This window comes from Panicum virgatum, chromosome 2K, assembly GCF_016808335.1.
Source record: "Panicum virgatum strain AP13 chromosome 2K, P.virgatum_v5, whole genome shotgun sequence".
Classification (NCBI taxonomy): domain Eukaryota; kingdom Viridiplantae; phylum Streptophyta; class Magnoliopsida; order Poales; family Poaceae; genus Panicum; species Panicum virgatum.
In genome coordinates, this window is record NC_053137.1 from 154077 (window position 1) to 295237 (window position 141161).

The 141161-nt window shown below is 45.8% G+C and overlaps 12 protein-coding genes, 3 long non-coding RNA genes and 1 pseudogene across 19 annotated transcripts in view; 11 read left to right on the forward strand and 5 right to left on the reverse strand.

Annotated features, from left to right (window-relative positions):
* Nucleotides 1-1390: 1390 nt before the first annotated feature.
* Nucleotides 1391-12023, reverse strand: LOC120659801 (annotated as a pseudogene).
* Nucleotides 11625-17203, forward strand: LOC120659109. The gene is made up of 3 exons (XM_039937168.1): nucleotides 11625-11980; nucleotides 13454-15116; nucleotides 16787-17203. The coding sequence occupies exons 1-3, from the start codon at nucleotides 11625-11627 to the stop codon at nucleotides 17201-17203; spliced, it is 2436 nt and encodes an 811-aa protein (XP_039793102.1).
* A 10442-nt stretch (nucleotides 17204-27645) lies between these two features.
* Nucleotides 27646-30805, reverse strand: LOC120659804 (tobamovirus multiplication protein 1-like). Its single transcript, XM_039938048.1, has 10 exons — nucleotides 30521-30805; nucleotides 30063-30153; nucleotides 29896-29948; nucleotides 29630-29722; nucleotides 29455-29526; nucleotides 29175-29293; nucleotides 29019-29082; nucleotides 28511-28564; nucleotides 28169-28246; nucleotides 27646-28073 (listed from the first exon to the last, which is right to left on the reverse strand). The coding sequence occupies exons 1-10, from the start codon at nucleotides 30686-30688 to the stop codon at nucleotides 27981-27983; spliced, it is 885 nt and encodes a 294-aa protein (XP_039793982.1). The 5' UTR covers nucleotides 30689-30805; the 3' UTR covers nucleotides 27646-27980.
* A 9227-nt stretch (nucleotides 30806-40032) lies between these two features.
* On the reverse strand, nucleotides 40033-42444 carry LOC120659822 (la-related protein 6C-like). Its single transcript, XM_039938070.1, has 6 exons — nucleotides 41890-42444; nucleotides 41622-41716; nucleotides 41443-41514; nucleotides 41258-41337; nucleotides 40963-41170; nucleotides 40033-40869 (listed from the first exon to the last, which is right to left on the reverse strand). Exons 1-6 carry the CDS (start codon nucleotides 42419-42421, stop codon nucleotides 40336-40338), a joined length of 1521 nt encoding a protein of 506 aa, XP_039794004.1. The 5' UTR covers nucleotides 42422-42444; the 3' UTR covers nucleotides 40033-40335.
* Nucleotides 42445-44368: 1924 nt separating this feature from the next.
* LOC120659813 (glutamate receptor 3.4-like) lies at nucleotides 44369-49298 on the forward strand. The gene is made up of 4 exons (XM_039938059.1): nucleotides 44369-45400; nucleotides 46134-47825; nucleotides 47925-48328; nucleotides 48429-49298. Exons 1-4 carry the CDS (start codon nucleotides 45148-45150, stop codon nucleotides 48930-48932), a joined length of 2853 nt encoding a protein of 950 aa, XP_039793993.1. The 5' UTR covers nucleotides 44369-45147; the 3' UTR covers nucleotides 48933-49298.
* A 162-nt stretch (nucleotides 49299-49460) lies between these two features.
* LOC120659829 (DDRGK domain-containing protein 1-like) lies at nucleotides 49461-52994 on the reverse strand. Its single transcript, XM_039938076.1, has 7 exons — nucleotides 52653-52994; nucleotides 52471-52571; nucleotides 51964-52065; nucleotides 51707-51868; nucleotides 51215-51271; nucleotides 50170-50206; nucleotides 49461-49982 (listed from the first exon to the last, which is right to left on the reverse strand). Exons 1-7 carry the CDS (start codon nucleotides 52894-52896, stop codon nucleotides 49768-49770), a joined length of 918 nt encoding a protein of 305 aa, XP_039794010.1. The 5' UTR covers nucleotides 52897-52994; the 3' UTR covers nucleotides 49461-49767.
* A 5994-nt stretch (nucleotides 52995-58988) lies between these two features.
* Nucleotides 58989-59959, forward strand: LOC120659848. Its single transcript, XR_005669216.1, has 3 exons — nucleotides 58989-59448; nucleotides 59605-59793; nucleotides 59891-59959. It is a non-coding gene; the product is annotated as an uncharacterized LOC120659848 (long non-coding RNA).
* Nucleotides 59960-61584: 1625 nt separating this feature from the next.
* Nucleotides 61585-63418, forward strand: LOC120659836. Of its 5 annotated transcripts, XR_005669214.1 has the most exons (5): nucleotides 61591-62019; nucleotides 62185-62525; nucleotides 62644-62707; nucleotides 62887-62939; nucleotides 63233-63417. It is a non-coding gene; the product is annotated as an uncharacterized LOC120659836 (long non-coding RNA). The 5 variants fall into 5 exon arrangements; XR_005669212.1 differs by having other exon boundaries at nucleotides 62185-62707; nucleotides 63233-63418; XR_005669213.1 differs by lacking the exon at nucleotides 63233-63417 and having other exon boundaries at nucleotides 62887-63140.
* Nucleotides 63419-79507: 16089 nt separating this feature from the next.
* Nucleotides 79508-80658, forward strand: LOC120695814 (gibberellin 2-beta-dioxygenase 5-like). The gene has a single exon (XM_039979049.1). The coding sequence runs from the start codon at nucleotides 79539-79541 to the stop codon at nucleotides 80592-80594; it is 1056 nt and encodes a 351-aa protein (XP_039834983.1). The 5' UTR covers nucleotides 79508-79538; the 3' UTR covers nucleotides 80595-80658.
* A 10185-nt stretch (nucleotides 80659-90843) lies between these two features.
* LOC120659853 (peroxidase 1-like) lies at nucleotides 90844-92367 on the forward strand. Its single transcript, XM_039938112.1, has one exon. The coding sequence runs from the start codon at nucleotides 90951-90953 to the stop codon at nucleotides 91965-91967; it is 1017 nt and encodes a 338-aa protein (XP_039794046.1). The 5' UTR covers nucleotides 90844-90950; the 3' UTR covers nucleotides 91968-92367.
* A 5689-nt stretch (nucleotides 92368-98056) lies between these two features.
* On the forward strand, nucleotides 98057-98830 carry LOC120695815. The gene is made up of 2 exons (XM_039979050.1): nucleotides 98057-98323; nucleotides 98398-98830. Exons 1-2 carry the CDS (start codon nucleotides 98072-98074, stop codon nucleotides 98665-98667), a joined length of 522 nt encoding a protein of 173 aa, XP_039834984.1. The 5' UTR covers nucleotides 98057-98071; the 3' UTR covers nucleotides 98668-98830.
* Nucleotides 98831-114147: 15317 nt separating this feature from the next.
* On the forward strand, nucleotides 114148-115457 carry LOC120695816 (peroxidase 1-like). The gene has a single exon (XM_039979051.1). The coding sequence runs from the start codon at nucleotides 114222-114224 to the stop codon at nucleotides 115281-115283; it is 1062 nt and encodes a 353-aa protein (XP_039834985.1). The 5' UTR covers nucleotides 114148-114221; the 3' UTR covers nucleotides 115284-115457.
* A 2141-nt stretch (nucleotides 115458-117598) lies between these two features.
* Nucleotides 117599-120184, forward strand: LOC120659860 (peroxidase 1-like). The gene is made up of 3 exons (XM_039938125.1): nucleotides 117599-118091; nucleotides 118192-118360; nucleotides 119376-120184. Exons 1-3 carry the CDS (start codon nucleotides 117678-117680, stop codon nucleotides 119909-119911), a joined length of 1119 nt encoding a protein of 372 aa, XP_039794059.1. The 5' UTR covers nucleotides 117599-117677; the 3' UTR covers nucleotides 119912-120184.
* A 1289-nt stretch (nucleotides 120185-121473) lies between these two features.
* LOC120695817 (peroxidase 1-like) lies at nucleotides 121474-123115 on the forward strand. Its single transcript, XM_039979052.1, has one exon. It carries the CDS (start codon nucleotides 121935-121937, stop codon nucleotides 122919-122921), a length of 987 nt encoding a protein of 328 aa, XP_039834986.1. The 5' UTR covers nucleotides 121474-121934; the 3' UTR covers nucleotides 122922-123115.
* Nucleotides 123116-129500: 6385 nt separating this feature from the next.
* Nucleotides 129501-135970, reverse strand: LOC120659863. The gene is made up of 3 exons (XR_005669235.1): nucleotides 135734-135970; nucleotides 132754-134014; nucleotides 129501-131958 (listed from the first exon to the last, which is right to left on the reverse strand). It is a non-coding gene; the product is annotated as an uncharacterized LOC120659863 (long non-coding RNA).
* Nucleotides 135971-140426: 4456 nt separating this feature from the next.
* Nucleotides 140427-141161, forward strand: part of LOC120695818 (mavicyanin-like) — a 1216-nt gene continuing 481 nt past the window's right edge. The window contains exons 1-2 of the mRNA XM_039979053.1: nucleotides 140427-140802; nucleotides 140923-141161. The exon at nucleotides 140923-141161 is cut by the window's right edge and continues 481 nt beyond it. Coding sequence (XP_039834987.1) covers nucleotides 140637-140802; nucleotides 140923-141161 — 405 coding nt within the window. The 5' untranslated portion in view covers nucleotides 140427-140636. The remainder of the gene's footprint in view (nucleotides 140803-140922) is intronic.

The following is a 141161-nucleotide window of genomic DNA, read 5'->3' on the forward strand; positions in this document are numbered from 1 at the left end:
AGAGGTATCAGGTGCAAACCAACCTTTCCATGCAAACTATGAAAATTTTAATCTGGGCCATCGGATCAATATTCAAGGGGATGGGAGATTGGATAATTTTACAATCTGGACCCGTCCTTGGATTGGGTAATCACACTTTTGCAAATTCCTCCTCCCACCCCAATGCGTCCCTCCCCTTGGATGTTGATCCAATGACCCAGATTGAAGTTTTCATAGTTTGCACGGAGAGGTTAGTTTGCACCTGATATGTTCCCATATATAAATGTGGGTTCCGCATATCGAAATTGACTGAAAATTATTGGAAATAACTCAATATGACTGGCAACTGCTTTGTGTAAAGCAGTGTGGCTAGAACTGCATGCACATGGGCCCCACATCGAGAGTCGGATCCTGAAAATAAAATCTCGCGTTCACACTATAATTTTTTATCAAAATTGACTAAAATTTATTGGAGATAACTCAGTATGACTGACATCTACTTTGCGCAAAGCAATGTGGCTAGAACTATACGTGGCATGTCAAGAGTCGGACTATAAAAATAAAACCTCGTGTTCACACTATAATTTTTTTAATCGAAATTGTCTGAAATTTGTTAGAGATGAGCAAGTATAACTAACAACTACTCTGTGCAAAGCAGTGTGATTAGACCTACACCCCATGTGTCCCACGTCAAGAGCCGGATCCGAAAATAAAACCTCACGTTCACAATATAATTTTTTTATCAAAATAAGCTGCAATTTATTGGAGATGACTTGGTATAACTGGCAGCTACTCTGTGTAAAGCAGACTGGCAGCTATTAGCGGGCTATTTTGTACATTGTTTAGGACAAATTAAAAAGAAGGTAAAATGACCATATTTACTCCTATTTATTACCTATATTTGACATTAATTGATTCTTGCATGCACATTAATTTTCTAAATAAGGTAAGATAATTTGTTTTTGGGAAAAATTTGAATCCTAGAATCACTTGTTTTTTTAAGACGGAGCGTGAATGGCTAACAGCGTGAATGGCTATTTTTATTTACATATCTCGACAATGACACTATTTTTCTCAGTTTTTTTCCCCAAACACAATACAAATGCGGATGCTCATAAAATACGCATGCATACTCACTTCTCTCTGGATACATATACTCCTTTATTTTTATTTACATGTCATATTAGACTTGTCCTCAGTCAAATTTGACTAATTTTGACCAAGTCTATAGAAAATTATAGCAATAACTATACTATTTAATCTATGCACTATGAACATATAATTCATGGTGGATCTAATGAAATAAATTCGGTATTGAAAATGTTGTTACTTGTTTTATATAAGTTTGATCAAAATTTATTAAGTTTGACTTAGAACAAATCCAATATAATATGTAAATAAAAATAGAGAGTACGTGTAATCCAATGTGAGCATCTTCGAGAGACTAGGCTGTGTCGTCTCGCTGTCAACGAACAATTCATCTACCAACGAAATTTTTTTGTTATCTCCGGTAGTTAACTTGGAGCTAGTGACGATGAACCATCATCATGCCTGTCCGGTCAGTCAGTCAGTCAGTCAAAGAACGGCCTGCTGCTGCTGAAGTGCTGATGCTCCATGTGCGTCTGGCGGCAGCGGCAGCTCTGCCACGGTCATCTTCTCCAGCATCTCCAGCACCCTGTGTTAGTTCTTTTGGATCAACTAGCAGTAGATCAAGTGGGAGTACTCACTGATTCTTGAGGAATTCGACCTTGCCATCACTGGTTCGTTGGGGAAGGACTGCTCTAGGGCAGCGACGCAGGGCACAGAGGCGTCGCGTTGGTGATGGCGAGGTCGGCGAGGGCCGTTGACGCAGCGGGTCGCCGGAGTTGTGGATGGCGGCGCCGGTAGCGGTGACGGCGCGGCACAGTGGTGCTTCCTGTCGCTGACGGCCCCCCTCTCTAGATCGGGTTAGGGTTTGGACGGTGGGAAACTGTGACGGGGGCAAACCTCGTGCCCTGAGCCTCTAATCCCGCCTCCACTTTATAGGGCTGCGCGACGGGGGCCCACCAGCCTCATCTTGGGCTGGGCATCCCCGATCAGGACGCGAGTCAAGGTTGGCCCAGTCGTTGGACTGGCCCGGTGGAGATCAATACTAACATTCTCCCCCTTGATCTCACCTTTGTACTTTAAAATTTCTCAATTTGAACTTAACTCTTTACTTTCTCTTTAGTCGCTTTGCTATTGGTCTCATCTCATTGCAGATCAGTATGTAGGGCGTGCCTCATCATGACAGTTATTAGTTACCGTCAGACTTAACAGCCACAATGCAACTTTCTGTATTGAAACAAGACCTTAACCTTTCTTTGGGCCCTTTAGTAATCCAGAAATCATAGGCCTCCCGTAAAACCCATGTCGACTTGGACGGTAGGCCTTTCGGTAAGCGGATCCGCAAACACTAGTTTGATACTTTGGTGCTCCATGATTTCATATGATTCTGGATTTTCTCCTTTGCAACATATAAGCCATTGTTAATGTGTTTGGCAGCACACTTAACATGTTGTCATAGGAGTGAAAACATTCGAATGGTATATTGCTGTTGTCTACCATTATCAATTCCGGGTAATGATTTTCTTAACCATTTTGCCTGTCCTATAGCCTCTTATAATGCCAAACTTTGGGTACACAACCTATGAATCACAACTATTTTGCTTTGGAGCTTTTCCACAATAAACTCCAAGCGCGAGTGTTAGCTACTACTGTGGGCTTCACTAAACATCTCGCCGAAACTTAATTCCTTTTACTCACATCCTTTTGAGAGTACATGTTCCTTTCTTACTTAGCATGAGGCTGACAATATTTTGCAAAATTGCAAAACATTCTATAACTCCATTCCAGTGATCTATTGCTGGACTGGACTTCTGCCAAAATGTCCCGGATACTTGCACTATGTCAGGGTAAATTATTTTTAGCACTAATTTTGCTTCCAACAGCTGAAGCACATGGAACTTTTTTCTTTTGATCGATCATATAACGGTTCCTGGAATTCTGAAAATTCTAAAACTATTACCCTTGATAATAGGACAGGCGTAGGCTTACTCGCATGCATATTATATATCTTTAGAACTCTTTTCTTAATATGCTTTCTGCGATAGTCCTGATATCCCCTTTTTCTTTTATTCCGGTGAATTTCCTTTCCTAGAGCGAATGATTCTTTACCGAGATTATTCTTATCAAAACTAGAGGTCAAAATAACCTTCTTTGAATCTTTTCAGGAAAAGAATTTCCCGTCTTTTGAATTTTGCATATTTGCAAATTGTCATTTTGCATTGGCCTTTACTTTAAACCCAACTTTTCTTTGTTCTCATAAAACTTTAGATACTACTATTCTATGATCTAATATCATCAAGTGGTATCTAAATATTCTTTTCTTTTCACAACAAAACCATTTGGTTATGTCATGTATATACTAAATGGTTATGTCATGTATATACTTTCTTGTGCAAATCTCTGTCGGGAGATATTGCTCTAACATCCATCTGATGCAATTTAAAAGCAGTATGCCATTAATTGCATTATGATTCTAAAAGAATCCTTTTATGAGACTGAATAAAATGTCTCATTATAACTTATTCTTTTCTTTGCACAAAACTTTTTGCCATAAGTCGTGCTTAGTAACTTTTCATGATCCCTCCGGAGTCACGTTTCAATCTTATAGACCCATTATAGCCTACTGTCTTAGCTCCATTAGAAACTTATTCCATGTTCCAAAATAAATTTGGAACTTTTAGGTCTCATGACATCTTTTATGGCTTCTTGCCACCTCGATGAATGAGACACCTCAATTTCTGTCATTCAATCAACACCTCAACATATGATGAGACAATTGTAGTGCTTGAATCATAGGAGTGAACATACAGTCTCACTTCTCTTCAAGCCTAAGTTCTTTGCATACTTACTCCCCCAGATTATCCCATCTATTGTAAAGATGGAATATCTTCGAGCTTTTGTTTGGGTTTGTTCTTTACAAGCCTCAAAGGGTGCTTTAAGCACCACCTTGCTTTAAGCACCACCTTTTCTTTCGGATGTTTTTGAGAAAAGTGCTTTAAGCACCACCTTGCTTTAAGCACCACCTTTTCTTTCGGATGCTTTGAGGCTCAACTTTCTTTTCTTCCTATTTAGAGCTGAAAAACTCTAAGAATCTTGCTTATTTTTATGGTTGGGATATCAACATTATGACCGTTGTACTCCCTTTTTGGTCGGTCATATTCACTTTAATAGATCATCTTTGCTTTTAAAAATGCATCACATTTAACTTTGCGGGGAAATTCTTTCTAAATTTTAATTTTTCTTGTCTTTCTAATCTTTCTCCCCCTCGAAATATGGCACAAACTTTGCTGCCATAATTTCGAAACTATTTTTAACACTTGTGAACGAGGAGCATTTCATTACTAGAACTTTATTCATATGACCAAGTCATACAAAATAGTGGGAGTACTATTTCCTCGTTTCTTTTCAAGAGCTCTTCAGAGTTCTTGATTTGTTGCACTTTCAAGAACTCATCAATTTCTTCATTTTGCTATACTTTTGCTAGTCATTCTTGCAATATTGGTTAGCATACAACTTTCTTTTGTCCTTCGATTCTTTTCAAGTCACTATCCAACATGCCACTATAGTAGTGCGTGGGAATTGTTAGAATAACTTTAAAAGCTCCCATAGATTTCTTCACTTTTATGTGATCCTCATGTCGCTCGTGAGTCATCACAAAAACTTTCCCTGTCATGCAGGATATGAATGGCACAAGTGCCAAAACTTTTCCGACTTGCGGTAATAAACTTTAAATGTATTGGTAACACATGTTTAATTCAACATTGGTCAAATTGAACATGCGTCAAACTCATTTCAACCATTATCCTTACTGTTGTTGAAGGACGAATAAACTTTGGTCACAATGACTAAAACATGCATATATACTTTATTTTCTGATTAAATCTTCCCGTTGGTTCCAATTTAATCAGAAAATTTAATGAATTACAATATTCGCAAAACTTTAGTGAGAGAAACCAAAAACTTTTTGAAAACAGTTGTATCTCTTTTCCATATCAACTAAAAGTCAGAATGGAACAAGCAATTTTCTTTCTTAACCTCAACTGTACAGCTGAGTAACCTCTAAACTTTATCTGTAGCATTGATCAGAATCAACTTTTGTCTGTTAATTTCTCTCTACTTGGGAAGAATTGTATGTCTTAATTTAACGTTGGTCAAAATTAAAACATACAACTTTCCTTTACTTTCAATTCTATATCACCGTTGGGCAGAAATAGAACACATGACTGGAATAAAAATTATAATATTGACATCATCAACTTTGGTCGGAAAATGACATCATAATAAACTTTAAATTTCTTTTCTTTTAAGAGCAAGTTAATGCTCAACTTGATACTTACAATGTCAAAATGGTGCCAAAACATTCTTTCTTTGACATACAACAGCGGAAGCTTTTCTTAACGTTAAACATAGAGGCTCCTTTTTCCCACAGGGAAAAAACTCATCTGAGTCTATCTTTATTTATTGCAGCGGAAAACTTTTCTTTCTTTTTAGAAACAATTCTTTGTCTTTCTCTTTTCTTTGAAAAAATGATCATTCTGATGCAAAAAGTCAGAGATTAATCATTGAACTTAAAATTATAATATTGTTATCACCAACGTTGGTCAGAAAATAACAATATCATAAATTAACTTTAAACAAATATCTTTCTACTCCTCTATTTAAATTTTCCCGTTGGTTCCAATTTAAATAGAGGATGAGACTTTTACTTTGCAGCAAAAACATGAAAATTCAATATTCAGAAGCATTATTGTACTCTGTATTCTCTAAACAATATACATGTTGGTGCAAAATTGAATATAGATCAAATTCTATACAAAATTCTCCCAGAAATGCTTCTGAAAATGAGGAGAGAAAAAAAATACTGATCTCTTTTCTTTACTGTGCGCTCGGCCTGGTCTTGAAAACGGCCCAAGGCCCGCTCGGCGCACAGCGCCCCCGCGTCCCAGACCACAGCGTGGGCCTGGGCCGCGAATTCGGCCCGCACGCTCACCCCACCTGGGCCGAAACCGGTCCGTCTGCGCGCCAGCCGATCGTGGCCGTTGGATCACATCCGACGGTCGCCCGTCACTTTCGCCAGGGCAAAATCGGCGCTCGGCCGCTCGCCCGGAAAACCCTAATTCCATTTCTTCTTCCCCTTCTCTCTCTAGCCCGGAACGAGCCGGCGGCGCCGCCGGCGGTCTGACGCCGCCACGCCGCGGCGGACCGGCCGCCACAGCATGACCTTGCCATGGTGGCGCGCAAGGCCCTGGGCTTGTTTTCTTTTCTAGCAACGGCTCCGAGAAGCTCATGCGGCCGCCGTCGCCTGCGCCCTTGCGGTCCTCCTCGCTGGCGCCGCGTGCGGCCGGGTCGCGCGCGGCTCCGCCGAGGAGCTTCGCCGGGGTGCCCTCATGGCGGGTCCAAGATGGACGGCGCACAAATGAAGGCCCTTTTCGGAGCCCGCGCGCACGGGCCTCGGCGGCGAGCGGCGGCTCGGTTCTGCACCACGCCACGACGAGTGGCGGCGCGGATCTATCCCGCACAACGGCGGTGGCTACGGCGGTGAGAAGACCATGAAGATCCCGCCGCCCTTTGACTTGGCTAGGATTAGGTATTGCCTTTCTTCCTTTATGTCGATCTGATTCGAATCGGAATTGTTTCTTTCTTCAATCTTTCTGATTCTTTTTTTTCCCAACCGAGATCTACTCGCTAGATCGAGGCATCTGATACCATTGTTAGTTCTTTTGGATCAACTAGCAGTAGATCAAGTGGGAGTACTCACTGATTCTTGAGGAATTCGACCTTGCCATCACTGGTTCGTTGGGGAAGGACTGCTCTAGGGCAGCGACGCAGGGCACAGAGGCGTCGCGGTGGCGATGGCGAGGTCGGCGAGGGCCGTTGACGCAGCGGGTCGCCGGAGTTGTGGATGGCGGCGCCGGTAGCGGTGACGGCGCGGCACAGTGGTGCTTCCCGTCGCTGACGGCCCCCCTCTCTAGATCGGGTTAGGGTTTGGACGGTGGGAAACTGTGACGGGGCAAACCTCGTGCCCTGAGCCTCTAATCCCGCCTCCACTTTATAGGGCTGCGCGACGGGGGCCCACCAACCTCATCTTGGGCTGGGCATCCCCGATCAGGATACGAGTCAATGTTGGCTCAGTCGTTGGACTGGCCCGGTGGAGATCAATACTAACACCCTGCTCATGGAGGGTCGATCGGAAGGAGACATCCGGATGCACCAGAGGCCGACGACCACCATCTTCCTCAGAACCTCCTCCTCCTCAGGCCCACTGCACGTGCTGCTGGCGCAGAACCTGTCCAGAACTCCAGATCCCGGCCGGTACAGGCACTCTGGGAAGTAGCTGCTGCTCGCCCCCGAGCTCCCGGAACCATCGACGACGACGACGACGCCGCTCCTCCTGGCGCCGACCATCTCGAGCACCATCATGCCGTAGCTGTAGACGTCGGACTTGCTGGTGACGGCCCCCACCTGCCTGGAGAAGACCTCCGGCGCGATGTAGCCGACGGTGCCCCTGGCTCCGGCGATGGACACGGCGATGGTGCTCTCCTTCTGCAGCCGCAGCTTGGCCAGCCCGAAGTCGGAGATCTTGGGGCGGAACGTCGCGTCGAGCAGGATGTTGTGGGGCTTGATGTCGAAATGCACGATGTGGGCGTTGCATCCGCGGTGGAGGTACTCCAGCCCCCGCGCGATGCCCACGGCGATGTCCAGCAGCCGCTCCCAGCTCAGGCTCAGGTCGCCGCCGCCGCCGGCGTACCTCTCCAGCGAGCCATTGGGCATGTACTCGTAGACGAGGCCCCTCCTGGATTTGCCCTCCACGCAGAAGCCCAGCAGCGTCACCACGTTGACGTGCGACGTCCGGCTGATACGGGCCACCTCGTTGATGAACTCCTCGCCGTCCGCCCACTTGGCCTCCTTGAGCATCTTCACCGCCACCTCGCGCCCGTCGGGGAGCCTGCCCTTGTACACGGCGCCATTGCCGCCTTGGCCCAGCTTGTGAGCAAAGGATCCGGTCATCCGCTTCAACTGAGAGTAGCTGTACCTCCGAGGATGCTGCTGCTGCTGCTGTAGCAGGGACTCCATCCTCTTCCTGCGGCTGCCTCGTCCCGAGGATGATGATTGCTTCCTCTCCTCCTCCTTGCACCACCATGTTACTAGTATTATGCAAGCCCCGACGAGAAGCAGGGCCACTCCACCCAGCGCACCTGCTAGTACGACGTCTGCATCAACAAATCACACATATATATACACTACAATTGAGACATCGATGGTGAGCGAGACAAGAAAAAAGATTCGTCGATTGATCGGGTCGGATACTCACAGGTCCTGGGCTTTTTCCTCGAGGAACTTGAGCTTCCTCCAGTCCCAGAAGAACCTCCTGGCGCTGCCGCTGACGGCGGCGGTGGTTCGACGAGCGGCGCCTTGGTCGGCGGCGTGCCGGGCGCGAATGCCATCAACTCGTAGCGCAGGTAGCAGCTGGGCCCGCTGAGGCGGGCGCCGTTCATGTCGGTGCAGCAGACGCCCAGCCAGACCATGTGCGTCGCCAGGCAGCGGCTGCACTCCTCGGGGGTCAGGTCCACCGTGCACTGCGCCAGCCCGTGCAGCGTCGCGTTGGCGCTGACCTGCTCGTCGCCGAACGCGACTCGGGCCGGCGATTCCGAAGCCGCGGCGAGCATCCGGCCGTTCAGCCTCTCCCGCGCCTTGTTCAGGGCCGCCGGGTCGGAGAAATTGTTGGGGTTGGGCAGCTCGGCGGCCGCGGCTGCCAGGCAGGCCGCAGGCGGCGCAGTCGGACATCTCGGCGTCCGCGAGGCACGTGGCGAGGCCGTACACCGCGTCCTCGTCCGCGCCGAAGGTTGCGTTGAGGAAGCTGGCGTTGGCGGCGTCCATGTCCCGGAGGGAGTCCCGGAACCGGAGCAGGTTGGCCTCGGAGGCGGCGCCGCGGCTGGAGGTGGCGGCGGAGGTGGAGCAGTCGGGCTAGGCGTACCTGCCGTTGGCCTTGGTGCCGCAGAGATTGGGAGGGTCCTGCTGCTGCGGCTGCACGCCCGGTACGAGGAACACCACGGAGACGGCGAGCAAGGCGGCGGCGGCGGCCATTGCTTGCCAAGAGGAATATGGGAAGAACAGGTTGACCCGAGGCCGAGGGAGGATGGCTGGTCTCCGCATTCTACTATTGCAGGCCCAGGCTCAGGTCAGAGAAGCCGGCTACTCTGACTCTGACCTGACCACACACGGCATCTATACAGCAGGTACTAGTCAGTTGGCGCCAGCTGGCAAAGACTACATGTACTTCCTCCTTCTCGAAAAGAATATAAATCTTGTTTTTCGAGAAGCCAAATAATTTCAACTTTGACTGAATTTATAAAAAATAGTACTAATATATATCACAACATAAGTATCTTTACATTAATCATGTAATATATTTCTATACTACATCAATTCGAAGACACAAATGTCTGTAATTTTTTGTATAAATTTAGTTAAAATTAAAAGTGTTTGACTTCTCGGGAAGCGATATTTATATTCTTTTTGGAACGGAGGGAGTACCGCATTTGTGGTTTGGTTCGGGAACCAGATGGAATCTGATGGTGGTGCTTGATTATCCGGATGGAAATCAAGATGGTGTTGGTCGAGGTGTTAGAGTGTGTTGGAGTAATCACATGTAGTAAATAGGATGCTTTTGTTGAGTCTAGAGTGTTGGCTTTAGCGCGTGTCGAAACTTGTATAAGTTTTCCTTGCTCTTAACCTCATGTCATGTTTTCCCACACTTGTGGAGTACATTTCGATGTACTCATCACCGTTTCCTTTTCTACCCCTGTTATGCTCTTCATTATCGGCGCTCAGAAGCTAGAGAGGAAGCGGAGTATCATGAATATGATGACTTCGACCCGAATGCTCCGTACTAGGATGGCGATCCACCGGACGACTGCCAGTGTAATAATGGAAGACTCGCTCTCGCTGAATGTCTTTATTTATATTTGTATTTTGTTTAGGCCTACGGGTCCATTTGCACCTAATTCTATCGTTATGTAATGGCACTGTAGTGGTACACTTAAGCCACCGTATATATGTTTAACCGATCCTGGCATACATATGAGAGACATCCAGTTTGTCCTTTGAACTCGGATGTGACAGTAGAGAAGAGATAAGGGAAGCAGGTTGTAAGCTTACAGCCAGCTCGGACACAGGAACCAAAAAACTTTGTGAGAGAGACAAGTGAGCCATATGTTAATGGTAGAGAGCTAAATCACTATACAAGTAGCTTGAGAGATGAGCAGCAAAAATTCTTACAACCAGCAGTGGGCTAAATCATTAACCTTGCTCTTATCAACCAACGAGACCTCTGGAATTCTAAACTCTGTCTATTTGCAATTCTCTCTAAGGCTCTATTTGGCGAAGCTCTGGCTCCTCAAAAAATGGCTCCCGTTTCGAAAAAAAGAACATTTAGCAAAACATCTCCATCTAACTGTTAAAATATAGAAAAGATATAAAATGATCATAATACCCTTCTTTTTTATTTTTTATTCTTCTTATTTATCCTTTCTTTCTTCCCTTCTCTCCCCTTCTCCTCTGTTGGGAGCGCCACCTTCGGCCATCGACCGAAGGCCCGCGCGCAATTTGAATGCAACGACAAGGTCTCCTCCCGGCTCGGCAAGCCGAGCAGTCAAAGGGCTTCAAGCTTCGGGCGAAGACCGAGGCGCCTACGGCGAAAACCAATTCGCCACAGGCGAAGACGAAGAGAAGCGAAGAGTGACGAAGACCGAGGCGCCTACGCGCGAAGACCGGTTCGTTACAGGCGAAGACGAAGAGAAGCGAAGAGTGATGAAGACCGAGGCACCTACGGCAAAGATCGGTTCGCCACAGGCGAAGACGAAGAGAAGCGAAGAGAGGAGAAGACCAGGGCGCCTAGGGAGAAGACCAGGGCACCGACTGCGAAGTCGAAGACCAGAAGGGAAGGCGTCGGAGAGTAAGCGCTTCGAAAGCCGCGAAGGGAATCTTGTAATGGGCCCAATGGGCTGTAATGGGCCCAATGGGCAGAAGAGGCTCGGATGTAATTTACCAAATAATGTAAAAATACGGTTGTACCCCGGGAATATTCCGGGAATGTAGTTGTTAGGGGGCATTACGGTGTAATAACGGAGGGTGGTAGGTGAACCGTCACCTATAAATACCCGACCCCTGTACATTGATGGGACACATTGAATACAGAGAAAGAATCCAATTTACTGTGTGAAGCCTCGTTTCTGGCTTGGAGTTGTTCACTTCGACTGGTGCGCTCTTTCTTCACTGTTGTAGTGTTCGTCCGTTCTGGAAGCACTCTCCACCAACAGTTTGGCGCCCACCCGTTGGTTCGACACACCACGCCACACCACATGGCGGCGAAGAAGAAGGGAGAAGCTACTACCACTTCGACAGACACGACAACAACGACGACACCTCCGCAAGACGAAGCCGCCCCCGGACAAGAGCCCGCAACCGGTAACGAAGACATCACCGTCGAAGACATCGCAGAAGGCCAACACGAAGTCGATCTGCTGGACCTTGGCATCTCTGCCGAAGACATCGCTGCAATGCGAAGGGTTGATGCTCGCCTCGAAGAGGCGCGAAGAGCCAAGATACAAGCTCTTCAGGAAGAATCTACGGAGCCTCAAATCATCACGAGGGCGAAGGGGAAGGAAATAATGTTGACTGAAGCAGAAAGGCAAGAGCAGTACAACAAGCTGCCAGAAGAAGATCTTCACTGCAAGGCGTTACAAGAGAAGATCAGAGCACAACGACTGATGATCGAAAAAATGCAGGCACCGCAGCCGCCGCAGCCACTGCCGAAGGGCACGGTCGCAACGAACCCACTAAGAAACACAAGGGTCCGAACAAGGACTATACCAGTCGAAGAAATCTTTGACCAGTCTGAGCAAGAGGAGGAAGGGTATTATCGAAGGGGCCACCCGCGAAGAACGCCATTGTACGAAGAGTTGGAAGAGATACAATGTCCTCATCGCCTCAACCCAGCAGTTTGATGGTGAATCCGATCCCGAAGAGTTTCTCCTGAAATACGAAGCCACCATAGAGGCAGCCGGAGGAGGCACGGCGCGTGCAAAGCGAAGGCACTTGTCCTCGCACTGCGAGGACTGGCTCAGCGATGGTATGCAAACATACCCACAGGAAGCATTCTATCATGGAACCAGCTTCGTTCCCAGTTGCGCTCAAGTTTTCGAGCCGTCAGGCCCGACGAACTCACATCCTGCGACTTCCATAACTTGAAGCAAGGAAGCATGACTTTACAGGAGTACCTTCAGAGCTTGATAAAGCTTCGCGCAAGAGGGCCAGACATCACTGACCAGAGCATAATCGACTCAGTAGTCAATGGGATCAGCCTCGGCCCATGCGGGGAGTACTTAACCCGACGAAGGCCGAAGACAGTTACCAAATTGTTCGAGATAATGCAAGAATATTGCATATCAGACTGTGCGAAGAGGCAAAAGCTCGAAGAAATGAATGAGAAGAGGAAGTCAAGGAATAGTGAGAGGTCGCACCAGAAGCCATGGCATTCCGACCAATCGAAGCAAAAAACTGTCAATAGCGTCTCCGAGGAGGAGTCACGTGAAACCAGGCACCACAAGAACAAGGGCGGCAGAGGTCACCACGAAGACAGATATAGCCGCGAAGACAGATCTAGCCGCGAAGACAGGCCCAGCCATGATGACAGGTCCAACCGCGAAGACAGATACAATCGCGAAGACCGCTACCAGAAAGGCCGAAAAGAAAAGGGGGGCCGAAGGGAAAAAACACCATTTTGCTATTTCTATGGGAAGGACCAAGGTCATTGGACCAATGAATGCACAATCGCAATTGAAACGAAGGCAGAGCTCGAACGCAAAAATGCACAATCAGCAAAACCAGTAAATTACACTTCGCAACCACCGCATTCATTTCCTCTTCCACAAACCACCTGGACCCCAACACCAAATTGGCCAGTATCATACCCAGTTTACAACTACAACCCATTATACACACCTCCAATGTCATTGCCTTCGCAACAATCCATGCCACCACCTTCGCACCAGTCGATGCCGATGCTACCCGCTCCGTAGTACGCCAACACATGGTCAAGGAGCTCCACGCCTTTACCCCCACCACCGAAGTTCGAGCCAGGACAGATACCGGAAAGAGCAGGCGACGGACCCTCCGGCAGCATGGTTAACATCATCAACGCCATCTCAGGATGATCCAATGAACAGGGTCATGAGACGAAGAGGCAACGCAAAGAATACATCAGAACTGTCTCTCATGTGAGCGAAGGCAAATGTTTCCGAACTCCGTGGTCGCATGTCCCAATAACCTTCACACAGGCGGATCTTCGACTAAAACACTACCCTCACAATGATCCCCTTGTCATCAGAGCCAACATTGGCAAGAATTCAGTACACTTCGCTGGGAATGACGTCGGAAGGATATTGGTCGACAATGGCAGCTCCGCAGACATTCTGGTATGGCAGTGCTTTGTCAAGATGGGGTTCACAGAGCAAGCTCTGAAAAAATCGCAATACCCTCTCATTGGCTTCGGAGGCAAGAGAATCGAGGCCCTCGGCAAGATAGAGCTCAACGTCACATTCGGCGAAGGGGTCACACAAAGAACCGAAGCAATAACCTTTGATGTAGTGGACATCAACTATCCATACAATGCCATCTTCGGTCGAAACACCCTGGTGAAGTTTGCAGCTGTAATCCATCAGTCGTATCTATGCATGAAGATACCTTCGGCAGGGGGAGTCGTGACCGTCTACGGCAATCAAGAAGAAGCGCGCAGGTGCGAAGATAACGCGTATAGCACCAACAAAACTGTGCATACCATTGAGGCTACCGAAGAGGACACAAGAACATTTGTTGCCGAAGACATGCGAAGAGACCATAAAAACGAAGGGGTCTCACCAGCAGAACATACGAAGAAGGTACCATTATGCGAAGATGTGCCTGATCATCTAGTGATCATCGGCAAGGAGCTCGAGGAGCACGAAGAGGTAAGACTCATACAGTTTCTGAGGAACAATCAAGACGTCTTCGCATGGTCTTCGTCCGACCTGCGAGGAGTCAGTCGAGAAGTCATTGAGCATACGCTTACAGTCAACCCGAAGGCAAAACCGATAAAGCAGGGGCAGAGGTCAATGTCTGAAGAGAGGAAGAAAGCTGCACAGGGTGAGGTGCAGAAATTGCTATACGCAGGTGTCATTCGCGAGGTGCAATACCCAGAGTGGTTGGCAAATGTGGTCATGGTACCGAAGAAGAATGGGAAATGGAGAATGTGCATCGACTTCACCAACCTCAATAAGGCTTGTCCGAAGGATGAATACCCTTTGCCTCGCATCGACACATTGGTCGATGTGGTGGCCGGCTTAGAAATGCTGAGCATGCTGGATTGTTTCTCCGGCTATCACCAGATTTTCATGAATAAGGGGGACGAAGAGAAAACTAGTTTCACCACTCCCTTCTGGACATACTGTTACATCAGGATGCCAGAAGGCCTTCGCAACGCAGGTTGTACATTTTACAGAATGATCAAGAAAGTGCTCGGGGATCAGCTAGACAGAAGCATCTCCGCATATGTGGATGACGTGGTCGTTCGAAGCAAGAAAAAAGAAGATCACATACAAGATCTTCGTGAAACATTTGCAAACCTTCGCCGGCACGGGCTAAAGCTAAACCCTGAAAAATGTGTCTTCGGTGTTCGAAGAGGCAAGCTGTTGGGTTGTATGATCACAGAAAGGGGTATAGAGGCGAACCCTGAGAAGATCGAGGCAATCAGGCAGATGAAGCCGCCAACCACAAAGAAAGGAGTTCAAAAATTGACAGGTCGATTGGCTTCGCTGAACAGATTCATCTCCAGGTCAGCAGAAAAGTCTCTCCCATTCTTCAAAGCACTGAAAGGAGCTGGAAACATGCAATGGGGCGAAGAGCAAGCGAAGGCGTTTGAAGCCTTGAAAACATTTATAGAAAACTTGGCAGTCATGTCCAGCCCTTCTGAGAAGGCAGAGCTCTTGCTGTACATCGCCACTTCGGGTGCCGCGGTCAGTGCAGCTCTCGTCGAAGAGAGATTAATCGAAGGTGAACTTAAGCAAGTCCCCATCTATTTCGTCTCCGAAGCCCTGAGTGGCTCGAAACTACTATACTCAGAAATGGAAAAAAATGGCTTACACAGTAGTCATGGCTTCGCGCAAGTTTCGCTACTATTTCCAGAGTCACAAGATAAAAGTTCCAACTTCGTTCCCTCTTCGGGATATGTTTGAAAACAAGGAGGCCTCCGGCAGAATAGGCAACTGGGCTACAAAACTAGCGGAGCATACAATTGACTTCGTCCCCAGAACAACAATCAAGTCCCAGGTCTTGGTAGAGTTCATTGCAAACTGGACTCCAGCGGTGCCTTCGCAAGAAACACCGAACTTAGAATCAATATGGCAGCTTGAATGTGATGGGGCATACCAGAGAGATGGGGCAGGGGCTTCGGCAATCCTCACTGCCCCATCGGACACACAATTGAAATATGCAACGAGGCTAGACTTCAAAGGGTGCACAAATAATGTTGCAGAATACGAAGGCCTGCTCCTAGGTCTTCACAAGGCAAGAGCACTGGGAGCGCGAAGGCTGTCCATCAGATCTGACTCGGAGCTAATCACCGGACACATCAATAAAACCAATAGAGCACTGAAGCCGGAGCTGTCAAAGTATCTGGCAGACGTCCGAAGCATGGAGAGGTTTTTCCTCGGATTCAGCATACGGAGCTTCCCAAGATCGCAAAACAAGCAAGCCGATATACTGGCGAAGGCCGCAGCTCAATATGATCCGCTACCACCAGATGTGTTCTTTGAAACACTGAAGCAGAGCTCTGTCAACTGCGCCGAAGAGCCTGTAAAATTCATCAACGCCATAACCAGCGAAGACTGGAGGGCAACCATAATGGCCTATCTGCGAGGGTATTTCGTCCCTGAAGATGACAAGGAAGAAAAGAGAATGGCTCTTCGTGCTCGCAACTACAAAATCGTCAACGAAAACCTATATCGAGGGGGTGTCTGCGCGCCCCTCCTGAAGTGCATCTCTTGTGAAGAAGGCCGACAGTTGCTCGAAGAGATTCACGCAGGCATGTGCTCTTCGCACATTGCAACAAGGGCATTGGTAGGCAAAGCCTTTCGCGAAGGCTTCTATTGGCCTTCGGCGATTGCAGATGCACACGAAGTGGTCCGAAAATGCTCAAATTGCCAAAGGCGTGCACCATACAGCAAATTTCCACCAGACGAAGTGCAGTTATTGCCTCCGATGTGGCCCCTCGCTCGATGGGGCATCGACATTGTAGGGCCTTTGCCCACGGCGCCAGGAAACTACAAATATGCTGCAGTCGCAGTAGAATATTTCTCGAAGTGGGTCGAAGCCAAGGCTCTCAGAGATATCACAGCGGGAGCCTTGCAGAAGTTCTTCTGGCAAAACATTGTGTGCCGCTTCGGCGTTCCAAAAGAAGTCACCGTAGACAACGGCAAGCAATTTGATTGCACCACATTCAGAGACTTCACCACGCAGCTTGGGACGAAGCTATGTTTCGCTTCGGTCTATCACCCGCAATCGAACGGCGCGGTGGAAAGGGCCAATGGCATCATCTTCGCAGGCATAAAGAAGAATATCACCGAGTTGCCGAAGGGGAAGTGGATAGATGAGTTATCAAGGGTAATTTGGTCACACAATACGACAGTCAAGGACAACGAAGTTTACTCCGTTCAAGCTCTTGTACGGCGAAGAAGCTGTCACGCCCGAAGAAATCAAGCTCAAATCTTGGAGGACGTCCGAACGGACGGACAATATAGAGGAAGACATAAAGCCTTCAATCGAGGCAGCAAAGATGCAAGCAGCAATCAACCTCGGCAAATACCAAGAAGAAACTCAAAGATGGAAGAACAAGAAGGTGAAGCCCAGGGAGATTCAAGAAGGGGATCTTGTGCTTCGCAGAATCCCGAAGGCCAAACAGAAAGGGAAGATGCATAGCAAGTGGGATGGACCATTCATTGTCGCCTCCATGGTGAGACCAGAAGCCTGCAGACTTTGCACACTGGAAGGTGTCGAAGACCCATACTCATGGAACAAAGATATGATGCAAAAGTACTATGTGTAGGAACAATGTAAGAGCCCGCAGAGAAAAATAACTGAAGGGGCTCAACAGTTTAGTATTTATTTCCGCAATTTTTTTATTTTATTTTTTGTTTGCGAGAAATTCACACAATGTATCGAAGGGACCGTACTCTTTTCCTCACGGGGGAAGCCTTCGCACGTTCACTCTGGACGTCGGAGGTGTGAGGTTTTTAACGAGGCGGAACCCTGTGTAACCCCTTGTGAAATATAAGCAAGGTCCCCCGAAAAAAAACTCCTCTCAAGAACAGGAATATGGTGAAGGCACCGAAGCATCTATCCCTCTTCGCCAAGCGAAGAGGGGAGTCATCGGCGCATAAAACAAGCGATGACGCTTGAAAGAAGTAAGCACGGGACGCAATCTCGGATAGGGGCTTCGCTCCCCTTAGCTTTACTTCCAACTAAATAACAAAGTCCTTATGAGCGAAAAGCCTAAGGCGAAAAAGTCCTTGCGAGCGAAGAGCCCAAGGCAGAAATTCGAAGACATAAAAGTCCTTATGAGCGAAAAGCCTAAGGCAGAAAAGTCCTTGCGAGCGAAGAGCCCAAGGCAGAAATTCGAAGACATAAAAGTCCTTGCGAGCGAAGAGCCTAAGGCAGAAATTCGAAGACATAAAAGTCCTTATGAGCGAAAAGCCTAAGGCAGAAAAGTCCTTGCGAGCGAAGAGCCCAAGGCAGAAATTCGAATGCATAAAAGTCCTTATGAGCGAAAAGCCTAAGGCAGAAAAATCCTTGCGAGCGAAGAGCCCAAGGCAGAAATTCGAAGACATGAAAGTCCTTATGAGCGAAAAGCCTAAGGCAGAAAAGTCCTTGCGAGCGAAGAGCCCAAGGCAGAAGTTTGAAGACAAAAAATCTTCATGAGCGAAGATCCCAGGGCAGGAAAGTCGATGAGCAAAGAACCAAAGTTGAAATCTCACGCGTGAAAATTCATCGCCCCCCGCAAGTCGAGCAAAGGGGGGTGGCGCTTCGCAAAACGTACATACGCTCGATTGCGGTGTCGATGACTTTCATCCTCTCGCCCGTACAAAAGTGGGGGTGGCGCTTCGCAAAATACAAATTTGCACAATCGAAGGATAAAACTTGGAAGCATAAATATATTCATCTGTATATAAAAAGAACAGTTCGCGCTACAAGAAAAATTACACTTCGCAATAATAGCGAAGAAAACGCACGTGTACACTTCGCACAAAAGCGAAGAAAGGTACAAATTTCTTCCCTTCGCGCTAAGTTGAAGACTCCACGAAAACTAAATCATGAAGTTACATCTAAAATTTCTTCGTCGAAGATAAGGCGGTCCAAGTCAGATATGACTTCGCGGACCGCAACATCTATTATTTCTTCGGCTGTCCGGCGAAGAAATGCTTCAAATTCAACTCCTGCAAGCGAGGGCACCCCATCATTAAGAAGAGCCTTCGTCAAAAATCCCTTGGCGACGATACATGAATTCATGCGGAGCAACCATGTCTTCAACAGGCTCCGGCTTCGGCTCCAGAAGGCCCATGGGCGCTTTATAAGGCCTATCGGTGTCTAAAAGATGTTTTATTTCACGGCGAAGCCGGCGCTCAGACAGAACTTTTGTGTGTTCTTCGGAACTGCACTGGAATTCCGCGAAGAAACATTTTGTATCGGCGTTCCGATAGTCATATACGTGTTCTCGGTCAGACCAAAACTCATCAAATGAAAGCCAGGGGCGACGGGCACGGCACTTCTCCCAAGTTAAACCAGAAACATAAAAATTCCCGCGATTCAAGCGCCAAGGAATAATACCTTCGATGATCCGCGCAGGGGCCAACGCAGGGTCCTGCGCAGACATCGAAGGCGTTAGATATAGTGATACTTCTGTTTTCAGTACTACACTACTACAAAAATCACTCGGCCTTCAGTCATCACACCTCGCCGATCTTCGGCGCATCATCCGCTTGCCCCCCGCCATCTTCGCCCTCGCCATGGCCAGGGGCTCCGTCTTCACCGCCACCGGGAGCGCCGCTGCGCAAGTTGCCGGCTTCAGCCTCGCTAAGGAAGCCTCGAGTGAAGATTTCTGCCTTCTCTTGAATCTAAGAGAAATCAAGCATGTCGATAAGCGAAGACGGTAACAAAAAGTGAACCTTGAGAAACGCGAAGTGGTACCTGATCTTTCATGCGCTCCAGCTCAACATCGACAAGTAGCTGCCCCTTTTCATGGAAGTACTTCGCGAAGTTCTTGGCGATATTCTTCGGCAGGGCAGAAAGGGCTTCGGGGCGCAAGGAGTCCAGCGAAGGCCATTCAAAACATGAGTCCTGAAGAAGTCGTAGCTGAGCCTTTACGATGCCCGTCGAAGAGGCACTGCTCTCCGCTGGAAGCAAACGACAGACGACAGCACTAAGAGTACGTGCCGCAACCGTAGCGGACAGCTCGCATTTGAAGTCCGTGCCAGATCTGGAAATCGCCAAGGAGGCACGGATCCAGCGGAAGAGCTCCGCCACTTCGACGTTCTCCTCTTGCGATATCTCTGGAGGGTCAATAGCGAACTTCGCGAGCAGGCCGTGAATGTCAGTTTGCACCAAATCTGCGAAGGAGCTGATAGCGGTGCGCCATCGCTGAACAACATCTTTCCCACGGGCACGTTGAGCTTCGGCAACCCTCCAGGCCTCTTCGGCTTCAGCTTTAGCTTTTTCAGCATTTTCCCTGGCCTTCTCCGCAGCAAGTGCGTCCCGGCGAGCAGCCTTGGCTGCCTCGGCATGGTTCTTCGCCTCAGCACGTGCAGCAACGAGTGCCTCCTCGAGAGCAGTTTTTTCCTTTTCCAGGGCTACCACACGCTCCTCCATTCTCGCCAACTGCGAAGTTCGTTCATTGTCAATCCTGAGTTGACGGGAGGCGCAGCGCGAAGCGACGAAGGCCTTTAAGGAGAGGTCTTCGACGTCTTGAAGAATTTGGCTCACTCCGGTGGACATCAGGTGCTTCTCCATAAGGGGAAAGCCGAAGGAGGAGCCGGCTTTGGCAAGGAATCTCCTCTCCCGATCGCTGCTCGAAAACCGAAGACTACCGACGATGTTGTCCCCGATCAGCTTCACCTCCGGCATCCCGAGAGCGGCAGCCACCTCAACAGGGTCGGAGGTGCTTACGTGGTAGCCGCTGCTCTCTGTCGAGGTGAACGTCGTGGGCCTTCAGCTGGAAGACCCGATGGCAGGAACACGGCCGCCCTCGCCGACAGAGACGGTCGGGGCCGTCTTGGGGGCAGTGGCATGTCCCTGAGGACCATGACCGGACCCCTCCTCGTCCTCGTCGCTTGACGACGATGACGAATCCAAAGACGTCGATGACGAATTCAGAGACGAAGGGGCTGCGGCTAAATTTTAGAATGGGGCTCTGTGGTCGCCAGGACAGATTGGATCTCCTAGACGAGTTCGTCATCGCTGTCTGGCTCCATGGCGCTGTACTCTAAAGCCAGTGAGGGCTTCGGCGGTGGAGCGACGGCCGCGATAGGACGAGCGGCAATGGGAGGCGAAGAAGCGGTGACGGGATTTCCGTTTCCCCCGTTGTCTTCGGACTCCCTAGCGCTGCGAAGGGGTGAGGAAGTCAGGAACTCTAGAAGCTTCGAGCGTTTCGATCCGCCAGGGCTAGAGCCCCCTTTTTCCGTTTTTTCTTCTCAAGTGTGGCAGTGACGCCACCGGTGCCTCCAACTTTTCCCCCTGCTTTCTGAACAGCAAGAAGAGTTTCGGCAGCACGCTGAGGGGCTTCGATGCCGAAGAAGGAAAACACCCGATTGCCTCGCGCGCCGGCAAGTTTGGACAGAAGCAAGTCATATTCATTGCCGGACACTGATCCAAGCATCTCGTCAGCACGGGTCTCCACCTCCGCTACATCTATTTCTGAAAACGAAGACAAAAGTTCTTATTGTCCTCGCAAAAAAAACTTACGTTCTTTTCGAAGTCCGAAGACTTCGCTAAAGTTGGGCATCGGAAGCCCATAAACTTCCCTCTCCGAAGGAGCCCAGGAGGAAATGGTCCAGCCCTTTGTGAGGGGGAAGCACCCGCATGCGACGAACTCTTCTGTTATGTCACGCATGCTGAGCACTTTCGACACCTCACGAAGGACGGTCATGAAGGCTTCATTCGCAGGGATGCGAGCCACATCCACCTTCGGGGTGTCGCCCAAATTTCCAAGCTTCTGAACAACCAAAGGGTGGCGCTTCGTCTCCGGGTCGAGGGGAACCTTGTGGTAAAACCAGAACGAAGACCAGTCCCCCGGCCACTTATTCTTCGACGCCCCGACGGGGCTGGGAGCAGTATGTTGAAAGGCAAAGGTGTAGCACCCGTACTGGGGCTCCATCTCCGTTAAGATACCGTCAGAGCCACGAACGGAGATGCTCTTCGGCTGGTAGTGCACCCGCATCACCCGAGCGAAGTTCTCCGGGGTCGGGGCGAGGTGGCAGGTCTTCGACAACCACATGAAAAGATTGACGCGGGCGAAAGAGTTCGGTGTCATGTGGTGTAGGAAAACGCCGTACCGGGCGAAGATGTCGATGACAGCGGGATCGAGGGGGAAGCGAAGCCCAGCGGGAAAGAAGTCCCTGAAGACGACCACTTCTGTAACACCCTGGGTGTCTGCACAGTAATTAAAAAGGTGTCTGCACAGTAATTGTGTATGTTTGCTATGCATCATGTGCTTGAATTGCTTAAAAAGGATCTTTTTGTAATTATAAAAGGCTATATGTGTAATTATGATTTTATGCAAGGTCCTTTCTTTTGTTATTTCTGATTATAGCTTTTGTGGAGGGTGTTTTTGCAAAATTTCAGTGCATTTATTGCATGGCAGCAAATTTTGCTTTTAAGTCTATGTTTGAAGTGAATTTGCTTTGAAAAAGACAAAATTCCTAGAATTCAAAATCCCTTCAATGTTTTTAATTTTAGATCTTGAATCTTTGATCAAATGAATTTTTGCACAACATCAAAGTTGTAGATCTTTGATCAGAGTTGTACAACTCATTTGAGCCCTATTTTAAAAGTTATCGCTGGTTTACAGAGTGGTCCCTGGAATTTTTGGAAATTTCAAAACGACCCTTATCCCCATCTCCCACCTCCCTGCTCTATTCTCGCCGCCGCCCACCGACAGCGCCGCCCGCCGGCGCCGAGGAGGGCTTTCTCGGCCATTACTCCGCTTCGCGCTGGCACCCATGCATCGCTCTGCTCCTCCTCCCCCTCCTGTTGCCTCGCGCTGGAGCTCCCCGGCCGTGCCACGCGCGCCGCCAAGTCCAGAAGCACCCGCACCGCCGCCACCTCGCCGTCGCGGTGGAGAGCCCGCTGCAGAAGCCGCCGCACCCTTCTAGCGAGCGCCCGAGCACTACAAGAGCCCCAGAAATCCATTCCTCTCTCTCTTTTGCTTTCCCCTCACGCCCACGCCTCGGAACACCGCCGCCGCACCACCCCGAACCCCGGCGAGCTCACCCCGCCGCGGAGCCGCCACCACAGACCCGCTCCCCCCAATAGCCCCCACCATTAGCCGCGCCTCGCCCTTGCGCAACTCCCAGACCGCTTCCCCTCGCCCAACCCTCACCGGAGCACCCTCGCCGTCGATTGCCTCTGCCGCCGAGCCGCCCTGCTCCGTCGAGCCGCTGCCTCCGAGCCCCTCCCCGCAACCCTAGACCACCCAGAGGTGCGCCTTGAACCCGTGAAGCTCACGCACCCCTCCACCCTCGCCGCCGGTGAGCCCCTCGCCGGGAAACCGCCGGTCAAACCCGCGCTCCCCCTCTGACCCGGCCCAGGGACCTCGGCTTTAGAATTCCAGAAACTTCGGGGGGTTTTGTGAATAGACAGTGACTCATAGGAATAGTGCCAGCAGGGACTTGTTTGTAATAGTTTATTGTGATCTTTGAAATTCAATATCAATTCGTGGAAAATTCGTAAAATAGTAAATCTGGATGTTTTGGAATCCTCTTGAAGAGCTCTATGCATTAGAACCATAATATGTTAGGCTTTAGTTACAAGTTTTTGCTGTAGAATTTGATTTGTGTTACTAGTGCATAAATATTGGTTGTTTTTATCTTTTTCTTAAATACTGTATAAAGCCATGTCTTGCAGTGAAACTTTTATGGTAGTTTACTTATGTGACACTAGCTTTGCTATAAAAATTTCATGATCAATTCTCTTGTGTAGCTATTTCTTTGATTTAATCCTTGTTTGGTAGACTTTAATTATGGTAAATAGTTTCTATTCATATTAAATCGTGAAAATATTTCTGCATGTTCTTTTTGAGTAACTTAGCTTGTCCAGGAAGTTTGAGTATCAGTGCATGACTAGAACAGGAGCTAAAAATGAATCTTGTTAATCTACTTTCTGTTTTGTTTATTTTCTCAGAGTTAATTCTGTATAGATAAAATCATGAAAAATTCACAGTTGCTAGATCATTTCTGTGTCAACCTTCTGTTAAATTTTGAGCTTCTGAATTGCTCTAGTTTGACCTGTATAATTCAAGCTTGTACTAGGTGTTGTCGGAATGAATGAATTGTTGTGATTAAATGGCTACATGTCTTGGTATGATTTTTACAGGGTAGCTTAATCTGTTCACGTTCTGCTTAGGGTAATTTTTGCTAAATTTATTACTGTTTGTGCTTTGAGTTATTTATTTATTAGCAAACATGGAATTAATTGCTATAGAAATCAACCACCACTCATTTTATGAAGCTAGTCAACTTCTTTTGTGCTGTCGATCATGATGCCTTGTGTAGTTAAATTTGGTATTTAACTACTCTATAAATGATTGCCCATGTGTGTATTTATAATGTTGTTCTTGCATTACATATAGACACGACTGCCTTATCGGACGGGACGTACGAGCTGATCCCGGAGTCTGACGGAGGTGATATTGAAACTCAAGTAAACACTGCTGAACTAACTGAAGCCCCGGACCAAAGTTCGGAAGAGCCTAGGGCTGAAATAGTTAGCAACTATCGAGAAGGCAAGCCCCGGACATAACCTATATTTCAAATTATTATCACTTACTGTTATTTACTTGTGCATTTACAGTTCTTAGGATTTAAATTGAAACCCTAGATGCATGATCCTAGGAACCTATGTACTGAACACTAGACCTAAGTTCGACTACTTGCTAAGCTTATAGGACCGGTAAAAGTCGAGTGATTGCCTGTCACTCGCAAGCTTTATAGGCATTGCTTGTTTACTTCTGTTATCAATATAAGGACGATGGACGGGGTTGTGATCGATATCATAACTTCATGTGAGACCCCGTCTGTGTTAATGAACTTGCTAAGGTCGTGGTGTGTGGTAGCGATGGTTAAGTCTTTGAAAGTACTAGCCACATGCCGTCAATATGGTACGCGGCAAGCCTAGTAGCCGATTGGACCGGGGAGTGGATATACCTGACACTCTCTCTTAGGGATAGGTTTTATTTTTATGTTGCGCAACACTGCGACTTCAAGGGACAAGGGTGGACCTTGGAGCCTTGTAGTCGGGGAGAGTGTTCCTATCCACAAGCCGAAAAGAAAGGTCAACGGTTGTTTGGGAATGACCCGACGGTGTTCCAGACGTGTGTGCTAGGTTTATCCTTGCAAGGTTGAATTTCGATTCAGAATCGTCCGCCTCTCACGATGAAATGAGACTGCTTGATCCATTTGCCACACAGAGTAATAAGAGCAACAATATTATTTATCAATCTTGATGTTTACTTAGTTTTCTACCATGATTGAATAGTAGTTGCTTACATAGAATGGTTAATCAACTAGAATCTTGAAAGCTGAAACTTAAAAGTAAGGACATACTCTTTATTGCTTTTCAGCAAAAGGAAAACCAGAGCCTCACAAAACCTTGCATAGTCTAGCTAAAGTGGGCTATTTATACCCGTTGGCGGTTAAGTCTTGCTGAGTATTAGAATACTCAGCCTTGCTGTTGAACTTTCTTTCAGGCATGAGTTTTGAGGATCAGATCGCTAGCTTGACCTACCCTTGCTCGTTGCCTCCTGGCTGGTCCGTAGAGTGAGAGACGTCTGCGACCGGCAATGACTATGACGAGTGTTACCATGCTTGGGCTAGCCTGGTGTCCTTTTGCGACGTGTTGTAGCCGTCGTGTTTTATCTTGCGCTGTTTTAAACTCTGAACTTATAGTTGTGGCTTGTATAACTGTTTTACTACGTTTGGTCTAGTATTAATGCTTTTGAACCAGTTTGTAATAACTTTTATGCCTGTGATGTAAAAATTGTGGTTGTAATATCTCTGGACTCGTCTTCGTGCGGGGTATGCTTGTTCGATCCGAGAACCGGTGGTTGTATCGGGACGTTACCCGACAGACCGAGGATTGTTCCGTTTTAAGTGCGTTTGAGCCGGTGTTGCCTTTATGGTGATGGCCCGCGCACTTGAGCCGGGATAATTTAGGCGGTTCTGCCACAACTTCGTCTTCTCTTGGCTTCGCGTAGGTGTCCGTCTCCGGTGGAACACGTCCAAGGCCAGGAGTCAGTACCCCTTGGTTCTCCATTTCTCCAAGCATCGCCAGAGTCATCTTCGTCAGACCGAAGAAGGTGGTAGGTGGGAACTTGCTCTTCTTCGGAGCCATCGCAGGACCAAGCGAGTTCGCTGTGGCACAAACGATGGGAGAGGAGCTAAAACTGAGACGAGGAGGCACAAAAGCAGAGTGAAGCAAGAGAGTTCGGCGCCGGAAAGCAAAGAAAGCGTACCATCCCCCGCCCGAGCACCCCTACTTATATAGGAGGGGGGGACGTGAAAAATCTGTTTTACCCCTCCAGAATTTTCGCGGAGGGATCGCGCGGGGAAGGGCAATGTCGGAATTTCGCATCGGAAGCCTCGTGCGACGCGTCAAAGAAAAAAAGTCAAATTAATTTTGATTAACTCTTTAATGCATTTACTAATACGCCTCGATGTCTGGTCCGTTGCTTAGCAGGTGAACTGAAAAGACTCAGGCCTCGACGGACCGCGAAGCGATCCGTCGAGGCCCGAAGGTTGGTGCTTCGGGAGAAGAAGTCGAAGTCATCGCCCCTCCAAGGATGGGCAACGACTCTGAGGGGCTACTGTTGGGGGCGCCACCTTCGGCCATCAACCGAAGGCCCGCGCGCAATTTGAATGCAACGACAAGGTCTCCTCCCGGCTCGGCAAGCCGAGCAGTCAAAGGGCTTCAAGCTTCGGGCGAAGACCGAGGCGCCTACGGCGAAAACCGATTCGCCACAGGCGAAGACGAAGAGAAGCGAAGAGTGACGAAGACCGAGGCGCCTACAGCGAAGACCGGTTCGCCGCAGACGAAGACGAAGAGAAGCGAAGAGTGACGAAGACCGAGGCGCCTACGGCGAAGACCGGTTCGCCACAGGCGAAGACGAAGAGAAGCGAAGAGAGGTGAAGACCAGGGCGCCGACTGCGAAGTCGAAGACCAGAAGGGAAGGCGTCGGAGAGTAAGCGCTTCGAAAGCCGCGAAGGGAATCTTGTAATGGGCCAAATGGGCAGAAGAGGCTCGGATGTAATTTACCAAATGATGTAAAAATACATTTGTACCCCGGAAATATAGTTGTTAGGGGGCATTACGGTGTAATAACAGAGGATGGTAGGTGAACCGTCACCTATAAATACCCGACCCCTGTACATTGATGGGACACATTGAATACAGAGAGAGAATCCAATTTACTGTGCGAAGCCTCGTTTCTGGCTTAGAGTTGTTCACTTCGACTGGTGCGCTCTTTCTTCACTGTTGTAGTGTTCGTCCGTTCCGGAAGCACTCTCCACCAACATCCTCTGATTCGCATCCTCCGCCAGCCTCCCTCCTTGCCCGACGCCTCGCCCCGCCCGATTTCCCGCCGCCGCCCGACCACGCCATGGCCACAGGCTCCCACCGCCACCAGCCTCCTTCCCCGCCAGGTCCGCCACGCCTCGACATGGTCACAGACTCCCACCGCCACCAGCCTCCCGCCCCGCCAGCGCCGCCACGCCTCGAGGCCACGGACTCCTGCCACCGTTGCCACCGCGTCCACCCAATCTCCCACCGCCACCACACACCTCCCTTCAGCGGTCCGGCCGCCCTCCTCCCCGCTAGGAAGGGCGAGGAACATCGCGGCCGCGTGCCTGCGCACACTCCGCGCCCGGGAGCAGAGCTGGGAAGGGCGAGGAGGAACCATGCGGAGCCATGTTCCCGTGGCTCCACCTCCCAAGTGGAAGTCAAAAACAGCTTCACGTGTTGCTCCTAGGATGGAGCTGCTGTGTGCCCACCTGTTTGGCAGGATTCCGTCGGAAGCCGGTGTTGGAGCCGATTTTGGAGCCCCACCAAACAGAGCCTAAATTACACTCCTATGCTTTGCAAAGCCAACAGTACACGGTTCGCTTAAGATTTAACACTGATAATAATCGTTACAGAGGTAGGGTAGTAGTAAGCATCACTAGCACCAGCAGATCATTTGGCCATTGTCTGCAGCAACAGGCAACCATCAAGAATGAAAACATGTAATTCAGATAATGGCAACCATCAAGAATGAACATGTAATTCAGATATTAGCATGATGCTACTGCTAGATAAGCCATGTCATGTCATGTCAAGCCCCGTGTAGCACTACCAAGCAAACAACACCTTGGAGAGTCAACCACAAAAAGGAGTCTCCAGTTTTCATTAGTGCCATTCAACACCAAAACTCTCTTCTCATATGATATGATGACCATGCATCATCACCAGTGCTTCCACGCTTCCATAAACACAACAGCAAGCAAAAGCATTCAACTCAACTGGATGTAGGTTTTCAGCTTTTCCAGCTCATCCATACTTTCTTATAAAATCATAAAATCTCTCTAGTTAATGGGGTGGTATTGTGCCGATACCCGCTTGGGGGGGAGCTTCCGTAGGACGAAGAGGACTAGCGCAGATGGCAATATCTCCGTCAACTGCACAATCGTGGTACATTTATTAAGAAGAATACTAATGCCATGGATAAATAGATGCTATAATAGCGAGGACAAGGCAGTGTTAGCGCTTTTACCGTGTAGTAGAACAAGTCTAGGATTGGATGGTCCAAAACCTCCAGAGATACGTCGGGATCAAATGCAGATGATGCCACCTACCACAGCACACATAAGGAGAAATTAAAAAGAAAAGTCCAATGTGTGCAATTTCTTTAGATGAGGAATGTTTCCAGATCAAATTAAAGCACAAATTCATTCTTCTCATGAATGCAAAGGAACTAGTTGACTATGTTTGGTGGCATCATGTCCGTATTATACAAGTCAACATCACATGTCCGATGTCCCACTTTCAGATCAACCAAAGAGCCAATCTTCATAATTGCACACTACCAATCAGTAAGTGAGAACAAAATACTCACCACGACACATCTTATCAGGAAGCAGGTCACACAAATTGCTGTCACAGTCCCAACCTGAGACATTTTGGAAAATGCAATGGCGAGTGAAAATTATAGTGATATAAATGATAGACTAAATAACCCATGATACGTTATTATAAGACACTGGTGAGCAACTGAAATTGTACCTTTCAAAACCAAACAATTTTAAAGTATACACATAGATATCATAAATTAATCAGTTGGTTGGTAGACCAATGGTGAATACAACACAAAATTCAACTAAAAGACATGACATGTTTCGGACACTGCAAAAGAATTAAATGTTCAATACATGTGTGTTTGTACTGTTTGTTTAAACATGAGTATGTATGGTATTCCCAATTCATAGTGCTGACAAATAATGTGAGCCAAATGATAGACCCTAATAGCATTCTATTCTATGTCAGCAATTTGTTTATTGATCTCTGCAGTAGCCTTTCCATGGGCAGTTGAACATGAAAGATAGCTGTTAAAGGGTCACAATCACCTCATAAAGCTTCTTTTGCCGCCCCTTTGATTCAATAGGGAACCGTCTCAGCAAGAAGAATAACCTGAAGGGAAGCAGCAGGAAATTTTTTTACATAATAGAAATCTAAGGCTGCAAGTCAGTACAAGAGGAAAAGACACTGAAACATTGGGTCACCTTCCACCGTATACTGAAAAGCCAAGAAGGGCAATGAAGGAGACAGCTACAATGAAGATTTTGCTGGCCAGCTCAACAGCCGCATTATCATTTATTCCGAGGTATATCCATATGCAAACCTGTCCAGATGTCCAAGCAGAGGTGCTGAGTCAAAGGTAGCTAGCCAAGAATATTTTGAAAAATTTTGGTGGAGTTGAAGTTACGAAGAAAAAAGAAGGCATAAAAGAAATTACATATTTGCATGGACAGGAAGTAAGAGATAAGAGGGAGAGGAAGAGACCTGAAGTACATATATGATGGTGTTAACGGCAATGTATGCGGGCCTTAGCTTGTCCGTTGGGAGACTCCTAGCCTGCAATTGGAGCAACATTAGTGCTGTGTTATTTGCGAAGGAAGGATCGAGAGGGGGTGAGGATTTGGGATGGAAGAGTTTAATAAGACAGGCAGGTAGGTACCTGATGGTATATTTCTGCCCAGAAGAGGACGAGTAAGGTGTATGTGGAGAAGAAGAGCAAGCCGGGGAGATCAAGTAACACGAGCTTATACACCTGTTGAGGGAGGGAGCAGAGACGAGTATGCAGAATGTTGATGTTTAGGTAGAACAAGAGCACAACAGGGCATTCATCTCGATATCATATACGTATTAAGTGAAGGCAAAAGAAAAAGGTAGTAAATTAAGTTGTTGCAGGGGAAGAAAGAAGGGGAATGGGCGGTTTCTTACTTTTGTGCGGAGGAGGAAGACATGGACGTGGAAGCCGAATACGAGAGCACGAACTGCAAGTGTTTGATTGGTGGGTAATAAATCAGTTGATGAGTTGAGGATGAATGAACAATTAAGGAAGGAAGGGTTAAGGGGAGATTAGAAGAGAAGCAAGCAGAGTATTGTACCCCCATTGACAAGGAAGTTCATGAGGTGGAAGATCTTCTGCGTGGTCCATCCGAGCTCGGGCACCCGTCGCTGGATCCTGATGAGCTGAATCTGCAAGCGGAGCGGTGATAGTAGAGAGAAGATGAATATTATTGCAATCTGATGCCTCATGTAATGTAATAACCCTACAATGCGATGTGCCCCCTTGAGCAGTTAGCAGTTAGCAGAGGAGAGATTGGATTGGGTTTGAGGTTTGGAGCAAGGTAGGGTAGGGGGCAGGCAGCAGCAGCAGCAATCGGCGAAGAGCGGCTCCCTCCCCTCAGATCAAGCACTAATTTCATTTGAGAAGGGCGTGCGGCGTGCCCGGGCCTTGCCTTCCCTTGCCCCCAACCCAGAGAGAGAGAGAGAGAGAGAGAGAGAGAGAGAGACTAGTAAGTGAAGCAGTAGGAAGAGAAAAAAGGGGGCCGGCCGGGCGTACCAGTGCTACGGCGGAGACTAGGGCGTATGCGGCGGCGAGGGAGAAGAAGGCCCCGTCCTGCCACTGGCGCGACTCGTTGACGTCGACCCACCAGCCCCGGAGCGCGGAGGATGCATAGGAGGAGGAGTAGGCACCGGCGGCCGCCAAGGAGGAGGCCAGCTCCCTCATCTCGCTCTTCTTCTTCGCTTCTTCTTCTCCGGGAGAAAGGAAGAAGGGGACGGGGAGGCAAGTCTTCTCTTCTCTTCTCTTCCGATGGGCTGCGCGAGAGGAACAAGATGGGAGACAGGGGTGGGCGGGCCCCATGCGTCAGTGTCAGTTTTGGGCGTGTGCGCTTGGGGCGTGTCGGCGCGCCGGTGGGGTGGGGCCCGGGCATCAGCGTCAGCGGATTGATTGGGTATTTGGGTTTGGCCGGCGGGGTCCGTCCCGTCCGAGACACGCACACGCCCGTCGGTCGCCCTCCAAGTGGGTCTCACTTCAAGGTCCCACCTGCCACAGACTGCCAGATACTACTCTTATTCTTTTTTTATTACTAGTAGTAGGGTGCACATGCGGCAAGCATCATATGCGGCACGCACGTGTTCGAAGAGTGATGTTGCGAAAAAATGATCAAATTAAATTTTAGAGGCCACCAGCAATGAAAACTCAGCTTTGGTGAAAAGTATATAATTTTGTGGCGACATGGTCTCGATTATGGGCCTAATAAAAAATCGTGATTTCAATATATGGAAATGGAAACCTAATCATCAATCGTGATTTTAGAAATTTTGAAGGATGGACAAATTATCTATATCAATTTGTCGATGCAATGTTTACACGCTTCTTAGTTGGATGTACAACAAGTTTGAACAATATCCGAAATATGCATGCCTCAACTGCTCCGCCAAATAACATGAGAATCAACTCAAATGATGAAGGAGATTCACCACTTGTCATCAGGATTTGACGTCTATCTCTGATCCCAATAATGATTGTACGATGTGTCCATCTCCACTATCATGGCACCATGAAAGCATGTCAAGAAAAACCAATAGCATTGATACTTCAAAGAAAACAATATATATCAAGTGAAATACCTGTATTCAAGTATGAATGGTTCTATTTTTCAAATATGTAAAATGTCTCTGAAAATAATATTTTTGGTACTTCTACCAGAGGGATCCACGTCTTTGTTAGGTTTGGCCAACATCCATGTAGTTGAACGTGAAACACTTCTTGATAAGGCAATATATAGCTGTCCATGAAAGAAAACAGGCTCTGGAATATAGATCCCAACATTCGGTATAGTTTGACCCTGAGCTTTATTTATAGTCATTGCAAAACTGAGTTTTATTGGAAATTGTTTCCTCTTGAACTTGGAAGGTAGTGAAATATCCTCTGATGGCGACAAGGGAATCCTTGGTATAAAAACTCAATTTCCAGCATACTGTCCATTTACAATTTCACAATCAATTGCATTGTCCTCAAAAGCCTTCACTATAAGTCGAGTTCCATTGCACAGTTCATTATGGGGATCCAAATTTCGAAGGAGTATGACATGACAGTTCTTCTTAATCTTAAGCTCATGCGGAGGAAGTCCATTTGGAGTAATTGAGTTAAGAAAATCAAGAGTATAGTTATTAGTTGAATCATCATCTACGGAATCATGACTGTAGTAAATCTTTTAATTTCCAGGAAACTTTCCAATCATCCTAGCGTTGAGATTATCAACATGCTCATTTCTTGTTGATAGGATAGCACGCTCGCGCATGTAACTGACGGAGATAGAGTTCGCAGCTAGATCAGGAAACACATGATCAATGAGAGTGTTAATTGATTGCTCATCAGTATACTCAAGCATAATGTCATCCGGCAGTTGCACATAATCATTTTGAAAGATCTTTTCTGTTCCCTCACCAATTCTTAATAGAAATTCCGAGAACCATACATCAATTTGGGCTCTCATGTTCTGCTTCAACCATATTATCTTGATATCATCCCCATATATATGATCGAAATAAAATGGTGTCACAAATTTGTGCTCTAGTACCTCTAGGAACAACAGGCAGAACTTGTCTAAAATCCCCACCAAACACTATTACTTTACCCCCAAATGGTAAATCACATTCTGTAATATCCTGTAAAGATCTATCAAGTGTCTCTACTGCCTGTCTTTGTGTCATGGCAACCTCGTCCCATATAATCAGAGATGCCTCACGTAAGAGTGCTGCAGTACCACTTTGTTTGGTAAAGTTGCACATAGAGTTATCTTCAATTTTTATGAGAATTTTGAACCTCGAATGAGCTGTACGACCACCAGGCATGATGGATGCTGCAATTCCAGATGTAGCCGTAGCTATTGCGATGCGATCCATGGATCGAATTCTGGCCAAAAGGGCCCTATAAAGATATGTCTTTCCGGTACCACCAGGACCATCTACAAAAAAAACTTTTCTTTTATTGTTGATAACATGATCCAAAATTTCGTCAAAACCTTCCATTTGCTCAGCATTAATCGACTCAGATAACTTTAAGTCTTCATTAGAAACGACAATTTTCTTCTCCTCGGTTAGTTCCCTATAATAGTCTCTGCTCATATCATCTGTTCGAGTAAAATTTTAAATATCAGTCAAAGTTCAGTTCAAAATGAATTTAATAGTATAAATAATGTTAATGAGAATGGAAGGCATGAAACAGAATATGTAAATTATCTTACCAGATTGATGTAGGGTTGGCAGACCATAATTTCTAATGTCTTACCCATCGATGAAACAATATCAGCAATGTCTTGAAGCACAAACTGCTCAACATTTGAAGAATTTCCATGAACATGATGGTAGTCCTCAGCTATTGAATCAAAATGCTTTTCCCAAAGGGTACGGATGTTCGTGTACTCACAAAAAACCATAATAGTGGCGAACATTCTTCTGAGGGCATATGGCATCTGAAAAGTTACTGCTTCGTTAAGTGCGGCATCAAGTGAGCTATCTGATTCAACAAGTCCAAGTTTCTCACAGCATTCTCTAAATATTGGACTGACCACACCACGGACTTTTCTGATTGATGTGAATGATGTTGGACCTTGAACATAGTTTAGAAGCACACGAAGATAAAACCTTTCACCTTCAGATGGGTATGCATACACCAACCTTCCAATCTGGAACCTTCTCTTTCTAGGTTTCCAATTTTTTTTGGACTTGTTCCATGTATAATGTTTTGGAAATTCCCTGTATAAGTATCTCTGGGCATTTGGATCTTCGATATTCATTCTAAAGAATTCTGTAAGCATTGATCTCTGGTTCTTAGTGCACTCTAGCACATCCTCAAAGTTGTCGTGATCATTGAATGGAAGCATGTGCATCCCAGGAAGATGAACTTGCATTTGAAGCACATGGGGATTCATGGAATACAATGAAAATCTATAGAGTCGGTATACAACTTCAATAGATGTAATACATCGTGCCTTCCTGTACTATTTAATTTCATTGATCTCTATCTCTTCATTCTAATTATGATTCCCAACTGCAAATGATGCACAATCAGTGCCCTTGTATACATATTTATAGAGATACTTGCAGCACTTGATACTACTGCAAACTTCAACATTGATGTGGCAGTTATATCTCATCAGGAGCATTAGATTATATGGTATAACCCATCTATTATCCAGCCATTTCTTACGCACAAAAACCTTGTGACCATCATTCCTTCTTCTATATATAGAGTATGCATCTTTTTCTTGTTCTGTGGTCTCACTGAACTGTTTAGGATATTTGAAACGGCATCCACCATCTTGCACGCAAGCACAATTTTTATTAAGAACTCCACAAGGACCATGCATCATGTGTTTACAAACAAGTTCATGGAGCAGAGGGTATTTTTTTTCATCGGGAATTTCTGCTGAAATATATTTATCAAAATCATCAGGCCCATTAAGCTTTGAACTGCTGTCCACCACAAGCAAGAAATGTTCATGTGGCAAACCTCTTTTCTGAAACTCAGTAACGTGTGCCCAGGCTGCCACCTTTCCAAAGTGACCCTTCTTAATGAGAAAGTCATGAAGATCAATCAGTTTGGCATGGTTAACCCTTGCCACAATATCTGGTCTATCTTGAGGTGTCAACCCCGGCAACAAAAGTTCAGTTATATCCGGCCAATAAGGGTTGCAAGTCATAGTTACAAAGTAATCCGGCCTTCCATATCTAGCAACTAATTACATTGCATCCATGAACCTGCATTGCACATCTCTATCACTTCCGGGGAAATTCTTAGACAAAACAACCAATTTACCGGCCTTCAAACCCTTGTATTCACCGGCAGCAAGGGTGTCCATTATACCCTGTCAATGAAAACAAAACCCACTTAAATCCAGCAGCACATAAACAAAAATGTGTTAAATGATGCTAATATATTTAAATGTACCTGATAAAGGTCTGCCCTAATAATCTTCTGGTGTTTTGGATTGGAGTACCAATCTAGTCGCATACTTTCTATTTTGACATACATGTCCATTATCCATTGTTGGAAAAGCCTTCCACCATGAAATAATATATTAAAAACACCATTGCGGATCTGCATAATATAGCAGTAATACTCTCTCGCACTGACATGCAAACGTGAACCCCCACCATCTGTTTTTTTAAACATGAACAATATTAAATAATTAATCATTATAGTTAACCAAAATAAAATTTCAAAAATTTATATTAATATATGATTTACCTCCTTCACCGTCTTCATTCATGTTGTCGTCATAGTCGCCTTCGTCTTCACAAAGATCATGACCTGCAAATTTAGGAGTTTATAATAAGAGTCATGTCGATATTTAAACTCCATCAAATATGGTTGAAACCAATGAAAAGCAACTAAAGGTGTAGTCTTGTGGGCTTATTACAACCTGACTGTATCATCTTATTGATTGCTTGTACATGCTTTTATTTAACACCCGATCTATTTGTCGCTTGAGAACTCACTATATGACCATCTATTTAGTATAGATATAAGTGTCCATTACCATATACTGAAAGAAAAATATAAAATAATTTAACCAACAATTAATAGTCGAGAAGGACATGTAGATGTCATACCCTCAGTTTTTCGCTTTGTATATTTTCGTCTACTACGCAGAAAGCGTATTGTTGGTGTTTCCTCCAGCAATATACTCTTGTCTTCCCAGCCAGTTTCACCACCAGGATACATGATAGGGTAAGCTAAGGGATCGTAACAACCATGGTACGCCCGTATAAAATGTGGACGTCCAGAATTTAGATATACCATAATACTTCATTTAAATTTACTTTTTTCATCAGAGCCATCCTGCCAGATAGCAGCAACTTGTTTCATAGTAGGTGCGTTATATCTTCTTTGATCAACCGAAATATTGGTGTTCAATTCAATTTTGAACTCGTCCAAATTCTGCAACATACGGATTGTTCTCAACAATTTGTAGAATCGTCCTAATCAAATTTGCATCAAGATGAGGTGATCTTTTGCTTCTGTGTGACAGGGTCTCATCCATGTCATAGAAGTACAACTGCATATGACGCGGGCCATTTTTCCCGGTCTCAGCTGGTCCAATCTGTGATAAATCTGTCCATGCACTTTAAAAGTATAGATACCGGTACATATATATATACATAAACTAACAAGGTCAAGTATTTGTTAAAATATATAAAATAAATAGCAATATATATAAATGTCAAGAGAGATTCTGCAAGAAATAGTCACCAGCGGCAGTAGCGACCCGTTGATCCACGGTAGCTCCAAAGCTTGTAAAAGAGAAATGGGAGTTGAAGTACCGAATATTCTTTCTGAAATACAACGCATCCCTATCCGTCTGGCTTGTAAACAGGCGTCGCAGCTCATCGGGAATTGGTGTGTTCACTATATTAACCTTTCCTTGTCTGCAACAAAAACCAGGTCCCTCACCTGGAAACCTTATAGCACCACAATACTCGCATATCGGCGCTTTCCTCAACACAAGATGGCGAGCAGGCAGATCTTTGTATACTCGATCGAAAGGATCACTTTCTAAGATTACCACTTCCGGGTCCCTGAATGACTTGTATTCCATATCTGCATCAATAAGACAAGCATGTATTTAGTATTTCACCAATGCACATTAGAATACTAAATCATCGACTTATTAGGCAACCATACCTTTAGCATGGTAGACTCTTGCTTCATCATCTCCGAGAACGTCACAATCAAAACCACAATCATCCGACGCTTTGCAATCCAGATCTTCATCTCCGAGAACGTCACAATCAAAACCACAATCATCCGACACTTTGCAATCCAGATCTTCCGCTGCATCAACCATTTTACTATTTACATACACAACTTATATATCTTAATCAATTAAATATGATTGGTGTTTAAAAATAACTACTGAATAGTACCTTCTTGTGCGGCTAACATCTCATCATCCGGTTCCCAAATACCAGAGTCATATTCTGGTTTTCCACCATTCACAGCTGGTAGCAAAGCACGAACCAATCAAAATGTCTTTACCCAAAATGTAAATAAACTTAATGTTATACAAGTATATATATACAATAACCTGATGTTGCACTCCTGGTATTAGGGTATTTAGAAATGCTGGCCTCGTCATTTTGTGAGCAAGGGTTCCGCAACCTATTTCTGCATGCCTCCTCTATAGTTTTTCTGTTAATTTCACGTGTGATTTTCTGCTTACAAATTCTATCTTGTTTTTTAGCAGCAGACATAGCAGCATATCGTTTCCTAGTTCTTTCTCTCCTATTCTCTGCTGGTGTATTTTCATCAAAGTTTCCTGAAAAGTACATATATAAATTAAAGGATTACAAAGACATAAATACATTAAAAATTTCATTTATTCAACGTATTACCCATAGATTCAAGTGTGATCCCGAACAAATTGGAAGCACATGTAGCTTGAGGTGTTTGTTCTTCACAGATCACTGAACAAGAAAATAACTTAAATTATTACAAAGCCATATAACCATTACCCATATAAATTGTAATCACAAGAGGCATGGGTCAAGCAAATATTACAAAGCCATATAACCATTAAACATATAAAATTCTAAATTATTGAAAAGACATATAATCATATTATACATATCTTTATTTTTCAATTTGTTTCTCACAGATTCAGGTGTGATCCTAAATAAATTATTGGAAGCACATATAGCTTGAGGTGTTTGTTCTTCACATATCACTGACACAGGAAAATAACTTAAATTATTACATAGCCATATAACCATTACACATATAAAATGGAATCAAAAGATGTTTCGATCAATCTATTACTAAGAAGCTATGTAACCTTTACACATATAAAATCATCAATTATTGAAAAGCCATATACTCATATATATGTACCTTTTTTCATTTTGTCTCCCATATTATCAGGTGTGAACGTCAAAGATTGATTGCTCGCAAAATTAGAATTATTATCATAATTGCTATTCATATCGTTATCATTTTCATGAATTGCCGAAGGCTGCATCAAACCTGATGACACGAAAAACAAAACCACAAACAAGTGTCCTGTAATTTTTTCTTGTCTTATACTATATGAATATATCCAGGATACTTACCTGATGATGGGTCATCATTGACAAGAATTGTATCTACCATGCAGGACACTTTCTGGACGGGCACTTTCTGGATGGGCACAGATATGAGAAATAAATCTTCATCATCTTAATGGATCGGAAAAAGCTGTGTCAATCCTGTCAGCACAGAAAAATAAATATACAAATCTATCATATTAATGGACACTTGTTCGTTGGACTGAATATTTATTTGGTACAAACAGCACGCACCAGATGCTGGGACTGTAGTAGCAACCTCGTCATATTTGGGATCCCCCGTCGCTAATCGAGCTTGTTCACTCATTCCCGCCTTTTTGCGGGCATAATTCTCCCTTCTTTTCGTGTTTCTCTGGGCCTTTTGTTCATCTGTCAACCTTGCATATCTATCTATGTCCCTTTGTCGCCTTAGATCCACCGCCGAAATCCCTGAACACAAAAAACTCAAATGAACACTATCATTGCTTACAAACGAAATCACCAAAATTAGTCTAGCCTAAACACAACCTACAATCGTGTTTGTGACATCAGAAAGTGGATGGTGCGGCTCCATGGGACTTCAAAAACTTTTGAGGGGACACAAGAATCAATCGAGTTTGTGATATACCTCAAGTATTATGACACATCACATTATATATAAAAGAAGAACAGCACCAAGATGTATATACGTACTTAGGGATAATTGTTTCGGATGAACAATCATAACGTAGCCTTGATCGCTTACCACCGCTATAGCCCCCTCCCTCCATTGATGATGCCAGAAGATGAGTACGGTCGACGACCGCTCAATGGGCTCCAGGACGTGGCAGATCCTCTGTGTAGCTAGGGCTTGGCGTCGTGCCCCAGTCGCCAGCCTCCTTGCTTCACCTCGCCGGGATCAGGCGGACTGTACGATGTTCTGCATGATGGTCCAGGCGGCAGCAAGACCGGAGCGAACCTGTTGACGAGGTCCGGGGTTTGGAGCCCCGGGAGGTGCAGTGCAACGGCGATGGGCCGCGCCGTGCCCTGCAGTGTCGCCGCCAATAAGGGGGTTCCGTGTGCTCGTTCGGCACCGTGGACGGGACGCCGAGTAGAGGCCGTCACAGAGAGAAGGGGGCGGGATGGGCGAGCGCGGCCGCGTCGTCGGCGTGATGGACCAGGCGGCCGCGCCCGGGACGCCGAGCGGAGGCCGAACGACGAGGGAATGCGGCGGGACACGCGAGCGCGGCAGCGTCGTCGTCGCGGTGGACCAGGCGGCCGCGGCCGGGACGCCGAGCGCCCGACGAACGGCGAGGGAATGCGTCGGGACGGGCAAGCGCGGCCGCGTGGTCGTCGTGATGGACCTGGCGCAGTTCACGTTCGGGACCTGGCGTGGCCCACGATCAGAGGGAAAGACGCGTGATGGACCAAACGGAATTGACGTTACAAACAAGGAACCAAAAGTACCTTGCCCAACGGGAATTGACGCTACAATCAAGGGAACAAATGTAACCTGCCTAAACCTGAATAAAGTGGGTATGGGTGGGCGGGTAAGCTGGCGCCTGGTGACAAAATAATTTTGCTAGGGGCAGATTCATTTTGCATCTTTCAATTTCTATAGGTCCACCATGGGTCCTCAAGATTGGAGGTCTGACAGGTGGGGACGCTGTGAGGGGTACAACCATATTAATCTTGGTGAAAAATGATTTCAATTGTTTTGGTTCTTTATAGTATAGAAAAAAAAATAAAATTATACTACTCTCATTCTCGATCATCCACCTGCCAGAGACTGCTAGATCATCAAAGTTAGTGGTTAAAGTTATTTTTAGAGACCGTGTTGACATCCGAAACAACTTACTTTACGATTAGGAGGGAGTATATATGCTTGGGGAATCAAGAGCTCAATGTTATTGTCCAAACTCAAAACACTATGCTTCATCACATCCCAAACTAGGACTGGACAAGGTGATCGTCGATCACAATACTCAAGGCAAAAATCACTAGAATGATGCGGTCAATATGCCAGCAGCCAGCCAACTTTATTTATTTAATAAATAAAAGGTAACCTTGATAATAATAAACAAAAGTTAAAACAAGAGAGAAGAAAAGGAAGAGAGCTCAACTCAACTGCTTGTATCCGCAGAGCGAGGATACAGAGTTCGTGAATGAAACAGGCACCACTATAAGATCTCTTAAGATAGGATTAGGATAGGAGTAGGATTTGACGACTTGGAGGCGAGGCGAGAGCAATATATATGTAATAATAAGTGAAATTGAACGACGACGACGACGACGACGACGACACTAAACAAGGACTGGAGCAGGCGGAGTCGTGGGCGCCGCCGCCACTTGCCGGGGCGCCGGAGACGACGACGACGTCGCCGGAGGCTTGCCCCGGCCCATGGTGAAGCCGCGCGTGCCGTCAGGCATCCTGGGGCCCTGGGGAGGAGGCTGCCTGGGGCTGAAGGGGCACTTGGCCTGCTGCTGCTTGCTGCTGGGGCTGGACGTGCACTGCTTGTGCTGCTGCTGCTGCTGCCTCGGGCTGGATGGGTCGAAATGCCCGGCCATTCCGGCCGGAGCCGACTGCGGGCTGTGCGGCGCCGTCACGTGAAGCTTCCCTCGACCTCTCGCCCACCCGGCTGCTTTCTGCTGCTGCTGCTTGCTCCCGCCATTGATGATCTGGTTGTGATCGTCCTGCTGCTGCTGATCAGTTGCAGTTGGTGGTGAGTTGTTGTCCGCCGTCGGGGAGTCGGACGACATCTGGGAGTGCGGCGAGTCGTCGTCGGAGCCCACGAAGTGGTCGAAATCCGGGCGCTTCAGCCTCATCACGGACTTGGGCTGCAAAAATAAAGCAAGCATCCTCATCTCATCAATGCAATAATAAGCTATATATAATTGATGATTAAATTAACAGGCAGGATACACGCGTACCGAGCGCCTGAGCACTGTGCGGACTCGGAGGCCTTTCCTCCAGTTGCGTTCATCGTTGAGCTTGTCCACCGCTTTCTCAGCTTGCTGCGAGGTCTCGTACTCGACGAGCGCGTGCATCTTATTGCTCACCAGCGTGTGTGTGTCTGACTTGGAAGCAGCCCTTGCCGTGCTAGGCTCCTGGGGATGGCATATCTTGATGTTCTTCACGCTGCATGCATGCATGCATGCATTAATAATTAATTAATGTTATTATACATATTTATTTATTAGTTGCATGCATGCAATGGCGCCTGACCTTCCGACCACACCAAAGATCTTCTCGAGGCTGTTTCTTGACGAGTCCTCCGGCAGATTCTCTGCTATGATCATGCGAGACTGCATGCATCATCAGGAGACAGTTTGGTTGTTTGGTTTTTAATTTCTTCCTCTGAATTCAAACTGAAACAGTACATGCATGCAACAATATACTAAGACATTGACCTGAAGCTCTTCCTTGTGCTTCTCAGTGAATGGCTGCCTGCGCCGGACTTTCTTGCCGTCATCGCTGACAATCTGCACGTATGCATGCATCATGGAATTGAATTAATATAATATAATGAACAACGTACACAACAATAAGTGAGCTACCATCTCCATCTCATCATCTGTTAGCTGCTTACAAGCTTTGTGGAGGTGCGAAGAGCCTTCACCAGCATCTGGTTGGTTGCCCCGAGAGACTTGATCTTCTTCCAGGACGCAATCACCGACAAGGGAACTGCAAATAATTAATTGAATGCGTACGTTGCTTATTATTAGTTAATTATATATAGGCATAGGCATTGATTATATTAATTAATAATCCATATATCCATCTGCTTAATTATATATTGGGACAATATATATATATATAAGGGATAAATAAATATATATATAGGAAAAATTACATACCGTAGCCTTCTGTGTCTTTGTTCATGATCTTGAGCAAGAACTCGTTGGCCACCAGATTGATGTCGCTGAACTGGTACTCGACCTGCTTCACAATCTTCTGCGTGACGTCGGCGGTGGCGCCGGTCCCCTTGCCCTGCGCGCTGTTGCTCCCGCCAGCGGCGGCGGCGGCGCCGAACTTGGCGTGCGCGAAGTCCGGCATGAAGAAGACGGGCTCGTGATCCTGGAAGAAGCTCCAGTCGGGCGTGAGGGCGCCAGCCTGCATCTGCATGAAGGGCGAGTAGTAGCCTCCCGCCGGCGCCGACATGGGGCTCGCCATGGGGCTGGCGGCGGCGGCGTTGGGCGACATGGGCACGAACTCTGGCGCGTGCACGTTGAACTTGAAGGGCGTCGCCGGTGCTGACGACGACGACACTACGACCAGTGGTCTGTCGCCGCCGTCTGCCGCCGCAGCTTCCTCGGAATTATTATTATGGGTCCCCTTGGAATTGGTGGTGGCGGTGGTGCACTTGACGTCGCTGCTCTCCTGCGCCATGGCGGTGGCGGTGGCGGTGTCGGCGGCGGCTAATTAACCAATCGATCGATCGACCGATCGGCGTGCAGGGGTTGGGGAAGACGGCGATTTATACATATAATAATAAGTAGATGGATGCGGCGAACACCAGACCAGCCACTCGTTGTTTGTGAAGCGAGAGCATTTTCCTCGCATGCCATGCATGCAGGCATGTCATCGTCTCGTCCGTCCGTCCGTTGACCGCTCGCTCGCCGGCCTTACATGTAGGCAGCAGGCCCAATGCAACCATCTTTCTTTACGCCACGGGCTTGGGCCATGTTTAGGCGACACTCACTTTAATTTAGGCCCAAAACATTTAACAACTATTGGCCCCTTTTACAAGACGCATGATCTGACTGATAGTTCATTGACTTGACTTTGTAAAATTGTTAGGTTCTCCCTCTTCAGTTATGAAGATCGTACTCAAGTGAAGGGCCGGGTAATCAATCACAGCAGACAGCAGTAGTACTGGATGAATTGCTTGCTAGCTAGTCCTACTGATCGACTGACGACATGTAAGGTTGTCTGCTTTTTTTTTTTTGGATTACTACATGGTTGTGAACGAACTGCCACCTCTTTTATCTTAGCATCAAGACAACACTTTAGTGACAAAGGAGAAAGGAGGTCTCGGGAAAAGACTTGATTTCTTTTTTTGAACCAACGGGGAAAACACATGATGATTTACTGTGTGTTACGGTGTGTTTATGTGAGTATGCGTATCAATCAAAATGAATTAGAGGTGATGATCCCGACAAATATATATATATATATATATATATATATATATATATATATATATATATATATATATAGTTTCAGCATAGAATTTTTCTTTTGTTCCACTGCCAGCGGACCGACAGCATATAGGGTAATAAAAGTGGTGGATGATTTATACGTATTGATTTGCTGGGGTGTGGCTTGTCTTGAATTAATAAGAGGAACGTACGACTGCTAGCAGCAACTACATAATAAATATACTTCTTCTCGTGTCTTCCAGTTACTACCTATTATTCAACAAAGTAGAGATGGATCGAGTAGGATGCGATGCCAAATAGCCCATTCCTTTTTTTCTTATTCAAAAAAAAAAGATGAGGACATACAAACCTTTATTCTATTCTTGCTAAATAATGAGAGTACTAATACTACATAGGAGTATATAATCCGATCCCCTGGAGTGAGAAGATCAGAAAAAGCATTGACAAGGAGAGGATTGTGAGGAAGAAAACAAAAGGATCGGAATACTGTACTAGTATATCATACTACAGTACTAAGGACGTTTGAGCAGGGGGCGCAATCGGCGTTTGGCTTTTGTTTTCCCTGCTCCAAGATTGTGTGTGTTCCTTTGCTTCCGTCCAAATTAAAGCAGCTACGACTAGGACAGTGCTCCAGATGCTGACTGATATTGTTGCTCAAGCTTCACTGCTTTGCTTTTGGGGGGCTTTGGTTGTTGGTTGTTCTGCACTTACATGGATGGAATCAGACCAGCAGGCAGCAGTTGGTTGTTCTGAGTCTCTGAGAGGAGAGGACAGACCCCTCCCAACCCTGAAAAGAAAGTTTTTTTTTTTGCAATCACTGTTATTATTAAATTTTAATTGGTTGTACATCACGTGTTAGTTTGGCCTGCTGCGTGTACATTACTACTAGTTGTGCATGTAGATGTGATCAACTAAGCTTTGGGATGGATGATGGATGGATGGTTAACAGAATGGCAGGCATCTTGTAGTGTGCCAATGCCAGACTAGTCTAGTGGCGGGCCATGCTTGCTTGGAAGAAGAGAAGACAAGAGGGAGAATCCTGCGTGCGTGCAGCTCATGTCCCGGCCCGGCACATATTATATCAAATTGAAGAAAAAGTACTCTAGCAAGCAAAGTATCCAGGCCAATTCCTTTCAGAGCCGGTGATCTGCTGTATGTAGTAGGACTCACTCCCTGAAGCTGAAGGAGGAGTACGTAATAGAGCAGAGGCCACGTTTTACTCGAGACATGAATGATACGTCATCAAGAAAGATAAGCTGCTTCTACACACCTGACCTGACCTCATCTCCATTTTCTTTCCTTTGTCGCAGTCGAGTCTCCATCCATCTTCATCTTGTGCCCAACGAATCCCAGCCCAGTTCGCTTGCAGCCACGCAGGCATCGGCCAAACGCCCTATTCCTTGCTTGCTCTGCTCTGCTCCACTCCAAATCTCCCAACTCCATCCATCCAATAGCGCAGCGCAGGCGCAGCGGCCTCTCTCCTCTCCTCTCCTCTGCTCTTCTGCTTGTGGCGTGCGCACCACCACTTGTGTTGAGCCGGGGCGAATCGAATCTTTCTTTTCTGGCGCCGCGGCACCAGCTTTATTAGTAACATTTGCTTGCTCCCCCTCCGTTCATTCTCTGCTTCTTCTTCTTCTTCTTCACCGGTCAGTCAGAGTAGGACCTGATCGATTCTGTGATCTCCATCCTCAATTCTCTAGGTTCAATTCCTTATTATAGCTAGCTCTTCTTGTGGCGGCTTGCCCTGGCCCCAAGTCTTTCTTCCTTGCTGTCGGTGCTTGCCTGTGTGATTGTTTCTTTCTTCCCCAAATGAATACGTGGCCGTTTGGCCGTTGCCATGGCCGGAGCTCCTGAATTCAATTCCATTCCATTCCATCCCTAGCTGCTTCTTGTTCTCGAGGACCCTATCCTACCTGCCGTCTCCTCTTGACCAGACCAAGAGTAAACTAGCAGATGGGGGCCAGGCTCAGGCTCCTCCGCGCGCTGTGCATGTGCAGCGCCCTGGCCATCGCCCTGCCGGCGCGCCCGCCCAGCGTCACAATCGGCGCCCTCTTCACCTTCGACTCCGTCATCGGCAGCTCGGCCGCCACCGCCATCCGCCTGGCCGTCGACGACATCAACCGCGACGCCACCCTGCTCAGGGGCACCAACCTCAGCGTGCTCATGCAGGACACCAAGTGCAGCGGATTCGTCGGCACAATCCAAGGTAAGCACCTCATCTGCTCAGTTTTAATTTCCTTTTTTGTTCTGCAAACCAACAAAAATCTATGCCTCCTCGTGCCCATCATCTTCACTGATCAAGTGGTTGGCCTGTATGCTTCAGAGAGTGCATACTGCATAGCATGTCTCTGTCTCCATTGGGGACCTCACCTCCCTTTCAATTTGTGTCATCTTGTTGCTGTGCTCCTTCATACTGTTGTTGTTGTTGTTGTTTTGCTGCGATCCCCTTTTCTCAATCAAGGTTACAATTAACAAACGGCTTGCCGCTTACCAACCAACTTCACATTCTGATGTGATGAGCAAGCACTGCTTTCCTTCCATCCACTCCCATTCACATGCAAACCTAGTTTTAGTCTGTCCTAAGTCAAACATTTTAACTCTAGCTCCGGATGGTTTGCTTTCCAGTTGTACCACACCACACCACACCACTATTGGTTCGCTATGAGCAGTTTATTTATTATTCTAAAAGAATTAGTATTTTTTTTTCTTTTAGAGATGAGATGGATAGTCAAAGTCTGATGGGAGAGAAAGAGTAGTTTGGTGTTTCGCTTATTTGTACACAACTAGTATAGTACTGTCAACTGTGTGTCCCTTGATGGCTTCATCTTTTAGAACACAATTGATAACTGGAGTAGTAGTATAAGCTTTGCATCAGTCAGATGACGTCAGATGAGTGAGTCAGCCAATGCGAGTCAACTGCCTCTTCTATATGCATGCAGCTCTTGAGCTGATGGAGAAGCAGGTGGTGGCCGTGGTGGGCCCGCAGTCGTCGGGCATCGCCCACGTGGTCTCCCACGTGGTGAGCCAGTTGCGCGTGCCGCTGGTGTCCTTCGCCGCCACCGACCCGGCGCTCGCCTCCGCGCAGTACCCCTTCTTCGTCCGCGCCGCGCACGACGACGCCTTCCAGATGGCCGCCGTGGCCGACGTCGTCGCCCACTTCGGCTGGCGGGAGGTCACCGCCGTCTACGTCGACACCGACTACGGCCGCGGCGGCGTCGACGCGCTGGGCGACGCGCTCGAGGCCGCCGCGCGCGCCAGGATCACCTGCAAGGCCGCCTTCCCGCCGGGCGCCGACAGCGCCGCGCTGGTCGACCTCCTGGTGCGCGCCAGCATGATGGAGTCGCGCGTCTTCGTCGTCCACGCCGCCCCGGACTCGGGCCTCGACATCTTCGCCGCCGCGCACAAGCTCGGCATGATGGACAGCGGCTACGTCTGGATCGCAACCGAGTGGCTCGCCGCCGCCATCGACTCGTCGTCGGCGGCGGCGTCGTGGAGAACAACTGCAATGAGCCGGATACAGGGCGTGCTCACGCTGCGCCAGTACACCCCGGACTCGGACGCCAAGAGGTCTCTGGAGGCGAGGTTCGCCGCAGCCGCCAACCGGCAGAACGCCACCGCGGAAGCAGCAGGCAGCATGATGAACGCCTACGGGCTCTTCGCCTACGACGCCGTCTGGATGGCGGCGCGCGCCATCGACCAGTTCCTGGGCGACGGCGGCAACATCTCCTTCTCCGCGGACCCCAGCATCCGCGACGCCAACGGGAGCGCGCTGCGCCTGAGCTCGCTCCGCGTGTTCGACCAGGGCGAGCAGCTGCTGCGGAAGGTCATGCTCGCCAACTTCACCGGCGTCACCGGCCAGGTGCGGTTCTCCGGCAGGTCCCTAGTCAACCCGGCCTACGAGGTCCTCAACGTCGGCGGCACGGGCGTGCGGCGCGTCGGCTACTGGTCCAACGGCACGCGCCTGTCGGTGGCCGCGCCTAGCTGGGCCGACGGCGGCGCGGCACCACCCAGCAACGGCACCCAGCAGCAGCAGAAGCTGTACAGCGTCATCTGGCCCGGGGACACGACGGCGCCGCCGCGCGGGTGGGTGTTCCCGAACAACGGCCGGCCGCTGCGGATCGGCGTGCCGTACCGGACGACGTACCGGCAGTTCGTGTCCAAGGACCCGCGGGCGCCGGACGGCGTCAGCGGGTACTGCATCGACGTGTTCAAGGCAGCCGTGGCGCTGCTCCCCTACCCGGTGCCCGTGTCCTTCATCCCCTTCGGCGACGGCGTGAAGAACCCGAGCTACGGCGAGCTGGTGCAGCGTGTCGCCGGCGGCTCCTTCGACGCGGCAGTGGGCGACGTCTCGATCGTGACCAACCGGACGCGCGTGGTGGACTTCACGCAGCCGTACGTGGAGTCCGGGCTGGTGATTGTGTCGCCGGTGAAGGCGACGGGCTCCAACGAGTGGGCGTTCCTCAAGCCCTTCACGCCGGGGATGTGGGCGGTGACCGGCGCCTTCTTCCTCTTCGTGGGCGCGGTGGTGTGGATCCTGGAGCACCGCTTCAACCCCGACTTCCGGGGGCCGCCGCGGAAGCAGATGGTCACCATCTTCTGGTTCAGCTTCTCCACCATGTTCTTCGCGCACAGTGAGTGATGAATAGTTGTAGTTCATCTTCATCTTCTGAAGAACACCATGTGCTTCAGATCACCATCTTCAATTCTGAATTGCATGCATTGCAAACCAGGAGAGAACACCGTGAGCACCCTTGGTCGCTTCGTCCTCATCATCTGGCTCTTCGTCGTGCTCATCATCAACTCCAGCTACACCGCCAGCCTGACCTCCATCCTGACGGTGCAGCAGCTGTCGACGGGCATCCAGGGCCTCGACAGCCTCCTCTCCAGCAGCGACCCCATCGGCTACCAGGTGGGCTCCTTCGCCCGCAGCTACATGATGGAGGAGCTCGGCGTGCCGGCGTCGCGCCTCCGCGAGCTCGCCATCGACCAGTACGCCGACAGCCTGCAGCGCGGCCCCGCTAACGGCGGCGTGGCCGCCATCGTCGACGAGCTGCCCTACGTGGAGCTCTTCCTCTCCACCAACTGTCAGTTCAGGACGGTGGGGCAGGAGTTCACCAAGAGCGGATGGGGATTCGTGAGTCGTCGGATCCGAGCTAGTGCTTCATCATCTTTGCAATGGCGCATTCATGAATGCAAATTCATCTCTCAAATCAATGAACTATATATACATGCAGGCGTTCCAGCGTGACTCTCCCCTTGCGGTGGACCTGTCGACGGCGATCCTCACCCTGTCGGAGAACGGCGACCTGCAGCGCATCCACGACAAGTGGCTCAACCCGGGGACGTGCTCGTCGCAGAGCACCGACGTCGGCGCCGACCGGCTCAACCTCAGCAGCTTCTGGGGCCTCTTCCTCATCTCCGGCGTGGCCTGCTTCGTCGCCCTGCTCATCTACTTCGCCAGGATACTCTGCCAGTTCTGCGAGTACCACGAAGGCGGCGGCGGCAACGACCGAGCAGGCGGGGGTGTGTTCCCGGACCCGGAGAGGAGCCTGCGGCGGCCGGCGAGGCTGAGCAGCATCCGGGACCTGATGTCGTTCGTGGACATGAAGGAGGCGGAGGTGAAGAGGGCCATCCGGAGCAGGTCCGGCGAGAGGCGGCTGGACAGGTCCATGGGAGGCAGCTCCATCTCCAAAGGGCCTTCATTGTCGCGGCCGTCGTCGATCACGTCGCCGGTGTAATAAGCAGCTAGCAAGGGCTTTTCTTTCTTTCTTTCTTTGTTTGTTTCTTGATGATAAGTAGATAGCAATCTGGCTGACACTTAGGCATGCATGCGGTAGCATAGCTGAGCTCAAGATAGACTGATAGATAGATTACTTAGTACTTACTAGGTGTAGATGAGATAGTAGATAGGTAACTTGTGTGCATAGCACTAGGAGATGAAAGGATCTCGATAGACATGTAGGTGGATCATGTATTGTCGCCCGTGCCTTCTTCCTTTGCATTTCGTCGAACGCGTTGCGTGCGTGCAGGTAAGCCTCCAGGCAGGAATCAGCAGCCATCCACTGAAAATGTGAAATCAAGAATTGGACAATTAGGTCTTTTAATCCAGCAAACAAAAGATTGATAAAAGCCTTTTTAGTTTCCGTCTCTCTAGGGGGGCGGGATGGGACATCAAACTGCCTTTCCATCCTCAGTGCATAAAATACGTCATGCGTACAGCTAGCGTATACATATTGATTGATATGGTTGCCTGATGAAATGAAATGTTGTCTCAAAAGACATGAACGCAAGGAGCAGAGTCTCTCTCTACCCAAGCTCGATTTTCATACTACTTGATAAAATCTCTGGTCCATTCCAATTCAAACCTTCAGCTTCTCTCTTCTACATGATATGGTGATATTTAGCATGTCAGCAGATGTATCATACTAGTACTATATGTGACCAGTGACTTGCTTACTACACCTCCCAACCATCCAAGGCAACCCATATATGTTATCGCAGCTTTGAAATCACTACAAACATCTCTGAGCACAGAAACAAGACTGTGAGCCCGCCAACGCCAACGACATCTTCTCATGGCTCCGTGTCCACTGCAGCACTGTCATCTTGATGGCTCTCCTCCTCGTACTGGGCCTTTGGCTCCAAATCGATAAATTGGTTTGAGTTGTTGGCCAGATGGGATATGCTTACTCTCCCCTGTTTCCTGATGTACTCTGCAACAGCCTTCATCTCCTCGGTGGATATGTAGATGAACTTCCCACGGTCATCCATCACACCAGATAACCTATCTGTTAAATTCAAAACAAAAGGCTCATCAGACTAAATAATGCTGAGTAAAGCTTTAGTGGCAGGCAAGTTTCTCCCACATGCCACAATATGCAGCTAAAAAAATCATACAGATAGCATCAGGAGGGCTATTAAGGCTGAGTCATAGACCAAAGAAAAGAGGACCAAAGTTATACAGGAGTTACATACCCATGCTTTCCAGAGTCACAATGCGGTTGATGCAATCCTGCAAAATAGTGTGTAGTACTGAGAAACAAGGTAAATTAACGACTATAGGATGCTGGTACATGATGAATCAAGCAATACAACACCAGAATAATTCCCACAGCAATAGTTGACAGCCATTCAAGTTCACATCTACTGGGCTTGTCATAGTTTGATTACTCATCACTTTTAACGGTACTGTATGTTCACGGGTCACGACTATATGGATCCTAGACTGGGACTTCACTCAGAGACAAGCATGTCAGCCTCATGCAGCAGTGATGTCAAAGGATAAGGAGAAAAAGGTTCAGTTAATTATCATTACGCTACACAGTACCAAACAGTCAACTAGCTGAAAATATTTGTCATAAAACATGAATAAAAACTAGCAGAAAATTACACTTGGAGACAACAGACATTGCAAAAAAATTTATGTCTCAAAGTCGTGCAAATCCCAACTATGATGGTTATATGTTGGTGTTTTTCGGGTCCATATTCTAAAAACAATAATGCCTCATCTCGGACACTGCCTCAGGATAAAGGTCACTGGCAGTGTTTTGGAGGTATCTTAAAATGCTGCCCGTTATCCTTGCTTACTGGTTTTCCTAAAAAATGAGCCCCATGTGGATCTCAGATTTCTATGCATGGCAAGTGGCATATATGGTTAGACTAGTCCCAAGTAACTACTTTGGATACATATTTATTAGTTATTAAATTAAAAGGCAGAAATATAAAAGGAAAAATTAAGGCAATGCAATTTCAGATAACGGAAAAGTTGAAGGCGTGAGACAGCTTGCCAGTTGGCAAATGCCCCATGTAATGGGGTTACAAAACATAACATTCTTTAAATGCCAGTTTAACAGTGCAACAGCGGTGTAGAAAAAAGGGTATCAGATGGTATCAAACTTAAGTTATCAGCACATATCTAATGGATTTTATCATTATTTCTATTTGAACATGACAGGCCATCGGAAGTTAATTGAGTTAATCATAACAAGAGTCAAGCCTCTAATGCGCAGACTTTAAGTACCTGGGTTCGCATCCTGAACTCTGCCGCCAGGTCCTCAAGGGGGACACACTTCTGCTTCTGGAAAGTTTAAGGAAAAAAATAGCAGCTAAGTTTTCCACTTTACATAGCCAAATCATATCATACCAAATAGGCAGCCGGTATACACAAGATCGTGGCAGCACAATACTGCATGCTTCAAATACTATTTAGCAAGCTAGGGTAAAACGCATTACTATAAATTCTCATAATCAATTTCAGACTTCAAGATAAAAACAAAACACAATGGTAGCTGTAAGCAGACTAGAGGGCGAACAAAGCACAAAATATTTTTATGGACAGTGACCTATCATGGTTCATGGCAAGGGAGTTTTTTTTTTTGGGTCCAATTCAAGAATAATCATGGAAACTTAAAGTTGCATATTCATGGGGGCATAATTAAAGGCAATCATGGAAACTTAAATTTGCATATTCATGGGGGCATAATTGAAGGCACTTGCTTCATAAACATTATACCTTGATGTATTCCACAAAGTTGTGGAGCAAACCCTGACCATCATCTTGCGTCTCACTCTCTGTTGTACCTTCGTCATCAACAGAGAAGGCCCCTTTCCATTTCTCAAATTCTAGAGCAACAGCCTCCTCCTCCTTTGCTTTCCTTGCTCTAGCTTCTTCTTCCTAGACCAATTAATAAAAAAGGTACTTAGCATCGCAGTTCAAAACATGACAAAAGAAAAGAACAGAAAGTATCGGCAGCTAGAAGAATCCCTAACCAGTAGTCTCTCTTGTGCCTCACGCTCCTCATCCTTCCTCCTCCTCATTTCCTCATACCGGTCTTGTTTATTCCTCCTTGAATCCCGTGCAGCTTCTTCAGCCTTGCAAGCAAAGAGTATTTGTTTATGTCAATTTTGGGGCTTTATTTCATATAAGAGAGATCGGCACAACATGTAGTTGTACATTGTAAATTTGCTTCCCAGTTCTGTTTTGACATCAACATCAAACTGGCAATCAATCAATTATGGTGAGTTCGCTTGAGCCAGGCACTGAGTGTGTAAACCATGACAAAAGCAGAGTGTGGAAACCACAAATAAACAAATATATACTGAATTGGGATTGCAACACACTGAAATACATACGGTAGACGAACTAAACCTGCCCGTGCAGCCGAAATTGCAGTGGGAGGTACCAATCAATGGAACACAATTCAATAATCTGTGGCTCGCAAGATAAGCACTAGTTGGAGCCCATGACAGGACACAGCATTGTAGTGAGCAACCAACCTGACGCTGCGCCTCTCGCTCTTGCCTTTTCTTCTCCTTCTTCTTGGAGGATCTGGGAGCGTCCGGGACCTCCTCATCGTCACCCTCCTCGTCTTCTGGAACTGCACCGCGGAGAACCGAGGCTAGGATTAGGACGCACGCGATAGGTGGCAAAAAAACAGGGGTTTTCGCTGTTCTGGTACCATCGCGGCTGGTTGATGCGGCGGAACAAGAGGCTGCTCCCGGCCTCCGACGCATGCGGCGCGGCGCAGCGCGACCGTGCAGCACCTGGTCCTCCTGGAGCGGCTGGGGCGGGAGGCGGTGGTTGTCGGCGGAGGCGGAGGCGGCGGCATCGGAGCGGCGGCGCCAGAGGAGGAGGGGAAAGATAGCGAAGACAAGGAGCATGCAGAGCACGGCGCCCCAGACGCCGCCCCCGCCGGCGTCCATCTTCCCGGTCACCGGCGATCTCCCTCCCCAAACCCTCGATTTGATCGGAATCGACTGCCGCAATTGATTTGTTAGGTTTCTTTTTTTTTAGAAAGGTTAGAAAGAGAGAGACAGTCAGACAGATGATGAAACGCGGTTTTTTCTTTTTTATATTTAAAAAAAATTAAAATTTCAAAAATATATGTCCGTTTTGGAAAATTTCAAAAATATACCCCGGTCGCCCTATGGGGGGCGACAGGGCACAAATGTTTTTTTTTCTTCAAATTTGCAAAGAAGTCCCTGGAGAAAAAAAAGAGGGGGCCTGTCGCCCCCCAACAGGCGACAGGCCCTGTCGCCCACCCCAGGGGCGACAGGGGGGTGGGCGACAGGGCCTGTCGCCCGTTGGGGGGCGACAGGCTCCCTCTCCCCTATTTTAACCTCTGGCCACCATTCGCCGCCATTCACTTTGTCATTTGAGCCTAAAAATTCAGAAAAAAAGAGAGGGGTGAGGAGAAGAAAAGCGGCGAAGCTCTGCCGAATTGCGTACTCCTGATCTATAGGTAACTTCCGTATGAATCCATTGATATTGTATAATAATTTAATTTAATTAGTGGATTAGCTGTATTAGATTTGGTGCTTTAGAACACTCGTTTAGTATTGCAATTTCAGTACTATTACAGATTTTTTAAAAAAATTAATTATGAATTAGAATAGAATTATGAAAGTGCCTTATTGATATTGCAGCATAAGGTAATGGCTGCCTCAAATTGTGGAGGATTTTCATGGACCGAAGAAAAATCTAGTATAATACTTGATATCATGACCCATCTTGTTATCAGTAAGAAGTTGGATCCGTTAGCGGATGGTACAATAGAGATAGTGTTGTCCAATTTAGTAGAGTTTAAAGATTTCACATTATTTCGAGATATTACGACGCAAGATGTAAAGGGACACCTGATAGAACGTCGAAAGATATACATAACAGTATGTGAACTAGCGAATCATCCTAATATCATTGGATTCTTACAAAGTTCTTGTAAGATATGGATGCGGCCAGAGGTGTATGAGATGCACATTAAGGTAACTCTCATTCAGTTGTAATTCCGTCCGTCATTTCGAATCCATATTTATGAAATAGTAACATTATTTTTTAATTATATGCTAGGATTACCCCGAGGACACGGAGTTGATTAACAAAACGATACCAAATTTCCGTAAATTGGTATGTATCTTCGGTGGTGGACTTATGCCGCAAACTAGACGAAGGAGGCGGATAAGATCTTCGGGTGATAGTACTTGGCCTACGCAAGAACAGATGCCCGGAAGTTCGTCAAGTCATGTTGCACCACCTGCAGCACAAACTTGTGTTAACTGGGATGATGACATAGATGACTTCATGCCCCCCAAACCATGGCATCCAACACATGATGTTCCTCCCCCTGTACATAAACCTAGAATCAGAAAGGAGACAAAGTGAAAGGTAAGAGGTTCGTCAAGTCATGTTGCACCACTTGCAGCACAAACTTGTGTTAACTGGGATGATGACATGGATGACTTCATGCCCCCCCAAACCATGGCATCCAACACATGATGTTCATCCCCCTGTACATGAACCTAGAATCAGAAAAGAGAGAAAGGGAAAGCCTAGAGGTTCGTCGAGCCATACTACACCATCTGCAGCACCACCATCTGTCAACTGGGATGACGACTTAAATGATTTCATGCCATGATCTATAACATATGATGTTCATCGGTTTAAGATGTATTCGCATTTAGTATTGTTAATGTTGTATTATGCTTGTATGTATGTCTCGTACCAAACTTGCATTCACTGGACATGTACATAATGTCGAGTTTGAATCGTACTTAGTCGTAATGGAGCATTGAAGTATAAACATACCATCTATTGATTGTAATGGAAAATACGAGAGTGATCAGAGGCGAACGTTGAAGTGTATAAATAAGCGGTCCACAGCTATCTCATTACAAATAAACCTCTGCTGGGCACGGACATGGCCCTCGGAGCTTTTAATGTCACTAGAATATTAAAAAGCACACATGTAATTAATATAACGATAAGAAATAGGAACTAAGAAATGCATTACGTAATGTGAACCACCAAATTTTACATCATAATACAACGATAATGAAACACACATCACACATGCAGTGGCATGTCAGAACCCGTTGCAAACTACGGTAAACAGATTCCGGACTAACCTAACATGCCTTAGGTAATTTAAAAAAACAGAACAAACACAATGATGCAGCATGTCACTAGCACTAGGGTAGTCCTAGTAGCCGTACCCCCACGTAGCAAACTGCGTTGAGCCTTCTCCGCAGTATCCACCCATTGCAGGTGGTGCAGGCGGTGGTGCCGGAGGCGCATGGTCCTTCTTCTTGTGACAAGGGCAGTTGCAGTAAGGAATAGTGCATGGTTCATCCTTGAACCGGCTGCATTGCTGGTATCATCAACTTCGCCGTCTTTGTTACCTTCGCTCACTTCCTCATAATGATTCACCTTACATTCCAGATCAAAGATCTTTATCTGGAGGTACTCGATGAACTCCTGAACAGAATCAATTGGTGCAGGATCTACCCACCTAGTAAAACCACAGTTTTCTGGAGCATCGGAAGACTGCAAAACAAATTCCATGTAAGGTGACTCATTGAAGATAAAGAAATGAAACAACCGAGTATTACCAATGTGTGTGGACATTTAAAGAAACGCCGACCGCCATCCATCCCGTCGGTGCACATCTGCACTAAGCAGTCCTCACCATGTCTGCATTTTGGTCACGGTTCTTTACGGTTATCGTATTGTCGAAGAGGAGTTTCATTGGTAAATTCACTCTTGTGCTGTGGCGGAAACTCAAACACTGGTTCCGGAAAGGAATCAGGTCCAAGAGGCCCCTCCCATATTATGGGGTCTCCCTTTCTTCCCCCTTTTCCTTTCCCAAAACCATAGTAATTCTTCCCGCTAGACCCACCTCCAGACATTGGGTATACAATGAGGTTTGATGTTTGAGTTGTGCTGGGAGTTCACAAACTTGGGAGAATTTATAGGCGCACAAAGGTCTGATACCCGGAGTGTGGAGTGTAAATGCACCTAAAAAACCTACATGACAACACAGTGAAGAGGCTAGCTGACCTAACACTGAAAAGTCTAGATTCGATTCTCGAAATGACTAGTCGATGCATCTCTGTGCATGCAGACTCACAGCACTGCATTACTGCCGCTCGGTCAATCGCGCCAAGATGCCGCCTTCCCCACTACATGCCACAGACCTTCGCTGTAGAATGACAGGTCCGTCGTCCTCGCCAGAGAGACTGCTTTGAAGGGAAGCTGGTGTGGTTGCCGTCTTGTCACATCTTTTTGAAATGTTGGAAGAGCACTGCTATTGGGTTGTCGTTTTTTGTCACGTATGTCTAGGCAAAGAATGCGACATTTGGGAAACCCGTGATCGCCGTGCTGAGCAGTGGCAACCTGTGATCTCGTACTCGCAGCTAGATACACTATGATTCCTATTTTGAGCGATTCGAGTTTTTTAGCAGCAGACCCTGATGTATTTCTTAGTTCTTAATTGTTATCGTTATATTAATGTGTGTTTTTTAGTATTCTAGTGACATGAAAAGCTCCAAAAATATTAAGAAAAAATTCAAAGATTTCATAGACTCCCGGCTACAACTGCAAATTAATGGTAAAGGCTACAACACACAGAGTTAATCTCTCAACTTAAAACATAAACAACTAATTGCAGTGGCATGTGCACGCAACAAGATAATTTTTTATTGCATCTAAACCTACCATGCCTTATGGAATGTAAAATGCCGGGATTACATGGTACTACTCTACTGAGTGCACCTAGGATATTTGCCCTTCCTAATTGCTTCGGGCCCGGCTTCCTTCGCACGGCGTGCCCTCTCTCGCTTTCTCTCCCTGTCAGCTTCACGTTCGGCCGCCGCCTTACGATCCACCTCCTCCATCCTCTTGCGGATCTCTTTTTGCTCTTTGTTGCGCTTCTCCTCTTGCTATTCCTCGTGCTTCATTCGGCGCCAATGTTCTGCAGCCCATCTTGCTTTTTGTTCCACAATGTCCTTTGCCTGGTGCGACTGCACGGTGTCGAACCACTGCATAAAATCACAAAGAGGCGGAGGAGACTTTGTCCAACACAAGTTAGAATCATAACTCAATGTTAGGTCATATAGAAAAATAGCGTATGTTGTCCTGCTACCTTGGCCCGGTCTTTGCCATATCGCTTAGGTGGATCATATTCGTAGTTCTCACACATAAAGAACCTCATGCCGTAGTCATCTCCTAAAACCTCATATTGCATGAACTTGCATAACGAACCGCAGAAGCACATTGGCACATCAATTCCTTTGGGTACGGTGGCTTTACACTTGCTCCACGGAATGTAGGTTGATCCTGACGAAGACATTGCCGCTATAGTGTGGTGCGCCAAATAACAAACAATAATTTAAGCAATGCACATATCGTATACCAAATCGATGCGTGAAAATATAGGTACTGTTATAATTCTATTGTCTTATACTGCAATATTAATAAAGTACTATAATAATTCTATTCTAATGTATAATTATTTTATTTGAAAAAGTCTGTAATAATACTCAAATTGTAATACTAAACCAGTGTTCTAAAGCACCAAATCTAATTCAGCTAATCTGCTAATTAAATTAAATTGTTATACAATATCAAGGAATTTATACAGAAGTTACCGGTAGATCACAAGTGCGGAATTCGGCAGAGCTTCGCCGCTTCCCTTCTTCTCACCCCTCTCTTTTTTATGGATTTTTTGGGGTCAAATGAGAGCAGAGAATGAGGGGAAGGCCTTATATAGGCGGCTTGACCCGGTCGCCCGTGGGGGGGGGGGGGGGGGCGACAGGCCCCCCTGTCGCCCGCAGGAGGTGCGACCGGCCCCCCTGGCGCCTGTAGGTTAGGCCCACCGGCTGGTCGCCCCTGGGGTGGGCGACAGGGGCCTGTCGCCCGTGGGGGGGGGCGACAGGCCCCCCTCTTTTTTTTTCTCCAGGGACTTCTTTGCAAATTTGAAAAAAAAAATACATTTGTGCCCTGTCGCTTCCCCATAGGGGGACCGGGGTATATTTTTGAAATTTTCCAAAACGGACATATATTTTTGAAATTTTAATTTTTTTTAAATATAAAAAAGAAAAAACCGCTGATGAAACACGCTCGGAATGTGGTCCGGCCCAGTTCGGTGTTTAGGAGGCCCACACCAGGCCCAGCAGCTACGAGCCGATAAGGCCTACCGTTCGGCCCAGATATATCTTCTGTTTGGTTTTATATTATTTTTCAGTTTTATGTGCATTTTATTTTTTTCAATTACACAGTACAATTTATACACTCACAACGCACGGACCTCTACAATGCACGTACGCAAACTCTACAAACATCTTTGAAGACTGAGTCGGCAAATCCTTTAAATTGACGAAGTCACCACAGACACTTCGTTATAGATAGTCGCTGACTATTGAAAGAAAACACAATGATGTTACATCCTAAAATATTCGCTCCTGTAGGAAATTGAATTCCGAACCTTAAGTGATACCGAGACCCTTATAATCATTGGGATACGGGCTCTTTCACTTCTATACATTTCTTGACTCTATAGTGATTATTTTAATTTCTTCTTGGTAATTTGTTTGTGCTCTTATCTGTTTAGAAATAGTTTAATTTAATTACGGATTTTTTTTGGTCCGCAACCGAAGTTAATACAATAATATCCTACTCCTTTTTATTTAGTCCAGATTGTTGGATTATTGTAAAAAGTATGGGCTTTAGAAGCCCATGCATGCAGTAGTGCTGCGTTTCGCTTGCAGAGACACGCGGGTCATCAACCATGATTTATGCGATCCAGTCAAAATGTCAAATAACTTGTCCCGAGTCGTGATAAAACACACTTAATAAAATAAAAAATGGAACACTTATCGATAACTAGTGGAACACCGTGGATAATGTAATGTAATAGCACTCACAAGCTAGTGGGACACTCTGTGTTAATCGTGATGCTAATCACGTGTTTAACTCGCTAATCTCTACTACTAAAAAAGACTAAGGGTGACGTTTTGTCAGTCGTCCTTCGTCCGTCGTCACCCTCCCCGACCGTACGTCGCCCCTCTCCTGTTTCGTCTAGCCACAGATTGTCTCCCGTGCGAGATCTGCATACCCGCCTGCCGCGCGTCGTCCTCGCTGGCCGAACCGTCCCCGCCGGATGGATCCGTGCCCTTCGCAGTGGATGTCGGTGTTCCCGCCGCGCTCGGTACCACCGTGTCGACTACTTTGAGAAGCTCGAGCAGATCGGGGAGGGCACCTAGGGTACGCATCTCTTGAAACTCCCCCGATTTCCCCAATCCCGCGTGGCCGCGTACACGCTGCATCCTGCATGCGCATCGGCCCAGCTGGGTGCCCCCACTGGTTCGTTTTTTGTTGTGATTGGTGCCAGGCAATTGATCGTGGAGAAGGTGGAGAAGGAGACGGAGATGAAGGAAATCGTGGCAGTCAAGAATATCCACATGGACAACAAGCGTGAGGGCGTAAGTATTCCCCTGCTTGCATTTTGAATTTGGGGCCAGTTCTATATCACGGCCATCCGGAAGAAGCTGCACCACCAGAATGTTGTCAATCTCAAAGAGCATTGTTCTGACAAACTCCGGTTGGCAGAGGATTAAGACCTGTGTTAATTGTTTCAGGGCTAGAGAGAGACGAGCAGGGGAAGCAAGGCCTGTGTTAATTGTTTCTGGGAGATTAAACTCCAGTTGCAGATTCACTACGTCAGTTAAGAATTTCAGAAGCTGCATCACAACCCTAGGCTTATATCCATTACATTTTTTAAAAATCATATACTACTGAAAGCTATCAATGTGCACTGCACATATTAGGTAAGGCATCAATTTAAATTTAACATAGATTTAGACATATGTGCAAACTATAATTTCTGACTTCACTGCTCATTTCTGTTACTTATTCTCCTTTCAGGATAATTATTGTACTAAATGGTGGTCAGGACAATCTGGTTAAGCTAGGCGGATGGTAATGTTGGTATCAATGTAGTGAGTTTCTAGACTCTGATCAGTCAACCACCTATCCTTCCAAAATATTGTGTTCTTGCCATTTCCTACTACAGTTACAATAGCTGCATCAAAAAATGCTTGCACTTGATGTTGAGCTTTGACAGGCAGGAAGGCCCATGTTTTGTCAGGTTCAGTTTTTTGTAGCCAGAGCCATCTCAGTCTTAGTGACCATCCTAGGTGCTGGAGGTGAGAGATGCCTAACCCACCAAGAAACCATGGCCTGGTGACTTTGGGGCAAGCAACGAGGCAGTGTCCTCCTCTCACATCTCTCCTCCCCTTCCAAAGGAAACCTCTTCTAATCTTGTCAATGGATTTCAGCGCCCGAGCAGGAAAGTCCACTGCTAGCAGCAGATAGACCATCATAGAAGTTAGCACAAATTGGACCAGAGTGCATCTACCAGCTCTTGTGAGAAGATCAGCTTTCCAGCCAGGAAGCCTGTCAGCAATCCTATCAACAATGGGCTAAACCTGTACATTAGTTAGTTTGTGAGGGGATAATGGTACTCCAAGATATTTGCAGGGGAATTCTGAGATCTGACAGGGAATATGAATCTGCAATATCATTCTTTGTTCCTCCAAGCATTGGATGGGGTGAACGCTACTCTTTTGTACATTTGTCCTGAGCCCAGAAGCTTCCCCAAACAGTTGCAGGATGTCAAGGGTGCTTCTGATATCACTAGCGGATCACTACCCACACCTGTTCAAGGCTGTGACTGCTAGAGGAAGAAAAAGGAAAGTATCTGATGCTCTTGAAAACAGAAGTTGGATCTTGGATATAAAAGGAGCTCTTACAGTGGAAGTCCTCGCTGAATACTTGCAGCTTTGGGACCTCCTGGAGGGAGTTGAGCTGCAATCAGAGATTGAGGACACTCACATTTGGAGTTTCTCCGCCTCGGGTAATTTCACTACAAAGTCTGCATATGAAGCTCTCTTCAATGGATCTATTCATTTTGAACCTTGGGAAAGAATCTGGAAAACCTGGGCTCCTAGCAAATGCAAATTCTTCCTTTGGACAGTGGCCCACAAGAAATACTGGACAGCTGATAGATTGGCAAGAAAGGGACTAGACCACCCGGCCTCCTGCCCCCTTTGTGCTCAAGCAGGGGAAACAATTGATCATCTTTTAGTAACTTGTGTATTCAGTCAGCAAATCTGGTTCACTGTCTTACAAGACTTTGGCCTGGAAACATTGGCACCACAGGTTGTGGACATGTCCTTTGTGGAATGGTGGGCTGCTGCGAGCAGCAGGGTTACTGGGAAAAATCAGAAAGGCCTCAATTCCATTATCACCCTAGTTTCATGGTCCTTGTGGAATCATCGCAACCGTTGTGTGTTCGATGGAATTTCTCCTAATCTGGCATATGTTGCTGCATCAATCAAAGAGGAGGCGAGACAATGGTCTATTGCTGGAGCTCAAGGAATCTCTCATCTCCTCGCCCCAGCAGCTGCTGTCACCTAGGTGATACGGGTCTTGTTTGTTTGGTCAAGCTTGTTTCTTTTTCTTGTAATAGTTGACTATGTAACTCTTTGGGGCTCTTTTCCCCTTTATTCTTCTTAATATATTGATACGCAGCTCTCCTGCGTGTTCGAGAAAAAAAAATGTTGGTATCAATGTTGGATTGTCAACATGGCCTTCCTGGTTTGCCACGTGAGCTCATTATAAGGTGGTCCCTCACAATAAGCCTAAAAAGCAAGACTTCCTTTGTTCTTTGGAGTCTACAATGTCTGCATGTTTCTTCAGAATTGTGTTTTTAGAATAATAAAGATTTGGAGGCCTTTGATCAAAGCAAACTTATCTGGGGACAAACTGCATTCCTGAAAAGGCATTGGAATTATATCACTTGCTTTCATATCACTTTTATAATCAGTTTCTAACAATTGTTTCCTTTACTTTAGCAGAAAAGCTACTTGTACTTCCATGGGTATGTATCACTAGAAAATCTAGCTCACCACGACTCATGAACGAAGGCGGATCCTGAAAGAGATCGCTTCTGTTCTGTCCCAAGATCATTTTGTGGATGCTTCGACTCAAAGGTAAATTCTTCTCTCAGGACAGATCTCGTGCTCTCACCTGCCCTTCTCTACATCCTTTGTGGAATGTAGACTCACCTGTCAAACGGGAGGTGTTAAACATTATTCTTTTGTGCCAAGTTTAGTTATTCCTCAGTTGATACTCTGAATGTTTAAATTACCGACCAGGGTTGGAAATTAAGGTGGGAAAGTGCTCATGGTGTGAGTGTGTCTACAACGTGAAAGCTTAGTTCAATGAGCTCCCCACTCCTCACCTGGTTCTAGAGATTACACCATTTCCCGCTGGACATCTTATCGATAATGACTACCGCAAGGCGGAGAGGCTTGAGATGGTGTCGAGGCTGAGTGTTTCCATTTCAAAACTAGGGATTGATTTTCTATTTCCCTAATATTTTCTTTGTGCAAGTTGTAAATTGTTTACCACTTACCAGTGGGCCTGTAAATTGGTGCAGTTGGCTAAGAACTACTTGTATCCCCTGAGTTTTGCTCAGATTGCCTATTAATTTGAGGTCAAAAACGCATTGTTTCAGAGTCCTTGGCTTATAACAGTATACTCAAGGGACTGATTCTTGGGTTTTATAGAGTATATAATTATCATTGTCTTATTTCAGTCCTATTATTCTGCAGTACACACCAGTGCTGTGAGTAGTGTGAAATTTGATTTGGCAAAAAATTGGCTTGGTTTGCTAATGTAGGCTTCCTTCCATTTGTTTGATAGTTGGGCTTATAGGCTCTTCAGCTTCTCTCAGTTTCATTTTCAATGTAACAGAATAAGGGATGAAAAACAGACTTGTATTTATCATTGATGTCAAATGGGTTTTCTCGATTATAGATCAAATGGGTTGCACTAATTACTCTGTTTTTTAATAGGATGGGATGAGGGAGTTATGACCATGCAAGTGGGTGAAGTTGCCCGTATCCGGGTAGTCTCGTTAGATATGTTAAATTAATATTAATATTGTTTGTTTTATTGATTCGTCATACATTTCATCGCTACTGCAACTTTGAAATGTGCTATTTATGGCACTTCTCTCTTTCATTGGAAGTAACTTGTCCAAGAACAAAAATATATGATATGATTGTGGACTGTTAGCCTTTGTAATGCAATTTCTTTGCCTGATAAACTGATAATGTGCTTCACACTTGGTATTCTTTAGTTCAAAATAATTTCTGTGAGCTCTATCCCGTACCTGATATTTGAGTATTCTTGCTTTAGTACACCCCGGACTATGTTTATGGAGCTAGCGGGTTTCCAGACTGAGGAATTCAACCCGACTCAGTGCTTGCATTCGAGATTGAAGTCCTAGCTCAGTGCCCAGTAATTCGCAGTGCAATCCTGGATGGAGCTATGGAGCATAGGCCAATGCCTAAGTATTGAAATATTTCTTTTGTCACCTCATGCTGCATAGTGAATCCTGTGAAACTTTAACCCTGTGTGGCTGTGATATATCAAGTTCATGGAGTTTCTTGGGGGGCGACTCAGTGTTCTCGTCACTGACAGTAAATTGATGCTGAAAAGGCACAACATGCGTACATGCGATGCACTCTTGCCAGTTGCCACTTGCTTGTTGTAATGTTGTACTAGGATGCAATTGTTGCAGTAACATCTCTTGATGGTCCTCGAGTTTGCAGTGCAAATGACACGATAGAAGCTGCGTGACTAAATGATAGTAGTACTCGTGCTTGACATGCTCATCGACGTGCTAAGGCGCGTCAGCCGAGCGCTTCGTCCGCAGCGATCCCTGCGCCTTCCGGATCTTTCATGACTAAAGTCATATTTACTTTATTATCATATTTATTTGATCTCTTGATTTCTTTAGAATTAACCACTACAAATATTTGAAGAGAAATCCATGTCAAAAAAAATATTTGAAGAGAAAAATCTTGGAAATATTAATTCAAGCATGAACTTGTTTATCTTGAGTTCAATTGTTTTGAACGAGGATCGTTTGCTCCCGAGGTACGGAGATTGAGTCCCCGGTGGTGCCACATTACTTGATTTTGCAGGAGCCTATCATCTGCTTAGTTCTGTTCTGCATGCATTACATCCTTCCCAGTTCTTTCCTTTGAGGTTATTCCCTCTTGAATTTACTCAGTAATATATGTGCTAGACATGCTTGCTTGATGAAAAAAATGCAATCTAACTTTATACTTCCATCCATGCATTTTTTATCTAAATTTGCCAACTTAAAAGGAGCTTACACCTCGCTTTTAATTTTAATCATTGCCCAACGTCTTACTAATACTGTGATATTTAGAAGAGCACACCCTATAGGTTTGCAGCATTATTGTCATGTTGATCTCTGTGTCACGCTATAAAATATTTTGATGCCCGTAGCAACGCACGGGCACGAACTAGTCATAGCTTAAGCTTGTCATTAGCGCTAATCATGTTGTATAGTGTTCATTGATTTAGCCGTGCTCGACCGCATTTTTCTCTATGATCCTTTCGCCCAAAATAAAAGTTGTAGATCTTCTTTTCCTCTACAACTTATGTTTTGGCCAAATTTCAAGTTGTTATATGAAAATCTGAGTTTTGGGCGGTCAAAATCAAGTCAAAATCAGTCAAACGCGGTTATTGTTTTCCCCTGTTTTTCCACTGTGCTCGCCCACACCGCGACCGGTGATGCGCCGGCGATCCACGCGTCGCGCGCGCCGGCGATCCACGCCCTCCGTGCGCCTCGCCTTATCCGTTCGCGGGCTCTGGATGCTTCTCGCCCGTTCCTTCTCCTTCTTCGCGCTCACGTCGAGCTCGAGCAGAGTTGTGCCGCCGCTCGCTGCGCCGGCCACCCTCTCGTCGCCCCGCCTCGATTGCTCGTGCCCCGACCTCCCTAGTCTCGCCCCGAAGCTTCTCCACCCATCCCCGAGCCCGATTGTGCTGCTCCTTCGGCGGAATCGCACCCGCCGCCGCCGGCCGCCATTGTTGGCTGTCGGAGCTCCGCCCCTCACGTCGATCCCGCGGTGAGCTCCGGCCACCCTCCGCCCAAATCGAGCCCGCGGTGAGCTCGGACGCGACCCCCTCCTCCTCCGTGACCCCTTTTTCCCCGGGTTCTCGTGTTGCCGCTGCCGGGAACGGCCGCGCCGCCGCGGCTGCCCAGGCACCGCCGCGCGCACGCCGCGGGCCGCCTCTGCGCGCAGGGTCCCGCAGCGCGGCCGAGCACCCCGGGGAAAAAGGGTGTCTGCGCACCCCGTGGGCCAGCGCCGCCGCGCCGCCAGCCGGCCCCCGCCGGCGGGGCCGCCGCCGAGCCTGGCCGTGGCCACGTCCATGGCGCACGCGTACGGGGCAGAGCAGAGCACGGACTGGGAGCTGGGCTCCCCTGACATGTGGGGCCCAGCTCTCAGCCCGGTTTAGGGTTTTTATTTGTTTAAATAGCTGAAAGCTTTGTAAATTCGTAGAAAAATGCTAAAAATACAAACTAAATTTTGTTGAGTTTCTTGAATCAAGATCTTCAGAGGAAAAATACTCATGCTTATGAAGTGCTAATTTTTTACCATGCTAAATTTTATTGTGTGTGTAAACTAGTTTAATTTGTATCTGTTGTTCTATTTGTCTAAAAATTCTGAAATTTTTGTAGTAGCCTACTCTTTGCATGTGTATTTCACTGAACAATTTTCAGGTGCATAACCTATGTACATGTTTGTGGATCTATTATTGTTTGATTTCTATCCTAGGGCTAAAATAAATATTTTCGGTCACCGATAAATGTTGGTAAATGTTTGCTGTCTGATTTATCAGTAGTTTGTCATACTGGTAAATTTTTGTTACTAGGTTATGCCTGCATGTTGTGTTTTCGCATTTATTTAGTTGCTAGCTATAGTCCTTTTTCCTTTATTATTGTTGTTAGTTAATTATTTCATGCATGTGTAATCTTCGCAAAACAAGCTCATGTTTTAATCATTCTAAACTTGTAGGACCAGATTGATGCTTGCTTTTAGATACCTTGCCTAAGTTTGCTTGGTATTAAATTTTAGGTCCACAAGTTAATCCATGTTGCTCTAGGGTTGTGTTTAATCCTCCGAAGCAAGTTTAGTAGCTGTTGTTTAGAGGAAACACTTCAGGCTAAAACAAGTTGAAATTCGGAACCACACCTAAGCACTCAATCGTTCAGTTGTAACTTTCTTTGTAGTGGCTGCTCAGTCGATGCCTGTCAATTTCATCGGTTCTTTTTATTGCATTGCGTTGAAATGCATCGCATCATGAGCACTCATACCTCGCACTGTGTTCTAACTATTGCATGTCATTCTTTTTCATACGTGTAGACGCCACGAACGAAGCCGTCTACGAGCTAGTTGCTGAGCCGGTCCAGGAGCCGCAAACAGGAGAGCAGCACGAGGACGCAATTGAACACGTTCCTGAAGAAATCGCTAACCCCGCTGACCTGCAAGACAAGCCCGGAGCATAACCCTAATTTTTTTAAGTATTCATTGTTTATTTAAGTAATTAGTGCATTTACGTTCTAGGAGTTGAATGGAACCCTAGTATGCATATTCTCTCTAGGTACCCGTGAGTCCATCCTAGTTTTCAGATGTCGTTCGAAATGCTTTGCTAAGTAGGATGTCGATAGAAGTCGAGTGATTCCTGTCACTCGCGAGATTTAAGATCTTATTTCTTATGGCAAGTGGCTTGGAAATGAATCAATAAGGATAGAGAAATGGAGACCGGGCGGAGATGAGAGGGTTTTGGATATGAAATGGATGGAAAGTGAACCTCCGCCTGTGTCGATTGAGGACCGTACCATTGTTGGTAGTGTTGATCAAGTTTGAACAGTACTAACCACATGCCGGAAGTAGGAGGTAGTCGAAACCGGTAAATTGTGTATCGAGTTACAATGATATTTTGAATCTCGACCTACTACGCTGGGCGTGGGATGATGGCGGGTGTTGGACTGTTGTCGCCTCCAGGTTCTCCGGGAGTTCGCTGTGAGGGGCCCTTCACCTGGGTTATAGCAGGCAGGATTCAGAGGTCGTAGTAATATTGGGAACAACTGACGTGTGTGGCCCGACGGGGCTATCACGTGTCGTGTGCGTTGGGTTTACCTTGCAAGGTTAAATCGGATCGATTCGCCGTCTCTCTCGGTTAAGAGAACCTTGGTTACTTTGTCACATCATAGTAAAGATTTGAGATGAGAATGGACTAATGAGCATATGAGTTGTGGTGGTGGTTTTCTGAAAAGATAATGTGATCAACTATGTGTGCTTAGCTGTGTAGCCAAATCTAGTTGTTACTTATTAAACTAAGCGGGGCTAAAATTTTGAAAGTAAGTACACAACATTAATAGCCCTTTTTGGCAAAATAAACTCCAGAGCCAAAAAGCCTGCATGTTTAGCTAATGGGCTAAGTATACCCGAGTCGGGTAAGCCTTGCTGAGTATCAGTATACTCAGGGTTGTGGTTGTACCCGTGTTCCCGCTAACTTCGAGGTGGTCTGTGCGTCCTGGATTGGACAACCGCTTCCTCCTGGGTGGACCGTCGAGTGGGCCCCGTCTTCCCCGTGAAGTTCGGGCAAGTTGGCATCACATCGGTGGGCAGGATGTGGAGCTCACCGTGTATCGTCATTCGTAGTTCCCGTATTGTATTGCGAACTCTGTTCTAAAATTTTCTCTGTGTTGAACTCTGTCGTTTGTATTCAAAACCTCTATGTAAAACCCGTGTTGTAAATTAATTTGAGAAACTCTGTATGCTTGTATCACCTGTGCTCGTCTTTGTGCGAGTCTTCTAGTGCAACTGTGATCCTAGAGTACAGTAGTTTAATCGGGAATTACCCGACAGACTGCCGGATTACATCGTTTTAAGTGCGTCTAACTTGATTATTCATTAAGATGATAGTTAGCGCACTTAAGCCGATTTAATTTAGACGGTTCTGCTACAGACACTAACTGTGAAGCAATTGACCATTTGCTAATATAAACCAATATATATATAGGCCATGTTTAGTTCCTAAAAAAATTCTACAGTATCCGTCACATTGAATCTTCAGGCACATACATGGAGCATTACATGCAGTTGAAAAAAATAATTAATTACACAGTGTAACGGTTTTATATGAGATGAATCTTTTAAACCTAATTAGTTCATGACTGGACATTAATTGTCAAATAATAACAAAATGTGCTACAGTACCAAAATCCAAATCACGAACTAAACACAGCCATAATGGACCACAATAGTTGCACTAGTAGAACAATATATAATGCAATCACTACCTAGTTGAACGTACAGTACATTTGCAAAACTCTCTACAGGGTCACGGTATAAAGCTGAAGGTTTTATTTTTTTTTCTTTATTTTTCAATACCATGCTATATATCATGAATACGAATATTTTTGTTCCGGCCAGTCGTTAGTTTTTTCTGCAGAAAAAGCCCTGTTTCTTTATTTTTTCAACCGCAATCCTCAATTTCAGAATTTTTCACATTTAAAGCCCTTGAAACTTTAGAATGCTGTACAACTATATCCTTGGAATTTATATTATTTTCCACACCTTGCTTCAGCACCGCGCTTCGCTAGGCCTCTGCCGCGCCGTCTCGGGGGCTGCCGCCGTCGATCCGCCACCGTCGCCTCGTCCCGCAAGCTGCCGCCGTCGCCCCTTCCGCAGCCCCATGCTGCTGCCGTCGCTCTCGCGGCCGCGAGGTCGTGACGGAAAGAATGGAGAGAGGGACGGAAACGCGGGCTGGGCATGCCGCCGCCGCGCCGGGAGGTGGGGCGCCGACCGGGAAGCCGAGAGGGTGACGGCGGCGAGGCAAGGGTCGGGCCGTGGGGAGCGGGAGCGGGGCCGTGCAAGGCAAGGCAGGGGCCGAGCAAGGCGACGGCGAGTCCGGCGGCCTGATCGAGCTGTAGAGGTGGGGCGGGGTCGGCACAGTGGGTGCGGGCGGGTAGCGGTGGGCGCAGTGGGTGCGGGAGTGTGGTGGGGAAGGGATGACTTGGGTCAGCTAGGGTTTGTAGTTGGGCCAAATTGGGCCTTGACTAGGCTAGCTGGGCTAATTTGCCGTGGGCTCGGTTTTTCGGTTAACAGAGCCTGTGAACCGAAGAACCGAGTAAAATTCGGTTCCTCAAAACTAGGAACTGAAGCAGAATCGATTTTTCTCGGTTCCGGTTCTCGATATTTTTGGTTCGGTCTTTAGTTCTCAGTTATATTTGCCCAGTCCTGCCCCAGTCAAGTAGGTCAATCAACTTTGAAATTGCATTTCTAGATCCATAAAATTGTAAGTTTATGGATCTAGATATGCAATTTCGAAGTTGATGGGCCAGAAAATATGTAAAGATCCACAAATAAGATAGCAATCTACTTTAAAATTATAAGTTGCATTCCGAAATTGATAGTTCTAGCAAATATATAAAGATCCACTCATTGTATATGACGCCCCATTTGAATCTAAACTGAGAGATCCGTTGCAGAAAACACAGTGTCTATAGCGCAGCCTAAATTTTATCTGAAAGAACGACGTCCCCTTGCCTGGCAGATATATATATAGAGAGAGAGAGCGCGCGCGCTAGTGGAGAGCAATGGATGGATGGATCGTGATGCATGCATGTATATCTATCCACCGATGGCGACAAATTGCTAAAGGCAAAAGCTGGATAGATTTGCATTGCAAGTCGGTCGATCAGAAACGACAGTGCGCTGATCAATTCCGTGCAATAGTCCTTTGATTCTCCGCTTTGATCTCTTCAAGTAGTTTGGCGGCTATGGACCTATGGTGACCCCTGTCCTGCTGACGGATTTTTGCTGAACACCACAGCAGCAGCAACAGTATTTTCCACTAGCAATCGTACAATTCCTTCGTTCAGGAGCTACCTGCTTTCAGTTCCCTGTGCATGCCATCAGCAGCAAATCGAATGAAAATCATCAGGCCGGCTGAATTACCGGTCCTGTGCACATCCAAAACCAAGGTCATTCTTGGATTCATGTAACTCGTCAATCGTTTTAATGTTCATGGGTACTACATGGCATGCTGCCCCTAGCTAGCTTACACCTGTCAAGATATATATCTTGCACTATCGGCATCTCATCATCTGTATTAGAGCAAGATTAATAATACAACTGACTGTTGGCTACAGTAATCTTTGTAGCCTATCACTCAGCTCACTCGTACAGTTGTGCTCTTCACCACTAGTACATGGCCTATTTGTCTCACACAAAAAATTTTTTATTCTTGTGTCGAAACTGGCTGTAAGTTTACAACCTGTTTCTCCTCTCTCTCCTCTACTCTCTCCTCCACCTTAGTATTCAGTATGCATGCAACCTTTTATTATAATACTTGTTCTTATGTTATTGGAGAAGAAACCTTTGCTTATTGTTCATGTATACTTAATTAATGTAAGAAGGATGATTCTTCTAGTTGATACTATATATATATACCTCAGGCTTTGAAGCGTCCCCTCATAAGAGAAGACTTAAATGTGATAAAAACACCAGTCTCAGGAGGCTGATGCCGCATTTATTACATCAGATGGTTCAAAACCGTACAAACCTTGGAGGACACTCGATACAGATAATAATAATAATTAACCAGGCTACGACATAACACCAGACCGCAAACCACATAGGGTCTAGCACGGGCTCAGAGTATTGCGACAGCGGAGGCATCTCGACAGGGCCGGTTCCGCAGGCAAGGTTGGGTGTAGAACGATAACCCTACTCAGCGTCGTCTGGTACGAAGTCTGGGTCTTCTTCTGTAAAAAGTAAGATTGGGGTGAGTACAAACGTACTCAGCAAGTTCAACCACACCCACGGAGGGGGTTAAATCAGAATAACATGCACAGGTAAAACAAGAATAAGGTTACGGTTTAATTTGCAGAAATACGATATTTTATGCAGGGGTTTATTTAGCAGAAAACATTTCTGAAACCAGTTTTTGTATTGAGTAACACAGAGTTCAGGTTTTAAACTGCTACCGGACTCCCCGTCCGTCGTAGCACACGGCACAACTGCCGGACACAATTCCAAAACAACTCACACCAGCCCATCCCAAAGAAACACTAGTTATGTGACCAAACCTTAACTCGCCCAATACCGTGGGCACGAACTATTCGAATAGATTCTTAACTCTGCAGAGGTGTGCAACTTTACCCACAAGTAGGATGCCACAACTCGAACACCGTCGTGTCGGTGTAGATCCCAACATAGCCATTACCCACCTTAGCTAAGCCTGACTAGTCATCACGGGATTTACCAAGGGGTCATCGACCTAACTCTGAGGTATAACTGGGGTATAAGTCACACTGAGCATATCCCTTCTCCTTGGTCACCCGTTGCTCTCAGCCCTCCTGATGGCTATCACACCAACTAGTGGGATTTATACTACGCCGTTGCCCATTCAACGGTCGAGTGGTTTGCACGATAGCGGAGTTAGGTGAGATGACACACCAACTCGGTCCTTAGACACGACAAGATGGATAACTCCCTCCTTTGCCCTGCCATAATGGCACGAGCACACCAAATGGCAAATCCGTAGAAATGCCATCCATCCCGTCTAAACACACTTTTCAAAAACACCACATTTATCCCATCCCACATGCACACATTTTCTTTATAAATAGTATTATGAGTAAAGTCCTAAGCGTTCTAATATCGATTAACGTCCAAGTAAAATCAGACATTAATCTAGGTGGTCAAGGAATGGTCATCACAAATCAAGGGGTGGCTATCCAACCGTATTTTCATGCAAGCAAAACATATGCAATTTTATAAAACAGGCCATTGGGTTGTGTTTATAAAAACTAGGACAGAAACATGCATCAAAGGATGAGATTGAACTTGCCGTCTTCGTAGCCTTCGGGGAGGTCCTGTCCTTCGGGCTCGGGGTCGTGGAACGGGTCCTCGTTCACCTGCTCACAGTACTGCTCGCTGACGGGCTCTCATTCGTTCACTCCGTGGTCTACAGCGTACACAAACAAGCACACAATCAATACACAGAAAATAAGGGTCTATCGTTGAGCTCGAATCGGGAACACATGAAATACGGAGTACAGAGTATTATTTTTGAGTGGTTTCTGAATGGCATGGCCAAAACTGAGTTAAGAGAGGCGTGGTGAAGTTTCGGGTTGATCAGAGTTCGTTTGGTGCATGAAATGATAGGTCAAAGGAGTGTTTAGGGCCTAAACAGGGGTCCAGGGACCTATTCGTAATTAATTTTAAGAAGGCAGGGGTTTGGTTTGTATTTTAGAAATTATTTGGGTTATTCTAAAAGAGTCAGGGGTTTATTTGTAATTAAGTTTATATGGGAGGAGGGTTTATTTCGAAATATAATAAAGAGAAGGGTTTTGTTTGTAAACTCGTGGAAGGGCTCTTGAATAATTAAAGGAAGGGCCAGGGGGTTATGGGCAAAATGCCCTGTCCTCTTACTCCCCCGCGCTGGAAAACAGGGGAGGGAGCCGGCGGCTCGCCGGCGTTGCCGAATCCAGCGGCCAAGGGCTCGAGGCAGCTCTGGGGTAAGGGGAAAAGGGCCAGGGAGACTTGCGGGGTTGATTCCCGGCCGCAGCTCGGCCCGAGGTGGCCTGAGGTAGCCTAGCCACGGCGGCCGGCGGCAACGGGCGGCGGTGGCGTTCGGCGGGCGGCCCTAGGCCACGATAGCGGACGGCCAGAGGGGGAAAAGGAGTAGGGAGGTGCGGGGGTCCGATCCCCGGCCTCACCTTGAGTTGGGGCGGCGGCCAGGAGCGGGTCGACGAGAGTGGCGGCGGTGGAGGAACTACGATGGCGGTGGCGGTGCTGGGGTTCAGGAGGAGGCGGCACGGGGTTGCGAGGCTCGCTGAGGAGCTCCGGGGTGCCCCTCGGCCCTATTTATGGGCGGCTAAGGCGGTGGAGGCGAAGGTGCGGCGGTGGCGACCCGGCGGACCCCGCGGCCGGCCTTAATGGCGGTGGGGGCCGGCTCGGCACTGAGCGTCAATGGCGGTCGGGGTTCGAGCAGGGAGGCGACGTGACGCCTCGGGCAGGCGGCGACCGTCGCAGGCGGCGCAGTGCCGAGGTCGCCGCCACTGTGCGGCATCAACGGTGGTCGGCTCGTGTCGTGGCGTGCGCGAGCCGGGGTGGAGCACGGCGCGCGGGCGAGCGGGGCCGGACGGCGCGGCGCTGCGCGCGCGAGCGCGGCCAGGCGGTGCGGGTGCGCGCGCGTCGCGGCGTGCGGGCCGATGGCCACGGCGTGGTGCGAGGCAGCTGGCCGTGGCGCGGCACGGCCTGACGCGGCGAGCGCGTGCGTGCGGGCGCACGGCTCGGGGCGTCGCGGCGTGGCGCACGCGTGCGGCCAGAGAGGGTGTGCGGGATGAGCGGGAGGCGGCAGGTGGCGAGGTGCAGACCGGGGCGAGCGGGGGCGCGTGGAAGCGAACCGAGTAGAAGGGGAAGGCCGGGTTGGGCGGCGCTCGGGAGGAGAGAGGGAAGGGGGTGCCGAGCGTGCGGGGAAGGAGAGAGGAGAGGGAGGAGAGAGGAAAAGAGAAAGAAAAATAAAAAGGAAAATGGGAGAGAGAAAAAGAAAAAGAGGGGAGAGAGAGAGAAAGGAGAGAGATGGGGCGGGATTCGCGGCGCCGACCGCGGCCGGTCGCGCACGCGCACCGGTCGCACGTGGCGTGCGGAACGAGGGCTTAACGAGGAGATGGGACAGCGGGAGGTCTGGATATCAGGCTCGGTTCCACGGGGTAACGGGAGATTAGGCGGAAAAAGGGAGAGTTCCCGGAAACTTTGAGCTCAACGATGAACACTAGGTTTTGAAAATAATTATCGTACGATTTAATTTAGCGGATTTTTGGGATGTTACAGGCTTGCAGCTTGGTTGTTAGGTATACTAGTACTCCAATTTTTGTCAATAGTTATACTTAATGTCATTTGTATATAAATTATCCAATTATATTATTAGTAAATATTAAAGTAACCATAAATCTGAATCTAAATTATATATTATAATAAAATATTAAAGTGTATCGATATAAAATTTTAAATTAATATTTCTATCATTATTAATATATTATTTATTTTATTAATGTGTTCATGTATGATGAAAAAGATAAGAATAACATTCACAAACGAATGATCCAATTAAATATATATATCAAACACACGTGAAGACGTTATGCAAAATGAAATTTATTGGAACTAGATAATGATAAATATATATTTTAGAGTATGGATTAGATATTTAAGAGATGAAAGAGGGATTGAGATATATAATTTTAATTATTAGCTATGAGTCTTATTTTTATATTAATTCTAATTAGCTCATACAGGAGCACAAGTTGATAAGTTAGTATATACATAGTCAAAATCAGCATTCGCATCTGCTGCAGACTGGATCTGCTCCGACTTGAATTCTACAAAAGAAAATGTGTGTATTAGGACATTCATGTAGGTCAATTATTAGCGGCGTGCAAGGATAAATGTGCAATAAATAATTACTCTAGCAAAGCTTAAGTAGTGGCATCATGCAATTGTGATATATATGATGCATCTATATCAAGGAAAATTAGTTTGTGTGCTTTTTCTCGTTAAGGGCATTATATTTTTTGCTGGCTATCGATGATAGATGTGCTCCCTAGCCATCCACTTGTTTAGTCGGCCTGTCTGATCATCGCTTTTGAATGATTATATTCATAAAAGTGGCAGTGCGACTGAGATCTTTTATTGCACTCTAGCTAGCCATCACATCTTCTACATGTGTCGGCAGGAGGCACGTGTGCATCATAGTCGTCGTCGCCATCTTAACTAATTAAGGCCCTGTTTAATCCGACCGCGTAAACTCTGTAAACGCAAAAAAACGGCACATCAAATATTTCGACACATGCATGGAGTACTAAATAAAGTCTATTTTAAAAAAATTCATAGATGGGCTGTAAATCGCGAGACGAATCTAATGAGCCTACTTAATCCATGATTTGCAACAGTGATGTTACAGTGATCATCAGCTAATTATTAATTAATCATAGATTCATTAGCATCATTAAATTCGTCTCGCGATTTACAACCCATCTGTACAAAAAGTTTTGTAAATAGACTTCATTTAGTACTTCAGATTAGTAAGATCCCTTTGAAAAAACTGTGGGCCTAATTCGAAACGTGGATCGTATCTTCTTGCAAAACACTTTACTAGCGCTCAGAGAACTCACCTTTAGTATCGGCCAACAACGCCTTAGTTATTAGTATAGTTGGGCGGCTTTAGAGCATCTCAGATTATTTATTTCTCTCTCCAATACTAAAATCTTGTCAATCCTATCGCCAATGCAAAATATTTTTTGCAATCGCCAAAACACACATTTCTCCTGCTCAAATGTAGGAAACCCTCCACCCTATCATTTAAGTAATTTGATATAGCACTTACTACCAAAAATGCAAAAAATATTATTAGTGATGGAGAGAAAAAATATACAGAATATGAGAGATAATCAATCTGCTAGAGATGCGTAGTTATTACTAGCTCCCTCCATTCCAGATGTGTAGGTCGTATTGACAAATCTCTCTCTCTCTATATATATATATATATATATATATATATATATATATATATATATATATATATATATATATATATATATATATATATATATATATATATATATATATATTAGATATATAGTACTTCATCCGTTTCAAATTATAGGTCGTTTTAGCAAATCTAGATGCATAATTTTTTCTATGCATCTAGACGTAGTGTTTATCTAGATGCATAGTAAAATTTATGTATCTAGTAGATTTGCCAAAACGACCTACAATTTGAAATGGAGGGAGTAAAAGTTATATATCTATATTTGTCAAAATGATCCCACCAGTTTGGAACGGAGGAAGTAGCTCATTCTCATCAGAATTCAGATGGATCGGTTGGTCTCGTTCTGATCGTCCATCCGCGTGCAGTACGCGTGGGAGGAGCTGCGGCTGCAGAGGGATTATTTGTATGTTCACACTTGGGCGAGCACGACGACGACGGACGTGGACGGATCGGACGTCTGCTACGGTGACCAACTAATCATCAGTAGCCCCGGCCCCGGCCCCGGCCCCGGCCGGAGATCTCGAGAGGGATGGACGGATCGATGTCGAGAGATGGAAATGTGGGAGCAAGAGGAATCGATCGTGAACACGATGCCAGGAGGCGAGCCGCATGCTCCCTCTGCAACATACGTGGCTACTGCTATTAGCTGGTCCATGGATCATCCATGATATGATGATCCATCAGCTTTTGGAGGTCTCGTCAGTGTTCAGGTCGGCCCCAACATAAAGGTCCCGTTTGTTTCAGCTTTAGGTCGATTTTGAAGGCTCAATTTTTAGAAAATTCATAAGTCAGATGACTTTTATAGAATCGAGAATCAAGAATCCAGCTGACTATGGATTCTTATTTTTGAATTATGAGAGTCATCTGACTTGTGAATTTCTTAAAATCAAACCTTCAAAATTGACCATAAGCTGAAACAAACAGGGCGAAATGCCCTCCACGAACCAGAGGTCGTCCTCATCTCTCTGCAGTTATCATCATCATCCTCTCTCGCTCACCCTCAATAATTGGCTCGCCCATCAGCTTTATATATATAGAACAGCCAGAGCTCGATCCACCTTCGATCACCTGCCCAGGCCAGTTCATCTATCGCTACTACTACTACACCAGCTAGCTAGCTAGCTATAGTAACTACCAATGTATAGCTTGTGATCGATCAGTGCACGCAGGAGAACACTCCGATCCGATCCCCAAGCTTATTAGCCACCCTAGCTAATCAATAAAATTCAATCCCCAACCAGCAGGTATCTCACTTCCTTCATTTTTCTCACCTGCTGCTTTTATTTCTTCCATCTACTTGCAATCTTCTATAATGCTATAGCAGGTTTCTGCATCCATTTTGTCCCTACCCCCTTCCATCACCAGGTAATTAATTGGAGATTTAAGTTTTAATTTTGATACACACGGCAGAAAGACCAGATTAACAAAAGAGCTAATTAAGATAACAAATAATAATCGTCCTACATATAGATAGATCAAAACCTCACATCTAAGGTATGATGAGGTTATACATACAGATGTCTGTGGCTGCATGCAGTATATTTTTTTTCTTGAGCGCATGTTGTCTTTTTCAGTCATGAGCGATAAATTTGTTGCAACAGCTGATTTATTGGTCCCAATTGGTCATATACCATAAACCCTTTGATTAATAAATGAACTTTTTCCCAAATCTGCTGGCTGTAGATCCCTCGTCGGAAAGCTCTTATATATATATATATATATATATATATATATATATATATATATATATATATATATATATATATATATATATATATCTTCAGACATCCTGAAATCTGTCATGCATGTAGTGTTTGTATCGATGGATCTTGTTGCTTTGCTTGATCGTTCATGGTTATATATGTTCATCCATCAGTGCTGTGTCTACCAATCATCATCATATCACCACACACACACACACATATATATATATATATATATATATATATATATATATATATAAATGATGCATCAGCTCCTGCACTACATATAGTCCATCTGTACGTACTCTAGCTTAGCTTGGATGGGGAACACCATAAAAAATGTGTAGTAAGAAGATATACACATGAGCTAAGCTAACGTGAACAGGAGTTCCAGGATAAGCTGCATGCATCGTTGTTTATTGATGATCAGGTCAGCGACAGACGAAGCCCGGCCACACGTAGAGAGGACAGACAAATGCATACATATATACAGTTACAACATACAACTAAAAAATTATGTCATGTCAAATCCATTTCAATTTGGTGTGGTTTTTACTGCATATATTTAGTTTTCTACCACGTACTGTCAAAAGGGAGATAATTAGGAATAATCCTAATGGTTTATTTGTAATAAGTTTGAACCACTGCAGTGTGTTTCTTGTACAAACATTTTTTCCAGTTAAAAATACACATCGTCTTGCACACACATGCAGCGACACTTTCAAAAATCTGATTATCAATATCTTCTTGACGTCGAAATTAATTTCATTAGGTTTTTATATATAAAAAAGTTGTGGCCTTTGGGATATTATAGTCAAAAGCCTTGTTGGATAAGTCGTCACTACAAGAATTTGATTGATTGTTAGGATATTATAGTCAAAAGCCGATTAGATGCTAATTTTTCTCTATATACTTTCAATGACTGAAAAAATAGCATACCATTTCCTTTTTTTTTGACAAAATAGTGAGATGTATCAGTATTTTTGGCTACTCCCACCTTCCACATGAATTCATGTTTATGGCCATAGTTATGTTTGAGGCTCATCTAGGAAGTGGGAAATTTTTTAGCTTATGAGGATTTGATGAGCTGTTTGGTTTTACTGAGTTACCGCGAAAGGTCCTAGCAAAACTGGAACACCAACTAATTCTATCATCATTTAATGTTAGTTTTATGAACTCGAATGCTATTTGGTAATTTTTTTGAGAAAGGCACCAAAAAGGTCTCATCTGATTCATATCAAGTAAAACAATTGGTGTTACAAAAGAAAAACAACTTGACACAAAACGACATAAAGAAAATAAAATTGCATCAAAGAGTTCTCTTGTCGTCTTCTTCGAATGATTGTTCGTTATCCACCAGAGCTTGAATAATGCACTGAAAAAGCAACAAGGGAAAGTGACACCTGCAAACGCTATCACCACACAAGGCTCGAAGACCGCAAAAAACACTCGCTACTTACAACGAGATCTAGCAATTGTTGAAAGAACATCGGTTGGGGGGAACACCCCAAGCAACACATGCTTCCAATCCTTCACCTTCAAAATAGAGGGATGAAGAAACCGGATCTTGTCACATAACAAATTGAAAGAAGAGGTCGAAGTCGCAACAACATAAGACAGTCAACTGCATCTCCTGATTGACAACTCTCACCGGCCTTTCGTTGGTGCCAGATCGAACGTCTCAAAGTAGGAACAAATCGGAGAGACCTTATTTTATAACGTCGTCGCCGCCACCACCTCACCGATGTCACCGGAGAACCAAAACTTGAAAGAAAACTAACAGATTCTACGAAGAGAACGGGCCCTCGCTCCTCCACCTACGGGAGGGACAGAGGAGGGGAACCAACGGGACGACGATCAGGGGCCTGGTGGCGGCGGCTGTTGTGCTGGGAGGGTTTTAATGCTATTTGGTAAATTAATCTCAAGTTGCCGATTAAATAGTTTGGCTATTTAATTTCATTGGCGTAACTGTGCATTTGTAGTTTCTCGATCGTGACTATGAACAAGACTAACAGTGTGTTCTTCATGGAGCTATCGATATATATAGGAAAACAAGAATTTGTTTGGCTGTGTGGTCGGTGGCTGATCGAGCTGCAACGCCCAAGACAAAAGAATCGGCGTAGGTTCTGAGAGTGTTGTTGCGTTGGTTTTTCTTTCTTGTTCCTATGCGCATTAATATTGCTGGCCAATACCTTTGCATACAAATGGCACTGAAGACGTATACACTGATGACACAATACACACAGCCTATCTGCTATATATATACATATACATAATACCTGCATTGATCTATCGCAGATCGTCGATCGATGCAGGCTGCCTCTGCTACCTCGTCGTCGTCGACGGCAGCAATAATGAATGAGAATGACGACGACGATTCCAACCCGCCGTTGATGGCCACGTACAAGCATCTCTTGGCGGAGAGCCGACTGGATGCCGATGACCGGACGACGACGATGATGGACGACGACCATCACAGCCGCAGGTGCGTCGTCCTCCCGGTGATCGACCTGCAGCACGGCGAGGAGCAGTGCCGGGCGGCCATCGTGCGCGCGGCGTCGGAGTGGGGATTCTTCCAGGTCACCAACCACGGCGTGCCGCAGGCGCTGCTGGACGAGCTGCACGATGCGCAGGTGGCCGTGTTCCGGCGGCCCTTCAAGCTCAAGGAGCGCGAGCCGCTGCTGGACTTCTCGCCGGAGAGCTACCGCTGGGGCACGCCGACGGCGACGCGCCTGGAGCAGCTGTCGTGGTCGGAGGCCTACCACATCCCCTTGACCGGTACCACGCCGCCGGCCACCTCCTCCTCCGGTGACAAGACCAGGCTAGTGATCGAGGACGTGTCCACGGCGATGTCGGAGCTGGCGCAGAAGCTGGCGGGGATCCTCGTCGCCGACCTGCGCGGCGACGAGGAGAACGTGGTGTCGAGGTGCACGCGGAGCACGTGCTTTCTGCGGCTGAACCGGTACCCGCCGTGCGGCGCGGCGGGCGGCGCCTTCGGGCTGTGCCCGCACACGGACAGCGACTTCCTGACCATCGTGCACCAGGACGGCGTGGGCGGCCTGCAGATCCGCAACGATGAGCGGTGGCTCGCCGTGGAACCCAACCCCGGCGCGCTGATCGTGAACGTGGGCGACCTCCTGCAGGCGTGGAGCAACGACCGCTACCGGAGCGTGGAGCACCGGGTCATGGCGAGCGCGGCAAGCGAGAGGTTCTCCGTCGCCTTCTTCCTCTGCCCCGCCGACGACGCGCTCATCCGCCCGCGCATCAGCGCCGGCGGCGATCGGCCAGCACCTCGGTACAAGAGCTTCACCTTCGGCGAGTACCGGAACCAGATCAGGGAGGACGTCAGGCTCACGGGCCGAAAGATGGGCCTGCAACGCTTCCGGATCCAAGGAGAAGGCCCACTGTGAAAAGAGCCCAAAAGCTCTTTATCATCTTTATAGATATAGACCTGACATGACATAAGTATTGGCCCAGCAGCCTAACTGGGCCTCTCAAAAAATAAAAATTGACTCGTCACGAGTATGTAAGAATGTATATGCTTCAAATAACTCTGTCTCAGACTAACGTGGCAGTTTGTTACAAAGAATGAGGATTAGGGGGGTTATTGTAGATTATTTTTTATAATAGTAGAGGTGAGTAATTTAGATACATATTTAGGGGGTTACTCAGTATCTAAATCTCTACAATTAATAACATAAACTTTCATATATGGTACGGCCATATGGTGATTGGTATGCAGAGAACTTTTCATTATTATTGGGGACATCTCTGGACTCAATTATGGTAGTAGTATCCCATACAAGTAATTCATTCCTGTGATATTGATGGAGGATTATTCAGACTTGGAGTATATAGCACTTAAGTTTGTCGCTTGTTCCATCTTTTTTTTTTTTGGTTCCATCTGCTATATCATCCAAACTATAAATTTTGGTGGTTGGGTTGTGTAATGTGGGTTGAATTTTAATTTGGCAGATTATTGCATATCATCCATTATTGCTTAATATATAAGTTGGCACCTTCATTCATGATTGAAAAAAAATCCTGGATCCACCACTAGCTGCTGGTGAGAGTAATGCAGTGTTTCCCATTGCATGCATGCATTAGTGTCGCAAAGCGTGTGGGCATGCATGATGGGTACTGACTTTGCAAAGGAAATTAATAAATTAGAGGACCCTGGAGCGGACTAGCTAGGCACTGCACAGCACTGCTGCACCTGCATAATGAAATGAAGAGCCAGGACGCGGCCGGCCTTCCCTACTTACACTGCACCAGCAACTTTCTAACTTCTCCTTTCTGTTGCCAATAATTCACCATGCACAGTGGCACACTATTTGTTCTTGAAAATTCCTTGTTTCAATATAATGATGCATGCAGTGGTTTGTTGAACAAGACGCATGCATGATTGTTGGTAATAATTAATAAGGCCATTGCATTGCATGCCTGGACCAGTCAGTCGGTCTCGATCGTCTCTTTACATGTAGGTAATCATGCATGTATTAGTCATCAGTGGGAGAAGTATTGGCCTCGATCGTCAGTCGGTCTCGATCGTCTAAGGCAAGCAGCTAGCTCATCAAAATCATACATGTTGTCTCCTTCATATGGAGCCAACTAGCTAGCTAGCTAGCTATTAGCCAGCTAGCTCTTGTTACGTACACTTGACAATCTAGGATTTGAGATTGGGATGATTGAATTCAGATATATAATTAATCTCATCACTCTGACAGATACCGTAGGCCTGAATATTTATTATTTGATTCTTTTTAATTAATCTCAGCAGTGATGCTTATGCTGATGGGTTGCTACAGTGCACTGTTCTAATACCCAGTCATCAGAGGCTAACAAGCTACTCCCTCCTTCCCCATTTATAAGGCATGGTGGAACATGACACGGTCTTCTAAACAACACTTTGACCATTTATTTATCATATATTATATCACTTTTGATTATAAACTTATAATTATTGTAAACTATATTTGATTATGAATCCAATCATATGAAATTTGCATTATAAAAATAAAAATTTAATAGTCAAATTATTGGTCAAAGATGAGAAGGTTTGAATCTTGATATACGTGTATGCCTTATAAACGGGGAAGGAGGGAGTAGATTATTCCCGGACGGAGAAGAGAAGCATAAAAATAAATTAACAGAGAGGAAGGCAGGCAGGCATATGGGCGGTGACTTGCAGTGACACTTACTCCTGGCCTGGATCGGAACGCCTGATCGAATTTGTGGAACTATGGCAAATAAATCATCAGCTAGCATCCTTTAATTTCACACTCGATCGAGCAACCAACCCTAGTAAAGCGACCATGCACGCACCTGCCTAGCCCTAGCTGCTGTGCGTGCCGGCCACATATACTGCTGTTGGCTGTTGCTGTAGCTAGCAGAAGATGTCAGTCATCCGTGCAGGAAAGGCAGTATATATATTTTGTTGCCTTGGAAGCAACTTAAAAGAAAGAACAGCCAGGTCTCATTTCTTTTGCATCAATCTATCTATCTTACAGTTACAGAGACAAGGACGAGCCGTGCAGGAAAGGAACAGGGTGCCGTCCGCCGGGCAGGTGGCTGGTTTCCTTCCAAGCTACGGCCGCAGCAACCACCCCCTGCTGGCCGCGCGCTAGCTGGAATAATTAAACGACCAAATCCTTGTGTGCTCTCGCTTCTTGTCCTCAGACCGACCAAATCCTCCTTGCAACCAAGCCACGCAACGCAATCCATCACCAAACGCTCTGCGTGCATGGCAGTAGTAGTAGTGTCAGATACATATACTGCACTATGCATGCATGCGCTTGCTTGCTTCATGAAAATGAGATATATGCATGCATGCAGTCTTACTTGAAATAAAGACGACTGATGACTGCAGCTCCCTACCCAACGAATTGAGATGAAAATCCTACACCAAACACGCCTTGTTGTGTTGCGATTTGTGCTGCACATACAGGACTGGCCGGCCTCTGTAGTGTTGCTAGATAGCTAACGTAACAGCATACAGTAGGTCAGCAGGCAAATGCAATCTTGTTATCTGCGACGACGACTTGTCTTCTTCTTCTTCTTGAAACAAACAAAGCAAAGCAAATAAAAGCAAGCTCTCAACAACTGCATGCTGCTGCCATATATATGATCCGGACGAGTAGCACTTTTTTTCTCAAAGTTAGAAGAAGAAGCTACATATATACTGTGTTTAATTAATTAATTTATTTGTTGGTTGCGCATGCATATGTTGCGTTTCATCAGACTGTTGCAGGGATCGAGGGGTCGTCGATTATTAGCGAGCGGTAGCATCACATTTAATCCACGTTGGACTTAAACCCGCGGTCGTCGATGATCACACCTGGAGTAGAATGCAAGCATACAGCTCCATCTGCATACCACTATTTAATTAAACATGCATCTTAATTAGCCTGTGGGTCTGGATGTAAATAAAAGCAGTAGTAATAATCCACCGTGCTGTAACTGTAATAGCCAATCTATATATATCATGCATGCTGTAAGGAACATGACACCATTTATACTATTTCGAGTGATTTTAGTGATCGAATGACAACGCAATCAATGGGACTAATGGTTTTGTTGAGTAAACATTTCTAGATCCCAGGGATGAAGTAAAAATGCCATACAAAGCAAAACACGAAGAAATAACTCAAAGAAACACTGAATTGGACGAGTTCTACTAAAATCAGTAGCACCGAAAGAACCGATGCCTATAGCATCGGTGCATCCGATGGTTGTCGGAAGATCCGACACCCTGGCTTTGGCACAAGTCTATGCGCCTCTGGAGATTAAGTGAAGAAAGAAGTGAAGCACCGGATGAACCGACGGTGTCAAGAGAGGCATCGGTGCATTCAATGTACTATGTTCCAGAGACCATGTCAAGCACGCAGGAGCCACGCCTTCAGCACCGGTGTAATGACGTCAGCAGGAGAGAAAGAGGTCCAACGGCTAGTTGAGTGCTGTGAGAGACCGGTTTAACCGACACCCAGTCATCGGTTAAACCGATGGTGCTGAAGGCAGTGCGTCAGAAGCTCAATGGCTACTTCAGTTCTGAGAGTGACCGGATGAACCGATGCCACCCCCATGCAGAGGCATCGGTTCATCCGATGGTATGCTGTTTTCTGCTGACCGTTGGAGCAACGGCTACAAGACTTGGTGGCCTATATATACGCCTCACCCCGTCCATTTTGAGTTTGCTGGAGTCTCAAGACATCACACACACATCCAAGAACACCTCCAAGCCATCCAAGAGCATAGAGATCAAATCCTTAGTCCTTAGCACAAGCTTTGTAAGTGCTAGTGCTAGGTTAGCTCTTGAGTGAGTGATCAAGCAAGGTTTCGATCTTTGTGCTGTGGTTCTGGAGTGAACCAAAACTTGTATCTCGGTGTGCCGGCCTCCTTGGAGCATTGGGGGCTCGCCGGCACGTCAACGACCCTCCGGCTTGGTGTGGAGCGGCATCGACAACATTGTGCGGGGGACAGAGACCCCTCCTTCGTGGGCAATCTCCCTTAGTGAAGATCATGACCAAGGTGACCGTGATTGTGTTCACGGAAGAGACTTGATTGCTGGGAAGCGATACTCTTCGTGAGTGCTTCAACAATGTGGACGTAGGGGCACCTTTGTGGCAATTCGAACCACGTGATAAATCCTCGTGTCGAGAGTTCGCTTCCTCTCATCTCTCTCTTTAAACTTCCGCATTTCATATTGCAACTTGTGTGCCTTTACTTTCTTAGTGTAGTATCTTGCTACGATTGGCTATAGGTTGCAAAACTCTTTTGGGATGAGGGTTTCACACTAAGGTGAATCATAGTTGCACATCTAGATAGTTTATTTTAGCTTAAGTTTTGTGCAAACTAGTTGGAGCCATAGGTTAAGGTTTTAAGAGTACCTAATTCACCCCCTCCCCCTCTTAGGCTAGAGCACCCGATCACTATCAATTGGTATCAGAGCCGGGACTCACTTCTCTCACAAAGAAAGTCAATTCCATTTGCAAATTTGTGTTTACCGGCTCATTAGGTCGGTAGGCTTCACCGCCTAGTGAGTTAGCTCTTAGGGGGAAAGGATGGATCCTTTTAGACCGGCTCCACGGTTCGACGACACGGGCTTCCAATGATGAAAGGTCTTAATGCAAGCCCATCTCCAAGCAACCGGGCTAAATGTTTGGAGAGTTGTGAGTGAAGGGGTAAAAAATAATGATCAACAAGAGAAGCGACATGATGTCACCGCTAAATACATAATCTTGTCTTCTCTTTGTGATAATTTGTTCAATCGTGTTTATTCTTGTGAAAATGCTAAAGAGCTATAGAAGACTATCATTGAGAACCATGAGGGCACTGAGGATGTTGCCAATGAAAGATATCATGTTCTCATTGATAAGCTTAATAGCTTTAAGAAACTTGATAATGAGAATGCCGGATCTATGTACTCACGATTGAATACCCTTGTGAATGAGATTAATTCCTTAGGTGTGAAGCAAATTGAAGATTTGAAACTCATTCGCAAGATCCTTCACTCACTCTGAAGGCCGGACTATGATTTGGTGACCACAATTCTATATGAGAAAGAGCTCGACACATTGACACCAAATCAAGTCCTCAACAAGATGATCGCCCATGAGCTACGCAATGACATCAAGACAAAAGCGTCATCTTCTTCACCAATATATAGTGCACTTGCATGCAAGCAACTCAAGAAGTTGAAGAAGATGGCCATCAAAGATAGCTCCAGTAATGAGGAAGAAGAAGATGCAAGAAGCTCCTCAAGTGATGATAAAGAGACAATGCACCCCAACCTCTACAAGCAAGTAAAGAAGATGAACAAATGCTTGAAGAAAATCAACTCAATGGGGTATATAGTTTTCCTCAAAGATGGGCCTCACCATCAACTCATGAAGGTTGAGAAGAAGTTCAAGAAGAATAAGAAAAAGAAGGAGAAGAAGCCCAAGCATGAATCATTTGCCATATTTTGTGAATGGGTAAGCGGTAGTAAAGAATCAAGCACGAGTTCAAGTGATGAATCAAACAAACAATTCACCACCCACATGAGATCATCATCCAACACTTTCTTTATGGCCAAAGGTATGGATAGCGATGTAAGTGATGATGACTCCGACTCTCCTTCAATTGATGAACTTTTTGACCTTGTTCATGAGCACCAAAGAGTCATTAAGAAGCAATCAAAAGAAATTAAAAACCTTAATGCTCTCAATGATCTAAATGCTTCTCTTGCTATAAATTTTAAAGATTTGATGTGCAAATTCAAATTGCTTAGCAAGTAGCATAAAGAGCTAAAATTAAAATTTGAGAGCATTAATGATACTAATGACTCTTTGGAATTGAAGCAAACTATCCCTTGTGTAATTTCAATCTCTAGGATATATGCTTCAACTTCTTGCATTGATTTAATTGATGAATCTTGCTCTAACCCTTGCAATGAGAAATGCAATGAGAATGTTATTTTAGAATCATATGATGATCTCATTGCCAAGGAGAATGATGAGCTCAAGCAAGAAGTGGAAAAACTCATGAAGGACTTGTATAGATTGAAGGGCAAAGACTTAGAGAGCAATATCCAACATTCTCAAGATAACCATGAAGACATAGTGAAGAAACTTTAGAAGGGGTCTACCGTGACTTGCTCAAAGTGCCACAAAGAATGCCACAAGTCCAACAAGTGTCCTCAACCAAGGAAGAAGCTTCCGGATGAGAAGAACAAAAAGAAGCTCACAATCAAGAGTTCTCTCATCTACACCAAGCCCAATCGGAGGAACAAAAACAATAGCACCTCTTATGTAATCAAAAAGAAGACAAATGGCAAGGTGCTTGCTCATAAAATTGGGAAGAAGGAAATAAGTTGGAATCACTCCATTTGGGTGCCCAAGGACATCATCACCAATATGAAGAGGCCTCAAATGGTGTGGGTTCCAAAGGAGACTTGAAGCCCAAAAATGACTTCGGGAGATTTGGAGGCTTAGCTTACAAGTTGAAGTGAAGGTTCAAGTCAAAACAAGCTAAGCTCATAACTTGAACATTTGTTGCCCAAGTCCCCCATAAGGTAATGATAGCTAGATTTCAATTCAAGCATCATGTAGCTCCATTGCTCTTGCTAGGATATTTGCATGTCCTGCATCTCCTAGTGTTATATATGGTGGATTGCTTGTGTCATAATTCTAACCCATGAGCAACCTACATGGTTTGACAAGTGTGTAGAAAGCTACACAAGATTACCCTTCATGGTACATGGATCTCATGAGATATGTATTTCATATATGTACCATGAACACAAGCTATATGGTAAACTTCCCAATTGTGTCAAAATCAATGTGCATACATTTGCTTGATGATTCAAACACTAAATGCACACATTTAGGGGGAGTTCATCCTATGGTTTGTGATTTTGAGACTAACATATTTGCAAGTTTATCTTTTGTAGTCTCACTACGGAGTTAACACTCTAAGAGAATGTTATTCACAATCAATGTGAACAAACAACTCTATAAGAGTGATTAGATAAATTGTGCTTTCATACATATTGAGACATGTTCTATTGAATTTAAATACTCATATCTAAGTTCATAAACTATGTGCTCATATATTTGGTTAACCTTGGTGTACCAAGTGCTCATCTTTTAAAGACTTCAATTGTTGCAAGTCACTTTCAATTGGTACATACAAAGTAACCAAAGTTGCACCCCCGGAGGTATGCAAGGTTCTAAATTCATTTAATTAGTATCATTGTCAATTTCTTATTTTTTTAGAGCTACCTCCGTGCATGATATGATCTAAGCTTTCTAGTTATAATATTTAGTTGTGCACTTGATTTTCACATTATCATTTTGTGCACATACTTATGAAAAGTTTAGCTCATGTCATGCTAATTTCATGATTTTGTGATCCACCGTAATAAAATTTTCAATTGTTATCTTCATTGATATCATACAATTAGATCATAAGTCATGGAACTAACTCCCTAGGCTACTAACCTTCTCTTGAGCTATATTATTTTGCAAGATCTTTTTAGGTGCAAGACTTTTTAGGTGATTTGATTCTAAAGGGGGAGAAATATGGATCAAAGTAAGGTATTTTCTCAAGGAGGAGAAGTATATCTTAAAGGAGGAGAAATGCATAAGTGAATCAAGTCAACTTATGAGGAAGGAGTAGTAAGATAAGGAGAGGATCAAAGGGGGGAATCATGGTTTTAGGGAGGCCAAACCATCATTAGATGGTGGTAAACATTCAAGCGAGTGTAAGTGGTTAAATTTGTCAATTCTTGCAAATTTTATGCTTACTTTGATTGTGTTGTCATCAATCACCAAAAAGGGGAGATTGTAACGAACATGGCACCATTTATGTCATTTCGAGTGATTTTGGTGATCGAATGACAACGCAATCAATGGGACTAATGGTTTTGTTGAGTGGACATTTCTAGATCCCAGGGATGAAGTAAAAAGGCCATACAAAACAAAATACGAAGAAAGAACTCAAAGAAACGCTGAATTGGACGAGTTCTACTGAAATCAGTAGCACCGGAAAAATCGATGCCTATAGTATCGGTACATCCGATGGTTGTCGGAAGATCCGATGCCTTGGCTTTGGCACAAGTCTGTGCGCCTCTGTAGATCAAGTGAAGAAAGAAGTGAAGCACCGGATGAACCGACGGTGTCAAGAGAGGCATCGGGCATTTCATGTACTATGTTCCAGAGACGATGTCAAGCGCGCAGAAGTCACGCCTTCGGCACCGGTTGAACCGGTGGTGCATCGGAGCATAGCACCGGTGTAATGACGTCAGCAGGAGAGAAAGAGGTCCAATAGCAAGTTGAGTGCTGTGAGTGACTAGTTTAACCGACACCCAGTCATCGGTTAAACCGATGGTGCTGCAGGCAGTGCGTCAGAAGATCAACGTCTACTTCAGATTTGAGAGTGACCGGATGAACCGACGCCACCCCATGCAGAGGCATCGGTTCATCCGATGGTATGCTGTTTTCTGCTGACCGTTGGAGCAACGGCTACAAGACTTGTTGGCCTATATATACGCCTCACCCCGGCCATTTTGAGTTTGCTGGAGTCTCAAGACATCACACACATATCCAAAAACACCTCCAAGCCATCTAAGAGCATAGAGATCAAATCCTTAGTCCTTAGCACAAGCTTTGTGAGTGTTAGTGCTAGGTTAGCTCTTGAATGAGTGATCAAGCAAGGTTTCGATCCTTGTGATGTGGTTCTAGAGTGAACCAAAACTTGTATCTCGTTGCGCCGGCCTCCTTGGAGCATTGGTGGCTCGCCGGCACGTCAACGACCCTCCGGCTTGGTGTGGAGCGGCGTCGACAACATTGTGCGGGGGACGGAGACCCCTCCTTCGTGGGCAATCTCCCTTAGTTAAGATCAGGATCAAATTGACCGTGATTGTGTTCACGGAAGAGACTTGATTGCCAGGAAGCGATAATCTTCGTGAGTGCTTCAACAACGTGGACGTAGAGGCGTCTTTGTGGCAATCCGAACCACGGGATAAATCCTCGTGTCGAGAATTCGCTTCCCCTCATCCCTCTCTTTAAGCTTCCGCATTTCATAATGCAACTTGTGTGTCTTTACTTTCTTAGTGTAGTATCTTGGTAGAATTGGCTATAGGTTATAAAACTTTTTTGGGATGAGTATTTCACACTAAGGTGAACCGTAGTTGCACATCTATATAGCTTGTTTTAGCTTAAGTTTTGTGCAAACTAGTTAGAGCCATAGATTAAGATTTTAAAAGTGCCTAATTCATCTCCTCCCCTCTTAGGCTAGAGCACCCGATCACTATTACATGCATCAACTCATTAACCATGCATATATCGATCAGTGACTGATGATTGGGATGAGCCAGCAGACCTAGCTTAGAGAGAGTCAGTACCCAGTAGCTAGCGTGCATGCGGCCCAGCTAGCTCAAGGATCGGAAGTAGTAGGTTACCTGGGACCAGTAATCCACCATTATATTTGCCTTTGTTCCTCCTCAAACCAACACACCACATGCCCATCCACCTGCTGCTGCTGCTTCTTCTGCTACCTCCAGCCAGCAGTGGATGTACATGTGTTGCCTGGATTATTCGTTCATTCAGTTCAGATGACCAATGCAAAAACTCCAAACAAATTCTAATTCAGCCCAAACATTGCAAGTACAGCGCTAGCGCTGAATCCGATCCCACGTGTAGCTAGCTAGTAGTGTATAGGACTGAACAACTTCTGTTGAGGGCCATGGTAGGCAGAGATAGAGGTACGTACGTGTAGCTTCTTCCTAAGATTTATGTTATCATGCATATTTGTCCACAAGAACTAATAAAGGCCACACATGACAACGTGACAGTACTGCAACAAGCTACAAGCCAGCCAGTTATATTATATTATTACCAGCTGCATGCATGCGTGCAGCTTGAGGAATGCTAGCTAAGCTTTGCTAGTACCAAAAGCAACGTTTCAATTTAAGAGGCTGGGACTAATTTTATGTGCATTGCACAAAGACAAATAAAGCTTTATTTCTCTTCTGATGAATTGAACAAGAAGAATAAAATGATGCATGTCACCTTATGTTTAATTACATTATTAAGTAATAATTAATACATATAATCAGGGACGTCGACAGTGCAAATGCTGCCGTGCAGATGTACGTCGTGGAAGCTATATAAGCAGTGACAACCCGCATACTGTCCTCTCCATCCCCCACAACCTCTTCTTCTGCCCTGCTACTAGCTGCATCCAGGCGCCTATAGCTGCTAGTTATCAACAAAGAACAATCAACCATGGCGTCTAGCAGGCCTCTCATCAGCAGCAGCACGTCGATGACCATGGGCATTGCTGCGCTCGTCTTCATCTCGGCGGCCGCTTCCGGCGCCATGGCTGCTGGGCTGCAGATGGATTTCTACAGCAGCAGCTGCCCGCAGGTGGAGCAGATCGTCAAGGAGGAGATGGTGGAGATCCTGACGGCGGCGCCGTCGCTGGCCGGGCCGCTGCTCCGCCTCCACTTCCACGACTGCTTCGTCCGGGGTTGCGACGCCTCCGTGCTGCTGGACTCGACGCCCACCAGCACGGCGGAGAAGGACGCCAAGCCCAACCTCACCCTGCGCGGCTTCGGCTCCGTGCAGCGGGTCAAGGACCGCCTCGAGCAGGCCTGCCCGGGCACCGTCTCCTGCGCCGACATCCTCGCGCTCATGGCGCGCGACGCCGTCGTGCTCGCCAGCGGGCCCTCCTGGCCCGTCGCCCTCGGCCGCCGCGACGGCCGCGTCTCCGTCGCCAACGAGACCAAGCAGCTGCCGGCGCCCACCGCCAACTTCACCACCCTCGTCCGGATGTTCGCCGCCAAGGGCCTCGACGTCAAGGACCTCGTCGTGCTCTCCGGCGGCCACACCCTCGGCACCGCGCACTGCAACCTCTTCAGCGACCGCCTCTACAACTTCACCGGCGCCAACAACCTCGCCGACGTCGACCCGGCGCTGGACGCCGCCTACCTGGCCCGCCTGAGGTCCCGGTGCCGGAGCCTCGCCGACAACACCACGCTCAACGAGATGGACCCCGGCAGCTTCCTCAGCTTCGACGCCAGCTACTACCGCCTGGTGGCCAAGCGCCGGGGGCTGTTCCACTCGGACGCCGCGCTGCTCACCCACCCGGCCACCAGGGCCTACGTCCAGCGCCAGGCCACCGGCCTCTTCGCCGGCGAGTTCTTCCGTGACTTCGCCGACTCCATGGTCAAGATGTCCACCATCGGCGTGCTCACCGGAGCGCAGGGCGAGATCAGGAACAAATGCTACCTCGTCAACTAGCTAATTAAGATAACCACCATGCATCATCATCGAGCTCTTTTGCTGCTGCTGCTGCTGCTTCCGTTGTTTTCTTCATTTGCATTGCATTGCATTGGTCTATTCGATTATTCGTTGCTTGCATTGGTTAATACATATACATACATACATACATGATCAGTACTATCAATACGTTCTAAAAAGTTATTTTGCTTTGACTCTGGCTGTCAGTAACTGCTGCTGTTGCCAATATATATGTTGTAACTAATGTATATGTAGACTGAGTGCCTTTATTTAATTTCTGCAGTTTCTTTTGGATCTTTTTTCTTTCTTTGCTTTGTGGTTCAAATGCTTGATGACACAGTGATGTAATGTAATAATGAAAATCAAGGTAATAAACTAGTATATTATCATATATTCACAACTACTGATGATTTAATTATTTCCTCTCTATTAATATATCGGATTTTAACTTAGAGTAATTGGTCGCTTGGTGTGAGGGTGAGAGGCTGTGGCCCATTCTTCACGCGCTTGGTGTTGGTGGATAGATACGTTGCAGCAATGCACAAGATACTGAATGCCTGTACTTACTTACAAGCCACTACACTCCATTTTTGGTTGCAATGCATGCTTTCTATCTGTCATGCTGCTTCAACCAACAAAATGTTAGTCGAGCGATTTCTTTTGGATCAGGAAGCGTGGTTCAGATTCCCTTTTTTATATATAGGAAAATGAAAAGGAAGGAAGTTTTATTAGCCTGGCCTGTCGGTTAGTGTAACCACATTTAGTTCTCAACAACTTGTACATACACATATATCGTCCCTCTAGGCGCACTGGATCTCTTATTATGAACAAAAGGGCCCAGAAATATAATCATACTCAAAAAGTTAATTATTTTCTTTTCCCAACTATGAAACCAATAACAATTCTTCTTCTTTTCTAAGGTGAATGAACTTGAGAAATTCCTCTTTCAGCCCATCTTTTCTCTTCGGAAAAGCTATGGTTCACCCGTGCGATTCTGGTCCGATTCTGGTCTGTCTCTCACTCGAATTTTTGTCCGTCCGATTTCTTCCATCTTCTTTGTGATGTCTTTGTTCCTCCCCACACTCCGCTTTGTCTGACCTGTGGGGTCATCTTTTTTTATTTTGCACGCACCCGCCGCTTTTCTACCGCTTCTTATCCAGAGCTTCTCTCTCTCAACTCGTTTTGCTTTTCCCCTTTCCTCTTGTACAGGTGAGGCGATTCTAGGGTTCATCCCGATTTCTTTCCTTCACTTTTTGATTTCCACCATTTTGTTTGGTTGCTTGCACTCTTCATCCTCCATCTGTTTGTGCTCCTGTATTTAATTCCGTTTTATTTCCTGTTTTGGTCATTCTCTCCGTTAACTTCTACAGTAATCTCGCGGCGCGCTTGGTTGTTTTCTGGTTTGAATTAGGCGTGCGGTGATTTTGGCCTTGCGGTGATTTGCCTCTCTCTCTCCCAGATGAATGCTTCTGCGGCGGCCGGCCCGCGCGAAATGTTCAGGTAGAACAAGGCTCCAAATCCGCTGCTAGCATGTGATCTGCCTTCCAGCCAAGGTTTTAAATAGCCGGCTATAACTGCCGCTATCTTCCGCTATAGCCTTTTTGGAGAGCTACCGCTAGGAGAAATAGTCCGCTATAGCCGGCTATAGCCCGCTATATCTGGCTATAGCTTCCGCTATCAGCATTTTAGGATCATTGCCGCTAAATGGCATAGCCCGCTATTTAAAACATTGCTTCCAGCACGTACTACGACGATCAGACCAGATCGTATCCCCAGGCAGTGATCTCTCTCTCTCTCTCCATTTGGGGATCTTTTCCCGTTGCCAATCCTCCTGTGATTTTACCATTCCGGGCGCCGAGATTGAATCCCTTGGAGGATCAATCGTCCGTTGCGAGCACCGAGGCGCCCCGGTTGTAGCTGGTGCTGTCTGCCTAGATCGTTTCTCCCCAAATTCCTTTCTGGCTCTAAGATGGAGCGCGCACGACGGCAGCGACCACAGGCAGCGTGCGTCAGAGGCCCCGCGTCCGGCCACCGAGGCGGAGGCCGAGGACGAGGTGGCGCTGAGGTGCCTGCAGATTTGGCTTATTTCATTGCGAATTGTTAGTTGCTAGCGTCCATTTGATTCCCTTTTGTTTCTGACTGTTGTGATTTTCTTGCAGATTTCAGTCATCCCCCTGTTCGTTGTAGTTTTTCTATATTTTGCCCTGATTCATACTTCATATGTTATTATACCTCTACGTTGCAGTTAGATCTGTTATTTTGATTTTTTTTTTGAAGATTTGTTATTATGCTCTATTTGTTTCAAATGCATCCCAAATTTTTTTTCTTGATTATTAGTTTGTCATGAAATTTGTTTTGTGAGTTATTAGTTTGCCTATTTTCTGTTATTATGATTTATTTGTTTTCTGTAATTTTTTTGGGTTATTAGTTTGTCATGCAATTTGTTTTATGGGTTATTAGTTTGCCTATTCTCTGTTATTATGCTTTATTTGTTTTCTGTAAAAAAAATTTGGGTTTGGTTTTTTGGGTTATTACTTTGTCTTTAAATTTGTTTATATTCTCCATTATTTTTTTTACTTTTTCTGGTTTGTTTGTTATTGATCGGACGTATACAATTTTTGGGTGACAACATCCTTTGTTTCACTCAATTTTCTGCTATTGTATTTTTGAGTGATTTGGGTGCTTAAATCACACGTGGGAGCCAAATCTCCAAACCACTCGAGTAAGAAATAGACACACGTCGCCAACGAATCTCAGCCATTGGATCTTAGGTCTGGACGCCTGGTTTAACTGTGACGTCCGTCCGTCGGCGCCGTAGGCACAGTTGGGCCCGGAACCTTCTCCCTTGCTTCTCATGCTCAGGGTTTTAATATCCGACCGGTGTTCGGTAACCGCCGGCCTCGGTACCGGTATACCGGTCCGGTTTGGCCGGGTACCGGTCGGAACCGGTGGAATTCAAATTTGAATTCAAATGGTGCAGTTCAACCAGTTCGTACCGGTATACCGGCCGGTTAGATCGGTATACCGGCCGGTTTGACCGGTTTACTGGTCGGTTTGACTCGTAACCGGTAAAATTCAAATTTTTATTTTTTTTGGTTTAAATTCAAATGACCGCAAAATATACTAAATAAATGTTTGTATAACATATTTTAGTCTAAATGAACCCTCCAACCTTCTTTTGTACTACTTTTACATTGTATTTGTATACTTTTGTAAGCACATTTTTTTTGTTTAACTTCAAATCCCCGCAAATTATACTAAATGAAAGAATTTTTTAGAAAATTTGACACCATTAGATTCGTCGCACCTTGAAGTATTTTTAGAAATTTTTTGGAAATTTTTCATTTTTTGAATTTAAATTTAAAATTTGAATTTGGGCCGGTTTTTACCAGCCCAAATCGGAACCGGACCGGACCGATTTGACCGGTAACCAGTCAAACCAGACCGGTTCCCACCGGTTAGGTGAACCCTGCTCATGCTTGCACGTACCGCCGCGAACCTGGTCGCAGCAGCCGGCGACGGCCATGGTCATTCCCCGAGCCGGCTATGCATGTTTCAAGCGCATCCAAACAGAGCTCACCGCGCGGATGGAGACTGGCTCAAGGCACAAGATGGAGGATGGACGGACACTGAGACCTTGCTTGTCAAGTTGCTTCAGGACTTCAGGATCTAGAGAACAGTTCTTCTTCTTTTCTATGGTCTAGTTTTTTTTAAGATTACACAGTACAACTCAGACACTCACAACGCACGCACACTCACATCCCTATGAACACACGTACGCAAACCCTACCCCTATGAGCATCTTCGAAGACTGAGTTGGCAAATCCCCATCAAGAAATTAATTTGGTCTAGCTAAACTTCAAAAAATTGGTCTTTCAAAAAAAAACTTCAGAAAATTCCCTTTTAGCCCATCATCAATGAATTAATTTGGGCCCTGTCCAATCTAAGTTAGTCATCTGGGCCTTTTTTGCGTTTTTTTTATTTTTTTTATTTTTCAAAATTATTTTTTACAGAAATATATTTTCGGTTCCATAATTTACAGTTTTGTACCCCTACCGCTCGGCTGCGGGGCGGCCGGCCCCCTGTCGCCCTACTACCGGGCGGTAGGGACCTGAATGTAAATAAAATTTATTTTTAATCGTATTTTGACCTCTAGGGGGAGGCCGCCGCCCGGCAGCCGGGCGGCCGCCCGGTGGTGGGGCGGTAGGCCAGGCAGCCGCCCGGCAGGGGGGTGGCAGGCCCCCCCTCTATATAAAAGGCTGAGCTCCCCCCTCCCCCCTCATTTGCTTCTCACGACATCCAGAGAGGGGGAGGGAGAGAGGAGAGGTGAGGGAGGGAGTTGCAGCGGCGAAGCCCTGCCGGATTTTGGATCCGAACCGCAGGTAATAAATATTTCTCAACTTTCTTATTTTAAATTTTTTGTATGTTTAATTTTATAATTAGTGTATGCAACAGTAATGATATTTTAGCAATTTAGGTATTGTTTTTTATTATAATTTATGTAGAATTAGGATTAGTTTTTAGAAAAACCATTTAGGTTTACCAACCATTTTTGTGGTATTGATTAGTTGTTTAATGCGAGAGTTTTTTTTAAAAATGTTGTAGAAAATGCTAGAAAAGTATATGAAAAATTCAGATAAATTATAGAAAATGCAAAAAATGTAGAAAATGTTAGAAAAATTTATTTATAAAAAATTATTGTACAAAAATTGTAGGAAATGCTAGAAAAGTTTATGAAAATTTCAGATAAATTGTAGAAAATACAAAAAACTTATATTTTTTTGTGTTAGGTATGGCCGAAGATACGCCAGATCTACTTGACCGAGTCATAGACTCGTCGCACCGGTCCTTCCTTGCAGTGGTTCAGCGCGTGAAACTTAACGTGTTGCGTTCACGTCCACCAGCGGAGTTGATTCCTGTTGACCCACGATGGGTGCCAAGGTGATATGTCGTCGGATTATGTTTCTGAGAATACGTTTGTTTCGTATATGTTTCCTACATAATGTACTTACCTTTGATCGTTCTACTTTTCAGGTTGAGTGAGGCTGGTCTTCTTATTATAGGCCATCTTGCTGAGTGGTTTGTCAAAGCTGGACAGGTCCCTACTGACGGCTCTGGTTGATAGATGGAGGCCTGAGACACACACCTTCCACCTCACTTGTGGGGAGATGTCACCAACCCTACAGGACATTGCGATGCTGCTGGGTCTTCCTATCAGTGGGGATGCCGTAGGGCCTCGCATTGTCCCGTATATGTGGTTGGACGATCTAGAAGATCATTTTGCAAATATTGACATCGCGATTGATGTAGAGGAGCACCCAAAAGCAGCAGGGCCTGCCAAGTCATGGATTCTGCAGTTCCAGGTACATACCTCGTTTTGTTATGAGTAATGTTAGAGTTATGCTTTTGACTAGTGCAGTTATGATTTTATTTTATAATTGATCTTGTACTCATAAATGTTCATCTTTTCTATGCAGTCCGACAATTTGGCACATGATGCTGATGAGGATAGCGTCACTCGATCCCTTGAGGCATACCTGTTGTGGTTGTTTGGATACATAATGTTCAACAACTCACACGGGGCCTATGTGAATAGGGTGCTTGTGGCCTATGTGAATAGGGTGCTTGTGCCTTACGCACAGGAGATCGCAAAGGCAGCTGTGGAGGAAATGCCTCAATACAGTTGGGATTCGGTGGTACTTGCAGCCACGTACCGTGGCCTCTGCAAGGCATCGGTGCAAAATAAGCACAATGCAATTCTTACAGGGTGTCCGATTCTGCTACAGCTTTGGTCGTACGAGAGGATAGCAAATGACTGCTACTCGTACTACGTTTGGACCAAGGCCACCGAGGACCGATTCTGCTACTCTCTTCGGTTTGCTCTCAGGACCAGGGCCTTTGGATGACAACTACAGTGTTGGTGTAAAAAGTTTACATTGAGGTCCACTGCCCGGACAGAGTCAGGAGGCAGTTCGGTCAAAGACAGTTGTATCCTGTGCTGTCAGCATTGGATCGTGTCCAACGTCATGACCACAGGTAACGATTCATATGTCATTTCAGTGATAATGCATTGCTGCTTTAACTATTCAATATTTAGTTTGTCGATGGCTGGTCAACCCTTCTCGAACATGTGGGTGACAAGGGTGCAGCCTTGGGTCGATGGCTGGGACCAGGCAGAGGAGAACGTGGCGCTTCCGACCCCTGCACACACGGAGGCTTCGTACAGGGTGTACCTGAGCTGGTACCAGCCTAAGACTCGTTGCCGCTTGCTATATGCTGACATGCATCCACAGCCGCACGTTGCGACCCCACATGATGGCTATGCACGACATAGGGATGAGGCATTAGCTGGGGCGGTGAGTCAAAGTTATCATCGCTTTTCAAATACTTTGGATTAGAGTGTTAATGTCTTTCTTTTTCTTGCATGCAGTTTGAAATGTGCAGGTTGATGGACGTAGATGCCAGGGCGAATTTGATGAGGATTCGAGCGGGATCTATGATGGATAGGAATGAGCAAGAGTCGGCCTGGACCCGAGTTTCACAAAGAGTCCATTTCATGCTTGAAGCCTTTGGTAGCCGGACATCGTACGAGGACTCCTACGGTTCGTCTCAAGCCTCGACCTCGTTTCCTTGTGGTCCCACACAGCAGCAGCCTTCCCCAGCACCTTATTGGTCTCAGCAGCATTATCTAGGTACGTGAGGATACTTACTGACTTCCTACTTTGATAACAACAATTAATTCTCAGTCCATACAGGTGATGGACACCCACATTATCAACTTCACGGAGGGACCCAGTTTGGTACCATGGCACCAGCTGCAGGGATGTCATTTCAACCAACACAGGCACCACCACGACATTTCGGTAAACATATAGTCCATATCTTAATTTCAATTAATTTTGGTATGAAATCTAATTCCTTTTGCATTTACATATAGGATCGCAACACTTATATGATGCGGGACCTTCTTCGTATTACCCTATGGCGACAGCAGAAGGAACGCAAGGTAAATACATAATCCGTAACCCGAATTTATCATATTCTTCTTATTTCTATGAATATTTTAAATAATTTGAACGGTTTACAGGATCGCACCACCAGCTTCCTGATATGGGTCCTTCTTCGTATCCACCACCAACAGATACGTATGATGAATATGTACCCAAATAGATGACTTATAAGACGATGATTAAGATATCTTAATTGCTACTGCATAGGGGCCACACAAGATACCTTGGAGGCGAACTTCGAAGACTGGAGTCGGTTTATTTTCTACACCTAACCAGCAGGCCGATCCTACCTTCCAGACACCTGTGGCCACCGGACGTCCAGGTAGAGACGTAAGGCCTCCAGACCGACACACATACCCTACAGACCACGTCCACGCACAACGTAAAAGAGGTCGACATGGCCGGGGTGGTTAGGAGGTGCTTCTAGTTGTTTCTGTATTTTTGTTATGAACATGTCGTCATGTTATACTTATTTCGTTCTTTTGCATCACCTATTTCGTTCTCAGTTGCGTATGTGTATGAATTGCTAAGTTATACTTTTCATATTCATCTACTTTACTAACGGTTTTTATTTCTATCCAAAATATCTAAAACCACATCTAATGCCGCACTGCCGCAATGACGTTCAAGGTTTAACTTGGGAGGAGGGGCCTGCCGCCCCCTGCCGGGCGGCTGCCTGGCCTACCGCCCCGCCACTGGGCGGCGGCCTCCCCCCAGGGGCCAAAATGCGATTAAAAATAAATTTTATTTTCATTCAGGTCCCTACCGCCCGGCAGCAGGGCGGCAGAGGGGCGGCCGCCCCGCAGCCGGGCAGTAGGGGTACAAAACTATAAATTATGAAACCGAAAATATATTTCTGTAAAAAACAATTTTGAAAAATATAAAAAAACGCCCTTTTTTCCAGAATCTTGGGCTTTGAACCTGCTGCTCCAGAGAACAGAGCCGGCCCTTTGATTTCTACCATCCCGTTCATTTTTTCTTCTTCCAAAATAAGATATATTTTACAACACTCAGCTAAGGGATAAATTTAGTTTTTGACCTCGACCATGAAACCGTTTAATTTTCAACATTCAACTTCTAAAACTCTTCGTGCTCACATTTAGAATGGTATTGAGTAACATGGTGTTGATGTGCCCAACAGTTTGGATTGATATTTGAATTTTACATTTTTCATAAGTGGCTTGATTGAGAAACTATAATACACCCCATCTACAGTGATGAATATTTATAATCTCAATAAATTTTTATATAAGTGAAATAAAGTGTACCAAAAAAGATGGTATATAAAATAAACAATCTTCAGCATGTTGATTAACTTTAGTTCAGTCCATTTGATTCCTAATAATTCATTGTGCGACAAAACTTTCATCATTTACTATTCCAAAAATTCTAAAACTGTGAGCCAAGTATGAGAGACCAATATATGTCTTTAAACATTTATGAGGGGGCGGCATAGGACAGATGCATGTATGAGTATTCAATAACAAAAAGAAATTGTTACGGATAGAAGTTTTTTAATTACACGGTACAATTTGGAAACTCACAATGCGCACACACACTCATCCCTATGAACATGCAAGCCTACCACTATAAGATCTTCGAAGACTGAGTTTAAAAATTATTTTCTGAAGCTGTACAGTTTATATCGGATTTGCAAAATATAGTTAGGTTATGATACTCCATATAGTTGCTGATGAAAAATCAAAAGTGTTTTTACTAAAAACATTTACCAATTTTTTAAAATGTAAAATAAAATATTTTTAGCTATGCTATGGTGCCACATCACCCAAAAATAGTGTTAAGATCCAAACTGAAGTTGAAAAGCGGATGGTTTTAGTAGTTGAGGGAGAGGATCGCAGGCAGCGGCAGGGGTGGGGACACGAGAACGGATCGCAGGCGGCGGGGTGGACGAACGAGCCCACATGTCGGCGCAAAAAAAAAAAGGACGAAGGACACGTCAGACGAAATGAGGGATGAAAGACCAAACAACGTTACCCTTAGCCTCTTTTAGTAGTATAAGAGATGAATTGAAAGTGTCGAATAGTCGGGCCGGGGCTGAAAAGTAGATAGACTCGAGTGTCATGAGATGAACTTTGGCCTCCCTTTAATTTCTGTCTCTCCTCTCCCTGCTGTGTATTTTTGGCCAGAGGCCTAGTCAATTAGGGTTACATGCATATATGTGGTTCAACACCGCACCATATAATTGCACATGGCGGTTTTGGGTTTGAACACACAGTAGCCATGTGGTCAATCGTGTGGATGGTTCTCGTCCGAAGCTAGCTAGATTGTGGTTGCTGGTTGATTCTAGGAGGCTTTGAATGTTGCTTTTTATTTGGCGCCCGATTCACCATGACAGGATCGGATATATGGTAAACTATATATATAATACGGCATTAATTATTAATTAGTTGTTGAATGGGCGGCATATATATAATAATAAGGCAGGGCGTGGGTACCTAGCTACCAGCTAATAATAACTGATGAACATGGGTCCATCGCCCATGCATGAAGCCATGACCACTACTACAAAACAGGCCTTTGTTCCTGGCCATTTGTCCCGGCAGCCTTTGGGCCCGGGACAATAGGTGGCTTTTGTCCCGGGTCCAACGGCTAGCCGGGCCAGCGGGGGGGACGGGGGCCTTTTGTCCCGGTTGGAGACACCAACCGGGACAAAATGGGAGCCTTTTGTCCCGGTTGGTGGTTCCAACCGGGACAAAAGGCCCGCGTAGCCTTTTGTCCCGGTTGGAACCACCAACCGGGACAAAAGTCCCCCCTTTTATCCCGGTTCGTGCCTCCAACCGGGACAAAAGGCCTTGCGCCCCTTATCCCCTTCCCTCTCCCCCCGCCCGAGCCATTCAGCTCACTTGTTTTCTCTGTTCTTGGCTCGGGATAGAGGAGTTTTGCTCATTTCTTCACCACATTTGTGAAGATCTTTGATTCCCCGTCCATCCATCTGCTCTAAAGGTTTGGGGCTTGTTTTTCTCTTCTTCCTTGGCTTGTATAGCTCATTTCATACTTTAGAAATAGAGAAAATGTGTAGCTAGCTCATTTCTTGGACATTATTTTGCTAGCTAGATTGCATATGTAGGCGTAATTTTCTTTTAGATTTAGATGAGTATATGGATAGTAGAAATTTTTAGAATGAGTGTAGATACTTCATGTGATGTACTTGTATATATGACCATATTGTGGATAGTTGATTTTTTTATTCGTGAATGAATTAATGAAATGAGTATATTATAGAATTTTTTGTATTATGAATGGATTATTTTGACACTCTAGTGATGTATTTAATCAGGCTCACATTGAAACCATCTAGAAGCTAAAAAAATCTTTATTTCGAAACAAGTATACGTCGTTAATCTCCATCCAACGGTGATGGCACTACCTTTCAGGGATACACGATGCGCTATAAGGACGTCGCAAATCGGTTGGTCGCATCACCAGCACTTCCGATTGATAAGAAGACAGCATTTGACGCAGTCAGCATGCCGTTGTTGTACTGAGAGCATATGAACGAGCATGCTGCCTGTGCCAAGTGTTGTGCCTATTAATCGTAAATGTTGGTGCTGCGACTAGCCGATTGGTGACATCCTTGTACCGCACCGTGTCTCCCCGAAAGGCAGTGTCATCACCGCAGGGTTGAGGTTACTGACATATACATTTTCAGAAATAAAGGTTTATTTTTCTTCTAGAGGGTTTCTGGATATTGAAAAGAGTGTACTCCTGGAACTGAAGGGTGTCAAAGTAATTAGAAGTTATAGAGATTTCTTTCAATTAATTAGAGATTTCTTGAGGATTAATGATACATTTCGTCTTTTTTTATATAATTTCATTGTTATTTGCAAGAGTTATTAATCTGATCATTGTAATTGTAATAGTAAATAATTTTTGCTTTGTAATGGTAAGAATTTATAATTTTGTGGAAAATAAAGGTATTTTTCAGTAAAATATGGCTTCAACAGCTGGAGGGAGTGGCACCGGTGGGGGTGATCGTTGTCCTTCTGGAGAGAAGGGCACAACTCGAGTAGGTCGTCGGTCCAAAAAACCTAGTGCTTTTCATAGGGCAGCGCTCCGTTATTTGGAAAAAGAATATAGAGAATGCATGGCAAGGGGCGAGGAACCTCCGTTTGATCTTGAGGATTTATTGCGGCGTTACGGTTCGTCACCATCAAACTCGGAGGTTTCAGCTCCGCCATCTTATTCTGCGCCAGCAAGAAATCCGTTAGAACATTCTGCGTTCCAACGCAAGGACGGTTGAAAACCTATGTGTTGTTGACCGAATTTTTAAATTTCATGTATAGTACTCCTTTGTTAAGTTCTGTAATGGATTAAGTACCCCTTTTAATTAATCAAGATGTATGATAGATATTGCATATCTTTTAATTATTCATGTTATGTTACATTTAGTTTAATTTAGGTTTGATATATTTTATTTATTCGATACGTGTAAAGAATTCAAATCGATTTATTTAAAATGCAGATGGACCGGCAATGGATGTACAATGCTGACCGACGTTCGAAAGAATTCATTGATGGCCTGCATTATTTTTTGTCTGTGGCTGAGGCAAACAAGCAGAATGGTTTTATGTGCTGCCCGTGTGTTCATTGCAACAATAACAAGGATTACTCATCTTCAAGAATCCTACACAGCCATATTTTCGCAAATGGTTTCATGAAAAAGTATGTTTGTTGGACGAAGCACGGAGAACAGGGGGTTACCATGGAAGACAATGAAGAAAAAGATTTTGACGACCACTTTCCCGGGAATGCTGGAATCGGTGCATTCGATGACGATATTCCCATGGAAGAGCCCGAAGTAGATGTAGCAGAAAATGATCCCAGCGACGATCTGGGGCAAGCATTGCACAATGTGCAGGCAGACTGTGAGAGTGAAACGGAGAGGTTGAAGTTCCAGAAGTTGTTAGAGGACCACCATAAGTTGTTGTACCCAGATTGTCAAAATGGATTTAAGAAACTTGGCACCACCTTGGAGTTGCTGCAATGGAAGGCGACAAATGGTGTATCCGACAAGGGATTTGGTGAATTACTCAAACTTGTTAAAAAAATGCTTCCTAAGGACAATGAATTGCCTGCCACAACGTATGAAGCCAAACAACTTGTTTGACCTTTTGGACTGGAAGTGCAAAAGATACATGCATGCCCCAACGACTGCATCCTCTACCGAGGCGAGTACGAGAATTTGGATGCATGTCCCGTATGCAGTGCATTGCGTTACAAGATTAGAAAAGATGATCCTGGAGATGTCGAGGGAGAGCCTCCCCGGAAGAGAGTTCCTGCGAAGGTCATGTGGTATTTGCCTATAATACCACGTTTGAAGCGTCTGTTTAGAAATAAAGATAATGCTAAGTTGATGCGATGGCACAAAGAGGAACGCAAGAAAGACTCGATGTTGAGACACCCCGCTGATGGGTCGCAGTGGAGAAAAATAGATAGAACGTACCCTAAATTTGATTTGGATGCGAGAAACATAAGGTTCGGTTTGAGTACGGATGGCATGAATCCTTTTGGTGAGATGAGCAGTGGTCATAGCACTTGGCCTGTGACTCTTTGTCTGTACAATCTTCCACCATGGCTCTGCATGAAACGAAAGTTCATCATGATGCCAGTGCTTATCCCGGGTCCAAAGCAGCCCGGAAATGACATTGATGTGTACCTAAGACCATTGGTCGAAGAACTCTTATTGCTCTGGGGCGATGAAGGTGTACGGATGTGGGATGAATACAAACAGGAAAACTTCAACCTACGAGCATTGCTGTTCGTAACGATCAATGACTGGCCTGCTCTTAGTAACTTGTCAGGACATTCGAACAAGGGATACAAAGCATGCACACACTGTTTAGATGATACCGATAATATATGGTTGACTCACTGTAAGAAGGTTGTATACATGGGTCATCGTCGGTTTCTTCCCATCAGGCATGCGGTACGAAAGAAGGGCAAACATTTCAAAGGCCAAGCGGACCACCGAACAAAACCGATGCACCGTAGTGGTAAAGACGTCTTCAACATGGTAAAAGATCTAGAAGTTGTTTTTGGAAAGGGATCTGGTAGCCAACCTGTTCCGAACGAAAATGGAATGGCGCCCATGTGGAAGAAGAAATCTATATTTTGGGAGCTACCATATTGGGAAGTCTTAGATGTTCGTCATGCAATTGATGTGATGCACCTCACGAAGAATTTTTGCGTCAACCTGATAGCATTCTTGGGAGTGTACGGAAAGACAAAAGATACAGTAGAAGCACGTCAAGAATTGCAACGTATGGAAGAACGAGATGCCTTACATCCACAACAGCGAGATAATGGACGACAATACTTAAGTCCTGCCAGCTATACTCTTAGCAAGGAAGAGAAAGAAACCATGTTTGACTGCTTGAGCAGTATAAAGGTTCCATCTGGATACTCATCCAATATAAAAGGAATCTTAAATTTGGCAGAGAAGAAATTTACAAATCTCAAGTCCCATGACTGCCATGTGCTTATGACTGAACTTCTTCCGGTTGTGCTGCGGGGGATTCTGCCTGATAACGTCCGGTTAACCATCGTGAAGATATGTGCCTTCCTCAACGCAGTTTCTCAGAAGATAATTGACCCGGAGAATTTGATAAAGCTGCAAAACGATGTGGTGCAATGTCTTGTTGGCTTTGAGCTGATATTTCCACCATCTTTCTTCAACATCATGACACATCTTCTAGTGCACCTTCTCAAAGAGATTGATATTCTCGGACCAGTATTTCTACACAACATGTTCCCATTCGAAAGGTTCATGGGGGTACTCAAGAAATGTGTTCGTAATAGAGCTCGTCCAGAAGGAAGCATCGCCAGTGCCTACGGAACTGAGGAGGTCATTGACTTTTGTGTTGACTTTATTGATGACCTTAAACTGATTGGAGTCCCTGAATCGCGATATGAGGGGAGACTAACTGGAAAGGGTACATTAGGAAAGAAATCTTATGTCTGCACAGATGATTTCTCATTCAAGAAAGCGCATTATACGGTTCTTCAACAATCATCCTTGGTTGACCCATATATCGAGGAACACAAGAAAATTCTTCTCTCCAATTTCCCGGAAAAGTCTGAGGCATGGATTACACGTGAGCACATGAACACTTTCTGTAGCTGGTTGCGGAAGCATCTAATGCATAACATGGATATAAGTGAACAACTGTTCTTATTGGCTAGGGGACCATCTTGGAATATCTTAACATACCAAGGGTACGAGATAAATGGAAACACATTTTATACGATAGCCCAAGATAAAAAGAGTACCAACCAAAACAAACATAACATTAGGCGGGAACGAGGGAAAACGGGCCCCTTTTGTCCCGAGTGGTAGATCCACCCGGGACTAAAGGTGGGCCGCGGGCTGGGAATTTTCCCGGCCCGCCCAAAAACCCCTTTTGTCCCGGGTGAAGCCACCACCCGGGACAAAAGGTCCTTTTGTCCCGGGTGGTGGTTTCACCCGGGACAAAAGGGGGGGCCTTTTGTCCCGGGTGAAGCCACCACCCGGGACAAAAGGTCATTTTGTCCCGGGTGGTGGCTTCACCCGGGACAAAAGGCCCCCCCCCATATATTTCCTAGCTTCCTCCCTCCTTCGCCCTTCCTCCCTCCCGCGCCGTCCGTTCCCCTGCTCCCCCCACCGCTCGAGCTCCCCGAGCACCGCCGCCGTCGACGTTGCCGCCCAGAGCCCCGCCGCGCGAGCCCACGTCACCGAGCGCCGTCGTCCCTGCGAGCGCCGCCCCTGGCCTCCACTCCGCGCGCACGCCCTCGTCGGCGGCCTCCACTGCACGCCGCCGCGCCACCGCCCTGTTGTGTGGGTATTCTTCGATCTGTTCTTTTACAGATCGGGAGTTCGTGATGTCCTCATCTAGTGGATACTTCTGTCTTACTACACATGCCGATCTGTGATGTCCTCATCTAGAATTTGTCTCATACTCTTATGGTGTCACTTGACAGTGTTACCTACTCTAGCACTTCGCCTGCTCTATCAATGTCGGCTGTATTTTGTTATAGGAGAAAGTCTCGGTAGATTTTGACCCTTAATTCATCATTATATATTCTTAGTTGCTAGTTACAGAATCTTCATCATTAAATTCCTTTGATTTGAGTATGAATATAGTGATGTAACTTTTGTGCACTAAATATATATGTATATAATTTGACTAATTATTGGTCAAAAAATTGGTAAAGTTTGGTAATCGAAATACGTCTTACAACCGAGCCCTAACCTTTAATTGATGATAATTTCCTTTTTGACAACAGATATTATAATTTCTACTCAACAAATGATTCAAATTAAAATTGAGAATCTTTTGGCTTGGACTTAACAAAAAAGTGATAAAAAACCACATGTCAATAAGAACATAAGACCCCGATGACTCTCTTGCGCTGCACATAGATTGAAAGATCTTAGAATTTTGTGGCAAACTAAATGGACCACCTAAAATATCATGTGGACAGGGCCAAACTTGATGGAAGCACCCCATCCATCACAATTACCTGCAGCCAAGTAGTCATTAGATAGTGACACTTATATCTAGATGTGATCTTCCAGAAAGAAAATCAAACAAAAAAATCATATAGGAAAAAAACTATACTTATTTTGACATGGAGAGAGTATAATTAGTATTGCTTTAATTAGATGAATCTCATTACAAGCTAAAACTACATTCTTTGTGGGACAAAATTTGGATGCAAAAAACTATACTTATTTTGACATGGAGAGAGTATCATATATGGACCCAATTCAATAAAGCCTAGCAAGGAAGCCCCCAATGCAAAAGAATCATTCTCTCCGTCTCTGCTCATAGCTCGCCCTGAGCCCACGTCCCCCCCGGCTCCGCGTTCGCCCCAGTGCGCCTCCGGCCCTCGGCTTTGAGCCCTTCGCCTTCGGCCCTCGGCCCTCCGCCTATCCCTAGCCGCAAATTTCTGGAGTGGATTATTTAGATAATTTTTAAGGGTTTTATTTGTATTCATATTTTAGTTACGATGGACCCGCGACACACAGACGCGGAAGACGAACAGTTCCTGTTGAATATGATTGGCGAAGGTCAAGGAGATGTCGCTGAACAAGCTGATGATGGCAGCAATACCGACATATATTTGAATATGTCCGGTGATGGAATTGAGGCACCATCTATTCAGGATGACGCTGCTGCTGAACAAAGTGCTAATGTACATATCAAAACTATACTTATTTGTAGTGACAATCATATTTTCATCTGAATCTATATGAATACTATGAATGTTTTTTTTATAGCCGTCTGGATCATCGTCGCAGCAGAAAAAGACGAAGCGAGGCCCAACAAAAAAACTGGAAGGGCGGTTCATTATAACGGAAGTTGGTCCAGATGGCGAACCGATCGCTCCAGAAGCTGCCGCCAAAAAATTCATAAGACAATCCGGATGTATTGTCAGGGACCACATCCCGATCAGCTTTAGGCTCTGGAAAGCTTCCAATCCAAGCGAGGAACGGGATGCGGTACCCGAAAGAGAAAAAGAATGGTGCTGGCGGGAGCTTAAGAAAAACTTCACGGTTCCAGCTGAATCCGAAGAGATATGCAAGCGCTGGACCCTGAGTAAGATGGCCGAACAACTGCGATCATTCAAGAAAATTTTGACGAAGAAATATATCAAGACCGGGACCACACCCGTATTTACCGGCGAGCTCGAAAAGCTCAGGGGTCACTGGGATGCATTTGTGGAATACAAGTCTTCAGAGCTTGGGCTTCAGAAGGTGCAGAAGGCCAAAGACAACGCCTCGAAGAAAGTGTACCATCACACTCTAGGCCAAGGAGGCTACAAGCTTGCAGTACCCAAATGGGAGAAGATGGAGCAGGATCTGCTTGACAGAGGCATCCGACCTGCGACCATGAACTGGCCTGAAAGGTCAAGGACCTGGTTTTATGGTCACGGGGGAAGCTTGGACCCATTGACTGGTGACTGCATCTATGGGCCAAACATCCAGCGAGCAGCCCAGAGACTACAGGAGGCCATACAAGCAGCGGCCGAGGGAACATTCCAGCCGGATAGAGAGAGGGACGAGCTGACTTACGCCCTTGGGAATCCAGAGCATCCGGGCCGCACAAGAGGCAAAGGCGTGGTTCCGTGGAAGTATGGGTTCAGGGAATACATTGATTCATATAGAAGCCGGCAAAGAAGAAAGAATGATGAGCGGGAGCACCTGCGAAGGCTAGAGGAACGGCTCATGTCACACGATCAAAGACTGGAGGAAGAGGTTCAACGCCAAGTGGCCGTAGCAATGAGCCAGCAACAGCAAGCGCAAACGTTGCCTCCAGAGCCTAGTGTCGCAGCCGATCACCTGTCTCAGCGGAAAAGCAGCTGCGCTTCCACAGACGTCGCCGCTGCCGAGCCCACGGGGATCCAGGCCGCAGTTGAAGCGTCGGCCCCGCAGCGATTTCCAGTGGATGAGATCACCCACCGGACACCTTGTGACCTGCAGACTGCCGTTAAGAACTTAATGTTCACTGTTGCGTACGGTACCGCCATGCCAACCGAACCAGGCGACGTGTACCACGGGCAGCAAATTCCGCCTAGATACACAAGAGTTGGCGTGGAGCAGGTGTGCCAGGGTTGGGAGACGCTCGAGCTTGATATTCCTGGAGGCGATGGGGAGAGGACACTAGCAGAAGCCATTCATGGCTACATCCTATGGGATAAGCGCTACATTGTCCTAAAGTCGGATGATCAAACACCAAGACCGGCATCTCAGCATGCCTCTCCAAGACCGGCATCTCCGCAAAACTCCCCAAGGGCAGCACTGTCTCGGCAAGGTTCACCGGCACATTCTCCATCACCATCATCTCATGCGCCGATGAACACTCAAGCGTCACCGTCGCCTCCATGGTCACCCCCTCCGCCGCCGGCAAAGAAGCAGAAACGGCCGCCGGCAAAGAAGGTAGCTGCACCGGCTAGGGAGCCTCCAAAGAAGAAGGAAAAGAAGAAGAAAACCAAGGAGGCTCCTATTAAACCCTGGGACATGAGCCTTGAAGAATGCGATCGGATAACTCAAGAAAGAGTTAAAGAGCACTTCAAGCCGAAGCCGAAGCCGGAGCCCGAGAAAGTGATAAATCCGATAGATTTGAAATTTTTTAAGGGAATGTGCGAAGCAAATAAGAGAAAATTCATTCCGAGAGACCCCCCTTCAGACTACGAACGCACAATTATCAAAACTACTGAGAAAAAGAAGAGACAATCAAAGTCGTCGTCGTCCGACGTTCCACAGCTCGGAGCCCAAAAGAAACAATCAATAGAGCCTCTCGTAGTGGGACAGACGACGCAAGAACAAGACTTTGTTACATTTCTGAAAGAATCAAACCTGACGGCCGCTCAGATTGCAGGGGGAGAAGATATTCCAAAGGCCGATGTGGTCGTCAAATGGACGTTTGAGATCGGCAAAACTCTTGTACCCCCCGAAGTAGTGTCTGTGCTTCCAACGCAAATGTATAAGCTGCACCAGCACTACATGCGTGCGATGGCCGATTGCATCTTCATGCAGGGCGCAAAGATTAAAGATGACGATTTCTTACGGGGGGAGGCCATTATATGGATAAACTGGGAAGAAATTTACCAACTATTCCATCAGGAGGCCCTCGACATCTCTATGGTCGGCTTGTGGGTTCTGTAAGTATTTTACTGTCCTTACGTATTGTTTTGCATGATCTCAACATACTGATCTCTTGATTTATTCGGTATCATGTAGAATGGAGATACATACTTGCAGAAGAAAGGGATACTCTCACCTCGGCTTCATCGACCCAATTACTTGTAATTGGAGGCTTCTACGGGACAATCCCGATGACATATTCCAAAACTTGTTCAAGTACATAAGCGTTCATCACAACAAGCAAATGATATTGTTTCCTTACAACTTTGCGTGAGTGATTCCTTCCGTCTAACTCTTTCTATTCTATAATCGAATTGTTTAAACCTTAACTACCAAGAACTGCCTCCGTATAATCTTGCAGTGAACACTTTGTCCTAATTGTCATAATTCCCGAGAAGAGCCTACTCGTGGTTATGGACTCATTGAGGAGACCTCCAGAACAATACGAAAATCTTCTTAACATGATGAAAAAGTAATTCTACCACTACTCCGTCCATGACCGATAATTTGAATCACTTTGTTACTTGACTATAATTGTTCTAATCATGCACAGGGTTTGGAAAGAATTCGCTAAAAATCATCCAGGCAAATTTGACAAGGAATTGAAGATCAAGACAGATTTTCCGGTACGCGCTTGGATGATTCGTTGCACGATTCATTAGTTTTATTATATATTCATGTAAATACCTGATAATTTCTTCTCTCTTAAAGTGTATGAGGCAGAAACCAGGCACTGTATTGTGCGCATACTATGTATGCGAGAACATCCATGGTCTGGTAGGTCCTCCAAAGGGCTGGACAGATTGGGAGGAGGAAGTAAGTAAAAAAACTTGTTAATATTTGAACTCGTATTTTAATTAGTCGAAATTAATTATCCCCTTTTTCCATAGGTCGGGGAGATGCGCGATAAACTCATACCGGAGGAAAAGGTTATGGCGATTCAAGAACAATTCTCCGGATTTATTGTTGAGCAAGTCCTCGATCCAAAAGGCGAATTCTACTATGATGGAATATCTAATATTGACAATCACAGTAAATATGACAATATACGCGTATATATGTAATTAAGAACGAATATAACTATGTAAATATATATGTGTGTCTATGTATTAAATTTCTATTTATGAGTATGTATGTATGTATTAAATTTCCAAAAGGCAAATTCTACTATGTAATTAAGAACGAATATACCTATGCAAATATGATGGAGTATGTATGTATTATATATATAAGCACTCCAATAATATATATGTGTATATATATATATTTATATAATATTGGTCCTAGACATTTTCATATGTAAAGGAATTCACATGTATAGATATGTGTATACATATATATATAAGTGAATTAATTTATATATGAAAACTATCTAGGACAAATATTATATAAGTAACTATATATATATGTATATATTAGTGGAGATCATACACACTGAATTCCAATACATAAGTTTAATTGAAATGCAAAAGTATAATTGAAATAGAAAAAGAATTGAGAAAAGAAAAACATGAAAAAAAAAGAGACCTTTTGTCCCGGTTGGTAACACCAACCGGGACAAAAGGGTGCGCCAGCCACGTGGGCGCTGGCTGCACCTTTTGTCCCGGTTGGTGTTACCAACCGGGACAAAAGGTCCTCTTTTGTCCCGGTTGCCACAACCGGGACAAAAGGGCACCCCCTTTTGTCCCGGACAGGCGTTCCCGGTTGGGAAACCGGGACAACAGCGGTTTCCCAACCGGGACAAATCAACGTTTTTGTAGTAGTGGACCATCCATCGCCACGACCGACTTGGATCTGGATGTATATGTACACCAATATAGATGTCCATGCAGCCCGAAGTCCGACGCCCGGTCCGAAAGCACTTTTTTTTTTGTCCCGGCTCACGCCCGGCACGACCCGGTGGCCTCCGTGCCCGTGCTGGCCCGGCCCGGTGGGGTATGCCGGGCCTGGGCCGCCACTCCCACCCGCTGGGAGGCACGACATGGCCTGGTAAAAAAACAGGCCCGTTAAGAGCCCACTCCCCCCTCAACTCCCGACCTCCTTGGAGTATAAAAGAATAAAAACCCTAGCCTCCAAAACAGATCCGTCTCCCTCAGACCACCGCCGCCTCACTCCGTCCGCGTCTTCCAACTCTTCTCCCGACATCCGGCGCTCCCCACCCCTCGCGGCCTCGCCACCGGCCGGCGCAGCGGCGCTCGCCCCGCCCCTTGCCGACGTTCGTCGGCTCCGGTGCCCCTTGCCGCTGGCCCCTGCTCGCCCCGCGTGCCCCCGACGCCATCGCTCGCCGGCTCGCCGTGCCCCTCGCCACCGGCTGCCACTTGGCCCACCCCTCCCCACCGGCCGCAGTTCGCGCGCCCCGTGCCGGCGGCCACGGCTCGTCTTGGCAGGCGCAGCTAGCGGGAGGCGCGGCGGACGGCGGCGGTGCACGCAGCAGGTGTTGCAGCGGGACTGCGGGAGGCGGCGGCACAGCACAACACAACCTGTGATATTTTGTTTTGCTAATGACTTGTGAAATTTGGAATTCAAAAAAAATTGTGAAATTTAGAGTTGTTTGAGGTGTGTTTTTTTTAAAATTTTTGGGCTTCGGGCGGCCTGGCCTGTGCCATAGTGCCGGGCAATGTCGGGCTGGCCCGGCACGAAATAAGCCCGTGGGCTAGCACGGAACGGCCCGCTGGGACATAGGGCCGGACTAGGCATGGCCCGATAAAGAACGGGCTAGGTCGGGCCCGTGCCTGGGCCGGGCTGGGCGGCCCGAATGGCCATCTATATACAAAGCAGAGGCAGCAGGCAAATCTACTACTGCGTGCCTGCCGTGAGGAGCAGCTATCTAGGTACCTAGGCTGCACATGACACTGTATGTGTTTCTTGATTGCCAGATGTTAATAATCTAAAAAAAAAGATGGAATCATTATCCTAGCCTGATGTGTGAGGGACAGTGTATTGCATTGCATTGTTAACCTGAATAATGAACGATGAGATGAGATGAGATGGCACCAGCTGAACTGAAACTGAACTATAACGCGGATGTGTAGGCTTGGATGGGAGAAGATATATAGTCAAAGTAATCCCGTACGTTATGCATCCCATCCAGAAACAGAATCACCACCGGCCACCCTGCATATATAACATTATATATACATATATATACTATGTATATACTACTTGAGTAGCTAGCGCTAGTTAATTTAAGGCCGACGACGGGTTGGGCGCGCGATGCGAAGATTCTCCAATCTTGATGCAAACTGCTAATAAGCTGCCAGCTAGCTAGCTGAGATCGTTTCAAATATAATCATCCAGCTAGCAGCAGAGATTAAAGTCAACCGTACCCACCGGCTGTGCGCGAGAATCGAAGCTGCACCGCATTACTGTACTTGCTTATTCAGAAGTAGCTTCTTCAGAGATTCAGATACTCCACCAGTGATGGACATGAGCTAGCTACACCCTGTGCAGCGCAGTCGCAGTGCTCCTACAAATATATATAGGAGGTGTGGTGTGGGCATCCACCTCGCTGCCCGTTGCAGCACATACAGTAGTAGTAGTACTAGTACACACCACCACTGCTCATTCAATTCAATTATCACTAGCAGCTAGATCAAGATGGCCGCGCCGCCGGCGACCACCTGCAGGAGGAGGAGGACGCCCCCGCTCGCCGCCCTTCCTCCTGCACCGGCGGCGGCACTGCTACGACTGGCGCTGCTAGCAGCTGCAGTCCTGTGCACTACCGGAGCATCTGCTGCTGCAGGAGCACAGCAGCTCGATGTGGGCTACTACAGCAAGGCGTGCCCCGCCGCCGAGGAGATTGTGCGCAACGAGACGGCGGCGGCACTCAGGGACTCGCCGGACCTCGCCGCAGCGCTCCTCAGGCTGCACTACCACGACTGCTTCGTGCAGGGCTGCGACGCGTCGGTGCTTCTGGACTCCACCCCCAACAACACGGCCGAGAAGGACGCCATGCCCAACGGCAGCCTCCGTGGGTTCGACCTCGTCGCCCGCGTCAAGGACCAGCTCGAGACGGCGTGCCCGGCCACCGTCTCCTGCGCCGACGTCCTCGCCCTCATGGCCCGCGACGCCGTCGCCCTCTCCAGGGGCCCCTCCTGGCCCGTCGCGCTCGGCCGCCGCGACGGCCGCACCTCCTCCGCCGCCAGCTGCGGGGAGCTGCCCCCGCTGCGCGGCGACGTCAACCTCCTCGTCCAGGCCTTCGCCGCCAAGGGCCTCGACGTCAAGGACCTCGTCGTGCTCTCCGGCGCCCACACGCTCGGCAAGGCGCACTGCGCCTCCTACGCCGACCGCCTCTACCCCTCCGCCGGCTGCAGCACCGCCGACCCCGCCCTCGACGCCCGCTACGCCGACAGGCTGCGGATGCGCTGCACCATGGCCGACGGCAGCAGCAACGGCACGTCGGAGCTCGACCCCGGCAGCTGCGTCACCTTCGACACCAGCTACTACCGCCACGTCGCGCGCCGCCGCGGCCTGCTCCGCTCCGACGCCTACCTCCTGGACCACCGCTTCACCAGGGCCTACGTGCTGCAGGCCGCCTCCGGCAGGTACGACGGCCACTTCTTCCACGACTTCGCCGTCTCCATGGACAAGATGGCCTCCATCGGCGTGCTCACCGGCGACCAGGGAGAGATCAGGACAAAATGCAACGTCGTCAACTGATGATCTGATTGATTATTACCATCATTGTCGTAGTTGTGCTGTGTTCATGCATTCGTAGTAGCTAGTAGTAGATGCATGGCTGCCATCTCGAATTGTATTGTCGATCCGCATTGTGGGTGTGATGGCCTACTACTTCTTGTACTAAAAAAAAATCTAGCTAGCTAGGATATATACATTTAATTTAATTTAATTCTTCCATGCTTGCATTGGATACTACTCTTGGTCTTGGGCGGGGCCTATATTAATGTACATCTATCACACATATTATTGCTCTTGTCATGCATGATGCATACTACTACGATCCAGCTCCTAGAATTTTTCCTTTATTTTCAGTTCTGTTTGATTGCATTTCAAGTTACTAGCTATATGAAATCGTGTATCGCACGTTCTCGGAATGAGGAGCTCCTCTCTTAACTTGGTTTTTATAAAACCTTTCTTCAAGGTTACACTTTGGCCCTTGCAAACCAAAACCTAGTGTAGTTGCACAAAGATCTAGTAGTGCGCGCGATGATGTTTACCATCAGTATTTTTCTTCTAACGGTGCTCGAGGCTGAAGTGTGCTGGAATAATAAGACATAGGTACACAATGCAGCCAGCCTTCTTTATTGCTATTGCCATGCATGATGCATACTATGATCCAGCTCCTAGAATTTTTTTCCCTTCTTTTTTTCAGTTCTGCTTGATTGCATTTCAAGTTACTATGCAACAGTACTAGCTATATGAAACCGTGTATCGCACGTTCTCGGAACGAGGAGCTCCTGCCTTAGCTTGGTTTTTATAAAACCTTTCTTCAAGGTTACACTTTGGCCCTTGCAAACTAAAACCTAGTGTAGTTGCATAAAGATCTAGTAGTGTGATGATGTTTACCATCAGTATTTTTCTTTGCTGTAAAAAGGGCCCAAATTAAATGAGGCAGCCTTGGGCTGCGATTTGAGCCCATCGTTGGCCCAATAGTGCAAACATCACCTTTTCTCTGATTCTTCCCACCCAAAGAGACTCCAAGTAGCATGAATTCCAGATAGAGAAAAAGATTGTTATTTGAAGTCTGCGTTTCCCTAAAAAAAAAATTGAAGTCTGCGTATGAAGTCAGATATATGACATATTTCGTTGTTTATTTTTTTTTGCGAGAGATATGACATATGAGACGTCCAGTAGACAAAGGAAAAGACACCAAACGTTACTTTCATCTTGGAATAAAATAGTAACTTAATTGGGTTGTTGGATCTATTATTGTGAGATTTTTTAATTTTTTTGTGGTGGTCAGCGGATGAAGTTGACTGGCATTCATATTACTGACATCAGAGAGCTATACACTCACATTGTTTAAAATACAAGGCTTAACTATTATTTCACTCATCAAGACAAGCCATTTAATCAACTGTTACTATATTTATTAATTTATATATAGTTTTTGTGACATAAACTTAGGGGCGGAGGGGGCCAATAAATCCCCATATGCTAGAGGTACTTGAGTGACATTTATGTCATTGGTTAACTGAGTGGGCATGATTTTATTGCATGAGCTGTGATCTAAGCTAGGTGTTTGATTGAGGGGTATATATATGTATATATGTGTGCGTGTGTGTCCTTTAATTTTCCTCTCTGCTTAAGTTGTGCTAAAATTCCACAAGTCCTTAAATCTGTGGATGAAAGGAGTACTTCATACATACATCACATAAACGGATACCAACAAATAGCATACTTGACCCCCGTAGAAAATCAAGAATACTACACGTCGACCCCGGTGCTGAAAATTTCTAGCTTCGCCCCTGGTCAACGCCTTGTGCAACGAAACGAGATTACGAGACACGTATATATGGCAAATAAAATAAAGAAAACAAAGGGAGTAGTATTTTGAACGGGAATGGTCTTTGGACACCCGCTGTCTGGCCTACTATAGCTAATAGCTAGTAGAATAATTGTTTAATAATGGGCTGTTGGTTGAGTTTAGTTTTATGCATGCAGAAAATGGTCGCTGTGATTATTACTCGGTGACATATGTATAATCACAGCGACACTTGGATTACACAACCTTATCTATATAGATATATATAATACTGTACTATTTTATAAGCAGTTGACGACGTTACGTTCTTGATCCTGCTGTGTGGATGGCCTGGTGAAGTACAGATGCAGCAGAAGCGCAAGTACCAGCAGTACCAAAACGCCTTGTCAACGCCTGATGGATCAGCTGATCGATATGATGGATTACAGTTACATCATGCATGTGTTGTACTTAGCTTGCAGCAGCAGTACACCTCTACCTCCGTGCGCCGCCGCAGGAACAAAATCAAATCATATATATAGCTGCATCCAATACAAATCAGTCGTCAATCAATCAGCAATCTCTTGCCCACTGCTAGCAAGCTCCAACAGGAAGAGATAGATATCATCATGGCCGCCGCCGCAAGAGCAGCGGCGCTCCTGCTGCTCCTGATGACAATAGCAACGACGATGATGCCGCCGCCGGCGGAGGCCCACCTGGAGATGGGCGCGTACAACAAGACTTGCCCGCAGGCGGAGGACATCGTGCTCAAGGAGATGACGGCCATCCTCGGCAAGTCGCCCGACCTCGCCGGCCCCGTGCTCCGCCTCTTCTCCGTGGACTGCTTGGTGGGCGGCTGCGAGGGCTCCATCCTGCTCGACTCCACGCCCGGCAACACCGCCGAGAAGGACTCGCCGCTGAACCAGGGCGTCGGAGGGTACCAGGTGGTCGACGCCGTCAAGGCCAAGCTCGAAGCCGCCTGCCCCGGCGTCGTCTCCTGCGCCGACACGCTCGCCCTCGCCGCGCGTGACTCCGTCAGGCTGGTACGCTGATGAGCATGACTCTGATCGATCCAAGAGATCCATGGAGATCGATCATACTGAATTTATTAATTTGTTGTTCTCGATATGATCGATGCCGCAGACGAAAGGGCCCTTCATCCCGCTCCCGACTGGCCGGAGGGACGGCAACAGGTCGGTGGCCGCCGACGTGGCACCCAACTCGCCGCCCCCAGGCGCTACCATCGCCGACATCATCGCCCTGTTTGCCACCAAGTTCAACCTCACCGCCAAGGACCTCGCCGTCCTCTCCGGTATGCTACCTACTATGCACGTTGCTTTTGAAGAAGCACAGTTCAGTCAATATAATAATTATATATGTACCTTTCCTCCCCGTACGAGCCATTACCTTCGTCCCAAAATATAACAACTTTTAAGCTTAATCAAAGTCAAACATTTTCATCTTTAACCAATAATACTTTCAAAAATTATTACTTTTAAATACAAAAATTACATGTTACAATAATTAGTTTCATTATGAGTCAACTCGTATTATTTGTACATCTCAAAGTCAATTTCGTTGCATATGAAGGGAAACAAAAGAAAATACTTTTTCTTCAAATCTAGTTACCTCTCAGATTTGTTAAATTATATTTCTCAAGTTTTCGCATCAAGTCAATTTCGTTGCATATGAAGGGAAACAAAAGAAAATACTTTTTCTTCAAATCTAGTTACCTCTCAGATTTGTTAAATTATATTTCTCAAGTTTTCGCATCAAGTCAATTTGCTCATAGAAAACATGATAAATGCAATAGTATATAGTAGAAGGGGGGGTTGTTAAATAAATACTAGGAGTCGCTCGGGCGACTGACGTCAAACCATCACACAAGGCTCAATAACTATTTTTTGTTTCGGAACAATTTATTTTTGTTCCTGAATAATTTTTTTGTATTGCTGGAATCATTAAAAAATTATTTCAAAACAAAAAAAATATTTTGAAACAAATTTGACTATACTATATATATAGGCTGATTTTTTGAGCTAATTTAAGCTCAAAAATATAAAATCTGAGGTGGACAAGGTGTGACGGGTTTGCTTTGCTGGGGGATCACATGGGTGACCCCCAGCAGCGCCTGGAATAAAGGGGGCTAAATAAACACGAAAGAAATAAAGGGCTGGCTGCTAGGTCTTGATGGGCCGTGCACTCACTATACAGAACAGAGTGTTATGGACCTTGAGCCGATTAGAGGCTGGATTCCATGAATGGGCTGAATATTTATTGGGCAGGCCCACTAATTAATATCCGTATTTGCAAATCTCTCTGCTCAGGCGCGCACACGATCGGGCGGGCTCGGTGCTCGACGGTGTCGCCGCGGCTGTACAACTTCGGCGGCCGGAGCGGCGCCTCCGACCCCACGCTTGACGCCAACTACACGGCCACCCTGCGCGGCCAGTGCAAACCCGGCGACAACGCCACCCTCGTCTACCTGGACCCTCCCTCGCCGGCCACCTTCGACGCCGACTACTACGCCCTCGTCGCCGGCAACAGGGGTCTCCTCTCCACCGACGCCGCGCTGCTCCTCCACCCCGCCACCAGCGCCTACGTCGCCGTCCAGGCCAACGCCACCTCCTCCGACCAGTTCTTCGCCGACTTCGCCGCCTCCTTCGTCGCCATGAGCAGGCTCGGCGTGGTCACGCACCACAAGGGCGAGATCAGGCAGGTCTGCTCCAAGGTCAACCCGCCGGCGGCACCGGCGACCACCAGCGCCAGCGCCGCCGCTGCCAGGGGCTACTACCAGCTGACCACAACCGCCGGGTTGGCTCTCATCACTACGCTGGCCGTGGCTCATCATCTGCTCATGTGATGATTATATGCCTACCGAGTATCTCTGACAGACAGTAGTACTCTGCCATGTAGCAGAGTGGTGATGCGTGTGTGAATCGAACTGCTGTCTGCTGTTCATATGATTTGTTGTCTCCACTTGGATTTGCATGATTTGACGTGTCGCTCGATCAGTTTCCATGATTTTGCATGGAATTTGCTTTGCAAGTTTTCTGATTGTGAATTTGGGCAAGTCCCATTGTAATGCGTGAATATAATAAATGATCCCCAGGGCCTGATTGTCTTGTCGTTACAAGTAAAGCATAGCCTGAATGTAGCGCTCTGTGTCACATAGCCTGAATGAAGCTTTTGCAGTGATACTTGGAGTGAGTCCAGCGCGTGGAACTTGTACTAAAGCAGGCAAACTGCAAAGATTGAAAGACGGAGTTGCAGCTTCAAATAAGTCTCAGCCTTTGAGTAAAGGCATGTGGTGGTATCCAAGGAAAGGACAATGCAGTACTAGACAGAATGAAAGAGGGGGGGCCCTTCAGAATAATTATTCAAAGATTATATCTACATGAGAAATGATGGTTGAAAAATTGGAGTAACGATGGATGTCTCCTCCCTTAAGAACTGAAACTATATGTGTCCCAGAATCTAGCTAGGTAACTGCATGCGCAACTCATCTAACTCCGGGTAATAATAGGCTATGCTTGTAATCTAACGAGGTTGGGATATTCATGTTTCTTTATCTAAAAAAAAATCTAACTCCGCGTAATCCAGCAGCACACCTAGCTGTGTGACAACTAGCGCGCGCAAGATATAAAAATTCTTGTGCCAGGGGGGCGCTGAAGAGTCATGTACTAGACTAGTAGCTAGATATGATGCCTGTGCCTCAAGGTCAAGGCCCTCAGCTCACGGTGCAAGTACTTAGTGTTTGATGAATGTTTGAAGGGCACACAAGCAAATAAAACAAGCAATAAAATGTGCTGACCTCTTTGTTTTCACAGGCGGCAGCGGCGGCAGCAGCAGCATATACAGCTAGATTAACTGAAGAACACCTTGGCAATGGAAAATTCAGGTTTTCTTTTTATTTTTTTTATTACACGGTATAACTCAGACACTCACAACGTATGCACACTCACACCCTTATGAATACACGTGTGCAAATCTTACCCTATGAGCATCTTCGAAGACCGAGCCGGCAAATTTTCGAGATTGACAAAGTTATCACAGGTGCCTCGCTGCGCTCCCATGGGGAGTTAAACCCAGAACTTCAAGTGCTACCGAGACTCTTATAACCACTAGGCTATACCATCAACCGTGCAAGGAATGGAACACACAATTCAAACCGTTGTTAATTGTCTGGTGGGAAAGAATAGAACATGGACACCAATTATCCCGTGTGTGTGTGTGTGTGTGTGTGTGTGTGTATATATATATATATATATATATATATATATATGACTTTGTTCGCTGTGCTGTGTCTGCTGGCTGGTGCTGATCTGTTATGAGAGAAAATTACTACTGGCTGGTGCTGGTTTGGTGTGAGAGAAAAACACTGTTGGCTGGATGTAGCGAACAGAGTGTAAATCTTGTTGTGCATACTAATAATGTCAACTAACTACTCGCTCGTTTGGTTGAATTCATCCCCCTCGATCACCTCCAGCTCTCTGCCGTCGCCGTTTGTTGGGCACGCACGCACATGGTCCCAAGGAGTGATGGGATGCGTGTCGTCCATGGTGGCGGCCGGTCGTGCCGGCCATGAACTGCAGCATATGCATATCCAATCCAGCAAGATCGATCGAGCAAGGTCAACGGCTGCTGCATCCGGCCACCGGCTGCCGCAGAGACGACGAACATTCTTCTTCCCCGGCCGGTTCGATGGTGTGCGTATCTCGATCGCACGTCCCGGCCCCAATTAAACAAAGTCAGGCAGGCAAAAGCCTATAAGTACGCGTTGCAGCTCGCCGTTGTCGTCATCGTCAATTTATCATCATCCAAAAGAAAAGCGATCCATCAATAATCTGTACCTAGCTAGCTATAGCTTGCCACGACCGGCGACCATGGCGGCCTCCCTATCCTTGTTGGTGCTCGTGGTGTCGGCATCGGCGAGCCTGATGCTGAGCACGACTGCGCATGCGCAGCTGCAGTACGGGTACTACAACACGAGCTGCCCGGGCGTTGAGGACCTGGTGCGCGAGGAGCTGCTGGCCCTGTTCGCCGCCGACATGACGCTCCCGGCGGGGCTCCTCCGGCTGCACTTCCACGACTGCTTCGGCGCCGGGTGCGACGCCACCCTGCTGCTCAAGTCGCACAACGGCACCGCCCAGCGCGACGCCGACCCCAACTCGACGGTGCGCGGCTACGAGGCCATTGAGGCCGTCAAGGCCAAGGTGGAGGCCGCCTGCCCGCTCGTCGTCTCCTGCGCCGACATCCTGGCCATGGCGGCGCGCGACGCCGTCAACTTCACCCAGGGCCCCGCGTACCAGGTCGAGACCGGCCGCCGCGACGGCAACGTCTCCCGCAGGGAGGACGCCGAGCGCCTCCTGCCGCCTGCCGACGGCAACGTCACCGTGCTCACCCAGTACTTCGCCGCCCAGAACCTCACCGTCAAGGACATGATCGTCCTCTCGGCGGCGCACACCATCGGGGTCGCGCACTGCCCCTCCTTCTCCAAGCGGCTCTACAACAACACCGGCGCCGGCGACCAGGACCCGGCCATGGACCCGGCGTACGCCAAGAACCTGACGGCGGCGTGCCCGGCGGGGAACGTGGCGAGCGTGCAGCCGCTGGACCCGGTGTCGCCCAACAGGTTCGACGTGGGCTACTACAAGTCGGTGTACAACCGCACGGCGCTGCTGGGCTCCGACGCGGCGCTGCTGGACGACAGCCTCTCCTTCGCCTACGTGCAGCTCATGAGCAGCAACGACTCGTACCTCGACACCTTCTTCGCCGACTTCGCCGTCTCCATGATCAACATGGGCAGGATCGGCGTGCGCACCGGCGCAGATGGAGAGATCAGGGACACATGCGCAGTCTACGTCGACTGATCGTCCGGCTGCAGGTTGCTGCATGCTGAGATTTTCTCTTCATTTCATTCGATTCGATCTTCTTCTTCTTCTCCTCCTCCTCCTCCATCACTTTAATTTTGTTCCTCATTGCGTTCAGTTGTTCATTCATGTACGTCGTCCTTAATTAATCGGCATTGTATTTTGAAGCAAACATTTGATGGATCGATGGTTAATTCATTCATTGTTTTGTTGGGCCGAAAAGATCGAAAACAATAGATTTCGTCATGACGAATCTTTTTTGGGCTGCGAGTGAGTGTGTGTGGGACATGTCGGGCAGCCTGTTGGGCTTGCAAACTGGTCCAATAGATTCGGCCCAAAAAAACCCGATAGTTCCATCATCACATGTCGGCCTAAATACATTTCCTAAGATTGGGCTGGGCTGAGCTGGATTCGCCTCGCCTCACCGTCGTTCAAGGTGCATCTGTTGAGTTGAGAATGACTCTGAATTTTATCCCTTGCCTCTAGAAACGAAAACAATCTGAATGATGATTGGATAATGGAATGAGTTTCATGCCAGAAAGGAGAAGGTGCAGGGATAACATCTTAAACCATGGGGATGAGCCGATCCTGTCCATGATTTGTATTAAGAAAATTCATGCTATCGTGTTTAATTTATCAAGTGCAAGTTAACTTGGTCCTCAACCCTATGCTCTGGCCCTCTCACCGCTCCAGAGAGGGCTGCCGAAGGGCTGTGTTCATGATCCATTTTACTACATCATCCCTGCAGGCTGAATGAATTGCGAAATTACGAGGTGTTTTAGTTTTGGAAACCATTTCATCCTCCGTGAAATGGACCGAATTTTAGTGGGATGAACCTGCTTCTCATTATTAAGCTAATCATGTACTTATTACGATGGACAAAGTGATGATAGATCAGATTATTTATTGAAAAAAAGAGAGAGCAGGAGCACTACTCATAAATATAAAAAGGAGAATAATGGAATTAATGTTTACAGTTTCTAGTGTTACTATTTAAAGATAGATCATAGATCAAATTATTACATTACTAGCCTATCAACCGTGCTCCCGCATGGAATAATTAGAATTAACATAAAAATAATACTTATAGCTAATAATTGTAATTATTTATACCATGCTCTTTTTCATCTATTAAATATTCTAACATACAATACCCCAAAGATACATACTCATCATTATCTAGTTGTAATATATTTAGTTAGTAACAATATTTTTCATTTTGTAACACCCCTCCATATGTATTTGATATGTATTTAATTGAACCATCTGTTTAAGCTATGTGAACAATATAGAAATTGATATTCTTATATCTTTAATACCCCAAAGATACATACTCATTATTATCTAGTTGTAATATATTTAGTTAGTAACAATATTTTTCATTTTGTATCACACCTCCATATGTATTTGATATGTATTTAATTGAACCATCTCTTTAAGCTATGTGAACAATATAGAAATTGATATTCTTATATCTTCAATACCCCAAAGATACATACTCATCATTATCTAGTTGCAATATATTTAGTTAGTAATAATATTTTTCATTTTGTATCACACCTCCATATGTATTTGATATGTATTTAATTGAACCATCTGTTTAAGCTATGTGAACAATATAGAAATTGATATTCTTATATCTTCAATACCCTAAAGATACATACTCATCATTATCTAGTTGTAATATATTTAGTTAGTAACAATATTTTTTTATTTTGTATCACACCTCCATATGTATTTGATATGTATTTAATTGAACCATCTGTTTAAGCTATGTGAACAATATAGAAATTGATATTCTTATATCTTCCCTCATACATAAAACACACTATGGATAGTATTTTTATATAAGCAATAATATAAATAAATATTAATAATGATAGATATAGTAATTTGAAATTTTATATTGGTGCACTTTAAAATTTTGTTATAATTATATAACTTAGATTCAGATTTAGAAGTTACTTTAACTTTTAATAATGATATAATTAGATAGTTTATATACAAACTTAGGGGTTATATGACATATTTTTATAATGACATATATGAGTAATTTGCATGAAAATTAGGGGTTTACTTTAGATTTTTTTTATAATTGCAGTGATGGGTAATCCAGATACATCCTCAGGGGTTGCTTTAGATTATTTTTATATAATAACAATAGTTTTTAGATAAAATAACAAATCTAATTGTTGTTATAATTAAAGTTGTCGTATGGATTGCCAGATGTTTTTGACTTTTTTGAAAAATTTTAGAATTTCTTTATTTTTTAGGTGTTCACCTAGAATTATAGGTGGCTTCAAAAAAAACTTTCAATTAGTAATGATAAGATTTGACTTTTAGAAAAAATAACAAATCGAATTGTCGAACTGTGAAGATTCACCCGACAAAATCCGGAAGTCAGCTCGATCTCGGTGCTTGCTCTGGAACACGACCTTGACGAACTCATGCAGGTTGAGCATCACGACGACGGGGCGCGGCGTCAGGCCCGGGCGGGACGCTGCCGTCCCAGTCGATGACGTTAGTTTGCGAGTGTCCGGCACGACGAACCAGTCGCCGCCGTTCCCGGCGCACCGCCTCCGGCCGGCGATCGACACGGGCGCTGAGCTCGCTGCTAGCACCAGCGTCCACTCCTCGACGTCAGGTAGGAATAGACGTGTACAACCTATTCAATAGGTGTGTCAGTTCAGTGGGACAAAAATGGATTGACGTGTGCATCTGTTTTTGTCGCCTCTCCTCCGTCAATCTCCCATGGTCAGTCAATCTAGTTTGGAGAATTTTAAGAACGGATATTCTAGAACCACCACGGGAGACTTGGAGTTTGTCGAGTGCTGAACCTTTGACTGTGCATTGTTTCGGGCACTCGATAAATAAGATCTTTGTTCAGTGTCACACAAAAAACACTCTTACACTCGGCAAATATTTTTGGCACTCAACAAAGATAAGTGTTTGCCGAGTGTTTTTTTACACTCGGCAAAAATTTGTTTGCCGAGTGTATTATTTTTTGCACTCGGCAAAGATGATAATTTGCTGAGTATTTTTTTACACTCGGCAAAGAATTAAATTTTTTCATACTTCCAACCTCAAAACTTTTTCTACTCTCCATATATAACATGTGTTACTCCATGTCAAAATTTAGTACATTTTTTTATTTATTTACTATAATTAATTACTTACATTTCAAGTAATTTTTTGAATTAAGTCAAATTTGAAATGCAGTTGATTCAAATAATGGAATACAATGAGCAGAAAAATTATATTCATGTTATTTAGCCCAGTTTGAGGCCTTACCCGTGAAATGAAAAGAAATTTCGAATATATTATTTAAAAAATATGACCACTAACATGTGTCCGAATGATTTTTAAATTCTAAAAAAAGCAAATAAAATCTAAAAATTATGAGATTTGCCATGATGTGATGGTATCACACGTGGAGGCTGTGTTAAAAAGTTGAGAAGATTTAACACATTTTGTCATAACAATATTTACAAAATCGAAACATCTCACAAGAAGTATATGTGTGCTTGTATGTGAGAGAGTTAGTGGATGTATTTTTTGAATACAAACTTTTTTATATGATCTCATATGAAAAAAATTTATATCAAAGTCGTACAACTCGACGAAATATAAAACTTTGTATTTTCAACTTTTATATTGGAGTCTTTGAGATTGTTTAATACTTCAAAATGTCATTATAAGTTATCTAATTTGGAATTATAAATTTTAGAACTTCTAAATGACTTCACATGTAAATAAGTTCTATACCAAAGTTATAGAGCTCGATGAGATCTAAAACTTTGTAGTTTACAACTTTTTCATTTGAACTCATTTGCCTGTACTAAAATGCACTAGAAGTCAATTAAAGAAACACACTTGCCACATCATCAATCCAAATCTTCAAAATAGAGCTCTCTCATTGGTCCAAACTTTATGAGCCAGACCCCCCCTCTCTCTCCCAATTCATCTCTCACGAACTCCTCATCCGCCGGCCTCCTCCTCCTATCTCTCATCTCTCTCATTTTCTCACTCTCTCTCTCTCGGCCTCCTCCTCCTCGACGACGGCGACGGCACCGGCAGCATCGAGCCCCAGGCCGACAAGAGCTCCTCTCCGGCCCTCTCCCTCATCCACCCTCTCGCGTCTCCTCTGCTCCCCCTCCACTCACCCCTCACCGGAATAGATCGACCGGTGAGGAGGGGCGGTGGGGCAAGGAGCGGCGGCCGCGGCCAACTAGCAGAGCAGCTCGCGCCGCGGTGCTGTGTGAGCGGAAGAGGAGCCGCAGAGGCGTGCGGGTGCGAGGCGCGCGGGCGCAGCGGCGGCGCGGGGGGCGGCGCGCGTGGGCGGAGAGGCAACGCGTGGGTGCAGAGCGGCGGCGCACGAATTTGATGCGTGTGGGCGGCGCAGCGGCAAGCATGGTCGACGCGCATGGGCGGCGCGGCGTGGATCTGGGCGGCGGGAGGCTTGGCGACGCGAGCCAACGGCGGCGCGGCGGCGTGGCAGGCAGCAACGGTGGCGGGCTGGTGACATCAGCAGCGGCCGGCGGGGGGTGGAGGGGGGTCTGACATTTTTTTATATTTTCCAAAAAATATTTGTCGAGTGTCTGTTTCAGACACACGGCAAACAACCTCTTTGCCGGCCGTTCTATGCCGTGGGTCATTTGCCGAGTGTTACACACAGCAAATCTTTTGCCGTGTGTAATACCGGCTTTACCGTGTGCCTTTGGCACACGGCGAATGACTGCCATCCGGTAGTGAACATTGAGTGAATAAACGCATTCATGAGAAATATAGTAAGTTTATACTGTGTCCAGGTCTCCATATCATCATGTTCTACTAATTTGTTAATTTTTTCACAATGTATTGCTGGGAATGTCAAATTTTTATGCAGAACGAGAACCATGGCTAGTGGAAAAAAAATCATGTAATGCTTGCTGTCTTCAATTTAGTGATACATTGTTTTTTAATTTTCTGCAACGTAGAGAAAAGCTTTTTTTTTTTTGTTTTGTGCATGCTAATGCTTAGGAGTAATCTGTTTGATTTTTGAGGTGAGACGATCTATGTTTTACATTTTATTCTTGGCATGTCAATAAATGAAATAGTGTTTGTGATGATAATTTAGAAAAAAAAATCTATCAAGAAATGAGAATGGTCAAAAGGAAATAGTCGCGTGTTCCGTGGTCCTTATTAAAATACTTTATTAAAAAAAGGGGTCTATCTTCTTGTAAGGTGACTTATATTTTGCTTGTGTGTAAGTCACTGTGTTTTTGGGTGTCTTATTTTTTAGCTTATGTGTAAGTTACTGTCCTGGACCATTGGATGTCGATCCTAGGGTCCATATATAGAACAGATCAGGACCATATATAGAACGGATCATGCACTTTGATTACCGAGCCCGACTGTATTGTAGTTGTGCCAGTTGACCTTTTTTCTACCTGTTATCGGTTTTTGGGTGAGGGTGACCGTTGAACTTTTTCTACCTGGCATCGGTTTTTGGGTGAGGGTGCTTACAGGCTATCTCTTAGGCCTATTTTTGGGCTGTATTGAGACGTTTTGGGCTCTCTAGTGGCCTGTTCTGAGCTGTCGAGCCCAGAAAAAAAAAAACCATTAGCAGTTAAGGTGAAAACATCCAGATCAAAATAGCAGTTAGAAGGAAACATCCTCACTTCTCGCGTAGCTTGGTTTGCCTGATTATATATTACAATTGTCTGTACCAGCAGCAGTCACTGCCAACATTCAACACGACTAAACATAGATATGTTCGGTTTGTTAACTATTCTAAGCTTCCGAAAAAAAAGAACAAGACAAACCACTATATGTCTGTTCTAGTTTTTTTACACGAAACCTGCTCCAAAAAATTACCACAAATACTGTATTATCTTTGCAAGTAAGAACATAGTAAAAAAAATGATATCATGTGTACAATAATTAAATCTAATTAAAATACAAGTGACCTAATTACATATTACAGAATAAGAAGTGATGGACTGATGGCTCAAAATTACAACCACAATACTACAAGCTGCTCTAGCAATTTAGAATTTACAGTGACATAATAGAAAATTACACATCTATAATAGGGTGCAATTATAGTATACATTATTTGTAATTTGTTCAAAAATGGTAATTAACCAAAAAAACAAAAGAGACCAATCAAAAGGTCGAAAATGATACATATAAAAAGGAACTTACATAGATCCAATCGTTGGGATTACAGCAAAAGCAATCATATGACCTAGAACGATGTCATACACAGGAATTTATGGGAAAAGAGGCAATGAGCACAAACATCAGTAAAGGGAATGTCATTTTGTCTTCTGACTTCACAATGAAGCCTTCATAGGGTATTAAAAGGGGGAAAGCATCAGAAATGGGTGATATTGATGGTTCTAAAATCAAATGACTAGATGATTTTAAGATAATATAAATAATAAAAAAATAACTCTATGATATAGACGATTCTAAAATCAAATAACTATTGCATACAGAAGAGCAAGCCAAGGCAAGGAAAGTGTTACATGTTGAAAAAAACATCATCCCCTGGCACTGGATAGACAAACAGAGAAACATATGCAGTAAAAGTGACACACAAATACAATAACCTAGCTTCACTAAATAGAATGTAATCAGAAATAGAAAACCATGGATCTCATATTCCTATCAAAATACCAGGATTTTCAAATTTACAGTAATGAATGAGTAAATTATAGTGCTACATGAGGGTGTAATTCTAGCATAAGTTAGTTGTTATTTTGTAGTCACAGATCCAAATGACAAATAGATAGCGAAATCGACTGACCCAGGAATCCCCATAATGGACACAACTAGTCAAAAAAAAATTTAAAAAAAGAAATAAAAGAAAATGAAACAAAATACAAATGAGAAAATTACAATAACAAATGAGTAAAAATACTTGGGTATTTTTAGCATAGAAAATCCTAGTGAAGTATTGCTCACTATTATGTTTTATAGTAACAAACTACAAAATTATAACACTTAATGAGGGTGTAGTTCTAGCATAAAAATTCTGTAATTTCGGGCAATATTTTCATATTTACTTGATTGCTCATATCGGGACTATAGATCAAAGTTTAAATGAAAGTTTTCAACTTGGAATGAGCAAACCAATAAAAGGCATATGACAGGCAGGAAGACAAATATTCAGTCATAGAGTAGCATATTTAAAAAGAGTTTATGTGGACCAAAATGCTCTACTTCTAATTGCAGTAGTACTACACTACTTGGGGAATGAGACAAGGTAAACTGTAATGTTAACTATATGTACAACCATACATTTATCTAGTCTCATAAGAAATTAAGAAATGAGTCTTGTACATCTAGTAAAACAACACCTTAAGAAATGAGTCTTGTACATCTAGTAAAACAACACCTTATTGGAAGATAATTTTATTTGCAGATTGAGTCCACAATAAATCTTAAGCTCTCAACTCACCAAACTAAAAGAGTAAGACAGGCAAGTATTTTGCTGCAACCACAGCTTTAGCATTATCTTGTTCTCCTATAGAAGAGTAAAAGAAGGCCTGAGTGGAAGATGCTAATGGCCACTATGGCCCCTAAAAAATCAGGACACATCCTGAGGAGAATAAGTGGCTCTTCTGATTCCACTCCCTAATGATTAGGAGCTGCTAACAACACTAACATGTTCAGGTAATTAACTGATAGACTACTAACTAAATTAAAATAGAAAGAGACACAAAGACTCGACACTATATATACTTAACACAAAACAGGGGTCGATATCATAAAAATACAATGGACATAGGAAGAGGAACCAATCTGTAAGGTTATGGAACACAGAGCACTGTTAGATTGCTAAATAGGAAACCAGTGTTGCAAAAAGTCATTTTGAATAAGCTAATATGAAAGAACATTTAGCATTGTAATTGGCCCTACTTCAAATATTCACCAATAATGTAATTTGGATATATCAACAATCCTATTTCCACAACCTGTCCCAAATACAGAACTGAAGTGAGAAAATTACAGTAACCAAAATACAATCTGCTCTAACGTTTTACAGTAACCTAGAAAATTACAGTACTGAGTTAGGGTGTAATTCTAGTATAAGCTATTTGTAATTCAAAGTTTCAACGAAAGAAGTTTTCAACCTAACATGATTGAACCAATAAAAGGGATAGGACATGCAGGAAAGGAAAACATTCACTTGTGGAGTAACATATTTGAAAAGAGTTTATATGGACCAAAATGCTCTACTTCTAATTGCAATAGTACTAGATGACTTGGGGAATCAGATAGGACAAACTATAGTGTTAATTATATGTACAAACTATATATTGTTCTTCTCTCATGGGGGATGAGAACTATCAAATTGCCATACAGCCAAAAAAACATGAGCAACAAGGATAACTCGTTGAAATCACTACCAGCATTATTTTCCTCAGTTTCACCACCAACAAACATAGCAACACACATGAGCAAGGGCGTACAAATTTAAAAAATGTTTCCAAACAAATGAAAATCCAATACGTCTCCATCAATCATGCTTATAGGGATAACAACACAGGATGAAAATAAAAAGAAAAAAATGTCAGCTGGCATTTCAGCATCAAGAAAGTCGCATGATATGAAATATTGCATCCAAATTTAAAAGCACAAACACAGATCATCATCAGGCATCAGTTCTTGCTAGCTCACAAATAGCGGACCTGTCATGGATTTGTTTTACTGCAATCTTTAATAAACACTCTGATGTTATATAGGTTATGCACTGCAGCATAACTGTACTTAAACATTCAGTAGAGTAGATAGATTCTAGAAAGTACTACTAGTATTAAGCAATTGATAGGAGTCTGGGAGCTCACCGCAGGAGTGTCAGCCATGCCAGATTCAAGGAGCCCCTCCCGAGTAGTAGCCTGCCTTGCGTTGGGTGCTGATATCCTCTTGAGCTCGCTCTTGACATTGTCGAGGTCAGATTTATACTCCCATAGCTTTGCAACCAAACCAACAAACCAGCCTTGACGCTTGACTACAGGATCCTCGCCTCCAGGTCCATCTTCCGAATCTGCAAGCACACAGAAAAAAAACTTAGATTACTGCCTCCCCCAATCTCCCAAACTCAGGCAACATGGTTAGATAGGTATGAGAAAAAATTTAAAGTTAGATATTTTGTAAAGAAGTGTGCAGAAGATGAACACATGAAAAAATCATATGAGACATGAAGTCCTATAAATAGGGGTGCTTCCCTCCTCTCTTGGCATACCATGGCATAAGAGGTCTCAAATAGAAGATGGTAAGGTTGTCATGTAGTATAGTAGTGTCATGGTATGATAGCTACATAGTGCAAGGGTTCTGTGTTGTATTAAGTTATGGTGAATAAAGAGTTGAGTTACCATATAGAGCTGGTTAGAGTCGTCAATTTCTCCACACATGTAGCTAGGTTATAGCCCGCTATAGCCTTTCTTAGCCTCTATAAACACCATCCGCTATACCTTAGCCCACTATTTTAAACATTGTTCCCTAATACAAAGGATCTGAGACCCATAAAACAACAGAATTGCTATACAAGGGAGTTGTTAACTATCAGAAATTTGCATGTCTTAGATTTTTACCAATGTTTCACATTTCACCTATTGATCTAGAAAAGAAAATACTAGCATTGTGTAGCCAGGCCAGTGGAGAAATGCATGTCCAAGCAGATGCAGCCAATATTCAACGCCAGTATTCCTCGCAAGAAATCATTTTGCCTTATTATCAACACTAGAGTGCAGAATGCAGAATGACACATACTAAAAATACGTTTGTTAGATACTCCCATCCTACCACAAAACATTAAAAGCTTTGCTAAAGGGTTCCTTACCAGCAAACAATGAAATCTGTCCGGGCTCCGATGCTATTGCATCATTTGCTTGTATGCAAGCCCTTGGGCCTGCCCTTGCCTCCGTCATTTCCTCTCTCCTTAAAACAGTCAACTCCACCAAGCTTTCTTTTCCTGTTCTCAATTTGCTCTGGTTTGCCCAAGAGATGTGCTAACATAATAGGAATTGCCTTTGCTGGAAGTATAACTTTCATTGCAGTCCCTCTCATTTCAGTCCATAACTCTCTCATCCCAATGTTCACATGGTTGAGGCAGTTATCAATGACTATGCCCACAAAGTAGCCTTTCAAGTTATACACCGGAGCAACCACCAATCTGTTAAACCCATCAGAAGTGCATGATCCATAATGGCAGGTTAACAAGAACTGAGCCGTAGTACCTGCAATAACCTCGTCGGTGCGTAGGCCTTATGCTGTAAGAGATTGTGCAGTGACAAAAACTCATAATTCTGAAGTAGGTGGTCGGAGATGAAGGAGGAAAAACTAGAGTTTGCTCAAGTTGGATATCGTCATTCGACACTCTCACAGCTTGGCACCCTGTATGAGGATCTGTTCTTAGCAAACAAAGGGAACTGTGAACCTTGCCAACAACTAAAGCCTCTTTCTTGACCTTGTCACAAAAGCGGACCCTTAGGCGCTTCTCTTGTCCCATGACAAAATATGATTGTGTAACTATATAAGTGTGCCTTGCATCTACCTGGGCAATAAAACCACTACAATAATTTCTACCTCCCACCTCTACAACTGTCACAACTGATCTTATGACTCGCCTCTCAACCATTACGTCTGTTCTTTCCATGTTTAAAAATATTCTTTCCTAGAAAAAAATAGAATCATAGTAAGTACTAAATATGCGACACATTGATTACCCATATATCAATACATTCAGATTGAAAAATAAAAATGCCAACCTCACGTCTTCAGTTTAAAACACTTTTCACAGCAAAAAAAAAGAAAAAATGTTTTAGTATCACCAACTTGATGTTCAATTTACAAACATATCAGATATTCAGATGATTCTAGTTAAAGCTTAGCCAGGACTCCAAACAATTGTAGAACCAAAGCTTACAACGTAGCTCTGGTGCTTCAAACCACATCTCAGAAAAATGTAACTACACTAAACAATTCTAGTTAATAACCCGGAAATGGTTGATTGAATTTACAGTTACCTCAAGTCCTGACGTTGGGTTAAATTTGACTATTGTATGGCTTGTTCTTGATCTGGATATTGCACTTAGCAGGTCCTGTTCATCGGGGAAAAAAAGAACATTTAGACTGAGGCCAACAAGAAGATGCAAAATGGATAGGCATAAACTCTGTTTGCCTGGTACACAGTGACTTCTTCAACCACGCAAAAAAACTCATCTCCAACAGACGGAGGCGGAGGCAAAGGCAAAAGCAACCGGACAACTGCCGGTGTTCCTCCCGCGCGCCGCTCGTGAAGGCCGTCGGACCGCCTCACCACGACCTCGCCGCAAGATCAAGGGCTCCCGGCTTCCGAGGCGCCCGAGGAACGGCAACGCGCGGCTCTTCCTGCGCTCCGGGTTGGGCGCGGGGGCGCCAGCCGCGGCGGCCGCGACGGCGACGACCTCCTTGGCGAGGCGCGCGTCCCCGCGCAGCACCGGCGCCGCGGGCTCCCGCCGCGCCCCGTCCCCATCCGCCTCGCCGCCGCCGAGGGAGACGAAGGAGAGGACGGAGCGGAAGAGGAGCAGCAGCGAGGAGGGAGCGGACAGGAGGAGGCCCGCCGCGGATCCGCGGCCGGCGAGCCCGAGGCCGGCCGACCCGAGCCGCTGCGGGCGGAGCTCAAGGCGGCGGACGGGCCGACGGCGGAGGAACAGGAGGAGGCCTGCCGCGGATCCGCGGCCGGCGAGCCCGAGGCCGGCCGACCCGAGCCGCTGCGGGCGGAGCTCAAGGCGGCGGAGCTCGAGGCCGCCATGGGCCTCCGTTGCTCGAGGTCAGGGGCCCGGAGCGGAGAGGGAGGGAGGGGGCGGCGGGAGGACGGGCTGACGGCGGAGGAACAGGAGGAGGCCTGCCGCGGATCCGCGGCCGGCGAGCCCGAGGCCGGCCGACCCGAGCCGCTGCGGGCGGAGCTCGTGGCTGCCATGGGCCTCCGTTGCTCGAGCTCTAGGGGCCCGGCGCGGAGAGGGAGGGGGCGGCGGGAGGACGGGCCGGCGGCGGAGGAACAGGAGGAGGCCCGGCGCGGAGAGGGAGGGAGGGGTCGGCGGCGACCGCGGCTCGCCTGCCCCGCGGGCTGTATGCCTTCGAGGAGAGAGGAGAGGTATTTTTACCTCTCCTCTCTCCTCACGAAGCAAAATGCGTCGCCTTTTGCAGGTGCTGTTGGACGAGGGATCGGCGATGCACAGTATCATCTCGGAGGCATATATTCTTTTGCGTATTGCTGTTGGAGTCAGTCTTAGAGTTAGATACTGCATTTCAGAATTCTGTTGAGAAGTAATTCTGGCAGAAATAATAGTACATAGTAAAAGAGAAGAGGTAATAAACCATCATTTTTGTGATGTATCTATTCCAGACTGCATGTATGGTAATCATTGAGGTTATATATGCAGAGAACAGGTATCTTCTTTCAGAAATGTATGTGCAATTCTGAGGCAAGAGAATTAATAGAAATAATGCACTCTGGGAACACAAGAACGCAAGCAACACTATGAGCTGATCACAGAAGCGAGCATCACTGCCGGAGCACTTTATCCTTTCTACTACAGTTCATCGGTTAGCTCACCATGTTGAAGAAGATTACTAAACCACCAAAGATATGATACTAGTGCAGAATGCGAATGATGCCAGAGATTGAAAATTGTTCAAGTTGCTAGTAAGCACAACAGATGTCAAACACCTTCAATTAAATCTGCAGTATTCTCTTTCCACAAATTTGCCACAGATTATATGCATCACACATGAACATGAATCGAGATGCCAACTAGTAGGAAAAAAACTCACATCACCTTGAAATTGATGTCGACAGGGAAGACGAGGTGGAGGCGCCGTGGTGGATGCGGAAAAGGAGGACGAGGTCGAGACACCGCGCCGCTGCAGATCGATACGTCCGGGTGGATCCGGCGCTGCAGTCACGAGACGGGGAAGCGGAATTGTGGCACCTTGACGTGGAGGCGCCGAGACGGAGAGACTCACCCGCGGCGGCGGCGCGGACTCGCGACGGGAAGGGAGCAGCGATTGGCTCGTTAACGGGGAAGCCGCGCCCGACGTATCCGATCGAGAAGGCGGGGCCCTGTTTAGTTCCAAAAAAAATTTACCCACCCATCACATCGAATCTTCCAACATATGCTTGGAGTATTAAATGCAATTGTAAAAAATAATTTATTACACAGTTTAATTGTAAATGACAAGACGAATTTTTTAAATCTAATTTATCTAAAATTGAATATTAATTATCAAATAACAACAAAAATGCTACAGTTTCGAAATCCAAAATTTTTCACGAACTAAACAAGCCGAAAGAGTCGGTCGGGGCGTGCTAACGCTACGAGAATATTTTGCAATATATACAAATTAAATAACCAAAAGAATATATAAATCAATGGTTATTCGAATCTGAATTTAGACATATAACATGCTAATGACCTATCACATGAGTACTTGACACACAAATGACCGAATCACATTGTTGACCCAAAAATTAATTTGAATCTTCGACCTTCATTTTGACAAATATATGCTAAATTCTCCACTCTATTTATAGCATGATAGAAAAAAGAATAAAAAATGAATCAGATGTTGAGGGGATTGCAATACCGACCTATGAGATATTTTTTGTTTCATTCCTGCCTGCCAGAAAAAAAGTCAATTAAGTGATCACTTCCTAGTAGGAATTATGCGTAATATTATAAGGAAAATAGTAAAGATCTCATAATTAAAACCCAAACAGAAAATGACGTGAGTGTCAGTTGTGCAAATTGGCAAAATAAATATTCAAAATTACTAAAATAGCCATTGACATCTATATATCCCTTTTGACAGTGCTGACAAAGGTGCAGCTGGAAAAGGAACATTTGAATTTACAGTTGCACACAAGAGGCAGAAAGTAGGACAAATGGTAAGCGACACTTGGCCTTGCCTAATTCCATTAAGAGATGGAAACTTACCACAATAACAAATATTCAGTAAAAATAAAGCTGCTTGGACTGAATCAGTAGGCATGAAAGAATTTTTTTTCTCAGAAGTGCAAGCAAGGTACGAAACACAGCAGACAATGCAAATGGTCCAACTCTGAATAGGAAGCACCGGAGCAGATGCAGAACACAATTGTATCTGAAATAGAATTTTTTTCCCATAGTCGATTGTGTACAGCAGAACATTCTCAAGCTCTCAATCGCAAAGAAATTTATGCTATAGGAACAATAGTATCATCAGTGGCCCAAATAAGAGCTAACGTGCTAAACAAATTGGAATGATAATGGGCAGAAAAAGCGATTTTGTCTATTCTTTACCAGAGGCGTAGACTGTGGAGAAGACACTATGATCCAAGGGCATGATTTATGGTGGTACCAGCATGCTCTCCGCCGGCGACAACCGGATCATATCATGTGCACGTACTTGCATTGGACGCAGAGAGTTGGAGATCCAAATCAAATCTCACGCTATTTCCCTCAGGAGCGACATCGCAAGAGACACACCTTGTTCTACTCCTCGAGGCGGAGGGTCCCGGCAAGGAAGATGGTGGAGCCGACGAGGCTGAGACTGAGAGGGCGACGGCGCGGCGCGGTGGATTTTTCTAGTGAACTGCGCGCGGGAATCAAGGCCTGAGAGGAGGACGTACTATCCAAATAACATCAACCATTGGATCTGAGTGATGAGAGAGAAGCGCATGTAGAGATAGAATCGTGGCCTTTTATTTTGAGAGAGTTGGATTCCTAATCTATCTCTTTTGGGGGTAATTTGAACTCGTCTTTTTATAGGGGTAGAGAAGAGATATTGTGGAAGATAAATAAATTCTCTAAAGCCTACTTTAGCTTAATTAGTTTAGAATATAATAGAAACAGCCCAAACTAAGAAAGTACTTCTTTCAACATTTAATTCAATATTTTTTTAAACATTTGAGGTTCAACAATTGAAATTGTACAGACCAAATATTGAAACCATACAAACCAAATGTTGAACGGCGACATCCGCACGTTCTTCTCTGGTAGCGCCATCTTGAAATCCTAGATCCGTCGCTATTCGGGTCATGTTTAGTTTCCAAAAAAATTTCTACAGGACTTATTATATCGAATTTCGGACACATGCATAGAATATTAAATACAGTTGAAAAAAAATCAATTACACAGTCTAACTTATTAGCACGAGATGATTTTTTTAAAACTAATTAGTCTATAATTAGACATTATTTATCAAATAACAACAAAATGTGCTACGATACCAAAATCCAAACTTTTTCTCCAACTAAACACCCCCTCGGTACAGGTTGATGGACCGGCCGCGGCATCCATCGCGGTGGCGGTGGAGTTCTATTGGGAAACATGATGACAGGGGTCACATGACAGCGGTCACGTAGGTGGCGGAAAAGGCGTCGTTGGAGGTGGGGCCAACGGCGATGGCTGTGTCTAATCAGGAGAGGTGGCAATGGGCTTGGGAAGTTGTCTGGTAATAGCTAGTACTAGCTACGTAATTTGCTGATGTGGAGGTCAGAGATTAAAGAAAAAACTATTTTATACTATTGGACCGACACGTTCATCTCACGTGTTTTTGGATTATGTGAAATAAATCAGATATTTGCTCGTCACTAATGACTACTCTCTTCTAATTTTTCATTGCCACGTCAAATCTAGCTAGCTAAATAGCTAATCATTGTAGATGGCCTGACAGGTGGAGCGGGAGACAGAAAGAAGAGGCAGTTCTCACGAAGTCACACGATGGCCAAGGGAGAGGCTGGCGGCGGGATTTACTCCAATGGCTAGGAGCATATGGAGAACGATGAGAGAAGTGGGCAGGAGGCGGGGGTTGTACGGTGGAGCTAAGAAAACCATAAAAAATAGCACTCTTGTATTTTAGACCATGTTGAATTTTGCAACAAAAGTTGCCAACTTTTGAGCATTGAAAAGCGTGTTTGTGAGAGGGAACGCGCTTCCCAATGCTCAAAATTTAGTAAATTTTTTTTGCAAAGTTTACGAACTAAACATGGCCTTAGCACTGTTGTAGAAAACTCCTCTGATTTTGGCGTATTCTGTCTGATTTAGTAGTATTCTGCCTGACAAGCGAAGAGAACAGACAGGGATCAGTTAGTTTTCAACGGACTACGAATCAGAATAGTGCATTAAGGTAGGTACATACGTCGAACGAGTGTTCTGCAAAACTGGCGGGTGCGTTCCCTCTGCGGCCAACTGTCGCTTGAATTCGCCAGAACGATGCCACAGCCCACCAGAGGTCTCGTCTCGTCCCAGCACGGCGCGCCACGAGCGCGAGGTCTCAAGTCTCAACTCGGATGAGGAGAACGCGCGACCTTCAGGTCGATCTTGCCTCCTCCGTGCGGGGCCGAGAGACGTGAAGCTGGATTCAGGATGGGAGGGAATGGTTTGGTCGAGGCTTGCGCTTGCAGTGGAGGAGCGGCGGCGGATCGCCGGGAGGGGAGAAGCAGCAGCTGGGCATCTGATTCTGATGGAGCAGGAAGGACTTATTTGCAAAGAGAGATGTTGCCTTTGCCTCTCTGTACTGCTTTGGACAGAAACAACTGAATGGCTCTTGTGATGATGTTCCAGCTCTGGAGAATGGAGACACCAGGTGTCCAGCAGTGCTACTGCTTCCACCAGACTCAAGCATTTGTAATGGGTTTGTGTTAGGGTATGTTTGGCAGAGCTCTGGCTCCTCTGAAAATAGCTCCGGTTCTGGCTTCTCTGGTGGAGCGACTCCTCTAGCGAAGGTGGAATCGTTTTGGAAAAATATTTGGCAAAACAGCTTCATCTTGTTTTCGTGAATTGATTGAAGAGATCAATGCATACATACAGAAATGTAAACGCGCGCCTAACAAACGGCAATAATCTAATTAAATTAAAGCAACATTGATTATACTGCTCTTCTACCAGACTACCAGAAGTGTTAGCAAAAAATTAAAGAGGCTTTTCTATTGTAGCTAGTCAGTTGGTTCGTTCGTGGAAGCCATGAACACGGCTTAGCTAGCTGCCGGACTTTTTGGGTCTCCAAACTAACGTGGAGGCCTGTAAACAAACCAACATTTAAATATGCCCAGCCAACCGACGACGATATGATGATGATGGATTAGTAGAATGTGCATGTATGCAGCTAGGCCATGATAATCATTAATTGCTTGCTAATCACTCTTGGTTTAATTTGGTGGTATTAATTATACTAGCACGTAGTCCTGCATACATGGGCACATGGTGGCCGTCGATCAATGGATTGGAAGCAAGAAGCAGGGAAAGGAAGGAATGGCAATGCAGTGCTTGCCACCGGCGAGCAGGTAGCTAGCAGGGTGGTTGAGCTCATGTGTTGGGTTGCTGCTGCTCTGAGCCAGGTCAAAAGAATCGCCGCGTTTCTCTGTCTGTCTGCCTGTCCAGCCACCAACCCCGGCCGCGCTCGTCAACCATGCATGGCCTGCATGATCTGTCAGTCAGTCAGTCACTACACTAGGCCGGGCTGGCTTAGGCTCTGACCTGACGACCGCCACCTTCCATCAGTTCATCACCACTTGGTTCTCTGCTCCGACCCATCTGCCTGTCTATCTATATAAGCCAGGGCCAGGCCACCCAGTGTGCAGGAGGAGCCAGCCCCAGCAACAACACCGGCATTGCCACGCGCTTCCACTACCGCATTGCCAAGCTCTCGACTAGCTGCTCAACGTACGCGTAGCCAGCAGATCCGCAAGATCGATCAGAGATGGTGGTGGCCAGAGCCTTCCTCGCCGTGGCGGCCGTGGCCGCTGTCCTGCAGCTCGCCGCGGCGGCGGACCATCCTGTGGGAGGCAGCGGCAGCTGGGACGCCAGCGGCACCAGCTACAACGCCTGGTCCGCCAAGCAGACCTTCAAGCAGGGCGACACCCTGTGTAAGATCACCGATGACGATCTCGATTATTCAGACATTCTTTCATCAGTCCCACTCCTCTGTCTCCCATCCCACCACAAATCTGAAAAAAAAATTAATGATTTGTGCCTGACTGCCGCAGCGTTCCAGTTCGCGCCGTCCCACGACGTCACCGAGGTCGACAAGAAGGACTACGACTCCTGCTCCGCCGCCAACCCCATCAAGTCCTACACCGGCGGAAGCGCCGCCGTCAAGCTCACCGCCCCGGGCAAGCGCTACTTCATCTGCAGCGTGACCGGCCACTGCGCCTCCGGCATGAAGCTCGAGGTCACCGTCGCCGCGGCCGCGGTCACCGCGCCCGCGCCCGGCAAGGGCGGCAAG

Bases quoted from the DNA above. Each gene is read 5' to 3' on its own strand.
- LOC120659109 (XM_039937168.1), top strand. From the start codon at position 11,625: ATGCGAAGGGTTGATGCTCGCCTCGAAGAGGCGCGAAGAGCCAAGATA. The intron at 11,981-13,453 runs GTATTATCGAAG...CCTTGTCATCAG, and splicing joins TCTGAGCAAGAGGAGGAAGG to AGCCAACATTGGCAAGAATT. The intron at 15,117-16,786 runs GTCAGTGCAGCT...ACAATACGACAG, and splicing joins TCGCCACTTCGGGTGCCGCG to TCAAGGACAACGAAGTTTAC.
- LOC120659804 (XM_039938048.1), bottom strand. From the start codon at position 30,688: ATGAGGGAGCTGGCCTCCTCCTTGGCGGCCGCCGGTGCCTACTCCTCC. The intron at 29,723-29,895 runs GTAAGAAACCGC...CTCCCTCAACAG, and splicing joins TCTTCCTCCTCCGCACAAAA to GTGTATAAGCTCGTGTTACT. The intron at 29,527-29,629 runs GTACCTACCTGC...CTCCAATTGCAG, and splicing joins GGGCAGAAATATACCATCAG to GCTAGGAGTCTCCCAACGGA.
- LOC120659822 (XM_039938070.1), bottom strand. From the start codon at position 42,421: ATGGCGCAGGAGAGCAGCGACGTCAAGTGCACCACCGCCACCACCAAT. The intron at 41,717-41,889 runs GTATGTAATTTT...AATTATTTGCAG, and splicing joins CAAAGACACAGAAGGCTACG to TTCCCTTGTCGGTGATTGCG. The intron at 41,171-41,257 runs GTCAGGCGCCAT...GCATGCATGCAG, and splicing joins ATCTTTGGTGTGGTCGGAAG to CGTGAAGAACATCAAGATAT.
- LOC120659813 (XM_039938059.1), top strand. From the start codon at position 45,148: ATGGGGGCCAGGCTCAGGCTCCTCCGCGCGCTGTGCATGTGCAGCGCC. The intron at 47,826-47,924 runs GTGAGTGATGAA...ATTGCAAACCAG, and splicing joins CACCATGTTCTTCGCGCACA to GAGAGAACACCGTGAGCACC. The intron at 48,329-48,428 runs GTGAGTCGTCGG...ATATACATGCAG, and splicing joins CCAAGAGCGGATGGGGATTC to GCGTTCCAGCGTGACTCTCC.
- LOC120659829 (XM_039938076.1), bottom strand. From the start codon at position 52,896: ATGGACGCCGGCGGGGGCGGCGTCTGGGGCGCCGTGCTCTGCATGCTC. The intron at 51,272-51,706 runs GTATAATGTTTA...TAAACTTTCCAG, and splicing joins ACTTTGTGGAATACATCAAG to AAGCAGAAGTGTGTCCCCCT. The intron at 49,983-50,169 runs GTATGTAACTCC...TGAATTTAACAG, and splicing joins TGTGACTCTGGAAAGCATGG to ATAGGTTATCTGGTGTGATG.
- LOC120695814 (XM_039979049.1), top strand. From the start codon at position 79,539: ATGAATGAGAATGACGACGACGATTCCAACCCGCCGTTGATGGCCACG.
- LOC120659853 (XM_039938112.1), top strand. From the start codon at position 90,951: ATGGCGTCTAGCAGGCCTCTCATCAGCAGCAGCACGTCGATGACCATG.
- LOC120695815 (XM_039979050.1), top strand. From the start codon at position 98,072: ATGGCTGGTCAACCCTTCTCGAACATGTGGGTGACAAGGGTGCAGCCT. The intron at 98,324-98,397 runs GTGAGTCAAAGT...TCTTGCATGCAG, and splicing joins ATGAGGCATTAGCTGGGGCG to TTTGAAATGTGCAGGTTGAT.
- LOC120695816 (XM_039979051.1), top strand. From the start codon at position 114,222: ATGGCCGCGCCGCCGGCGACCACCTGCAGGAGGAGGAGGACGCCCCCG.
- LOC120659860 (XM_039938125.1), top strand. From the start codon at position 117,678: ATGGCCGCCGCCGCAAGAGCAGCGGCGCTCCTGCTGCTCCTGATGACA. The intron at 118,092-118,191 runs GTACGCTGATGA...TCGATGCCGCAG, and splicing joins CGCGTGACTCCGTCAGGCTG to ACGAAAGGGCCCTTCATCCC. The intron at 118,361-119,375 runs GTATGCTACCTA...CTCTCTGCTCAG, and splicing joins GGACCTCGCCGTCCTCTCCG to GCGCGCACACGATCGGGCGG.
- LOC120695817 (XM_039979052.1), top strand. From the start codon at position 121,935: ATGGCGGCCTCCCTATCCTTGTTGGTGCTCGTGGTGTCGGCATCGGCG.